Here is a 144,179-nt window from a genome sequence, read left to right as displayed (position 1 = left end):
CATAAAATTTTAAATTTTGTAAGTAACCCAAAACAAATATGATTTTGATTAAAAAAATCAGAATGCGAAAAGTTATGTGAGAGTATAAAATAGAAAGAGTGATATTGGTTTCACAAGATGTATGAGCATGCATTTTCTTATTTATTTATATTCAGTTGTATCCGCGTTATGAATTTATATTGAGATTGTCACGTCAGACACCTGGTCTCAGATCACGGAGGCTGACGAAAAGGTACTCACATTTCTGCAAGATATAAGGATCTGCCACATAAGTGAGCCCAAGGGAATCAGACTGGAATTTGTATTTGAGTGCAACCCCTACTTCAAAACCACTGTGTTGGCGAAAACTTACCATTTACAAACAGATGGGAAGAAGCCGTTTATGATAAAGGCAATAGGGTAACCAGAATTTTCAGCATAAACTCTTTTCATGTCAAACCTGCAAAGTGTTGAGGACTATAGTGTTTCTTTTTGTTGTTGCTGCAGGACAGAGATTGAATGGTATTTTGGGAAAAGCCCAATGAAATTGATAGTGAAGAACAGACCAATGCAGGGTGCAGGAAAGACAAAGCCCATCTTTAAATTTGAAAGCTGTGAAAGTTTCTTCTATTACTTCAGAACATGTGAGGGTGCCAAATATGCTCTTAGGGATGAATCTAAAAATGAAAAAAACGGTGATGATGATTGTAGAGGTAGTGATGATTTTGACGATGACGGCGAAGATAACTACGGCGATGATGATGCTTATAACGAGGACGAAGGAGATGGAAATGATAGTGAAGACGATGATGATGATGATGATGATGATGGTGATGACAATGAAGACGATGGTAATGAAAGTGAGGAATACTGCATTCTCTCTTTGTTTTTATTATTTTAGCAATTGAGCTGTCACCATCACGTATTTACAGTGACACAGGAATTACATATCGTTACATTTCAACAATGACACAAGTATCCATATGGCAAAACTATGGAGCACAGTATTGTGACTTCATATATGAATGAATGACTGCACAAGGAGCAAATTAAATTTGACTTCTATATTTCTGTTAATTCTAGTGTTTGTTGTTGTTCTAGTATCGTTAATATGTGAATCCTGTGGAATAGTTTGATATATGTTTGGTTGGATTCTCTAACATATCATCCAACTTTGGAAACAGATGTCATGGGAGGATGACTGCAAGATTGGGTAAGGCTACTATCCTATTAAAATGAAAGGATAGGTTCGACTATATATTACAGGTCTAATATTTTTACAGGAACGAGCTTCTATATGGGGTAATACCAGAGGCTGTTAAATGGTGTGAAGGCGAGCGTCGAGATTATAGAGATTATTGGGATTCAGATGAGGATGGTTCTGATCAAGATTGTTCTTTCTTTAGTGACGAGGCAGAATTGAATTCTAATGAAGACACTTTAGATCTGATGATGTCTGTGATGTTGTTGGAACTAATAAGCGTGCTTGTAATATTGATGGCCGTGCTAAAAGTTTGATTGGTGGGAATTGTCGTATCCAATCAGAATCGACACATAACAAGAAATCTACGGGGGTTGTGAAATGGTTTAATGGGAACTATGGCTTTATAATTCCAAACAGTGGTGGCAAAGATGTCTTTGTCCATCGAACTTCAATTTCGTCGAAAGGTTTCCAGACCCTTTTAGTTGGGGAGGCAGTTGAATATGGGATAGAGAGTGTTGATGGGAAGCTTAAAGCTGTAGATGTCTCGAGGCTGAACAGTTACTTTCCTGTTGGCAGTGGTGGATCCAGCAGGGCTAACAGTAGCATTGGCTACAATTGGGGTAACAACGGCGACTCTGGAGAAGGAAGAAGTGAGGGAATGGGAGATGGGATGGGTTCTGAAATGAGTAGACAAGTGATAAGAAAAGACATGGGTGGAGTGAGGAATTGCAGTGGCATGAGCGGCAATAGTTCTTGTGTTGTTATCAACAATAGAAATCAAGGAACCGATGGTAGTGGAAGGGGCAGAGCCGCAGAGGTAACACTTATGGCACCCATAATTGGGGTAGCAGGGGGAGGTTTGAAAAAGGGATTAGCAGCAGGAACTGTAATCAAATGTAAATAATGGAGAGAGATTCATCAGTGGTGGATATGTAACTGGCATCCTCGCTCTAGTACAGACCTGCCTATGTTGGTCATAGGCATTTCGGATGAAGCAGCAGATTCGGTTTTCTTCAATTAGCAGGTGCATATCATAGTTGTGGTTTTTCTTCATTTCTTAGCTGATGACAAATATGCTTTGTTGGGGTTCTCTACCAGAGCATCTGGAGTTACTATTCTCTACAGAGTCTACTTCCTTTTATGTTCACTTGTTTGATTATATTTGTGTAGCTATGAATTGGTTATTCACTTGGCTTCTGTCCTGTACAACTACTCATTGAAAGTTATGGTTTAGCATTTGCAACTGCTAATGTTTTCGCCTTGATGTCTCTTATGTAGTGTTTTTCCTTCAGTATTAAAACTCTTCGAGATGCCTTATCGATCATGAGTTTGTTTACAGAGAGATGTAATGTTTTTTTTTTTTGTAAATTTTAGAGATGCCTTACCGATCTAAAAGGGAAGGACTATATACAGACCCCATATCTCTCAAGGCAGACCCCATCTCAAGGCAGACCCCATTTTTTCTCAAGGCAGACCCCAAACTTAAAATTTTCTCAAGGCAGACCCCAAACAAAAAACATTGTTCTCTTTTTCACTTTTCACTCTCTTCCGCCGCTGTTCTCTTTCTTCCGACTCCTCTAAAATAAAAAAAAAACCAAGTGTTTAAGGTAATAAGAACTTGTTTATCCTTTAATTCTTCTTCTCTGGTTAATATCATCGTTTCAACGCTCACTTTGTCGGTAAAAAAATGACTTTTTTATGAACTTTTTGTGGTTGAGCTGATTTTTATGTAATATTTCTGGTTTTTTTAGTGCCTATATATTGCATCAGTTTAAGTTGAGATTGCATTACGCTTCTGATATTCGGCACCCTAATACTGAGGTACTTTGTTTTGTTATATGCTTCTCGTCGTTCTATACCATGACATCATCTTCTCAACACTGCAACAATATAAGCTGTTAAGTTAAATATTTTTATTTGTATAACAGGCTGCAGAAGAGCATTTGAAACAGGTAGTTACTCGTGCAAGTGATAATGATCTGACATATTTTAGCTCTGACCCACCTCAGCTTCAAAATTTACTTCAGAGTACGTTTTATACTGTTCGAATTCACTCAATTGAGTTTCCTTTTAGTTACAGCATATAAGTTGTTTAAAGTTCTTATTACCTTAAACGACTCATTATTATTTTTTATTTTTTATCACTTCATCATTTTTTACTCGAGTTCTTGTTTGTGTTTACGAATTTGTGAAGAAAACGTTTTAGACCTTTTAAAGAAAGACAGAGTAACATACTCATATTCAGACCCATCGGCCAAATATGCCCCATAGCTTCCTACAGAGGCTGCGACCAAAATAGGCCGGTGCTTGAGAATCTTTCCATTTTTTGTTCTATCAGACATGCTCTGCACATCTCTCATAGTACGTATCTCATGCCTCACATGCAATTTTAACACTTCTCTGCAGCAATGTTTCACTATCTTCTTTTGACAAGCCTTTAGATTCAAACCCCTGAATAGTAGCCTGTGTCACACACAAAAAGATGATGGAATCTTCTTCTTAAAAATATATTACTTACATAACTGAAAAAAAAAAAATAGACAAAGCTAGCCCAACTACCTGATAAGATGCCGTGAGAATAATATCCGCACCTGCTTCAAGGTAATCGAGGTGTACCTGTAACATAAGAGGTCATAATTACAAGCCAAAACTATTCTATGTGAATGGCAATGGAATAAAGAGACATTACAGTTTTGATTAAATGAGGAGAACTGATAAGACACTTGGCACTCCAAAGAGGGTCATTAAGATCAGCACCATGTGGTTCAAGTTCAGTTGCTAGTCCTCCATCGATCTTTCAACACTCGGCATGGAAATCCTGAAATATTTTTTTGTAGGTGTAACTTGTTAAGATCATCTGTCTCGGTATGGCTAACTGATCAATGATTTAAACAAGTGGAAATCCATCGTTTGTTACCAGTGGTTTTGGTTACTCAGCGGGCACTCTATTGTTTGCTGAGTATTCCATTATTTCCCTTGGTTGGTCACTTGGTCTACAGTCTGCACTGTGTGTAGATTTTGTTTCCCTCATGATTTTTTTGCATTTGTTATTAAATGTGGCTTTGGTAGGTTATGCACTTATGCCTAGTGTTTTCTGTGGATACAGCTTTCCATCTCGCACAACTCGAGTAGTTTTGTTTGTCTTATGTTGTGATAGATCACAAAATGGATTTGTTTGTTATTACAAAATAGAGGGCAACAATTTTTCTTTGCCCTCGACATTATCGCCTTTTAAGATATCTCGCACCCCCAAGTAATTTTGGGTTAAATCGCGAACCGGTACCAAAGAGTAAAAACTCAATCAATTCAAACTATTACGAAGACTTGAACAATCATGACAAGCAAAATAAGTACCTTTTCAATACCTAAGTTGTTATGGAGTACAGAGCCCAAACTTTGGAGACAGATGTGTATCACGAGATGGTGTCGCAATACCAGTGTCAGTCACTTCTGAAAATGCACAAAACAAAGAGGAAAATGAATATGCAAAAGACGGTATCACATACTAGGATAGTACATAGTTGCATACACAAAAAAGTCCAAAATAAAATTGTATGTTACCCAATTTCTCTATTTGGCAGCATGAATTGCCCAACCTGTAGTTTTTTTATGATTCTGTTTTATGCGGAATGTGTCTGTCTAGTTTTATGACTTTTATCTCATTTCCTTGCATGTTGTGCTTGGGGTTTCACTTACTAAATTCATTCACTTCAAAAGCTTGCATTTTCTCGTCTTGCATCATAAAGTTTGGGTTGTAATTGAAATTTGACTATTGTTAGCTATTGACGATTACAGGGGATAGTCATGCCACCCGAAAAAAGAAAGGGAAAGTTGTCTCTAGTCGCCAAAAATCTCATCAATCTGAAAAACCAAAAAGCAATAGTTGTAGAAGACCATATTGAAGAAGACGAGAATGTTGAGTTGGAAGAAGAACATGATGAGGAGATAGAGGTTTCTAATGGGCAAGAAGAAAATTTGCAGCAAGTAGATAATGTTGAGTTGGAAGAAGAACATGATGAGGAGATAGCGGTTTCTAATGGGCAAGAAGAAAATTTGCAGCAAGTTGATGAGAATGAGAGCGATGGAGAGTCTAAATTGGGAATATATTCCGGAGGTCCTATAGATAACCAAGTTTTGGTCGATTATGAGGACCATATTGCTCGCAAGATTTGGGCTGGAAAGGTATTTTTTTTTTACATCTATGCTTAATTCATTTTATAGTTGTGTTATTTATTTATTTATTTATTAAATTAAAATCTTGTTTAATTTTGTAGGAAAGGGGTATTCTAAAACTGCACCACCATACCGTCAAACTAGAGCAATGGGACATAAGTAAAGAACCACCTCTTTTCCAAAAGAAGCTAGAAGCTACCGGGTTATTAAACTTAGCCTTGTATTCGTGGAAGAACTTCAATGCAAAGTGATTTTTGCATTTTGTGAGAGATGGCATCAAGAAACAACTACTTTCCATCTCCCATTTGGCGAGATGACCATTACTCTCGATGATGTCACCCAAATTTTGGGGATTCCAATCAAAGGTCTTCCAAAGGAGGGAATCTATTTGTTAGATAAAGGAAAAGCGTAAGAATTGCTTATACAAGGGCTTGGTTTGACGCCAAAAATGTACCCAAAGTGAAAAAAGGGCATGTGACTCTAGAGTGGTTAAGGAAGACATTCTCTAACACCAAGATGCTACGGGCTGAAATTGTTGACCGTCATGTTCGAGCTTATTTGTTGTTTCTTTTGGGGTGTACACTCTTCAATGACAAGTCGGAGTTGGTGTACACGCTGCCTAGTTGCAAGTGTTCTTTGGAGGTTGACAATGTTTCAAAATATGCTTGGGGTGTCACTGCATTGGCTTATTTATATAGGGGAGTTGGCAAAAGCATCTCAACGAAAATGGGAGACAAGTTGCGGGGTGTATGACATTGTTGGAAGTAAGTAGTATTTTATTATTGTAGGAGTTATCTCATTTTTAAAATTTGATTTGTTCACAAAATACTTTTGTAGGCTTGGGTGTATGAACACTTTCGTCTTCAAAATTCTCCCATGATCAATATGGACTTTAAAAGGGATATGCCCCTCAGATGAGACGGTGGATGGTATATCCCTCACTTTCAATGGCCACAGTGTCTTCTTTGATCTACCTTCGGGAGGAGATAGACTTATTATCAGCTAGAGAAGTAAGGATATAAGTTTAATACTTTCTTATTATAATTTGTTAGTTTGTAAAATGATGGAAGAGAATAACAATTATGAATTTTTGTGTGTTAGGTTTATTGGGACCCTTACAAAGATGTTCGTGACATCCGACCATTAGACGATGTTACTTTTTTTAATGGCGTATTGTGTGTGCTTGATATAGCTGAAGGCTACAATATTAACCGAGTTCTACGTCAGGTTGGATATGTTCAAACGATTCCTGGTAGGCCGATTCAACCTAAATATGGTAGTAAAAAAGCAAATGTGCGATACAATGTGAGTCATTACACTTTTTCCCGATTGTGGACGTCGGGGGATAATCATGTTTTGTCTAAGTTTGAACGTGGTGAACGTGTTGTGGCTTCCTCGGATTGCGATAATAGATACATAGATTGGTTCAACAATATTAGCCATCCTCGTATGCAGAATCCGAAGTACTTTTCACAAGTTCATAGACTTCCACCTGTAAATTGGGTAAGATGTATATATATTTTTTATTCCTACTCTTATTCGATTTCATTGTGTTCAAAAATTATAATATATCTAATGTTAGTCATATTTGTGATATATATACATTTGACTGTCAAATTACTTTATATATAGGAACTTATTGTAACAGAAGCGGCAAGGTTGCTTAAAGAATCATTGGATATAGGAGGAACCCAAGATGTTAGCACGTGAGAAGATGATATACAACATTCTCCAATTCAAACAAATCATTCAAGAAAGTTCACAAAGTGGAGGTGGGGGTGAAAATAGTGGAGATGTTGGTGAAAATAGTGGGGGTGGTCAAGATAATGGTGGAGATGGTGGTGAAAATAGTGGAGATAACATGGACATTGACACAACAAAGTTGACCAAACGACAACTTGCAATGAGGCAGAAGAGAAAGAAATGATGGTGTTAATGTTGGTGTTTCTATCTAATTGGGGTTTTTTTTTTGTTATCATGGAACATCTAATAGATGCTCTCATTTTGTCTCCTGTCTAAAACTTTTGTCTTTGATGACTTTATACTAGGGGTTTTGTAGTGGGTTGGGATGATTCTTCTTTTTCGTGGGATTTTATCTCTTATTATATTATCTAGCTAACTTAACTTATTTAAGTGTTTTATCTCTTATTATCTGGATAACCGAATCGCTATCGGTCGGGATTTATCTCCTAATCCTCATTCTTGCCGACATGTTCATTGGACTCAACCACCGCTAAGTTGGGGAAGTTGTCGGCTTATGTTTTTTGTGTAGGATTGTTTGGAGAACTACTGAGACGGTTTTGTATTTGTATATGTTGCGTTAAAGCAAAATTTCCTTAAAGATTCGATAAACAGCTTTAAGCATACTTCCGATTTGTTAGGTAAATCTGAAGAGGTATTATTATAAGGTAAGATATTGTTGGAGTTATCCCTCACATGAGGAGAGAAACCGAGCCGACGTAAACGGGCTAATTCGCATCGCGATAAGTCGAGCGCCAGCGCTTTGATAGAATATTCGGCCGTCGAGTTCGATAACATAGAGGCGACCAGCATCTTCAAAAAGTGGCCCCAGCGCCAGCTCGGCTTCAGTCTTCAGCGACTTCGCGCCAGAGTGAAGCCTTAGCCAGCCAAGGCCAGTCTATTTTTCGTGGGCTTTGCTACAAGATTACCAGAATTTGGTTTTGGAGATAAAACCAAAATCAAGGTTTTGGAAAACCTAACCTATGAGAACCAAACAAGTCGGAAGGATTGGAATCCGGACTAAAACAAAGAGAGAAACCTTCTGAGAGATACAACCCACAGAAAGAGATAAGAGTGATCTAGTAAGGTGAGAGACTGTAAAGGAGAGATTGTAATCTTCCTTCCCATTTTATTAAGAACTGGCTCTTGTGGAAGTAGGCATCATTGGCCGAACCACGGTAAATCTTTGTGTTGTGGTTTGTTGTTTAACTGCTTTACATTATTATTTGTTGTTGATAGTTGTTTAGCGAGTTGGGCATGTTAGTATAGGTAGTTTGTGATATTTGAGATTTATCTAGAGTTGAAGTGTGTTCATACAAGTTATCTGTGTAGTGGGGGAACCGATTGGTATTGGTGTAATCCCCAACAAGTGGTATCAGAGCCTTGGTTAGAATAGCCTAGGGTGTTATCCGAATCTTGGTCGGGAAGGTGTTTGTGAAATTCACGAGAGAAGATTTGAGGTTAAATAACTTGTAAAGATGGACCATTCCGTGAACACTTTCGTATGATGAGTCCGAATAGGAAGAACTACACCATCCGGAAAGCCAAGATGGAAGACTTGCTATCTTGCAAGGACTTGGCACTTCCCATGAGAATGAGGGAGTAAAACCGAGAAAAAGGCCGATGAAATTTGAATGGAAAAAGCTTGTGACAGAAAAGCTATTGGGTACATTCGACAATGGATAGACGGCGGTGTCTTTCACCATGTGGCCCAAGAGACTACGACGCCCGATCATGGAAGAAACTTCGAAGACCTTTATGAGAGGAAGTCGGGTGGAAACAAAGTGCTAGTCGTTAAGAAGTTTGCGGAACCACGAAGTACCAAGAAGGTTCTTCATATGTCGAGCATCTTAATGAAGTCTGAGAATATCATCAATCGGATGCATTTGATGAAGATCAATTTGGGAGGCGAAGTTGAGGCTTTGTTTCTATTAGGCTCTCTTCCCGAAAGTTGGGAGACATTAGCGGTTTCTCTACATGGAGCGACCAAGGATGGAATTGTTACCATGGAGATGGCTACCACGCCTTTGTTGAATGAGGAGACTAGAAGGAGTGCAAGAAGCGGCTCTTCTAACTTCGAGAGGTCCTTTTCACGAGAAACGGGGGAGAGGTCGAAGCGAAAACCATCTCGTTCTAGAGGTGATGACGTAAGTAAATCTAGGGGTGAAGCTAGAACTCCTAAGGCGGAGAGGCAATGTTACTATTGTGCCACCAAAGGCCACTTCAGATATGAGTGCAGAACACTGAAGAGGGATGAGAAGAATAACTGTGTACATGAAGACATGGTGCAGAGGAACGGAAACACAGGCAAGAGATACTACCGCACTAGTCGATGACCTAGTGGGAATTGTTCAGATTGTGGTGTGTCTTTGTCTTAGTACCTCATGTCGGGGATACTGAGTGGGTGATAGATCTGAGGAGCATCCTATCCGTCACACCGCCGGGGGGATTCTTCACTACCTACAGTTGTGGTGAATATGGTGAAGTGAGGATGGGTAACAGTGGCGTCTCGAAGATTATAGGCATTGGAGATGTTCACATAGAAACCAATGTCGGCTACACCTTGACACTCAAGGATGTAAGACATGTCCCCGACATACGGTTAAGCCTAATTTAATTTGGGAAATTAGATGATGATGGCTTTGTAAACTCGTTTGGTAGCGGGGTATGGAAACCGACCGAGGTTCCATTGTAGCGACGGAGGAAAAGAAAACTTGCTCTCTTTACAAAACAGGCTAGTTTGTGTAAAGCGAATCGCGCGTGAGAAGAAACTTCATCCGAACGTGGCACAAGAGACCGCGGTCACATGGGCATAAAAGGGATGGAAGTTCTTGCTAAGCAAAAGGCCATGCGGACATTAAAGGTACACATTTAAATACATGTACTCATTGTTGTTTGGTAGGAAAGCAACACAGGTGTCTTTCCAAAGATTCCGTCTCACGAAAAAGGACAACGTCCTTGAGCTAGTGCCTGACGACTTATGTGGTCCTATGAGAGTGAAGTCCCACCAGGGGAGCCGTGCTTCTTGACATTCATTGATGATCGTCAAGAAAGATATGGGCCTATAGTCACGAAGACCAAGGATGAAGTACTTGGCGTGTTTGAGAAATTCCACAAAGATGGTGGAAAGAGAGACCGGAAGTTGTTGAAGTGTATTATTTCGGATAATGGGGGTGAGTACATTGGGCCATTTGAAGAGTATTGCCCGAGTCATGGGATTAAGTCATGAGCGGACCGTTCCCAAGACACCGCAACAGAATGGAATAGCGAGAATGAACCGCACCCATTGTAGAGAGGATAAGATGCATGCTATCTCACTCTAAGCTACCTAGAAGCTCTTGGGTAGAAGCAATGCGTCTGACCGTGCATGTGTGATCAACTTTGTCACCCGAAGAAAAGCCTCGAATAGTGATTATCCGAGAGAGTATGGTCGGCGAGAGATGTTGATTATGGATACTTGAGGGTATTTGGGTGCAGGGCATTTGTGCATATTCCGAAGGATGAGAGATTCAAGCTTGATGACAAAGCCAAGCAGTGCATTTTTCTGGGTTATGGAGATGAAAAGTTTGGTTACAAACTATATGATCCGATTAACAAGAAAGTAATCCGAAGTCGAGATGTTGTGTTCTTAGAAGACCAAACCATAGCAGACTTTGAGGAGGGTGAGAAGCTACAGGCTTTCACCAATGATCTTGTTGATTCAGAACGAAGTTCCCTCGTGGAACGTCGCGAGAAGGCATTGAGAATCTGAGAGAACCATGAGTTTGAAGCTCATGATGAGAATCTATTGCTCATGATGGGATAGAACCTATTGGTATAGAAGATCTGAGATGAGATGCATGAACCACCACCGAGCAAGCGAAGTGTATCCTCCGAGGCACCGGCCGGATGGGGCAAGGAGGTCGACCGAGGGAGAATAGCTTCAACCCGGTATCCACCACATACGTGCGTCTTACTATCGGATGGTGGAGAACCTATGTACTATCAAGAGGCACTTGAAGGTACGCACAAAGAAAAGTGGTTGAAGGCCATGCATGGCGAGATGGATTCTTTGCATAAGAATCACACTTATGAGTTAGTTGAGAAACCCACAGGGGAAAAAGTTCTCAAGAATAAGTGGATATACAAAGTCAAGCATGAGGAGAACAATCCTCACCCAAGGCACAAAGCTTCGCCTTGTTGTGAAGGGATTCGGTCAAAGGAAAGGGATTGACTTTGATGAGATTTTCTCTCTGTAGTGAAGATGACTTCTATCCGGGTGGTATTGGGTATGGCGCAAGTATGAACCTAGAGGTTGAAGCGCAGCTAGATGTTAAGGCGGCTTTTTCTTCATGGAGACCTTGAAGAAGATGTCTACATGGACCCGACCCGGAGGGTTTGAGGTCAAAGGCAAGGAGCACCTAGTATGCAAGGCGATAAAGAGCTTGTATGGGTTGAAACAAGCACCGAGGCGATGGTACATAAAGTTTGACTCCTTTATGGTGAAGCAAGGATACAAGAAGTCGCTTCCGATCATTGTGCGTTTGTTCGGAGATTTCGGATGGAGATTTCATTGTCTTTATTCTTTGTATGTGGATGATATGTTGATAGTTGGCCCAAACATCAACAAGATATCAAAGTTTGAAGAAAGACTTGAGTAAGTCCTTTGAGATGAAGGATTTGGGTCAAGCAAAGCGATACTTGGGATCGCGGATCACTTTCGTGTGAAAAGAGTGGAAAGTTGTGGCTTTCTCGAAAAAGCTATTGAAAGGTGTTGAAGAGATTCAACATGGATCAAAAGCGAAGCCCGGTCGGTTAATCCGCTTGGTGGCGGTTCCGCATGACCAAAGAGATGTGTCCTAAGGGGTGAGCATGAGCGAGAGTCGATGGAAAAGATTCCTTATGCATCCGCGATGGGGCGGTTGATGTATGCCATGGTGTGTACTAGACCGGACATTGCTTTTCGCCGTTGGGGTGGTAAGCGATTTACATCAAAATCCGGGTAAAGAGCATTGGGAAGGTGTTAAGTGGATATTGAGATATCTCAAAGGCACTTCTAAATCATGTTTGTGCTTTGGTGGAAGTAAGCCACTTACTTGAAGGCTACAACGATCTGACATGGCGGTGATGTTGACTCGATGAAGTCCACCTCCGGTTATCACGGTTACTTTTGCGGGGGGGGCGGTTTCTTGGCAATCTAAGTTGCAAAAGTGTGTTGCCCTCTCCACTTCTGAAGGTATATATTGCGGCCAGCGAGTGTTGCAAAAGAGTTGCTATGGATGAAGAGGTTCTTCCCGAACTAGGGCTAAAAGCGAAAACAGTTTGTAGTTATGTGACGATCGAGGCGCCATCCACTTGAGCAAGAATCGAGTTTTCATTCTAGATCCAAGCACATACACGTATGCGTTATCATTGGATTAGAAAGTACTTTCGAAGACAAGCATTTGTGTATCGAGAAGATCCATACCGACAAGAACGGGTCGGATATGATGACCAAAGTCTTACCGAAAGGTAAGTTTGATGTTTGTTGTGCTATTGCGGAATGGCGACACACTCCCTCTGATGATTTGGCAATTGCATGGAGGTAGCCCCCTCCGTTGTTAGGGAGGGAGATTGTTGGAGTTATCCCTCACATGAGGAGAAAACCGAGCGGGCGGTCGGCAATCGCCTGAAGTCGAAGCGCCGCGCTCGATAGAAGCGCGACTTCGCCGCTTCGAGTTCGATAACATAGAGGCGACCCGCTCAAAGTGGCGCCAGCGCTCGGCTTCAGTCTTCTTAGCGACTTCCAGAGTGAAAGCGCGCCAGCGCCGTGTCTATTTTTCGTGGGCTTTGCTTCTGATTTACCAATTTGGTTTTGGAGATAAAACCAAAATCAAGGTTTTGGAAAACCTAACCTAAACGTAACCAAACAAGTCGGAAGGATTGGAATCCGGACTAAAACAAAGAGAACCTTTACTGAGAGATACAACCACGTAAAGAGATAAAGAGTGATCTAGTAAGGTGAGAGTTGGGAGAGATTGTAATCTTCCTTCCCATTTTATTAAGAACTGGCTCTTGTGGAAGTAGGCATCATTGGCCGAACCACGGTAAATCTTTGTGTTGTGGTTTGTTGTTTAACTGCTTTACATTATTATTTGTTGTTGATAGTTGTTTAGCGAGTTGGGCATGTTAGTATAGGTAGTTTGTGATATTTGAGATTTATCTAGAGTTGAAGTGTGTTCATACAAGTTATCTGTGTAGTGGGGAACCGATTGGTATTGGTGTAATCCCCAACAGATATGATTAATTTCTAGTTTTGTTGCTTCATTTGTGTAATTTACTTAATTTCTAGTTTGATCAGTTGAGTGTTCAGTTTGTCTGTATACGCAATTTCATTAAAGTTAAACTTGTGCTTTAAAATGAGATTTTAATTTGATATTCACTTTTAGCTGGATTACATTGTTTTAGGTTGCTGAGGCGGAGCAGAAAACTGTTGATGGCTTGTTCTTAACAGAGGCTAGCAAGGATAAGCCTTCCATTGGAACTGTAAGTGGTCTTTGACATACCTTTTGTCTGTAGCTGTCCAAATTTGGTTCGTAATAATGAACGTTATTTGTTAGGTTATGGGGTTCTAAGTTCTAACTACTAGTCTACTATTAAGTGATGCACAATTTCTTCATATCTATGGCATTGCTGTATAAAAGGTTTAAAAAAATGCATTGGTCTGTTTTTCTTGTATTTTTTACCGAAAGAACTTTACGTGAAGAGTCTGGTTCTATATGGCTGGTTCTAAAGGAGATTTGAATGTTAAGCAAGAACATATGGATGCTTTTGGTAACTGCTCTTTTTTACTTTTCATTGCACTATTTTTTATTTTTAATAGTGTTCATGGTTTATTTGTGCAATTGAAAAAATAAATTTGAGAATACGTTTGATCAACTTATTTGCTATATGTATTATTATAATTTCAAGAATTAGTAGTCTGAAAACACGCACAAAGCCATAAACTCATTGGGTTTGGACTGGAATTGTAAAGATTTTTGGTACATGTATATATGTGAATGCTTGTTGATGAATGTATGTGATTCAAAAGCGTTTAGTTCATAGTTTTTTCAATATTAACAACATTTTATCATTGGATACTATTTGTGGAGTATGGACTACTTAAAAACGTTGAACGATGTCTTCTTCAACTTCTTAGGACTAACGAGTACTTTCTACCTTGATGCTTTTCTTGGTTTATCGACTAGTGATAGCTAGTACCTAGCAAACATCAAGTAGTATGTACATACTTTCTGTGTTAACCAGAAGACGCTCTGGGAGAAGGACTGTCACTTCAGTTTTAAGGACCATAAGTAATTTTTCTGGTATAATATGGACGTCTGATTTTAGATATTTCAGTATGCCCATGGCGCCATAGTGCTCACTTCACTAGCAACAGGAAATAAGTATTTCAATATAACATGGCTCCATAATGACCCTTTTCATGTGTTATTTGTTGATTAAGTAACTCTGCATATTTGAACGCTAGTAGTATGTCATTATGTTAAGCACATTGGTTAAGCATAGATTATTGATTGGATAATAAGGAAATGCTTGTCACACAGGCCCATTGCTACAGGGTTTAATTATTTATATTGGTATAGTAACTGCTTCTTTTGCACAGCACAAGTAATTCTGATAATCAAGAAGATGAATCTGATCGACGAGTTAATCAAGTGTTGCATCGGAGGTTTCTTAGACAAGGTTACATCTTCTGTTTTTTTTACCTCCCTTTTTATTCTGTTTTGCTTTTGTGAAATGTGAAAAGTTTTGTTAAAAAATTTCTCTGTTATTGCAGTGAGATTGAAGGAAAGGAGGAAAAGATCAGATGAATCTGTGAAACGAAGATATGTTTCAGGTAATGTTGATTTGATGATTATTCACTTTTCATCAATTTTACTGGGGAAGATTTGACCTAGTTACTAATTTGATGTATGCGAAAGCATTGATTGCATGAAAGGTTAAGGCAGTTTTTATTTTGTTGTGATTGCAGAGTTGAATGTGGATTATGAGATAGAGCAGCTTAGTATATCGGTTGATTATCTAGTGGAGCTTTGCAGAACTTTTAATCCTGTTCGTGTTCTGCCTTATTTTAGTGAAAGTTTCTTTTCTTGGTATTGTTTATGGTTTTGTTTTGATGTTGTATATGTGACTTGTTGTAGGTGGAAACTCATACTTCTTTCTTGAATTTGTCGCATCAAGCTGTGGACTTCATTTTAGGTATTATCCGTTTCTTTTGAAATAGGAATCTGTATTTCCATTCAGCTAAATGACTAGTAGACTTAGTTTGGAAGCTTGTTGCATTCTAAGTCCTTGGGTTTGGAAAAACAATCGATTTGGTAGGGCAAGAAGAAATGGCTAAGTGCATGACTATAGTTTAGATTGAATGGAAAGCTACCTTAGAGGTTTAGCTGTTTTAGATTATAAAGATAGAAAAAATCAGCAGGTTAGATCTCAGAAGAGATATGGTGAAGAAGAAAGTTTAGTCTTTCTAATTTCGTGTATAAATCCTGTTGCTACAAGGTTTAATTATTTATATTGGTATAGTAACTGCTTCTTTTGCACAGCACAAGTGTGGTCAATAACAATGGTTTTATTAGGTTGGTACTTTTTAATTTCAGTTCAATTATTATCGTTCATTACTTTGTATTGAAATTTTGTGTTTTGAATTTCAAGTTGGTTTTGTGTTATCACTAACTCCAATTTCAATTCAATTCATGTTTTCATATTGTATTGAACATGAAATGAAGAATACAAACCAAATTACCAAAATATTGTGTTCGAAATTTTACTAAAATTTAAAATTCAAATTCAAATTTTAAAATTTGGGCGGGAAATTTCAATTTCAATTTCATCTTCAAGACTTCAAGACTTCATATGAAAAAAAAAAAACTACAAATCAATTGACCAAAAAAATTGAATCAAAGTTTTTCCTTCACTATATATATGCTCTGAACCCAAAACCCTAAACCCTAAACTGAGTCGTGTATTTAAATTTCAAAAAATAATTTTGTGAGCCAAAATTCAATAATAAATTTTGAATTAAAGAAAAAAAATATTGTTCAAATTTAATTTCATTCACATTTCTCAGAAAGTACAAAACCTTACCCATAAACCTTAAACCCCTCGAATCGAGCTCATATAGTGTAGTGGGGAAGATCATAAAATGAATATGTAACATTTAGGTGTAAAAAACAATGGTTAGTAATATTTATTTAATTATTGTCTTAAAATAAAGATTTTGTCACCATTGTGAACCAAATTTGAGTGAATTACTAAAAATTGACCAATTTTGACCAATTAAACGGTTTATAAACCCAAAACCCAAAACTGAGTCATGTATTTAAGGGAAATTTCAAAAATAATTTTGTGAGCCAAAATTCAATAATAAATTTTGAATTAAAGAAAAAAAAATATTGTTCAAATTTAATTTCATTCACATTTCTGTAAAGTACAAAACCTTACCCATAAACCTTAAACCCTGAACTCAGCTCATATAGTGTAGTGGGGAAGATCATAAAATGAATATGTAACATTTAGGTGTAAAAACAATGGTTAGTAATATTTATTTAATTATTGTCTTAAAATAAAGATTTTATCAGCCATTGTGAACCAAATTTGAGTGAATTACTAAAAATTGACCAATTTTGACCAATTAAACGGTTTATAAACCCAAAACCCAAAACTGAGTCATGTATTTAAGGGAAATTTCAAAAATAATTTTGTGAGCCAAAATTCAATAATAAATTTTGAATTAAAGAAAAAAAAAATTGTTCAAATTTAATTTCATTCACATTTCTGTAAAGTACAAAACCTTACCCATAAACCTTAAACCCCTAACTCAAAATTTCATATAGTGTAGTGGGAAGACCATAAAATGAATATGTAACATTTAGGTGTATAAACAATGGTTAGTAATGTTTTTTTAATTATTGTCTTAAAATAAAGATTTTGTCACCATTGTGAACCAAATTTGAGTGAATTACTAAAATTGACCAATTTTGACCAATTAAACAGTTTTAGATCAACTATCCAAAACGAGATAGGTTAGTCCAAATTCAACCATCCAATGCATGGAGTTAGCCTAATCAACGCCTTTTATTTTAAAGTCGGTTCTAATGAACCGCTTCTTAAGACAGTCCAACACAATTTCCAATCTTTCTAAGACGGTCCAAATTCAACCATCCAATGCAGATGGAGTTAGCCTAATCAATGTCTTTTATTTTAAAGTCGGTTCTAATGAACCGCTTCTTAAGACAGTCCAACACAATTTCCAATCTTTCTAAGACGGTCCAAATCCAACCATCCAATGCGGATGGAGTTAGCCTAATCTAAACGTCTTTTATTTTAAAGTCGGTTCTAATGAACCGCTTCTTAAGACAGTCCAACACAATTTCCAATCTTTCTAAGACGGTCCAAATCCAACCATCCAATGCGGATGGAGTTAGCCTAATCAACGTCTTTTATTTTAAAGTCGGTTCTAATGAACCGCTCTTAAGACAGTCCAACACAATTTCCAATCTTTTCGAAGACGGTCGGTCCAACCATCTAATGCGATGGAGTTAGCCTTGATCCAACGCCTTTTATTTTAAAGTTGGTTTCAATGAACCGTTCTTAATATAGGTCCAACACAATCTCCTATTTTTATAAGACGGTCCAAATCCAACCATCCAATGCACCTGAGAGTTAGCCTAATTTGAACGTCTTTTATTTTTTAGGTTAGTTTTGATCAAAATTAAAACTCTAACTAATTTGAAATTTTGGCAAAATGTTTCGCACCAATACATGTAAACAATGAAAGTCTAAACATCAAAATTAAAATATGTAAAATGTTTGGTTCCAAAATATATAAGAAACTCAATTCCATTCTATCAAAGTCTTTACAAAAACTTTTCATCGCAAAAAATGTTTCTTCATGTATCCTCAAAAGTATAAAATATTTCAAACATCTATTTGCCCAACTACACTAATCGACAAAATTGGATCTCCTTCGAAAGCCTCGGCCATGCAATCCTCTCGAACATTCAACCCTTGGAATGCCTCCACACGGGTTTTCACTAGAATTTCCCGATTTTGCTATTTCTAGACTACTTCGCTCCAAAACAACACTACTTTTGAATTGGGCAACCATCTTCCAAATCTAATTTAATGTAATGATTACTATTAACATAACCGATCCCAAGCACATTAACATTATTTAGATCCACCGGGATCTCATAGAAGAAAGGTATAACAATATGATGTAGAGAACTGCAAGGACAACGCCAAATCTCGACGCAAACAAATACCCAAGAATAGGCATATCCATCCATTTGTTCCTCTTGGCACGAAGTTCTCTTCTTTTTCCTTATCCTTTTATTTAATCCATCAACAAATTCCCGGGAAAATATCCTCACATAATATTCCTCATTTGACATTAACTCACTCAATAACTCTTGTCTCATCCAAAACCGATTCGGTTTCTTTTCTTCCCAAAGCCCAAGCTGCAGAGCCCCAAAACCACAATTTCCATCGCCAACAATGGGTCTTCAAAACCAACAATAAATCAGAAATTCATGCGGAAAACACATTTTATATCCAGATTGAGCAATGGAGCAACCGACATCAAAACTCGGTTTCTTCTTCCCCTTTGAAACATATGGTTTGGCCTCGGGCTTCGTTATAGATTGTGGAGTCACGGTGGAGCATCCGGAAGATGCTCAATTTCATTAATGGAGCAACCAACATCAACATTTTGTTTCTTCCTCTTTGAAACATATGGTTTAGCCTTGGGCCGTTATAGATTGTGGAGTCACGGGTGGAGCATCCGGAGGATGTTCAATTTCATTAATGGAGCAACCAACATCAAAATTTGGTTTCTTCCTCTTTGGAACAAATGGTTTGGCCTTGGGCTTCGTTATGGATTGTGGAGTCACGGTGGAGCATCCGAGGGTACTCAAACCATGACGGATCTCGGGTAGTTGACCACTCTTCTTTTCTTGGCCCCTTCTTAGTATCGCCCTTTAGGACGCCTTTTGGTGTAACATCCTCCTTTGGTGGCTCCAATGATGAACTTTCGAGGCGTTGCAAGTTCCATGAGCATCTTTATCATAGATCTCTTCTGGTCTTCAGAAGTCGATCCTAGTCGTTGAATAAATAAATCCATAGCTGGTTTGTAATCAACACCAATGGGATCACTAGCTCTCGGTTCAATAGACAACTTTTTCCAAAATTCATCAATTTCAGAAAGAGGTATTCTCGCACCTTTTTGTTTGAGTATCACTAGCTCATGCGCACACGGCAACCCGTGTGAAGTACGCAAAGTGTGGTCGCAAACACTATCATCTACCCCAATGACATTTATACGTCTCATCTCTTCCAAAATCAAATCTAAAGCTCTCTTTGAAATAAATCCTCTGAGCTCACTAAAAAAACTCGTCATTGTGCTCGTGCTGAAATCTAGTTAAACTCCTCTCAAAAGAGGCTCTAATTTCGCTCATCTCAATATTGATAACTGGATGGATCAATTTCCACATTCCAAGAAAATCATGTTTGCATGTCCCCTTCAAGCTCGACTTTAGTCGAGCATGCAATCCTTCCACCCTATTCGTCGTAGTGTTTCCATAGTGCTTTTGTTGGTCTATCCAAAGAAGCAACAAATGCTTCTTTGTAAGGCAACCATGTTCTACGCAAATATTGGATGAGCACAGATAGTCTTTAAAAGCTAATTCTATAAAAACAACTTTCTCAAAAACCTCTTTGTGTCTTTGACTTTACCACATTAGTCCACATGGCACAAAGTTTATTTATGTTTTGCTCGTCACTGAGAATATTTTTCCCATTTTCAAGACACATTGGGAAATGTGCCATCGACCTGGTAGTGCTTTTTGCATTTGGAAAGACTACATCGGGCTGCGATTCTTCAAAGCTAGCTCCCTATCGATCCTGATCAACACTGGAACTTCGTGCATGAGTATCTCTAAATCTTTCCAATGCCCAAGTGTAGTCATACTCTTTTTTCCTTTTCCATCAACACATGACATGCGGTGAAAGTCATATTGGTCGATGTCACTCTTTGCAATCTCTAACAACTTGAAATGATACTTGTTTGTCCTATACGCATAATCCATGAGAAAATTTTGGTTAAAAGTCTTAGCCATTTGGATCGAACCCGGATGGGCCCAAAACAATTCGCAAACCTCATTCATACCTTCTCGACGCATCAGATCCACATATCCATTTTCCCTTAACAATCTACCCAACTCTTGCAATCAGAGTTCTATTTTCCATTTCATCAAGTCTAATTCTCATTGTCTCATGCGTTATACATTTGTCTCATGGAGGACGAGTTTAATATATCTCTTGCTTTGACAAAGATTCATGACCTCTTTTGGTTTGACTCAACTCTACTCATCTCGGATACAAGAATCATTTCCATCTTATTAAACCTTCCCATATAAGAGTGACCTTCCATAGTTTTTGCCATCCCATGATTATGACGACCACAATCAACTCTTGTGTCCATCTATCTAAACTACCACGCTCAAAACACGCTTTTAATTTAAAAGGACAATTCATCTTTTTTTGTTCCAAATTTCTCACCGCCTTCTCGTTTGCTTCTACCTTTTTATGAGATCGAAATTTACCACCACGCCACATATCAAAATAAGTCTAGGAGCCTTCCCACCAATTGCATTTTGAGATTTCCCAAAGGATCGATAATAGCTCCCACTTCGCCTTCCTTTATGTTGTGTCCAATCAATCAAATCTTGACGACTATCAAATACCTATAAATCAATTTAAGTATTCATTAATCCATGGGTAAGAAGGTATTAAATCAAAAAGTAAGTTTCAAAACATATATTCATCCATGCATACCATGTTGGTGTTAAAATGTTCGGTTTGATCTATGTAGTGCTCTCCCAAGATGCATTTGAATTTTGTGAAGTCCTAAATGCATCAATTGGTACCTCATTGTGGATCAGATAGAGGATCCTATAACATTTACAAAGTGAATTATAATGTTAGCTAAAAAATTTCACAAGAAAAATATGGGATGTCTATCAAAGTAATTAAGAGATTCGGCCAAATTAGATCGCCTAATACTTCATAAGTCGCCCCAAATTGGAGCCGTGAGTCTTAGAAAGTTAGTTGGCCTGACGCCTCGAACGTAAGACTATTCTCATTTCCCAACACTCACTATTCAAATCAACCATTAAACGGAAGAGATCGTCCTTATAGATTGAGTTTGCATAAATACTTTGTAATCACATTTTGTACAAAGTCGTCCTCATAATGATTTCATAATAAATTGATATTGGAATCATTATGAACAATAGTTGTATATGGAGTTACCTCGCCTTGGTCGCCTTTGGTCACTTGATTGAAATTTCTCTTCATTTAATAGTTCATTTTTCACATTAAAAACATCATATGCCCATTCCATTTCACTCAATGTCATCAAAAAAAAAATGAAAAACAAAAAGATGGGTTGTAAATAGAAATAGAACAAAAGAATTTGAAAAAGAAGATGAATATGTGTAGAGAAAAAAGAGATGTGTGGGTTAAGTTTATTTGGATTGGAAAATGAGAAGAGTGGAAAAAAAAAGTGTGGGTTTAAGGAAGGTTTCTTGAGAGAGAGTAAAAAGACAAAACTTGAGTAAAAAGACAAAAGTTGAAGGGACCCAAAGTTGAAATTTATGTGTTTTCACTTTTTAAGTGGAGTCTGCCCTAAGAGATTATTTTGGGACATATCTGGTATTAAATTTTTTTAAAATGGGGTCTGCCTTGAGATATATGGGGTCTGTATATAGCAATTCCCATCTAAAACTTTGAAATGCCTTACCGATCGTGAGTTTGTTTACATGTTTTTTTTAATATGGCGCCTAGGTGGGGTTTTTTTAATATGGCGCCTAGGTGGAGATAACAATTCGCTAAGTAGGTTTGATTCATGTTGATGTAAAAGGACGTATACATTGTATATACAGAAGTTTAGAGTTCATGACTCACTTCCTCTGTTCAAACTTCCTTTATCCATGTCTGAAACGATCCTTGGGTTAGTCATCAATCTCTTAGTGAGCTCAATATTACACTCCGATCCATCTGATTCTAGTACTCACCTTAAAGTTGCAGACCATACTGAATCTAAAGTCAATTAGGGAATTATTTCCCACCTCTATCAAAAATAAGAGGAATGTTATCGTCCTGACCCTTTATGGGGGTAGGACCATCCTAACTCTATAGAGACAAAAAAAAGTGACCATTTCACCTATTCTAACGGTTCCAAATCTTCTAATTGAACAAGACCAGAGAAGTAAAACTCAATGAGTCAACTCATCATCTCTGTCAATTCTAGGCTCTGAACAAAGGTGTCGTTCTCCTCCAAATCCAGCACGCCACCGTCTGACGGAATCCGGTCATCTCATTTATTTATTTTTTTGTCTGATCCGACTCAAATACAAGAATTTTCATTACCATTCCACCATACAACTAACAAATTTGAGTTTATTACAACATAACATCAAAAAATTAAAAATTAGATGCTATAACCATTTGAAATCATAATCAAGAACGCTATTTGACCCTTAAAATAAGATGAAAGAGTTGAATCTTATGGTAGTTGTGGTGACTGGTGAGTGGTGGTGGTTGTGGTGTGGAGAAGAAGAAAATTGAGTGAAAAAAATAAAAAAAAGAAAAAGAAAAGAGGAATAAAGAGAGAAATGCGAGTGGCGACGCCATTGTTTAATAGTGACAGGCGGTGTTGACAGTGACAGATGATGACGGAGAGGATGGAAGATGATGGGGGAAGGGTGAGTCATTTTGAGTTGAACAGTACGTAGGATGGTGTTTAAGTTTGCAAGTAACTAGTCATTTTCTTTTGTCTCTACAGAGATAGGATGGTCCTACCCCCTAAAAGGGCAGGACGCTAGCATTTCTCCAAAAATAAAATTTTAGCCATAGCTACAGCTCAGACGCTCAGTTGCACCTTTTTTCTACTGATAAATTACAGTGGTCCTTCAATAATTCCGGTTCTTTAACAGTAAAATCTGATTATCAACTAGACGAAACTACACATTCAAAATTGTTGTGCTCTACGTGATACCCTAATGAAGCAGCCTCACATTTGTTCTCAGACATGATATCTGTTGGAGTTATCCCTCACATGAGGATGAGGATGAAGGGGAGAAAGCAAGATCGTTTCGTGTGAAGAAGAGGTCCGGCGCCAAGGCCAGATTAAATCGCGGATCACGGCGCTGTGCCCTCGCCCGAAAAAAGAAGATAGTTTTTTTCACCTCTCACCTAAAACAATATTATTGGACTTTTTGAGGGCGCAAGACTCAGATTGGCTTTTGCTTTACCTAATTTCGCAGACTTCTATTTCTACAGTAACCACCGCGAAATTGTGGGTTACTATAAAAATCAGAAATAAGGTTTTGGAAAACCTAGGTCTTGAATAGAAACCCAATTTTGAGAGCTATCAAAATTGAGAGAAAACCCTTGCAAAGAAAAAAACTTGTAAGAAGAGAGAAGTGATCTAGTAAGGTGGAGAGACTTGAGAGGAGTGATTGTAATCTTCCTTCCCACATTTATAAAAGGATTAGCTCTTGTGGAAGTAAACATCATTGGCCGAACCACGTTACATCTTGTGTGGTGGTATGTTTTACTTTGTTTGCATTATTATTATTTGTTTGTGATAGTTGTTTAAAGAGTTGGGCATGCTAGATTGGTTGTAGTGAAAATTTAGATTTTTGTCTAGAGATTGTAGTTGGTCCAAGTGCAAGTTATCTTAGTAATGGGGATCGATTGGTATCGTTGTCCCCAACAATATCCCCTACTAACTTCAATTCCAATAGGTTCATTTCATCTCAATCATACGATACATACGCTTTCAAGTCATTATATATCTACTGTTTATGGAATATTTGGATAAGGCAGAAACAGTACGTGTGATCTTTGCCGGCAAGCCTTTTGAGTCTTTCCACCTTTTTTACTGGGCTAAGTTAAAATGTTCTAGTTATATATGGACAGTACCACTATACCAGGCATTCAGTAACGGAAGCTTCCAAGGAGTATATTACAATACCATGGCAACCACTAGTTCACCACCAAGGCACCAAGTGGTTGGTTAAACTAAATACTGATGGAGCAGAAACTTCTTCTTTTGCAGGGATAGGGCTTGTTGGCTCGCAATGAAGAGGACACTTTGTTTTGGCAGGTCCCAATGTACTGGTATGGCCACTAATATATGGCTGAAATTTGGGCAATAAGGGATGCGCTACTGATGGCTAAAAGATGGGATATGCAAAGGGTGATAATTGAATCAGATTTACATTTTGCCCATCACTGATGTGTCAGGACAAAAGGACAATGTATTCGCACCACGGTGCTTTGATGATCTATCTATGTTCTGTAAAGGTTTAGTTCCTAATTTTTTGGAGGTTAAGTTTGTATACACTGACTGAAGCCCGGCTAATTTGGCAGACGTACTGTCCAAGAGAGTTATGATGTAGAGATTTGTATACTCAAAAAATTACAATCACTCTCTTTTTCTCGACCTCTTTTCTCCTCCCTCTCTCCTCTGTTTATACTCTCTCTTTTTCCTAACTCCCTCTCTCATCAGGCTCGTTCATTTCCACTCCATCCCTCGCCTCCTAGCTCTCCACTTGTCCCACTCCCTATATGGCAGTTCTTGGCAGTTAGGTTACCGCGGACTTTGATCCGGCAGACGTTTTCTTCACAATATCGTCAGACCCTTTTGTACCTCTGACTCCACATGTCATCAATAGGTCCTATACAGATGCCCCTCTCGGTCCCGTTGACATTCCGCGATATCATTTATGGTCCGCGGACTGTACACGGTTCCGAGAATCATCCCAAACCTCCTCCAAATATTCCATCTCTGGCATGCACTCCCCTTGCATGTGCGCCCTCATCCACGTGGCCAAAGAGCACGTGTAGGAAAGATGTCTTTTCGGCGCACGCGTATCGAACCTGCCTTTTCGATTTTCGAGGACCCACGTGTCTTCTTTACTTTGGTCCTTTTTTCTGATGATATTACGCTTTTACCCCTACCGCTTAGTATCCCGCTCAAACATCTCTCTTCCTTCAAAACCCCTCTTTTGCATCTAAACTCTCTCACTTTTCTCACTCTGCTCCTCCTTCTTTCTGTTTCTTCGTTTCCGGTGGATTTTTGGCCGTTCAAGGTTCGAGTTTTCTTCACCGTTCTTCATTTTCGTTGCTTTCTCTGCGCTTGTACCTCAGTTTGTCTTCATCCTCTTTGCTCCCGCCCTTTGTTCCCGACACGCTTTATTCGTGTAATCGTTTCCTCCATTTCCCTTCGTTGAGCTCTCCAACTTATCGGATTCTATTATGTCGGATCCAATCCGGAGTACCTCGTGCACTCACTCCGGGGGATCCGCGTCCTCCACCTCCAGATCTAGCGGTCATACCGCGGAACGATCTGAATCCACGGCTTCTGATACTTCTAGCCCTGCCGCGGAACCTTCCACTTCAGGAAGGAAAGCCACTCTTCCTCCCTCGCCTTCATATCGCTGTAGACCCAACTTAGATGCCATTAAAATCGCTACGGCATCCCCGCCACGACGCGATCCTTGAGCACGCGTGCGGCGTACCCATTTCCCTATCTAGTCACACCGCGTCCGGTTGTCTCTTCGCCGCTACCGTAGGTCGATAGCCGCAGTTTCATGCGGTTTCCCTTAACTCCTCTAGATGTCGCGGTATGTAACCACTTCAACATCCCCCCATGCCAAGGCATTGGTAACTTTTGGCGCATCTTATACGCCGCGAATTTCTACAATAAAACCAATTCCCCCAAAATCCAACTCTGCGACATAATAGCTCATTACTATATAAAGAAAAGTACCAAATTTGGTAGCGTAGATACCAATCCTTTTGTACCCGGGCCCACGTAAAAAAGTCCTTTGTCCTCCACATTACTACTTCTGACAAAGTATGGCATTATTATCCGTTATATGTGTCCGATAGTTTTCTATCCGCGGATCTTTCCTCTGACGTTTCTCTAAGGCATCTCAGTTTCCTTTCTAGTGGTACTTAACATCTTTTTCGTTAGCGGTGCCTTTTTCCTAACTAGCTTTTAACTCATCTTTCTTCCACGGACACGTGTTGGAGCCCGATTCACGATCTAAAATTTACACCGGCGCCTCATCGCCAATTTTCCAAAGGCTCGGTGATTTAGGAAGTGCCCAGTGTGAAGTTCTTGGTATAGATACATACAAGGGCAACCCTCTTCTCCTTGATCCTTCATTGAAAATAATAGGTAACTATCAAGGTCCGCTTCATCGACCAAAGACCACCCAAAGAAAGACTTCCCAAATACTCCCTCCTCTAAAAAAGAAAAGCCTTCAAGTCCTTCAAGTACACCAACAAGATATCTCACTCCAAAGCCGCCGCCTAACGAAGCCGCCGCTCAATCTCATACCGCTACACCTAATACCGCCCCTCTTCCTACTCGCCCGCGGGCGGATTGGGAAGACGACTTTACTCAACCCTCGCTTCAAGGTATCCGACGCCGCCATGGCCACAAATAAGCTCAAACTTTGGGAAAGTGACTCGACGGTGAGGATGCCCTCGGCCGCAGCAGCCAAGAGTCCTCCGCCCAAAAGGCTAGAACCGCCGCCTCCCCTTCATCAACCAACAGATTCAGATCGCCATCAACCAACCGGTCCTCCACGACGCCCCGTAAAGAACCCTACCCATCCGGTCTTTGCCATCCGGGGCATTGACATATGGCGCCCTCAATTCAGGCCGTGGAACGGATGTAACAACTCATGACTCGCCCTAGAAAACACCACCGCTATTGCGGCCTCTCTTTCTTCAATTTCGATCTTCCGGAAAGACCAAGCATATGGAGATTCTGGTTCGTTTGCTTCGCACAGAGCTTCCATCTACCACGGCTGGGAAAAGGTATAAATTTTCCCTTGCAAAATAACTTTTCATTTGTACTGTTTAGTAACCAATCCTTCTTTTTGCGGTTGAGTTTGACATTGGCTACGCGGTCCGCGGCCTAACCAACACACCGGAAATCGGGCGGAGACCGTGGAAGCATGAGATCGGGGCCCCGATGGCTGGAAGGCTAAGTACGCCGCTTTGGAGAAAGATCGTGACGATCTTCGTATAATAGCCGTGAAGAACCAAAAGGCGCTCCAGCTGGCTGAAGAAAAACATCGCGACTATGTGTCCGGTGTTGCCTCCAAACTCGAGGGCCAAAAAGCGGAGGGTAAGATTGCAATTCAAGCCGCCAGAGACAAAGGCCGCGTTGCGGAGGTCAGCCGATCGATTTCGTAGTCTAGCCGGTGAAGAAGATAAGCCGCGGAACTTAAACAGCACTAGAAGCTCTCACCGCTCCCGCCGTTTCTTCCGTTCCCCCCAAACCGCGGATATGCCACCTCTCGCTCCCCTGCCGCCCCCGTCCGGACCCTTCTCTCGTTGATGCTGCTACTCAAGGGATGACTCTACCCACAGCCGGGGTGGTTGCCTCTCCCATTGATTTGGATAACGATCCTCTTTCCTCTGGTGAAGGGGATTTGGCGTCCACTCCGAAAAATGCAACCAAGCGGGAAGCAAAGAATACATTTGGCTTCATCTCTTTGTCTAATCTAAACTTGTGTTTTTGTGGTTGTTGTAATCCTTCTACTATGACTAATTGCCCATTTTGTATTATATACTTCGCCTGTATTTCTGGGTACACCCAGCAGGCTCTTAATATCAGTCGTTAGCAAATCTATTTCCCTTGAATGTACTTTTTACTTCTTTATCGTTGGCTCTTTTTGTTTTATCTAAGTTTGTCGCATAATTAATTTGATATTCAAATGCGCAAAGGCTCCTCTTCCGCCCTTTAATAAGCCGTGGAGTCCAATGGGGCATCTCATTTTGCCCCAAGTTTTATTCATACGCTTCGGCCCGCTGGACTCGCCTTTGATTAAGCGTGAAGCCCGGTAGGGCAGCCTCATTTTGCCCCCCCTTGATTCGGACATTTCGGCCTCATGGGCGGCCTCATCCCCTCATTGCCTTTGAATGGTCGTGGAGCCCGATAGGGGCAGCTCATTTTGCCCCCAGCTTTGATTCGGACATTTCGCCCGCGTGAAGGGCTCCTCCCCGTCTTTTTTTGAACGGCCAGGAAGCCCGATAGGGCAGCTCATTTTGCCCCTGCTTGATTCGGACGCTTTAGTCCCACGGCGGCTCGTCCCCGCTTTCTTTGAATGGCTGTGGGAGCCTAATGGGGCAGCCTCATTTTGCCCCCGTTGATTCGACGCTTAGTCCGCTGGCGGCTCCTCCCCCTGCCTTTGAACGGGCCAGGAAGCCCGGTAGGGGCGACTCATTTTTCCCCAGTTTGATTCGGACGCTTCGGCCCGCCGCGAAAGGCTTGTCCCCCTCTCTCTTTGAATGGCTGTGAAGCCTAATGGGGCAGCCTCATTTTGCCCCCTCGCTGATTCGACGTTTAGTCCGCGAAGGGCTCATCCCCCCTGCCGCCTTTGAACGGCCGCGGAAGCTGATGGGGCAGCTCATTTTGCCCCTGCTTGATTCGACGCTTTAGATCGCTGGGCGGCTCATCCCCACGCTGTCCTTGATTATCCTCTATTCATGCTATTGCGCCAGGAATGCATTCTTTGTTTCATTGACTTAGAATTCCGCACACAACAACATATATACATTTAAACAAAATATTCTTGTCCCACTGAAAGCTACACACTGCTTCTTTCATGGAATTTTTTCAAAGATTCTTATATTCCATTGTTTCTCAATCGTTACCCCTTGCCGGTGTCTCTATTTTGTAAGTGCCTGAAGTTCCCTTCGCTGTCACGACATACGGTCCTTCCCAGTTAGGTCCTAGTTTGCCGTCATTCTCCTTTTTAGTGGCTGGAGTAACCCTTCGCAGCACCAAGTCCCCAATCATGAATCCCCGCGGCTTTACTAGTTTATCATACTGTCTCTGTAGCCTTCTATGATACTCCTCCAAATGTATGCGAAATCAGATTCTTTTTTCCTCAATTATATCCAACTCAAATAATATATATTTTCATTAAGACCCATTTCCACGGCTCGTTCTTATCGTTTTCTATCATTTCCACCGTATGACAAAATTTCCTACCCATATGCCATTGCGAATGGTGATTCATTCGTCAAAGTCCGCGGTGTAGTAATGATAAGCCCATAAAATATGATTCAATTCATCGCCCTCCTTTTCGGTCTTCCAATTTTCTCTTTAAATTGTCCATGATGATTTTGTTTGATGCCTCGGCTTGACCATTCCTCCGGATTGTATGGCGCCGAAACCCTTTGTTTCACTTTTGTAGGCTTGAAGGAATTGATGTACCTTTCCCCCAAGAAATTGTGTTCCATTATCTGCAATGATTGTATGGGGCAAACCGACCAGATATTATGTTCTCCCCCGCAGGAACTTCTTCACATTCTCTTCTTTGACTTGTCAGAAGGCCACTCCTCCACCCACTTGGTGAAATAATCGATGGCGGCCAACATAAATCTTCTCTTGCCGCTTGCCATGGGCAAAGGCCGCACTATATCCAAAGGCCCACATGGCGAACGTACCACGACTAAACACATTATGCAAATCTCAAGTGGGGAATGGATTAGTTATGCAAACCTTTGGCATTTCTCACAAGTTGTTGCATACTGTCGCATCCCTTCTTCATATGAGGCCAAAAATATCCTGCGCGATATCAATCTATGGGTTGTGGTTCGACTCAATAATGACTTCCACAATCACCTTCATTTACCTCGCCAACACTTCTTGCACCTGCTGCCAGCCCTATGCATCTCAATAGCGATCCAATAAACTCTTCCTATACAAATCTCCGCCTAACGTAACATATCTCCTCGACCGACCGCTCCATCTTTCGCCTCTCCTTGGTATTTTCTATCTCTCGCCCCATAAGAAAAGTTTTAATAGGCGCCATCCATCCCGCCTCCTTTTCAATGGTGAGACACACACCCTCGGTTTACATGTACTAGGCCCCGCTCAAAACTTTTACTTCAATAGAACGACCCTCGTTTCTCGAAGCACGCCACAAATGCTAACGCTACAAGATGTCTGTTTTCACCGCGCCCCAAATGGGCAAACCAATCCTTTTGAACTTGCCGCTTTTTGTCGTATAACCTCTAAATATCGTGCCATCCTTGACAACGCTACCACAAACCCACCCCCATTCATCCGACAAATAACCAAGTTAGAGTCGAGAACACCGATAGCTCGGTTACTCCCGTGATCCTCGTACAAATTTAAACCCGCTATCACCGCTTCATATTCGGACTCATTATTGAAGCCGCTAATCCCGGTTTCATTGATAACTCCAACCTTGTGTGTTGTCGAGTCACCAAAACCACGCCAATCCCATTTCCGTTATCTCAGAAGCCGATCCATCCGCGCAATACTCTCCATCCATTCATGCAGATATCCCAAGGGTCCAAGGGATCACGCCTAGATTCTTCCTCCCGATCCATGACCATTTCCTCTCCCCAAAGCTGGATCCTCGGCCGAAATTCTGCTAGAACTCTGCCATGGCTTGGCGCTTTTTCCACCGTTCTAACTGATATTGATTTCGTAAATAACTAAGCATCACCGCCCGTGCCATTTCAAAGATTCTTCCCCGACTTTTCTGCCTTCAACGCTTGTTTGAGGGGCATATTTGTTATCACTACCACAGAGTGTGCCTCGAAATAGGGTTTCAATTTTAATGCAGAGAAAATCAACGCTAAGGCATACTTCTCAATTCTACTGTATCGCGTCTCAGTGGCTAGCATGGTTTTACTCTGAAAGTAAATTGGCTTCTCTATCTTTTCTACAACACGCACCAGGACTGAGCTTATCACGTACTCTGAAAACCCCAAATAAAGATATAATCTCTCTCCTTCCTCAGGCCGCGATAGCAAAGGGGCTTTCCCTAAATAAACCTTCAACTCCTAGAAGGCTTCCTCACACTCAGTGGTCCATCGAAAATCTGGCATTTTTCTCAACAAGCAATACAACGGTCTGCATTTGTCCGATGATTTAGATATAAATCTGTTCAATGCTGCGACTCAACCTGCCAACCATTGCACTTCTTTTACACTCTGAGGGGACGACATCTCCACTAGGGATCTAATCTGCTCGGGATTGGCCTTTATTCCACGATACGTGACTATGTAACCCAAGAACTTCCCCGAAGATACCCCGAATGTGCATTTCTCTGGGTTCAGTTTTAGACTATGCTTCCGGAGTATGTGAAAGGTTTCTTGGAGACCCTTCAAATGTTCCTCTTCCGACATGCTTTTTTCTACCATATCATCAATATATATTTCCATGCCCTTCCTAATCTTGTTTTCGAACATTTTTTCCCCCAACCGCTGAAATGTAGCCCCCGCATTTTTCAAACCAAAAGGCATTCTTGTATAGCAATAAGTACCTCCTTCCACCACGAATGTAGTCTTTTCTTGATCTGGGCCGAACATCGCGACCTGGTTATATCCCATGGAAGCATCCATGAAAGAGAATACTTTGAAACCAGCGGTTCTATCTACTAAGTCATCCACTCGCGGCATAGGATAACAGTCTTTAGGGTACTCTTTTATTTACGCCCGTAGAAGTCAACACACGCGTTCGACCTTTGCCGTTCTTTTTGGAACCGCGACCACGCTGGATAGCCACTCCGCATATTCTACATCCCCGATTATCCCCGCATCCCTAAGCCGTGATAACTTCCTCGCGAATCCCTTCCGCTTTGGGTCTTACACTTCATCTTCGCCTTTTACAGACTTCGCGACCTTCCTTCATATGCAAGTGATGGCAAGGAACTCGATCTATCCCCGTGATATCTTCAATCGCCCATGCAAATATGTCGGCATTCTCGGTTAATAATTGTGCGGTTTGATTTTCCATTCCTTTGGCAAGTCCGACCCGACCGGCAAACTTCTTCTTCCCCCCCCGTTCACGATCTCAATCTCATCCAAAGTTTTCGGTCTCGAGGAGACTCGATCCTTCCGATCAAGTCCGCCTCCTGTAATTGCTACGCTTCTCCCTTATCATTCGTCGGTTTTTCACCCCCTATTCCACGAACCATACTTTTCACTGTCACTTGGTGTATATTCTGAGCGGCGACCTGATCCCCCCTTATTTCGTACACCCCCCCCCTTCGCGGGGAAGCGGATCACCTGATAATAGGTCGACGGAATAGCCTTCATTTCATGAATCCATCTTCTCCCTAGAATGGCATTATATTGGGACCCAGTATCTACCACCATAAACCTGGTGAATACCGTCGTCGGACCTGCTGTTACTGGCAACGCTGCCTCCCCCATAGGCTTTGTCATGCTACCATTGAAGCCATACAAATTAGTCTGAGAAACCTTCAACTGATCCCTGTCTATGTTCATCTCTTCCATGGCCCCTATAAACAACATGTCTACTGAACTTCCGCAGTCTATCAACACTCGCTTCACTAGATAATTACCCATTGCTATGGTAATCACCAAAGCATCCTCATGCGGCGAAATCACTGATTCCAAGTCTTTCGGAGTGAACATTATATTTCCTTCGGCAATCGCGTTCCCCGAAACTAACCACCGCCATGCTTGCCACACCTCATTTACCCGTTGTAAGCTCGCCGTCCTTCTTCATCTTGTCACGGTGGGCATTCCTCCCGAAAGTGTCTCTCCATCAAAATGACATTTATTGTTCCCAAGATCCTAGCGGGAGCTCGTCCTCTCTCCGCGATGAAGAACCTCCGCGACATACTCTCTAAGCATCCCTTCTCAATCATTCTTTCCACCACCCCACTTCAAAGCATAACATTCGTTAGTGGCGTGGTTTCTAACTGATGATAGGCACAAAAGGTTTCCCCTCAATCTCTCCGGTGTATTCCGCGGTCCTTCATAATGCCGCAACCCCTTGATAAGTGGCAAGATTTCCTCTAATGGCCTATTAAGAGGTGTTTGTTCTATCTCACGCAGACGGCTTTCTTTTCGCTAATATCTCTCCCCGTTCGATCTCCCCATTCCGCTTCACGCCTTTCCCCTCCTCTGTTGGATCCCCTTCTCTCTTCTTCTTCTTTCCCCTATCTTTTCTATCATCTTTATCCATCACCGCGACCGCTTTCCCCGATCTCTTTTGTTCCCTCGCATTTTCTTTTGCATTATGTCCTCGTGATCAATATATTTTTTTCTACCTTTGGGTCGAGCGCGGCGAGTGGTGATTTCGATTTTGGACACCGATTCGCGGAACCCTAGTCCCCCGCTTCAAGCCGTCTTTGAAATGCAATGACCAATCGATGTTCCTCCGTGATTCTCCACCCTCGTGGTCTCTTCTTTGAATCTGCACGAAACTCCCTTTAATGACTCTGGCGACCTCTCGCTTGATGTTAAATAATGCGATATCCACTACCCTCCGCTTCGGTGGATGAAATGGTCCACGGCGCACGCTTCTAGCTCTTCAAATCTACGATGCTCCATGAAGATAAGCGGTAATACCAATCCGGCCCCTTTAAGGCTTGCGGGGAACATCATGCAACGCAGTCCATCATACTTATTTTCCCGCCACAATGGCATCTCGTTGTCTAAAATGATGCAAATGATCGGTTAAGGTCACCCTTCCCATCATACCTTTCAAATCTTGGTTGATCAATCTCTTAGGTACCTCTCAATTCCGTGATCGAATCCGCCAATGGATTCTTATTGAGGTTAGCAACCTCCTTTTGAGCGCACTTTGTTTCACTTTTTTCAACCGCACGGTTCATTTCTCTATCTTTCTCGATCATGGCCATCACTACTTCCAAATGATGCCCCTCATCAGTATCTACTCCCCTGACCGTATACCTCATTTTCCCTTTCCATCTCATCACCGTCTCCGGACGATCCCCATGTTCCATGTCATCTTGTGCGGTGTCTCTTTTCCTTTCTCAACTCATCGCTCTCGCTTTCTTAACCCGACTATTTCTTCTTGCGTAAGTCCGTGGCGTTTTTTCCGCCACATCGATATATCTTCTTCTCCACCCACCTCTCTTTCTTCACTCACTTCTTCCTCTACTACCTCTCGAATAATTTCTTTTCTAGGTCTTCCTACCCCCTTTTTTGTTATGGTGGCCATTTTATCTCGCTCTTCCCCATAGACGGCGTCAAAATGTATACTCAAAAAATTACAATCACTCTCTTTTTCTCGACCTCTTTTCTCCTCCCTCTCTCCTCTTTTTATACTCTCTCTTTTTCCTAACTCCCTCTCTCATCAGGCTCGTTCATTTCCACTCCATCCCTCGCCTCCTAGCTCTCCACCTGTCCCACTCCCTATATGGCAGTTCTCGGCAGTTAGGTTACCGCGGATTTGATCCGCTGCATCAGGTTTTCTCTTCACAATATTGCGTACGACCCTTTTGTACCTCTGACTCCACATGTCATCAATAGGTCCTATACAAGCTTCTTGCTACTGAGACAGAGTCGGCTAAAGTTGTACATGATGATCGTGGAGGGCTTTCCCCAGGCCCGATGGTGTTCAAGTGTTTTGCTTAACAGAAGATAGCTACTTCAGCAATAAAATTAAAAAAAAAAAATTGAAGCTCAAAGTGACAATGATGCTACCAATACAGAACTACAACTACCGAGCCGATGCCATTAAACAGTACATGCTACTCGTAGCTTAAACGTTCCATGTAATTTTTGATGTCAGGAGAATTGTCGCACCATCTCATTCTGTTTTGTCTGTTTTAACAATGGTTCAAGAACCCTCCATTCCTGGAAAACAGACTCCGACAAAATCCAAAATTTCGATTTGATCTGTCAGTTCTGATAATAATATCCTTCATGTGTATTGATCTTTCCCTTTTAAGTAAGAAATCAATAAATTCAAGTTCATATCTAAAACCTTTGGCATTTCTAATCTCAAAAGTCTTCAAGGAGCCAAATTCACATTGAGATGAAGAGGCTTTTTCAAAACCAAGATTTGCATCATAATAGGTGGCCATGCCCTGTTTGGTAACTGTCGCATCTCTTTTCAATATGAGGTACTTTCCCGAGTAACTAAGTATAGCTAGTAAGCTTTAGATTTCTGTCAGCTTCAGGTACCTGAGATTAGAAAATGGATTATGAAGCCCTTTCACTATGCTTGGTCGAGAACTCGAGATAGCATATACTTTAGATGCACATGAAAAACAAAGAGAGACGAAGTCAGCAATAATGGCACTCAAGGAATAATATCAGTGGTTTGTAACAAAAACTAAAAGGAATGAACAGGAAGCGTCATGGCATCGACTCTGTGCAGGGAGCCTTATTGTCAAAGTCTATGCCATTATTTCACAAAATTTGATTCCACAAGGCATTCTCTCCCTAGAATTTTTATCAGTAAGTTTCATAAGAATGAAACAAGTGGGATTTCCCCCCACCCCAACACACAAAAAAAAACACCTAATTTAACTTTTTTTTTAATACTCGTTAACCTGCATTGAGAAGTAGAGCTGGTCATCGAGTTGAGTTGATCGAGAGTAACTCGAGCTCAGCTCATCAAAGACTCGACTCAAACTCACTCATTCAATAATATGAGTCGAGTTTGAGCACATTTTAAAACTCAAGCTCAAACTCGAGACGCGAGCTACTCGCAGTTCGCACTTTACATAGTTATGTTAATGCTTATTTGGGATAATTATTTATGTTAGTGTGTTGGATTATAATTACTCAATGTTGGGGTTTATACCAATATCAATCAATTCCCCACTACACAGATAATTTGTATTTGAACACAATTCAACTCCAGACAACAATCTCAATAATCCCTACAACCAAACTAACATGCCTAACTCGCTAAATAACTATTAACAATAGATAATAAAGTAAAGCAGTAAAAGCAAACCACAACACAAAAATATACCGTGGTTCGGCCAATGGTGCCTACTTCTACAAGAGCTAATCCTTTTATAAAGTGGGAAGAAATATTACAATCACTCCTTGCAGTATCTCATCTTACTAGATCACTCATCTCTCTTTACAGGGTTGTATCTTTGTAAACGTTATCTTTCAATCTTGATAGCTTTCAAGATTGGGTTTTCTCTGACTTCTGTGTTGTCTCACATGTGTTAGGTTTTGCCGAAAACCCCAACATATCATGCAAAACTCGCGGTTCCGCAAAAATAGAATCCTGCCAAATTAGGCATGGGCGCGTGGCGCGCTCAAAATTGTTCTACAACGGGCGCGGGGCGCGCTCTTACCTTGGACGATGTCCAAGCGCTTGAGTGTGGGGCGCGCTTTAGATTTGCCTGTGGAGGGCGCTGCACGCCTTGCTTGAGAAGATTGATGTCAATGCCGCTTTAAGCGCTGGCTGCGTAATAGCTTGTGGAGGCGCCATTTCTTGCTTTTCTACACAAGCTGAACTGATTTCTCTCCTCTCCTCATGTGAGGGATAACTCCAACAATCTCCCCCTCCCGAACAGTGAAGGGGGATACCTCCATGCAATTTCCAAATCAATAAGAGGAGTCTGCTAACATTCCGGCGGTAGCACAACAAACATCAAACTTACCTTTCGGTAAGACTTTGGTCATCATATCCGACCCGTTCTTGTCGGTATGGATCTTCTTGATACACAAATGCTTGTCTTCGAGTACTTCTCTAATCCAATGATAACGCACGTGTATATGCTTGGATCTAGAATGAAAACTCGGATTCTTGCTCAGATGGATGGCGCTCTGACTGTCACATAGAACTACAAACTGTTTATGCTTTAGCCCTAGTTCGTCGAAGAACCTCTTCATCCATATCATCTCTTTGCAACACTCAGTGGATGCAATATACTCGGCTTCTGTAGTGGAGAGGGCAACACACTTTTGCAACTTAGGTTGCCAAGAAACTGCTCCTCCTGCAAAAGTAACCAGATAACTGGAGGTAAACTTCATCGAGTCAACATCACCTGCCATGTCTGCATTAGTATAGCCTTGAAGTAAGAGCTTACTGCCACCAAAACACAAATACATTTGGAAGTGCCCTTAAAATATCTCAATATCCACTTAACACCTTCCCAATGCTCTTTACCCGGATTAGACAGAAATCGGCTTACAACACCAACGACGAAAGCAATATCCGGTCTTGTACACACCATTCAAGCATATATCAAAGCCGCCTAATCGCAGATGCATATAGGAATCTTTTCCATCCGACTCTGCTCATGCTCACCCTTTGGACATATCTCTTTGGTCATACGAACCGCCACCAAGTGGGACAACCGACCGGGTTTCGCTTTGATCCATGTTAAATCTCTTCAACACCTTCTCAATGTAGCTTTCTTAAGAAAGCCACAACTTCCCACTCTTTCTATCATGAGTGATCCGCATCCCAAGTATCTGCTTTGTTTGACCCAAATCCTTCATCTCAAAGGACTTACTCAAGTCTTTCTTCAGCTTGGATATCCTGTTGATGTTTAGGCCAACTATCAACATATCATCCACATACAACAAGAGTACTATGAAATCCTCATCTAGAAATCTTTGAACAAACACACAATAATTGGAAGCAGACTTCTTGTATCCTTGCTTCGCCATAAAGGAATCAAACTTTATGTACCACTGTCTCGGTGCTTGCTTCAACCCATACAAGCTCTTTATCAGCTTGCATACTAGGTGCTCCTTGCCTTTGACCTCAAACCCCTCTGGCTGATCCATGTAGACATCTTTTTCAAGGTCTCCATGAAGAAAAGTTGTCTTAACATTTAGCTGCTCAACCTCTAGGTTCATACTTGCGTTCATACCCAATACCACCCGGATAGAAGTCATCTTCACTATAGGAGAGAAAATCTCATCAAAGTCAATACCTTTCCTTTGACCGAATCCCTTCACAACAAGGCGAGCTTTGTGCCTTGGGTGTGGATTATTCTCTTCATGCTTGACCTTGTAGATCCACTTATTCTTGAGAATTTTTCTTCCTTGCGGTTCCTCAACTAACCCATAAGTGTGATTCTTATGCAAAGAATTCATCTCGTCATACATGACTTTCAACCACTTCTCTTTGTCTGTATCTTCAAATGCCTCTTGATAGTACATAGCTTCTCCATCATCAGATAGTAAAACATACGTATGTGGTGGATACCTGGTTGAAGCTTGTTTCTCTCTGTCAGAGCTCCTTGCCCCATCTGCTGGTGCCTCAGGAGGATGCGCTTCTGCTTTCTCAGGTGGTGGTTCATGCACTTCGTCTGCATCTTCTATACCAATAGGTTCTATCCCAGCATGAGCAATATGATTCTCATCATGAGTTTCAAACTCATGGTTCTCTGCATTCTCAATGCCTTCTGCATGTTCCACAGTAAGAACTTCTGGTTCTAAATCAACAAGATCATTGGTGAAAGCCTGTAGCTTCTCACCCTCCTCAAAGTCTGCTATGGTTTGGTCTTCCAAGAACACAACATCTCGACTTCATATTACCTTCTTGTTAATCGAATCATAGAGTTTGTAACCAAACTTTTCATCTCCATAACCTAGAAAAATGCATTGCTTGGCTTTGTCATCAAGCTTGGATCTCTCATCCTTCGGAATATGCACAAATGCCCTACACCCAAATACCATCAAGTATCCATAATCAACATCTCTGCCTGACCATACTCTCTCTGGATAGTCACTATTCAGAGGTTTTTATGGTGATAGATTGATCACATGCACGGCTGTACGCATTGCTTCTACCCAGTAGGTTCTAGGTGTAGCTTAGAGTGAGATAGCATGCATCTCATCCTCTCTACAATGGTACGGTTCATTCTCTCTGCTATTCCATTCTGTTGCGGTGTCTTAGAAACGGTCTGCTCATGACGAATCCCATGACTCTGGCAATACTCTTCAAACGGCCCAATGTGCTCACCCCCATTATCTGAGCGAATACACTTCAATAACTTCCCTGTCTCTCTTTCCACCATACTATGGAATTTCTCAAACACGCCAAGTACTTCATCCTTGGTCTTCATACTATATGCCCATACCTTTCTTGATGCATCATCAATGAAGGTCACGAAGTATAAAGCTCCCTCGTGGGAAACACTTTTATAGGACCACATAAGTCTGTGTGCACTAGTTCAAGGACATTGTCCTTTCTGTGAGACAGGAATCTTTGGAAAAACACCCTGTGTTGCTTTCCTACCAAACAGTGAGTACATGTATTTAAATGTGTACCTTTAATGTCTGGCAAGGCCTTTTGCTTATCAAGAACTTCCATCCCTTTTATGCCCATATGACACAATCTCTTGTGCCACAGTTCGGAGGAACCTTCTTCTTCTACCGCATTCACTTCTGCTTTACACAAACTAGTTTGTGTTTTATAAAAAGAGTAAGTTTTCTTCCCTCTGGCTGCTACAATGGAACCTCTTCTCAGTTTCCATACCCCGTTACCAAACGAGTTTACAAAGCCATCATCATCTAACTTTCCAGCCAAAATTAGGCTTAGCCGTATGTCAGGGACATGTCTTACATCCTTGAGTGTCAAGGTATAGCCGACATTGGTTTCTACATGAACATCACCCATGCCTATAATCTTCGAGACACCACTGTTACCCATCTTCACTTCACCATATTCACCACAGCTGTAGGTAGTGAATAATTTCCTGTGTGGTGTGACGTGATAGGATGCTCCTGTATCTATCACCCACTCTGTATCTTGGCATGAGGTACTAAGACAACAGACACCATAATCTAACACAATTCCCACTAGGTCGTCGACTAGTGCGGTAGTATCTCTGCCTGTGTTTCCGTTCCTCTACACCATGTTTTCATGTACACAGTTATTCTTCTCATCCCTCTTCAGTGTTCTGCACTGATATCTGAAATGACCCTTGGTGGCACAATAGTAACATTGCCTCTTTGCCTTAGGAGTTCTAGCTTCACCCCTAGATTTACTTCTGTCATTACCTCTAGAACGAGATGGTTTTCTGTGTCTACCTCTCCCTCGTTTCTCTATGCCATAGGATCTCTGAGTGTGAGGAGCTGCCTTTTGAACTCCTTCTAGTCTCCTCATTCAACAAAGACGCGGTAGCCATCTCCATGGTAACGATTTTATCCTTGGTTGCTCCGTGTAGAGAGACTGCTAACGTCTCCCAACTTTCGGGTAGAGAGCCTAAAAGAAACAAAGCCTCAACTTCGTCTTCCAAACTAATCTTCATCAAATATATATGATTGATGGTATTTTGTATTTTGTTAAGATGCTCAGACATTGAAGAACCTTCTTAGTACTTCGTGTTGGCAAACTTCTTAATGATCAGCACTTTGCTTCAGCCCGACTTCCTCTCATAGAGGTCTTCGAGTTTCTTCCACAAGCCAAAAGTTGTAGTCTCTTGGGATACATGGTAAAAGACACTATCGTCAATCCACTATCGAATGTACCCAATTGTTTTTCTGTCAAGCTTGCTCCACTCAGCCGTAACAACCATTTCAGGTCTTTCTCCTCCATTCTCAATGGGTTGTGCCAAATCCTTGCAATAAAGCAAGTCTTCCATCTTGGCTTTCGAAATGGTGTAATTCTTCCTATTCAGACTCGTCATGTGAGTGTTCACGGAATTGTCCATCTCTACAAGTTATTTAAACTCAAATCTTCTCTCAAGAGTTTTGTCAAACACCTTCCGACCAAAATGTGGATAACACCCTAGGCTAATTTTATTTTTTATTTTTTTTTAAACGATTATTTGGGGTTAGGCAGACCCCAACCTGTATTGATCAAACTCTTTGGTACAACTTACCCATAGCATCTTCCTCCACTATTACATTAAGCTCATACGTGAGTGGAGGCACACTAACCAAGGTAACTCCTAGATTTATAATTCTATCCAGAGTAGTGCTAGACTTAGCCAACAAATCTGCCGCTCTATTCTTTTCCCTATACACATGGGACTCACTAACTGAACCAAAATGGCTCATGAGCCTCTAGATGGCTTCCATTGTATCGAGACAGTACCAAGGACTTACCTCCTTTCTGTTTATCACTTGGAGAGCTCTCATAGAATCGGACTCAACCAAAATCATATTACAGTTCACACTGAGGGCTGCTAGAAGACCCGCCTTTATTCCTTTTAACTCTTGGATAATCACCGAACATAAGTTAGCATTACCCATGTATAAGAGTATGGGAGAACCCTCATGGTTCCTCAATATACCGCCATATCCAGCACAGTATTCAGTCACCGACCCATCAGCATTAATTTTGACGAACCCAAGTGGTGGTTTCGTCCACTTAACTTGTGCGCTCTCTGCTTTACCATGATTTCAATACCGAGTCTCGCAATCAAACTTCTAGTCGCTGGAGAGGAGTCTTCAGTGGTCTTGATAACTTGCTGCAAATAAGTTCTCATCTTCTCTATGACGTACCTGCTAATCGACTCAGCATTGTGTGCTTTGTTCCTGAATCTCTTGCTATTCCTCTCGTTCCAAATCCCATACATAGTTGTACAAATCATAATTCTAACTATCTCACTCGATGACAAGTTCAATCTAGTTAGGCACAGAAGAAACTGCCACTCAGCAGAGGACTCACAAGACCACTCCCGGCCTAATCAACTTTTTACTACAGCCCAAATCTTTTTTGTGAATGCACAGTTGAAGAAGAGATGCTTCGAATTTTCTGGAAGATGATCGTTACATAGACAACACTCTAAATGAGAGAGAACCTTCCTGTGAATCAACCAATCTTGGGTAGCAAGGCAGCCCGCAAACAGTTGCCAGGTGATGAAAGAATGTTTTAGAACATTGTACTTACCCCACACCAATTTGTACCAAACAACTTTTTCTCTCATCTTCTTGATGGACATATAAGCTGTCTTTGTGGAGAACCTACCTGAGCTTGTAGCAGTCCACACTACCAAGTCCTGGGCCATGTTGACGTTGATGGAGGTCTGCAGGATTTTAGTTTTTAACTCACCGTCTGGCAAGTTAAGAACCTTATCATTCCATGTTCCGTTAGTGATCAGATCACTCACTTTAGCATCATCTGGAACATGAATGAGATTTCTAGCCTATGCATTATGAATAAGCAACATAGACAATATCCAAGGATCATGCCATAAACTTGTACCTTCCCCGTTCGCAATCAACCAAGGCTCTGATACCACTTGTTGGTGTTTATACCAATACCAATCGATTCCCCACTACACAGATAATTTGTATTTGAACACAATTCAACTCTAGACAACAATCTCAATATTTCCTACAACCAAACTAACATGCCTAACTCGCTAAACAACTATTAACAATAGATAATAATGTAAAGCAGTAAAAGCAAACTACAACACAAAGATATACCGTGGTTCGGCCAATGGTGCCTACTTCCACAAGAGCTAATCCTTTTATAAAGTGGGAAGGAATATTACAATCACTCCTTGCAGTATCTCACCTTACTAGATCACTCCTCTCTCTTTACAGGGTTGTATTTCTGTAAAGGTTATCTCTCAATCTTGATAGCTTTCAAGATTGGGTTTTCTCTAGACTTTTGTGTTGTCTCACGTGTGTTAGGTTTTGCCAAAAACCCCAACATATCATGCAAAACTCGCGGTTCCGCAAAAATAGATTCCTGCCAAATTAGGCATGGGCGCGTGGCTCAGAATTGTTCTACAACGGGCGCGGGGTGCGCTCTTGCCTTGGACGATGTCCAGGTACTTGAGCGCGGGGTGCGCTTCAGATTTGGATGCGGAGGGCGCAGGCGCGCTCTTGCCTCAGTCTATGTCTAGGCGTTTGAGCGCGGGGCGCGCTTCAGAATAGCTTGTGGAGGGCGTGGGGCATGCTCTTGCTTTTCCACACAAGCTGAACTGATTTCTCTCTTCTCCTCATGTGAGGGATAACTTCCAACACTCAACACATATTGATTGTATTTATAATGTGCACACTTTGAAATAGTTGTTTGATAGTGGTTATTGTGGTATTAGTGAATTATAGTTGCATTTAAGTATTTTATTTAGATGAGTTTAGCAAGTTATTTTGGTCTTGAGTACGAGTGATTGTAGGGTTTGACTGCATATCTTCACGTTACAGTAAACAGCGCCTGAACATTTGAATTCCAACCTTTCAAGTTGAGGAGTAGATATAGATGACTAACTTGACAGTCTCTTATTATCACGTTTTCCAAACTCGAGAAACTCATTACAAGTTCACCTTTCAAATTCCCCTTGGGTAATATAACTTTATTTAATTCCAAACTCCTAATATTAATTAACAGCTGAACATATTGAATCTGGTATACGAACTCTAAAAAGGAGAGTATCATCAGCGACGCTCAGTACCCTTAACTCTGAAGTGAAGAGTTCGCGAGCCAGTTTACATTTCTCACCAAAACTTGACTGAATATGGATTTCCTGAATAGGATTCCATGTTACAGCCGCAGTTAGTAATTTGTTAATATGATATGGCACCAATTCCTTGGTATTGAGAAGACTAAACTTCTTTATAGTTCGAGTCTCAAAAATCTGAAGTTTACTTATGAGAACCGCAAATTTGAGCACTGTTTCATCTTCTATCTAGGAGTCATCGATACAAAAGTTGAAATATATATTGAGTAGACGTCCATAAGTATTTCCACCTTTTTGAAAGAAGGCTTGTTTGAATTACCTCTCTTATATCCAAGTAAGAGAAGATATTATGGAATCATGGACGATATGATCCGGCAAACAACTTATTATGTCGAAATTATTCATCTCTATCTGGCCGCTTTTGTTATTGACAAAACCAGGTTTTGGGTTTAATTTTCCTGCTAAAAAAACCGGTCTATTAAAACTCCCTGTATGCGAACAAACTCACAAGACCCCCCTATTTTTAGAAAAATATCACAAAGACGGAAATACTCCCCATACTATCTTCTTCTTTCCTCTCTTTTCAACAAGAGAACTCCGGTTTTTTTCTGTTTGCATAGAAACACTTGAACATAATACAAAATGAAAGAAGATTAACATCATATCATTATAAAATTAAATGAGGAAAGTAGTAGATGTGACATAGAAGGTTGTAGATCCGGTTTTTTTATTACGATTTCAAGATTGAAAACAATTTGAAGATGATATCATTTGAAAAAAATTGTTCCAATCATGATTTCGAGATGCAAAAATAAAAAACTGACTTCCACATATCTATGAAAAACCAGTTTTGCATAGCAAAATAACTTTATAGAAAAATCATTGTGTAAAATAAATTTTCATAAAAACACGTACAGTGTGTAAAAATGAATTTGCATAATAGTTACTATGTAAATGTAAGTTTTCATAGCTCCAGTGATTATGTAAATATAGTTTTACATATATATGAATATGTAAAAATACATTTATATATATTCTGTCAGGTGTCGGAAAATTTTCAATCCCAAAAGATACTATGTAAATTTAAGTTTTCATAGCTCCAATGGCTATGTAAATATAGTTTTACATATATATGACTATGTAAAAATATATTTATATATAGTCTGTCAGGTGTCGGGAAATTTTTCATCCCAAAAAGTTATTATGTAAATTTAAGTTTTCATAGCTCCAATGACTATGTAAATATAGTTTTACATATATATGACTATGTAAAAATACATTTACATTAGTCTGTTAGGTGATGGGAAATTTTCAATCCCAAAAGAGTAAAAAAGGAAATAAAATAAAATGGGAAATAAAAACAGACCAGATTTTATCTCTTTTTTAGAAAACAGGGAGGTTATGTAATGAGACCTAATAATAGGGAGGTTATGTGGTATAGGCCGATGGGAGGAATTTTATACTCAACCGAGTTAGTAAAGGTTTATACAAAGATGGTTTCAAACAACTTGAGTTTTCAGTGGTGCTCCATGTTATATTTATAAACTATACATGATAAGTCTCTTCCCAATACTTGGGAATTACAAGATAAGAGTACATTTAAAATACAAGTAAGATTGAGAGATATTTCAGGAGAGAAGGTTATGGAGTGTCATCTCCTATCTGTTCCTTAATATGAGTGTTCCTTGATATGAGGTGATTCGGTTAGGCTATTACTCCCCCTCAAGCTGATGGGGCGAGTACGCAGTATAAGCTTGTGTGCTAACTGTTTAAAACGTGAGGATGATAAGCCTTTTATGAAAACATCTGCCACTTGGTCTACGGTGCTAATATAGTGAACATCAAGCTCCTTGCGAACCACTTTGTCTCGAACATAATGGTAATCAACTTCCAAGTGCTTCATCTTGGAGTGAAACACTAGATTGGAAGCTAAAGAAATGGAGTTGATATTGTCACACCAAATGAGAGGTGTTGACAAATGCACTCTTAAATCTCTAAACAAGGTGCGCAACCAAGAGATTTTGACTGCTGTATATTCCAACTGTCGATACTCTGCCTCAGTGCTTGAGCGAGATATAGTGCGGTGTTTCTTAGCACTCCAAAAAATGGGATTGCATCCAAGGTATATGAAATAGCCTCCAGTGGAATGACAATCATTTGGATTACCGGCATAATCCGCATCAAAATAAGTTTCTAGTTTCAAAGAACCAGGCCGGTAGAAAAAGTCGTGATCATGGGTATGCTTTAAGTATCTCAGAATCCACTTGACTGCAGTTCAATGAGTTGTAGTTGGTTGGTGCATGAACTGGTAGACTTGATTCACAGCATATGAAATATCAGGACATGTGATTGTGAGGTACTGAAGAGCATCAACCACAATTCTATATTCAGTAGCATAATGAAGACATTCCCCATCATATTTGCTTAATTTCTTACCAGTTTGGGCAGGAGAAGAGACTGGTTTGACATTAAGAAACTTTGTTCGTTGTAGTAAATTGGTTGTGTACTTCGTCTGAGTTAAATATAATCCACCATCTCCATAAGTTGCTTCAATTCCAAGAAAGAAATTCAAGTGTCCCAAGTCCTTCATTGCAAATAGTTTGCCAAGTTGTTGAATAAACCTGGCTACATATGATGCATTGTTTCTTGTGATCAAAATATCGTCGACATAGATGAGTAGGATAATGAGTAGCTTCCCTTTCTGAAAAGTAAATAATGAATAGTCAACTTTCGATTCTTAAAAACCAAGATCTTCCAAGTAGTCATAGAAGCGTTTAAACCAAGCACGAGGTGTTTGTTTTAAACCATATAAGGACTTGTGAAACTTGCACACATGGTTAGGAAATTTTGGATCAACAAAGCATGTTAGTTGTCTCATATAAACCTTTTCAGATAAAAAAAAACCATGTAAGAAGGCATTCTGAACATCTAATTGGCGAATTGGCCAATTATGGTGAACAGCCAAGGCAATAACCGTACAAATTGCAGAATGTTTGACTACAGGACTAAATGTCTCGGTGTAGTCGAAGCCTTCTTGTTGGTAAAAACCATTTGCTACAAAACGTGCCTTGTGTCTTTCAATTGAACCATTAGCCCGACTCTTTATCCGAAACACCCACAAATTTGGTAAAATATTCATATTCGGATGAGCTGGAACCAAAGACCATGTCCCATTTTGTTGCAACGCATTAAATTTTGCTCCCATTGCATTCCTCCATTCTTGTTGTTTAACTGCTTGACTAAAACACCTTGGTTCAGATTCAGTAACAGGTGCAACATGCAGTGCATACTTCTTGTTTGGCATAAAGACCCCATCTATGCCTATTGTAACCATAGAATGTGATGGTTCAAGATTCAATCGGCGACGCGGTGCAGGTGTAGTTGTTTCAGTGGTAGCAGTTTCGGTGGTGGCAGGTTCAATAGGAAAGTCTGGTATGGTAGGTGTAGGAGGCAATGTAGGTGGTGGCAAATTGAATGGTTGGGGTACTGTATGAGGTATGGTACGGTTGGCATTATTTTGTGAAGGTAATGTAACCATCTCTACTAAAGGCACAAATGAGTCAGGAGTAAGTGTTGTGAAGGAAGGTTTTGGCATCTCTTCTTTGAAAGGAAATGAATGTTCATCAAATACAACATGACGAGAGAGGTAGACACGACCAGTTGAAATATCAAGACACCGGTATCCCTGATGATTTAGTGAATAACCTAGAAAAACACATTTCTTAGAGCAAAACTGCAATTTGTTAGTGTTATAAGGATGCAAATATGGAAAACATGCACACCCAAAAACTTTAAGAGATCCATATTTGGGATTTCTTTCAAACAATTTAGCATATGGACTTTGACATTGCAAAACTTTAGTTGGAAGATGATTAATTAAGTACATAGTAGCATTGAAAACATCAACCCAATATGTAATAGGCATGTAAGAATGAGCAAGAAGAGTAAGACCAGTTTCAACAATATGCCTATGTTTTCGTTCGGCTAATCCATTTTGTTCTGGATGACCTGGACAAGATGATCGAAAACTTATGCCAGGGTTGGCTAAAAAATCTTGAAAAGAATGTTTGGTATACTCACCTCCTCCATCAGATTGGAAGGCTTTGATTTTGGTGGAGAAAAGATTTTCAACAAGCAATTTGAATTTCATAAAAATATTAGACACTTCATATTTAAAATGCATAGGAAAAATCCATGAATACCGTGAAAAATCGTCCACAAACAAAACATAGTACTTGGAACCTTTGATGGAGGCAATTAGAGAACACCAAACATCGGAATGAATTAACTCTAAAGGATTCTTAGCAACGGAATCAGATAATTGAAATGATAACTTGACACTTTTCCCTAAAGGACATGAATTACAAAAAGACATGGAGTTTGATCCTTGAATAGGCAAACTTTTATTGGAAACAAGATGCAAAAGTGTATTCAAAGCTGGATGACCAAGCCTAGAATGCCAAACTTGTGGAGATTTGATTGTGGATGTTTAATGGATACAATCCATTTTCACTCTTTCCACGGAAAAGCGTCCTCCCCGACTCGAGATCCTTCATATAAAAAAAATCAGGAAGAAAAACAAAAAAACAGTTATTGTCACGTGTAAATTGATGAACGGATAAAAGATTAGTAGAGACATTAGGGCAATGAAGAATGTTGTTTAATTTAAATGAAGAAGAATTATGGGAAATCTGGGATGAGCCAATATGTGTAATATCCAAACCTGCACCATTACCCACAACAACTTGTTCTTTCCCTTGGTACTCATCATGAATAGCAAGATTAGCCAAATCTGCTGTAATGTGGTTTGAGGCTTCGGTATCTGTAATCCATGTGGTTAGAGCACCATTACCAACAGTAGGAGGTAAAGCTTGTCTAATGGCTACCATAGCACTGAGTTTCTGAGTAGGTACTCGTCTTTCATACACCTGATTCATGCGTTCATAGCAATCAATTGTATGAATTGGATTCTGATAATTTCTGAAAGTTTGCCAAACACACATTTTGTAAGTTGGAATCAAATTTTATTCTATTAGATTCGATTCCAATGGTTTCCATCTACATTATATTCCTAATTAGTTTCCGGTCTTAGTTGCCAAATGCACTCTCAGTTTCGAGTTCAAGGTCATAGTGAACCTGCACAAGATTTAATAAGCAATAAATCTAACAGAAAATATGAAGATGTACTGTCAAAAGTTCTAAACCCGCACATTGATCTATTTACTTATTAAATTCCATAAAAAGAAACAAGTGAAATATAGCATGATTAAAGGATATTGAAATATGAAACCTCTGGCTAGCAATATCCATTAGTAAAGCCTCTTCAGGGCATGAATGAAGAAGCTTTGGGAAAGGGTGTTTGAATATTTGTATCTTGAAACCCCCCACACACACACACACACACACTAGATGAGCCAATTAGGATTTCTTCCCCCCCCCCGGATGGATAGCGATTAATTAAGGTCTCCTCCCTAAATACACAAAAAAAAAAAAAACGGTCAATCCAAGTTGATTTTTTTTTTTTTTTTTTTACTTAGGGGGGAGACCCTAATTTCCCCATCTAGTGGGGGAGGGGGTGATAAGTGCTCAAAAAGTACATTTTAATCCTCGATTATACCTCTTGTTTAGCCATCTTAGTAGACTAACAGTGCTTGTAAGTCATATTTTATGATTCTACAAGTGAAAAAGAGAATTTTATAGAATATTAGAGAAAAGGGGTAAAACATAGCAATTCGGAGCATTAAGGATCACATGGGAAGCCCGTGGACAATCATGGAGAAGGCCAAGGAATTGAAGCTATGAAAGATGCGACTTGGACCTATTTTAAAGCCTATTTGGAAGCCCAAGGCAAAAGGATTTGTTGCTTGGACCAAAGCCTGCAAAAGAGTAAAGAAGGATGGAGCAAAAGAGGAAAAATAGAGTCTCACGTCTGAGACGCGAGGATCGTGCGTCCAAACGCGAGAACCAACATTGTAGCCAATTCCTTCACAGAGTTGAAGCTGAAGTTGGACTCTGAAAGAAGTTGATTTGTATTAGGAAACAAATAGCGGTTTGGAATGCTTCTAGAACTCATTGTAACCCCTATAAATAGAGAACCTAAGTGCCTCATGTAATTTGCCAATTCCCTTATATTGTTGTCTCCAGAACTTGAGGCAGAGAGAGATTAATAATAAAAGATTCGGTTTTAACTAGTCGAGTCTTAATAAATTAGTCTTTCTAGTCTTATGTTCTTTGACTCTTCTTCTTCTCGTTCTTCGTGTTCTTCCTTCTTTATGGAAGGCTAATCTTCTCCTTCAAGGGAGGAGATGAAGCCGGTGCTTAGGGTTTGATGATTTTTCTGGGTCATGGTATTCTTCAATCAGGTTAGTTCTTTATGTTTTTAGTTATTAGTTCTATTGCCCAGACCAGGGGATGGAAGTATAGATTAAAGTTTTTATTTATTGCAATCGAATATCATGCTAGTTTAGGATTTTATTTATTGTAATTGAATATTATACTATTATTCTCTACTTTTCTTCTAGTTGTGTATTGTTTTAGAGTAAGGAAAGTATTCCTTGTGTTTGCGTTAGATGGTGATTCATTGAATAGCTGCCCAAGCTCACATAAAAGGAAAAAAGATATTAATAACATAAACATAGGAATAACCTTAAGTAGAGTTATTCGTTAATGATGTTTTGTCCAATAGGGCATCGGCACTCGCTCGATTGCCTAATTGTAGTTTACTTGTGAGAACAACCATAAAGCATAAGGTCACAGATCAAAAGTATCGGTGGATTCTAATCTATTGAATTTCCTCTCCTATAAATTCTTAATAGTTTATTTAGTTTAGTTTAGTTAAACAATTCACAATATCTATAATCATAGTTTTTAATCCCTCAAACCCCCCTTTCCAGTCCTGTCCTTCACATAACATACACTTAAAAGTGGAACGATATCCTACTCATCCTTTACTTATTGAGGGATAAATAGGTTTTGATACGCTTCTATTTTGTTCAACGACCATCATCCGGCCATATACCATCTACACACACAAAAGGAGCGCATGTCAAATGGCGCCGCTGCCGTTTTAAGTTGTTTATGTTTAACATTTTTCTTTTAAGATTAGAACTTTGGATCTTGAGGTAATTTTAGCCGCATCATCCATCTTTTTAAGAAAGAAAGAAGCTTGAAGGACATCTTAAAGGCAAGATCTACCATCCAAGTTAGTCGAATCTTCATTCTTTTTATTTCATTCTTAGTATAGTTGCATCGTAGTTTAGTTTTATTGCTTTCTAGTATAATTGCATTTAGGACCTTTTCAACAATTGAAGTTGTAAGCCAACACAGCGAAACATCAAACTCTAGTGTTTATTGTCTGAATCTTGACAAACGGACTATCATCTGTGGGCCGTGGTACTTAAGCAATCCAAGTGATTCACCATAACCCTAGAAAAGACAGCTTTAGACAACGGGCGAGATACTAGCTGCAAAGCCCAACCCAGTTGAAGGAAAGTAGTTTTGCTTTTTAGTATAATTTAGAATAGTTGCATATTAGTTTAATTGCATTCAAGTATAATAGGATAGTTTTTTGTCATTTTCGCATAAGCATTTTCTAGTGTATGCCCCGTCGTCCATATCATCGTCCGGTAAGAATACAACAGTGGACAAGGTTTAACAACCGACTTATAAGAATACTAGACGAGATTGATACAATGGCCGCACGCAATGATGGAGGTGTTATGAACCCAAATAATCCTGAAGCTATCCCACCCATGCAAGCACAACAGAGGAAGAAGTTGAGCGATTTCTATTCACCAATCATTGGAGACCCACCCAGCAGTATTGTTTTTCCAGAGACAGAATCTAACTAGTTTGAACTTATACTACTACATAATGACACATATACCACGGTCAATAAGAACGTTTATACCACGGTTTTTCCAAAAACCGTGGGAACTACTTATATACCACGGCGGAAATTTCTTTGTTCATTGGTTTGCTAGTATATGCCACAGTTACATGAAAACCGTGGGATAAGTTGGGCCATATACCATGGTTAGTTTTTTTTCCAGCATGAGAGTACTCCACATCCCCACTACCTTAAACATAAACAGTGGTATATAAATTTTCCACTTTCTACCGTGGTTTATGACTTTATGCCAAATAGTCAAATACGCGAAAAAAAAAATACACAGTACGAAACTCATTCAAATTGGATTCCTGCTATTCTCTCGGTCTCTCCCCACAACTTCTACAGTTCTACGACTCTTACACTACAAGAAAATGGACTTTTGCCCACGGATGCCCGGTATCTTTTGCCACGGTTATGAATCCTTGCTGATTCACCCACGATTATTGACCGTAGGTAATAGTTTTTCTTCGGTAGGCCTACTTAAATACCTTTACCCACGGTTTATCTATTTCTTGGGCCGTGGGTGGCAGCCACGAGACAAACCGTCGGGTACGTTTTTTCTGGCTGTAGATTCACACCAACGCTTTTTGACCGTGGGTTAAGGGATCGTAAATTGGGCGAGTAGACCACTATTGCTTGACTTGCTTCCCCATCACTTGTTTAACTTTACAAAACAAAAACAAAGAAACCATCAATTTTCTACTTCCCCACCACCGCTCCCCACATTTAGCCACTTGCTCTTTTTTTCTGTTTTTTTTTTCACTCTTTCTTCTTCTCACATCTCAACAAGGTAATGAAATCGAAAAAATTATTTATTTCAAGCACCGATTTTTTTGTGTAGGGTTTTATTTGACAAAAAATTTCAATTTCAATTTTCTTAGGATTTACAAGCTTTGTTTCTCTTCACTACTCAAAGACACGTTTTTTTTTCCTTCAACGTCTCAACTTGGAATCGTTTCGACCCGAAACCAGTCAATTTAGTTTCTTCAAAGGTTTTCATATTCATTTATTTTACTCTTCTACTTAATGATTGTAGCTTTGCCTTTCTAGTGTTTATTGTGTTAATTACTATGTTTCCATATGTTAATAATAGACAATTGATAAAGTAAGGTTGGGATTTCGGTGTTTGAATAGCTAATTAGATTTGTCACTGCTGGGGTTTCAAGCTAGTGTATAAATCTGCAGATTTGGGTAAGTTTGGGTAAGTGGGTTTCACATACTGAAAATTTATTTGTTTCTATAAGGTCTAATTGTTGATGAATAAGGCCTAAGAAAATTTATTTGTTTCTATAGGGTCTAATTGTTGATGAATAAGGCCTAAGAAAATTTATTTGTTTGTAAAGATGTAACTATAATAATTGAGCTGAGTTTGGTCTTCTTTAACCGCATAAGGTCTCGAAGTTTCGTGTGTATGAGATTGGTTCCTTCCAATGCTTTAAGTTTTCCAAGTCTTCATTGTTTGTTAGTAACATAAACCGATAATTAGTACAAGGAGAAACATATAATGCATTATTCAGTTAGCTCTGATATACATTTTATTTTTGTTAATCAACACTTATAAAAACTACTTTTGTAATATTTGAAATAATTAAACTGGGTTGAGAATCGATGCTCGATGATGTAGAACTCAGAACACCATCTAGATCATTAGTTCACTTCCATAATACCCTTATATAACGAGATATTATACTATAGTTAGAGAGATATTATAACTCGTCTAATGCAATGAGTCTGATTTTATCGGGTCAAAAGCTGGATTAATTCCCTGAGCTTGTATCAAGTAGGTAAAGTCTGATTGCTACTTAATCCATATTTTCTTTTGCTTTCATAGATGTTTTCCATGGACTGCCAAGAAATATATTGGAGTTATTAAAGGCATATATAAAGAGAGATATCATGGAGTTTTGTGTGTGTGTGTGTGTGTGTGTGTGTTTGTGTCTTCATTTAATTGTATTTCTCAGAATCTAAGAATTATGTGACCTGGGACATGGGTTTGTGTTAGAATCATTTATTGCTATTTTTACACTCACTTTCCACTTAGAGAAATTGACACTCGCCTCGTGTCCCTCTAATATGTGATTTCTTCTCTTTATTCTTGGCTAGATCGATGTGATGTCTTTGTCATTTACAAGGATTAGTATAAACAGTTTGGACGAGACTCGCTTAACTACCTTTAGTTATGACAAAGAAATCACAAAGACGCGTCTTGTGCAAACATGAAAGAGGTCACAGTCAATATGGAGGTTAGTTTTAGTTTCAATATTAATTACTTGACTAGTTTATATATATATATATATATATATATATAGAAATCACAAGTTACATCACTTTTTGGAGCTGAGACATTATGGGCGAAAGGGTATACAGGTGCCAAAGTTAAAATGGCGATATTTGATACTGCCATTCGTAAGGATCATCCTCATTTCCATAATATTAAGGTGTGCATTATTATAAATGGTTTGATGTATTGTTTTGTGATCGAATGGATTTATGTAAAGAGAGTGTTTTAACAGGAGAGGATGAATTGGACTAATGAGGATACTTCGAATGATAATCTATTTAATTCATGTGCCCTTTTCTGGTTGTTCAGTTGGAACACCATGCCATTATTTGTTGCTTCTTGGTATTTAAACTTTTGTTATTTCTTGGATCTCATTCTTTTGCAAGGTTGGGGATAATGGCTATGGTTCATATTCATCAAAGCCATATGCAGGGTATGTATTTTATGCTTATTTGTTGACTATGCTTACTGTTTTTTCAAATATTTTGTATATTATTGGAACTGCTTGTTCAGGTTGTTAACTTCCCTCAATAGCTGAGATGTTGATTCCTGCAAATGCTGTTGGTAAAGTGATGGGGAGAGGTGGAGGAAACTTGGCCAATATTAGTAAGGTGAGTTGTTTTATTAACAATTACAAAACTACACCATAATAGGATATTTGCAACACGCACCTTTTTTGCTTTGCAACGGTTATTTACCGTTAGTAAGTTAAAGCGTTGCGTTATTTCGGTGAATTTCAGGAATTAATTGCTAACGCTTACAAAGCGTTTGAGAAGTGTTACAAATTAAAATTTCGCGAAAGAGAGAAACAAAAAAAAATCGCGCTCTATTATTTCGGTCTAAGTATAAAACATAACTTTCTTTCTCTCTTCTCTCTCTCACCGCCGCAGATCCCTAAAATTGAAAAATAGATCTCGCATTCTCGCACTCCTCAAATTTTCAGTTCTCTCTCTTCAAATGCTTGACTTGTATGAAGTAAGAATACAAATGATGACTTGATTTCGCACTTCTATCTTCAATAGTCTTTTTTTTTTTGCTTGGTCTCCTTCTTCAGATCGCTTTCTTATTTCTCTTTCCTCAAAAACCACTATTATTCAACCAATCAAAAATCAATCAATCCTCCAAATCTATGCTTCTCCTCGAAGTCTAATTAATTTTACTTCAAATTCAATCAGGTATTAATTTTAACATAAAGTTTCAAACTTTACTTTAATTTGTAATTGATTTTGTTCTGTTTTGTTTAAAAGTGAATCAAGAACATGTTTAGTTATGAATGACAGTGAAAAATTGTTAATGTGGTAGGTTCTTGTTGTTGTGGTGAAGATGGCACAAAAGCAAGGACTAAAGGGGGATGGAAGGACTTCTTGACTATTCATGATACAAAGATGGGAACTAGTATGAGTGATCCTGCAAAGAGATCAGTCGGATGACTTAGTTGCTTTTCTTAGAACATTCTCAAAGGAGGAAGATTTAAAGGTAACTAATAATAATTAGCTTCTTCTCTATGGGCTGGGCACGTTTTACAACTTTTTGCTCTCTCTGCATTCAGTTTTTTGCAACAATGGTTCGGTGTATCACAAAATGTGCAGCAGTCAAACAACTGTCTGAGAGCTCTACAGAAGCCGAATCCCCCCAACAGGTGGGCTTGGTTGGACATTACAATATTTGACTTGCTTTTGTATATTGTAAATTTTTAACCCCTGTTTGGTTGTTATTGTGGTAGTGCATAAACTGGTTAGATCAACAATTCAACACCCAGACTACTTGTTGAACTACTCATTCCCATCCAAGAATGAGGTCATATCCTATTTTATTACTTGCTTATATATTTTTTGTCAATGGTAATCTAGCAGTCATCTGTCCTCAATTTATGTACAAATGCTTTAGAACTTTGCTTTTAGTAAAAATATATTACTAGTGTACTAGTTTTACAGTTCAAATGATTACCATCCTGTTAGTAACATTAGTCGGTAAACATGACTAATTCTGCTGCTTTACAATTGTGGAACGATAAACAGGAGTGGGTTGCCACAAAACTAGGTAAATCTTCAAAGGCAGTAAAATCAAATTCCATGGTTGCTGTCGATTGTGAGATGGTCCTTTGTCAAGACAATACAAAAGCATTAGTTCAAGTGTGTGTCGTTGATGAAAATATGGAGGTAATTGAACCTCAATCTTTTATATGCACTATGAGCTCATTCCGAATCTTCTAAGGTTTTAAAATTACACATGTATAATATGCCTTATATTGTTGTGATTTCCTTAGGGTGTGTTCTGTTTTGTAGTTGTGTGGTCAATATTGTGTAAGTGTTGTTCACAATTGGTTTAGGGTGAGGATTTTACTGTGAACATTCCACGTATTGGCTTCATATATGTTTGTGGAGTCCATAAATCATATTTTCTTATGTGAGACTACTTGTAACTTAAACATCACTACTCCTTGTATCCAAACCTCGTGGCATGTGGAATTAATGGCTGAGTTTGCAGCTCATATCCCATTTTTTTCTCTCTTCTTCTTCAGAGTCTTTTCATTTCTCTTCTCTTTCCAAAGAAAGACAAAAAGACCACCACTAAATTCAGGTACCACCTTCTTTTTTCTTCATCTTCTCTGCACCATTTTTCTTATAAATGACCAAGCAATGTTTTTTTTTTTTTTTCCATACTGGGGTCTTTTTTTGCATAGCATTTACACAACTTATTATTATTGGATCTCTCATTTCTTTCGAGCCCATTCTTGTTAATAAACAAGTATACACATAATTTTAACGACCATGTGTTTTGCTCCTATATAAATTTTGTTAGTTTCACTAGACTATATTTTTGAGCAAGTGGGAATGAAAGGAATGATCATGGGTATTGGAAGGAGTTTTCTTCTGTATGAATAAAGTAATAAATTATACGTCTATGATTGATTGTTTGTAGCTTTCTCCTTTTTTTTCCCCATGTTATTATGTTAGGTGAGTGGTCATGTACTCGTGTTTTTTTTCTTCCTTTATGACTTTTAGTGAATGTAGCAAGCAAATGAGTGTGAAATGGACCCAAGATCTCTGAAGATGAAATGTAAAAGTTTTAATAATTAATGATTTAAGACTCTAGTTTATGACTGTCATAATCAATGCTACTGAATTATAGATGCCCCCTGCTTTTGGTTTTTGACTAATAGATCTGGGCTGATCTCTTTTTCACTAAATTTCGTATGTTGGTTAAATTTTTACTTTTAAAATTATTAGAATTACACAATTCTTGCTTTAGATCCAAGTCTGGTCGATTCGTATCCATGCGTCCGTATATTTTTTTTGGATAAATAGATTTTATTAGAATGGACTTTGCACTATTGCACTATTTTCTTTACTTTTTAACATCCTAGCTTGGTTGACACTTGCCAGTTGTGTTATGGTTTTGATTGTGTATGTCTTTGTTCGTTTGCGGTTTAAATTGTTTATGAAAGGCTGAAATTTCCACTTTCTAAAAATTGAAAGTGTGAATGAAGCTTCATGAGCTGTTCCAACTTACAACTTAGAAGTGTCTGTTTGTGTTGGGAGTACTTGGGGACCCAAATTAAACCTAATTTAGTTGGCCTATGCTAGGTGCATAGGCACCGCCACTTGAGGCACTTGCAAATTGCAACACAAATCGCTTTTACTTCATCTCTAATATATGAAACATCAACTACATACTTCCCCCACCACACAGAAAGACGAGTGATTCTAGGGTGTCTAGGTTTATAGTTAGCCTGGCACTCCGGCCTCACTGATCCTAAATGAATAAACATATATAGCTATATAATAAAGAATACATTCTTGCTCAAATAGTATATATAACTCTACAAATTTTTGGAAACTCATTTAACACGCAGAAAGCGAGACTTCCTTAATAAATAAATAAAAAAGCACACCAAGCGAGAAGAGAAGAAGAAGAGAGAAAAACTCATTTACTTTCTTCTTGTTGTACTATTGTTTTTCAGAATCTCTGAGAGAGGGTTTCTGCTTATAAGTTTCTTTAATAAACAGAGAGACTAGTCAGTGGTTAAGGAAACTTTTTTGTTTTGTTTCGTGAGAAGCAAGGAATTTGATTTTATAATGGGTATGTCTCTTTTCTTCTCGTTTCCAATTGTTCTATGACTCTAATGGGTTCGTTTTTTTTTTCTCTAATCACTTTTTTAACTGGTTGTTTTTAAAGGGTTTTCTAGTTCCTTTCTTGTTGAATTAGTCACTTCTGGGGTGGTCTTGTTTTGTTTGATGGGTTTTCTTCAATTAATTCATTTTTTGTTCTTTCACTATTTTTTTTGGTATGTGATATCCAATCCTGGGGGGTTGTTTCTAATTAACTGTAAACATGATTATTAAATTTTTCGAGAGTATGACATCAGTTGTTCATGGGATCCGAAAAGATGAATATGAGTAATTCATAAGAAGAATGAATCCACCAGTACAAAATTTACTTTTTTTCCATGTAGTTAAAAAGTCACTTTTAAGACAACCCAAAGATAATGAGTTGCATGAAAACTTATTATGTTCTCTTTGTACTTTTTTCGGGTTGTAATTGACAATGAAGCTAGCAAGACTGCAACAGTTATTAGAGTAAGCCTTGTTTTATTTCCCTTTTTATGAATCTGGGTGTTTGTATCTGGTTGGCATTTTCCTGATTTTTGTTTACTTTGTAATGAAGGTTGATAGTGCAAACAAACATGGTATTCTTCTTGAAGTTGTACAAGTTCTTACTGATATGAACCTTATTGTTACCAAAGCTTATATTTCTTCAGATGGAGGCTGGTTTATGGACGGTAAGGTTTCTTTTTAATATTGGTAATGTACATTATTTTCTCTAGAACTTCTTTTTTATGTTAGTGTGTGTGTGTGTGTAAATGATTGAGTTTCATTTTATTTTTCTACAATTGGAAGTTTATTTATTGCTTTAACGTTTTGTAGAACAATACTGGGAATATTGTTGGCATGAGTAGTTTTGGTGAAAACCCTAAAGTGATCATTCTATGAGTTCCATAATGTTTTTATCATAACCTATGTTTGTTGGTTGGGAAGATATTCTAGTGTTTTTTAGTTTTTTAGTTTGTTAGAGTGTTCCTGTTTATTTATTGGGAAGGAAAGGATACTTTTATTTGTTATATATTAGGAATTTTGTCTTCTTTCCTTTTCATCTTTATTGTCGTAGCATCATCATACACCTATTCACAAATATTAATGAACTCAATCAATTAATCTGTTCAACACTCCACCCTCTCGTGAAGGCTGTGGTTTGACACCATTTTTTATTGATTTATTTGGAAGAGTTGCATGCAGGTTTTGATGTTGAATAGTTCATGTCTGATGTGTATTACGTTGCAGGTTTTGAGGGGTTCTCTAGCCATGACGAACGAAAAGAAAGGAGCCATGAAGAACGAAGAGAAAGGAAGTCAGATTTTGAAAATTCAGAAGATGAAAGGATGACAAGAATTGGATCTTTGAGGAAGAAAGCAATCAATGCGTCCACCAAATTTAGACATTCTCTTAAGAAAAAGAGCAGTCGAAGGAAAAATGACTCTCGAGTTAGTTGTGTTTCAATTGAGGATGTTCGGGACGTTGAGGAGCTGCAGGCTGTAGATTCATTTCGTCAAGCATTGATTTTGGATGAATTTTGCCTGCAAGACATGACAATTATCACATGATGTTGAGGTACTCTCTCTATCATACCTTTTGTTAAAAGGAATAATTTTTTTATTTCTTCATGTCTGCATACATTAGTATTTTTAGAATGTTTATGTTATGTCAAGTTTGAGGTTATAATGGAGACAATACTTTTTTTAACTTAAAGTTCTCAAGGTTGACATTTTGCCTCCCTTCTAATGAGCATATGCTTGTCTGGTAAAGAAAAGTTTGATGATAATTGCTCAATTAAATTTGTGAATATCAATTCTCTTATGAGTTCTGTATGTATGTGTGTTTTTTGTTTGTTTGTTTGCATGCTAATGGATTATTTAAATTGCAGATTCTTAAAAGCAAGAAAGATGGACGTTGAGAAAGCAAAGCACATGTGGGCTTAAATGATTCAGTGGAGAAAGGAGTTTGGTGCTGACACTATTTTGGAGGTAATATTTTTTTTATACGACGATAGAGGATCTCTCAAGTGCCTCATTTATCTTGTTGGATTGACATGTTTATTGTGTTGGTTCATTCATTAGGATTTTGAATTCCAAGAGTTGAATGAAGTCTTAAAGCATTACCCCCAGGGTCATCATGGGTTGTAATTGACAATAAAGCTAGCAAGACTGCATATTATCAATGAGCCTACTGCTGTTTATTTGGCTTATGGCTTTGAGAAGAAAAACAATGAAACCATTCTTGTAATGAGCCTACTGCTGCTTATTTGGCTTATGGCTTTGAGAAGAAAAACAATGAAACCATTCTTGTATTTATTGTTTATTGTAGGTTTAGCTGGTCTCGCTGCAAAATATGAGTTTTTTTTTTTAATAGCAACCCATTTGCAACGGTTTATAACCGTTACAAATGAATTTTAAATTATTATTTTTTAAATTAACTAACAACTTTGCAACGGTTAAAAACCATTGGTAATAAAAAAAAAATCGTTGCAAAGGTTTTAAATTAGTGTACGAAATAGTTATAATAAGCGTAGGAAATTTATGTTTGCAACGGTTAATAATCGTTGGAAATTTTTATTTGTAATGCTTATTAACCGTTGCAAAAATTTCCAATACTTTACCCACGCCATATTTGCAACGCTTAAAAAGCTTTGCGAAAATTATTAACAACGTTTTTTTGCCGTTGCAAATAGCCTGTTACTCCCTCTTTTCAAGGGAGCTCTACTGATGATAGTTCCTCACTTTCAACTATCTCACGCCTCCACTCCAGGTCTTCTCTCCACTTTCTTCTTCTCCTGTCTTTCTCCAGTACAGGTGGCCAATATTTTTTTTATACACTGAAAATTAGTTAGTAACGGATAAAGACCGTTAGCAATAGAATTTTTTTATACAAAGAAACTTCATTAGTAACGAATATCTAACCGTTAGTAATATAAAAAAATTTTTGCACTGACAATTAGTTAGTAACGGATAGAAAACCGTTAGATATATAAAAACAGAGTGACGCTTTGAACAAATTAGGTAACCGTTACTAATAACTTATAACGGTAAACCATCCGTTACTGAAATTAATTTCAGTAACACTTTATAACCGTTAGTAATATTTATAACGGTTAATAAACATTACAAATATCTGTACTAATATTTGTCATGCTTTTGTGTCGATGGAAAATAACCGTTACTAATAATTTTTGTATCGGATGTATATCCGTTACAAATAGGCTGTTATGGTGTAGTGATGTTGTGCTTTGACTCATCCAGATAACAAATTTAGAACTGAAGGAGACATACACGCAAGATGAACTTGACGGTGTTCGACTCGATATTATTCAGTTCATCCAGGAAAATGGAGTGTTTCAGTTGGAAGCGAATGAGGATGAGTTTTAGCTATGTTCGGACCCCCTCCAGTTTAATTTATGGGTCTTACCTTTTTAATTTATGAAAAGGAATTTGAAGTTTGTTTTCTTAGTGCACTCAAAAATTTAATGGAAGTTTTTTATTATTATTATTATCTTTTTTTCCAATGTTTGATAGTTTATTGTACATTTTGGAATTTGTTGGGAAGATAGAAATGTTGTATGTAGGCAGGCTGTGTAAATTTTGTTATGCAAGTTCGGTTTTTAAGTGGAAGACTGTTACTAGCATTACTAGCATTATTATTATATATATATATATATATATATATATATATATATATATATATATATATATATATATACCACGGTTTTGGCATAAACCGTAGTGTTTAGTATAACTATATACCACGGTATTATAACACATACACTAATATAAACCACGGTTTCAATAGCTTATATGCCACGGTTATGTTGACAACCGTGGTATATAATGGGTATTACAAACCACGGTTCTTTGAAAAACCGTGGTATCCGTTAAACATATATACCACAGTTTTGCTATTACTATATACCACACCACCTATTGTCACGGTTGTATAACAGTGGTAAATATATTTATACTACACTTAAAAACAGTGGTATAAGTGTCATTCTGTAGTAGTAGAGCATCATTAATCTCTATGCTTCCAAAGTTCAATGGTTCAGACAATGTTCAGCCATATGTTCACATGAATAAATTTCTATCAGTCCTCAAAACTTTCAAGAACCAGAATATCAAAGATGAGAGTATCAAGTTGATTCTTTTTCCGCTCTCACTCGAAGGTAAAGTCTCCGAATGGTTAACTGCACAGCCAATCAATTCAATAGACAACTGGGAGAAGTTGAGAACTAAGTTTATGAACAAGTTTTACCTACCCCAGAAGACTAATACCATGCAGCAAGCTATCAGCAATTTCAAAGGAAAAACGACTAAAGAATATCATTATAGTTAGGAGCGATTTAACAATCTGCTAGTCTCGTGTCCACATCATGGATACGACAAGAGCACATTGGCTCATTTTTTCTATTGAGGACTCTCGATGATGAACAAGCAGATGATACAGTCAATGCACAAAGGCAAGTTTACATCAATGGATGGAGAGGAAGCTTACAACTTTCTCGAGAATTTAGCTGAAGAAACACAACAATAGACTACTAGCAACGAGGATGTCGCTAGCATGGAGGGGAATCCAAAGCAATTTGGTTACTAAGCACATAAACAATCAGATCAAGAACTGAAGTCTACATTGGCCAGCCTGGCCACCAACATTGAAACTTTGAGTAAGAAATTCAATTAGTTCTCCATGAATCCCTCCAAGATCAACAAGTCTCAAGCTAAATCTCTCCCAATCATGCAAGCTAGCCGATACTGCGAAGTCTGTTCGGACACTTCTCATGCAACTCTAGAATGTCCTATTTACTATCAACATGCATCAGTTGGAGAGTACAATATGAACTCATTTCAGAGGCCCAACCAAGGTGGTAATAACTTTCAAGGCAATTATTGGAAATAGAATGCAGGACCCCCAGGTTCTCAAGATCAAAGTTATATTCCACAAACAAGTCAAGCTTCATAGTTGGTTCCTTAACAACAATTATACTCTCAGTAGAATTCCAATACAAGTGGAGAGTTAGTACCTGATCCTAGGAAAAATTATGCCGCACCTGCCAACCTAGAGAATGCTATTACTTTACTATATATCACAGAAAAATCAGAAGTTTGAAAGTGTTATAGAGCTTATTGCACAGTCTCTTCAGCTCAATCTCCAACAATCTTAGGCAAGTCAATGTTCTAGAATGGAGTCTCTAGAAGCTAAGGTCGACCAACTCACCACTGTTTTGTCTGTAAAGATACAAGCCACTCAACCTAGCTTATTTGAACCAATATTGAGGAGTGAAGATGTATGCCACATTGGGACAACTTCTAGTATTGATCACCTCCATGATCATGTCAGCTCAGTTACTACTCTCAGATCAGGATTGAAGATAGACAACAAGGTTTCAAATGAAGTTCGAAAGGAAGTGGGAGAAATCCTTTCAACTCCCATTTGTCAAGATAACCAAGACAAGATATGCAAGAATGCCAAATAGAAAGAAGAGCAGACACATATTGATGTGTTTGTATCGAAGGAACCTTTTCCTATGTTTTTTGCTCAAAGCAAAAAGGACAAGCAATTTTTAGAGATAAAGGAGGCATTTGAGAAAGATAACATCAATATCCCATTTCTCAAAGCGATCAAGTAGTTGCCATCATATGCCAAATTCTTGAAAGATGCATACAACATAAAGAGAAGTACTCATGTTTCAAAGCGAGCATTTCTAGCTGGACAAACAACATCTATTATCCATCAGCAAGCTCCAGTCAAGCTCAAAGATCCAGGAAGTCCTACAATATCATGCAAGATAGGAGAAAAATTCACAGGTAATGCTCTTTTAGACCTTGGTGCTAGTGTTAATCTCTTGCCATATCATGTGTACCAAGCATTGGGCCTGGAGAACCTAAAGCCTACAAAAGTCAAATTGAAGTTAGCTGACCGTTCTACCAAGATTCCCAGAGGCATAGTTGAGGATGTTCTTGTTCAAGTAGCCGATTTCTACTATCTAGTAGATTTCATTGTGATAGACACCAAGGAGGCCTTTGATAAAATTCCAATTATTCTAGGCCGACCTTTCCTTGCTACTGCAAAAGCTTTGATAAATTGTCACAATGGTGAAATGAAGATTAACTTTGGTAAGATGTCCATGGACATAAATATCTTTCATCTGTTACATAAGGATTGTGATGACACCGAAGATGGAGAGGTGTACTTTCTTGATAGCATGATACAAGAATTCTGCCTATTCGAAGATACAATTGAGAGTGCTCAATCTACAAAAAACTATGATGAACCTGAGAACCCAACCACAGAGGCGTTGCTAACCATATTCTTGAAATCTTTGCAGAAAATTCAGGATTTAAGTGAGCAGAATGGAAAATTGACAGAGAGAGTATCATATCTTGAGAAGATGAACTCTACATTTCAGGATGAATAACAGACTTCTACCCAGAAAAATTAGTTGTTAGAGAATTAAAGAAGTTTTGGGAAAACAATAGAATCTAAAAACTGAAATGAGTCTTCTGAAGCAGAAAGTGGACCATATTGATAAGAAGCATTGCACTGTTGAAGCTTCTTCTACACCATCATTGTCTAAACGAGAGAAGTATATGAACCAGTCTACCGCCCACCTTGAGCGCAGTCAGCCAGATATCTACTATCATTACTGTGGTGATAAAGGGCATATCAGATACTATTGTCCTGTTAGAAAGAAAGATTTTTGTCAATCTTCTACACAGAGGAACCACAAGGCCTATCACACAATCATCAGACCTAAAATAGTTCAAGGTAGAAAAGCAACTTCACCAGCAATCTTTCTAGCATATTAAGGAGTATTTTTGATGACCCACAAGGTGAGACCTCCTCGTTCTCCAAACATTCGTCAGATTTGGGTAAGAAAATCTGATCTCCTTACTCCAAATTGATAATACATGATATAATATATAGTCTTAGGGATCTGACTTAAAAAGACCTAACAAAAAAAAAAAAAAAAAAAAAAAAACTTGGTAAATGGAAATGTCCTTATTTTTTGGATTAATTTTGATTTGGACTAATTATACATGATTTTCTCTATTTTTGTGAGCTTAACCTTTATTTGACAGTGAAAGAATCATGTAATTCGACATCAATGGTAGCATCTTCCCTTTTTCTCATTCATTTAATTTACTTAATTTCTATACATTGAGGATAATGCATATGTTAAGTTGGGGGAGGGTGTACTTGAAAAATGAATTTCAAAAATTAGTTTTCAAAAACAAAAATATTTTTATTTCTATATCAGTAGCATGAGAAAAATGAATTTTAATAATGAGTCTGGGATATATATTCTATACTGCTTAATGTTAAGTTTGATAGATAGTTGATATTATTGATTTCATTACTGTTTAGACTATTTATTATGCTCGGACATAGTTCTTGTTGATAGAATTCTTTATCAAGACACCACTATAGTACTTGGTCAGTTTTGTGTACTCTTGCTAGAAGAGAGATTTAAACCCCTAGTAAACTGGAAGTAGAATTTTTAGACTTAACCCGTGAGACTTGAGCTTTATACCCATTCTTTGGAGAGTTCTTACAAAAAATCCGAGTCTCAGTGACTCAACATATTTCAGTTCTTTATGTCGTTGTAATATAGTCTCATTATTCGTTGATTTGGTTAATCACGAAGTGACATCAATTGGGGAGATAGCCATTAGGTCTTGTAGTTTATTCGAAACAGAGTATCATACTGATAAGTCAAGTAGTGAACATATCCAGCCTTTATCCTACCTAGTAGGACCATCATGTTAAACCCTTTTGAGCCTTACAATAAGCCATTTTCTTTCATAAAACCATTTACCCTTTACCCAACTCCAAACAAGGAGTATAGCCAAAATCTTTATCAACCATACTCGATCATATGTTTCTTAGAATACAAGGGGCACAAAGAGGAAGAAATAGCACAAAAGGAATATTACAAGTAAATACCAGAGAGATACAATGAAGACCATCATTCTGTTCTAAGTGAAAGAAGCTAGTGGAAAACAAGCATATCTAGTACTAATCAAGGATATACTACTGAGCTAAAGAAGAAAAAAAAAGTTGAACAGAATGGATAGAAAAGTTAAGACAAAGGAAGAATTTTCTCTACAATACATAATTTGAAGAAATCTTCCAAAGAAAGAAGCAAAACCCTTAATGTTTTTAGAAACAACCTTTGAATCCTTTTACCTTTCCTTCATAAACCAATACCTAAGCCAAGTTACAACCCATGACTTATCACTACAGTATGGTACGACATCTAGAATAGGTGAGAGGATGCTAAAGTGAAGGACCCGACACTTCATATGTGATTGACATTCTTTCTATGAGACTACTTTCATCAAGAAGTCCATTTTTCAAGGTAGCATGTGGGATGTTCGTATTCATTATTCTTTTCCCCACATACATGAGGTAAAATAGTAGACCATCTTCTGAGAGATTCTTTTCTGAGAGTATGATCGGTGAGGATTGAAAGTCGAGATTATCTGTCTAAAGGTAAACTATGGATTTCCATTTCTTAGATAGGAGAGTATAGGAGATTGATTGAGTACACACATAAGCCTTGATTGAGAATTTTGTCAATTTTTACTATCTCCTATCATAATCTATGAGTCTTTGCAGCAATGTAGTTAGCAATGGAGACCGTTTGTTGGAGTAAGCACTAAGTGTGTAAGAAATTTCTCTCTCTAAAAAATATTATCATTCTTGAATATTCTATTTATTGATTTTGTGGGTATTTCATGAGACTATAACTCGTTTTTTTGGGGAACTTAAAGGTTTAAAGCCTTGTTGTATATGGTAAATACAATCGCGATGCTTGCAAAAGTGAGTTAGGATTTTATTTTTGTTATTAGGATGTGATTTTGATAACTTATCTCTTTTTATCTTATTTGCTAAGAGACTAGCAAAATACTAGTTGGGAGTTGTGATAAGTGCTCAAAAAATGCATTTTAACCCTCGATTATATCTCTTGTTTAGCCATCTTAGTGCACTACACCATTTGGGTGATTTTGCAACATTTGGGTTTTTTTATTAGTAACACTTATTCATCTGTTAGCAAATTATTCACATTTATAATCCGTTAGAAATACTATCAACCATTACTGAAATACTAGAATTATTTTCTAACATTTCTTGAGATATTTAGTGACGTTTCTCTATATGTTAGAAATTGTGAAATGGAAAAAAGAAAAGAAAAATCAGGTTGGAAAAAAAAGGAAAACTTAAGCGGGAGTTTTTCCCCTCTCACGCTCATTGAAAAGTGGAAAAGAGAAAAACCATAAACCGTAAGGTTGTTCCTCACTCGGTGAGTCTTCCTCTCCTTCTTGCTCTTTCTTCCTTCCTCCTCCTACAAATTGTCTAGAATTTTGATTTTGGTTTTGGGTGGCTAGGGTTTTGATTTTCGTTTTGGTTTTGTATGGCTAGGGTTTCGAGATTCATTTTAGGCATAATTGTTCGATCTATTGAACAAAAAGGTTCTCTTTAACAGAGGTAAGTAACTATTGGTCATGGTTGTGGTTTTCCTTATCTACTGAACATGTTTAATTTTGGTCGTTAAATATTAATTTCTAAGTAACAAGTTTATCTCTATTTCCGAAGATTCTAATTCAAATATCAAACAAGATGAGAGCTTTTCCATTTCTTTGTTCATCAGGTACTAATTTCTCATCTTTTTGAGTTTTTAATACTTTGGTTTTGAACCAATTTACTTAATTTTGATTATTCTTTGTCGATTTCATTATTTGGGGTTCAGTATTTTAAGTTTTTGAACGCGCATGTTGCCATTAATTGCTGTTGTTGCTTCTTAATATGTGCTTGATCTGCTCAAGGTAACAACTAATGTAGTGTTTTTAGTGTAACAGTTTTTTGACATTAGGCTTTTAGCTTATGGGTTTGGTTGAATTACTTTAAATTATTATGTAAAAGATTGTATCTTTATAGCTTCATATATGGTCCTTTCATGTTTAGTTTCTAGTGGAAAAGGTAATTTTGGTTCGTTTTATGGTTGGCAGTCATATGGTTATTAACTTTATTATATAGTTCATATAAGTTACATTACATTTACACAACATGCATTTGAAATGCACTGTCTGATCAATGTATGTTATGTGTCCATATATATATTACTCGACAAGTGTGCTACTTGTTTAATATATTTTGTTGAAAATAATTATGTTGTCATGTTTTATGGATATGGAATTATTTTTAATGGTTCGTTAAAGCAATGGAGTTCTATTTCCTTTGTTTCAATGGTTCTTTGGGTCAGATTTCGTAATGTATAGTCTATTTTTCAGTAATAGAAATTCCGGCAGATTCCGATAGATACATCTATGGCAAAGGAAGTTTATTTTTTTTTATATCTGAAGCCAACATCATGTCTGCTCCTGTTAGGAATCCAAATGCGGGAATACTGCGGATTGGAGGGAAAGATATATAGGCATGATAGATTACTCGGCTATCATTCTCTGGGTTCTGGCGAATGCAAAACTAGATGCAGTTGCTTTGTCTGCGGGATCTGCAACAGCAGATGGACCAGGTGCAGGTGCGGTCGGTGCTCTTGGAGAACTAACAATGGGTGTTACTGGTCCCATTGCAGTTGCCGGATTGACTGCTACTGTTGTGGGTGCAGCAGTGGCTAGTGGTATAGCTGCAGAAAAAGGAACTGGAAAAGATGGCCCAACTGCCGCCAGTAGTTTAGGAAGGGATTTTTATAATGTTATCCTTCAAGAAGAACCTTTAAAGTCCACCACGGTAATCTTACTCGAGTCTTACGTAGAGATCTTGCTACTTTATAAAGTTACGCACCTGCATAGATTATTATGAGTACCTAGGACCTAGATTCAAAATTGTTTCTAAAAATGAAACCTGTAATGTTAGTTTTAGGGATGCTCTGTAAATCCTTTGAAAAGAAAAGGAAAGAAAAGAAAACATTCTTTCGTACGTCTAGCCTTTCCTCGCTATATATTCCTTTAGCATTTTGGTGTACCATTTTTTTTATGTGTTGCAGTGTTGTTTAGTTGCATTTTATATTCCATATTGCGATTTGTATGGCCTCTTCCTATATTTTTGTAATGAATATGTCCTTGTATTTTAGGTCAAGCAAATCATAAAGTCCTTCGGATGGGCTCCTTTTCTTCCTGTTGCAACTGACAGCTCCATGCTGAGTGTCTTGTTGTTACTATCAAAGTACAGATTGAGGAGTGTGCCCATTATCGAGACAGGAAATCCTTTTGTTAAGAATTTTATTACCCAGTCAGCAGTGGTGCAAGGTCTCCAACAATGCAAAGGAAGGGACTATTTGATTACATTGCAAGTCACCCAATATTTGATTATGGACTTCCTTTTACGTCATATGAGGAGGTGAGTTACTACTATATAGGTTTAGTGGTCTACTAGTCTATGTTTCTTGGCACTTACGGCTCACTTTGTTATTGCTTTTCCATATAACTTTTCCATATATTATTGCTTTCTTAATTTTATTTTCTCTAATTAATTTTTCTTAGTCTAAAGTTATTGAAGGTGGTTGGTTTAGTTGTGCTATTAAGTTTTTGGATCCTTACTGGCCACTCTTACATAGTTAATTGAACTAGAGCATGGATTGGATAGCTTATGTTAACATATTAGAAGTATTTTCTGGTTTGCAAGGTACGAATACTAATACAAGGAAAGGGATTCTTGAAGAGGCAGGTAAGCGGAATAACACAAGGAATGGATATACAAGGATGTATTTGCCAGAATGACATGAATTTCAAATTGGTCAACATGCACGAGCACCCTATTACAGGGTTTTTTTTTATTCATTTCTAAATTTTTAATTAGAACTTTGTTCCCTAATTATATAAATATCTCTATTTTTTCCTGGTGAGGGAGGGAATTAACCCAAGAGCTTGGGCCCAACCTCCGTACCTCTCTAGTCTTGACCAGTAGTCACTAGACACCTTAAAAAAATGGTTGTTTGGATACACTTTTCAAAGGGACATAAGTTTGGTTCACTGATTAATGCGTTAAACACTTTATCTGCTGCCTGAAGCTCACATTTACACTTAGGAATCCGGAAAAGCAAATAGGTACAATGGTTTGCATTATGGTATGATGCATGTGTTTGGGATTCTTCATTTATTCTTAGGTTATAATGATGTTATTATAGTTAACTTACTACTAAAACTAACGTTTCTAGGAAATTGCGAGTGAACGTATGAGAGCAGGTCTATCAGATATTTTAACCTACCCAGTTCAAATGAGAACTCACCAAAGACAATACTAGACCTTGGTTGATGTTGTAACTGCCTAGGTTTATAATCTTTCTATTCAGGAAGGAGAGGCATCTCTTGCTATGTTAGTGGATATAAATCTTTGGGATTGGTTTGGAGGGTTCTTCTATTCTTCAAGGCAACATGCCAATTAATTGAAGTGGTTCAAGAGCAGTAGTTCTCTCATCTATACTAGGTCCAATTCTTCATTTATAATATGTTTTCATATCTCATCCTTAATGCCTTACACTAGCCAACATTTCTGCAATAATGCCGTATGGGGGTGGGACTACTACATTATGAAAACTCCAATGGTCTTGTTGTTGGATCCTTGCCAAGTGGACCTGACCCCTGTGATCAAGATTTTTCAGTCAATCAAGCAAAATCCATCACGTAAGTGCAGATTACATGCGTACATGCGTTGTTGTCATAACATTTTTACCATTATCATGATCTTGAAGATAACTTATGCCCAGAGGCTAAAAACTATAGTGTACACTGTATATAGTAAGAAAATCTCTACAATGTGATATGCAACACGTACTTCCAAACTGGTCCAACCGACAACTGTATAAAAGTCACTCTGCTTGTATAAACATTAGTTTGCTTTGTTAAAACTTGAACTCTGAGGGTGGAAATGTGGACTATGAGGTTATCAGACTTCTTTTTTGCAGCATGCTTCTTATGTCGATTACAAGGCATAATTTAGAAGAGCCAAATATTCCTTTGGCTTGAGGTGTTTATTGTTCTTTTTAAATTGTTTTATATTTTACTCTTAGAATATATTTTGTGGTACAAAACAAATTTTGATTCACTTGAGAACATAATTTGGAAGAACAATGTGCAAGCTTAATGGATCTATTGTGTTACAAGTATTAATTTATAAACTTAGGCAATTATTTTTTTCTAACCAAGTCCTTGACACATTTTCTTCATTGTGTAGGGCAAGAAATTTGAAGTTGATGAACTTTTCCCACTTGGTTGGCTTTAAGATGGTGGGATTTCTTTTTCTGCGGAAGAAGACTTAGTTTGTATTTGCAAGACACATGTATTATTTAATTTTCATGTTGTAATTTTACTCTAGTAGGAGTTTAAATACTTGGAAGTTTGGGAGTTGTACTTTTTAAGAATTTGATAGTAGTGGAATAAATATTTTGTTTCTTAAATGTGTATTTTGTGTAATGAATATTAAGGTTTATGGATGAATAGAAGAATTTGGTTGATACATTGTGGAGTAAAGGTGCAAGTGTATGTTTAGGTGTTGTAACACTGTAGAGTCCAGGAAATGTAATTTTTTTTTAAAACAATAAATCACTAGTAACGGATACGTAACCGTTAGAAATATTTTACTGATGGAGTATAAATTTTTTTGTAACCGTTAATAATACATTCTAACGGTTACGTATCTGTTACTGAAATTAATTTCAGTGACACTTTATAACCGTTAGTAAATAACGGATAATAAGTGTTACAAATATTCGTTACTAATATTACTCATGCTTTTGTGTCAACGCAAGATAACCGTTACTAATATTTTTTATAACGGATGTATATTCATTACAAATAAGTTGTTATGGTGTAGTGGTGGACTAACAGTGCTTGTAAATCATGTTTTATGATTCTACAGGTCAAAAAGAGAGTTTAATAGAATATTAGAGAAAAAGGGGTAAAACGAAGCAATCTGGAGCATTAAGGATCATATGGGAAGCCCGTGGACAATCATGGAGAAGGCCAAGGAATTGAAGCTATGAAAAATGCGACTTGGACCTATTTTAAAGCCTATTTGGAAGGCTATGGCAAAATGATTCGTTGCTTGGACCAAAGCCCGCAAAAGAGGAAAGAAGAATGGAGCAAAAGATAAAAAATAGAGTCTCGCGTCTGAGATGTGAGACTCGTGCGTCCAGACGCGACGTGAGAACCGACACTGTAGCCAATTTCTTCATAGAGTTGGAGCTGAAGTTGGACTCTGAAAGAAGTTGATTTGTATTAGAAAACAAATGGCGGTTTGGAATGCTTCTAGAACTCATTATAACCCCTATAAATAGAGGACCTAAGTGTCTCATGTAATTTGCCAATTCACTTATACTGTTGTCTCCAAAACTTGAGGCAGAGAGAGATTAATAATAAAATATTCGGTTTTAACTAGTCGAGTCTTAATAAATTAGTCTTTCTAGTTTTATGTTCTTCGACTCTTCTTCTTCTCATTCTTCGTGTTCTTCCTTCTTTATGGAAGGCTAATCTTCTCCTTCAAGGGAGGAGATGAAGTCGGTGCTTAGGGTTTGATGATTTTTTTGGTTCATGGTATTCTTCAATCAGGTTAGTTCTTTATGTTTTTAGTTATTAGTTCCATTGCCCAGACCAGGGGATGGAAGTATAGATTAAGGTTTTTATTTATTGCAATCGAATATCATGCTAGTTTAGGGTTTATTTATTATAATTAAATATTATACTATTATTCTCTACTTTTCTTCTAGTTGTATCATTCCTTGTGTTTGCCTTAGATGGTGATTCATTGAATAGCTGCCCAAGCTCACATAAAAGGAAAGAATATATTAATAGCATAAACATAAGAACAACCTTAAGTAGAGTTATTCGTTAACAATGTTTTGTCCAAGAGGGCATCGGCACTCACTCGATTGCCTAATTGTAGTTTACTTGTGAGAACAACTATGAAGCATAAGGTCACAGATCAAAGTATAGGTGGATTCTAATCTCTTGAATTCCCTCTCCTATAAACTCTCAATAATTTATTTAGTTTAGTTTAGTTAAGCAATTCACAATATCTATAATCATAGTTTTTAATCCCTCAAACCCCCTTTCCAGTCCTGTCCTTCAAATAACATACACTTAAAAGTGGAACGATATCCTACTCATCCTTTACTTATTGAGGGATAATTAGGTTTTGATACGCTTCTATTTTGTTCAACGACTATCATCCATATACCATCTACACACACAAAAGGAGTGAGTGTCAGGGATGGGGTGAGGTGTAATACTAGTTAACCCTTGATTTTGTATTGGCTAAGTAATTGGTGCAGTTTGCTAATGATATTGCAGGCCTTTTCCTGATCGAACATTTTGTTCCTAAGTTACCTTTAAAGGTTTAAAGTGAAATGGTGAAACCTACTTTGATTTTTTACTACAGTATGTTTGTTATTGGATAACGTGATATGTAATGGAAATTTCACGCAAAGACACTATATTCCAAGATTATTCCAAGGCTATTACTTTATGCAAAATAATAATAATAATAAATAAATTAGTTAGAGAAGAAAATATCGAATACGTGAAGTAGAAAAGCCTATTGTATAGTACTGGTTTTGGTGATCTCCTGTGACGTTTGTCGACCATTCCACTTCGTCTTGGTGGTCTTGGTATCTGCTATGCAGAGGATGTCATCATATTTTCTTTTGTAGCCTCACGAATTCAGACCGAAGAGCTCTAAACCACATTTTTAGATATCGTAACACTACGCCTATGGGTGATGTTTTTTATAGCAGCACTGCTGAACTGCATATGCATCTTTCTGATTTTGACCTCGATATTTGACCTTGCCTCTTTTTTGTGTATGTAGATGGTGTATGGTCGTTGAACAAAACAGAAGCGTATCAAAACCTAATTATCCCTTAATAAGTAAATGATGAGTAGGGTATCGTTCCACTTTTAAGTGTATGTTATGTGAAGGACAAGACTGGAGAGGGGGTTTAAGGGATTAAAAACTATGATTGTAGAGATTTTAGATTCTAATACTAAACTAAACTAAATTAACTAAACTATTAAAAATTTATAAAATAGGGAATTCAAGATATTAGAATCCACCAATACTTTTAATCTATGACCTTCTGCTTCATGGTTGTTCTTACAAGTAGACTACAATTAGGCAATCGAGCGAGTGTCGATGCCCTCTTGGACGAAACATCGTTAACAATTAACTCTACTTAAGGTTGTTCCTATGTTTATGCTATTAATATCTTTTTTCCTTTTATGGAAGCTCGGGCAGCCATTCAATGTATTACCAAGAGCAACATCAAGGAGTACTTCCTAATAGGGCAGCCATTCAATGAATCACCACTTAAGGCAAACACAAAGAATACTTCCCCTAGGCAGCCACTCCCTGAGCTACCCCTTCTAAGGCAACACAAAGAATACTTCCCTAACTCTAAAGAATTATACTACTAGAAGAAAAGTAAAGAACACTAGCATGATATTAATATTGCAAAACATAAACCCTATTCTATATTTCCATCCCCTGGTGTGGGCAATGGAACTAATAACTAAAAACATAAAGAACTAACCTGATTGAAAAACACCATGAACCAGAAGAATCATTAAACCTTAAGCACTGGTTTCATCTCCTCCCTTGAAGAATAAGATTAGCCTTCCATAGAGAAGGAAGAACAAGAAGAAGAAGAGTCGAAGAATATAAGACTATAAAGACTAATTTATTAAGACTCAGCTAGTTAAAACCGATCTTTTATTATTAATCTCTCTCTGCCTCAAGTTCTGGAGACAAGAATATAAGTGAATTGGCAAAATACATGAGGCACTTAGGCCCTCTATTTATAGAGGTTACAATGAGCTCTAGAAGCATTCCAAACCTTCATTTGTTTTCTAATACAAATAGACTTCTTTCAGAGTCCAACTTCGTCTCCAAAACAGAGAAGAAATTGGCTACAGTGTCGATCCATGCGTCTGGATGTACTATTCATGCGTTTCAGACACAAGCAATGCGTCTGGACGCTCGATCCATGCGTCCCAGACGCATAAGCCTATTTTATCTCTTCTGCTCTATCCTTCTATCCTCTTTTGCGGGCTTTGGTCCAAGCAACAAATTCTTTGGCCTTGGGCTTCCAAATAGACTTTAAAATAGGTCCAAGTCGCATCTTTAATAGCTCCAATTCCTTGGCCTTCTCCATGATTGTCCACGGGCTTCCCATATAAGCCTTAATGCTCCGAATTGCTCCGTTTTACCCCTTTTTCTCTAATATTCCACAAAACTCTCTCTTTGACCTGTAGAATCATAAAACATAACTTACAAACAATATTAGTCCACTAAGATGGCTAAACAAGAGGCATAATCGAGGGTTAAATTGCACTTTTTGAGCACTTATCAATATTCTTGATTTTATATTGGCTAAGTAATCGGTGCAGTTCGCTACTGATATTGCAGGGTCCTTTCCTAATCGAACATTTTGTTCCTAAGTTACCTTTAAAGGCTTAAAGTGAAAGGGTGAAACCTACTTTGATTTTTTACTATAGTATGTTTGTTATTGGATAACGTGATATGTAATGGAAATTTCACGCAAGGACACTATATTCCAAGATTATTCCAAGGCTATTACTTTATGCAAAATAATAATAATAATAAATAAATTAGTTAGAGAAGAAAATATCGAATACGTGAAGTAGAAAAGCCTATTGTATAGTACTGGTTTTGGTGATCTCCTGTGACGTTTGTCGACCATTCCACTTCATCTTGGTGGTCTTGGTATTTGCTATGCAGAGGATGTCATCATATTTTCTTTTGTAGCCTCACGAATTCAAATCGAAGAGCTCTAAACCACATTTTTAGATATCGTAACACTACGCCTATGGGTGATGTTTTTTATAGCGGCACTGCTGAACTGCATATGCATCTTTCTAATTTTGACCTCAACATTCTTGATTTTTTATTGGCTAAGTAATCGGTGCAGTTCGCTAATGATATTGCAGGGCCTTTCCTGATCGAACATTTTGTTCCTAAGTTACCTTTAAAGGCTTAAAGTGAAATGGTGAAACCTACTCTGATTTTTTACTATAGTATGTTTGTTATTGGATAACGTGATATGTAATGGAAAGTTCACGCAAGGACACTATATTCCAAGATTATTCCAAGGCTATTACTTTATGCAAAATAATAATAATAATAAATAAATCAGAAAAAAAATATCGGATACGTGAAGTAGAAAAGCCTATTGTATAGTACTGGTTTGGGTGATCTCCTGTGACGTTTTTCGACAATTCCACTTCGTCTTAGTGGTCTTGGTATCTGCTATGCAGAGGATGTCATCATATTTTCTTTTGTAGCCTTACGAATTCAGACCAAAGAGCTCTAAATCACATTTTTAGATATCGTAACCCTACGCCTATGGGTGATGTTTTTTATAGTGGCACTGCTGAAGTGCATATGCATCTTTCTGATTTTGACCTCGGTATTCTTACCTCAGAGGCTGCTACCCCCAGCAAGCCACAAAATGTCTTGGCAGAAGCCTACTACGGTAAGATTATTACAGGACTTGAGAGAAAATTTGACTTGTCAGATTGTCAGAAAGTTGTCATTAGGTGCCTACAATTTGGACATGCTAAGGACTTCCTTCTTGCTATTCCTATGGATGGTCTTGGGTAACGTATGTCACTGGTTGAGTATCAGGCTATCCTTCGTTACTACCTCATGATCCCTTTGTACACCGATGGTGATCGATGTCTTATGTGTATGAAGAGTTGCATTGACGCCTTTGGCGATCATGCAGCACAATATAATGCAAGCATGCACTTTCTAGGGTTTAAGTACATGCATGACGATGTACATGATATTTTATATGATGCGGTATGGCATGTTGGTATATAAGTGAAGAAGGAGGCTTCTGTCACCTTCTATACTGATCCTAGAGAATGTAAATTGATGTTTCGCCCTGCAAATATCTTGATATATGACTGGTCTGATGTAAAACATGCATGTGTGGATGTTACGGGGGTATATGTTGGTTTTGGTAGTAGTGTTTCCGGAGTAGGGCAAACAATTATTAGTGCAGCTACAATGAAGTTGGAGAAATATGAAGGAGCGTGCATAGCTAATCAACATTGCTTCATATTATCTCCTTTACGTTTGATACATTTGGTTTTTTGGCGCCAGATGTTGTTGAGTTGCTTAGAAGGGTGCATAAAGTGTTAGACATCAATGCGACAACGGGTTTTCACGAATATGTATTTAGGATGATTGGTTTTGCTATTCAGAAGGGGTCGAGCTTGCAGCACAATTTGTAACACGCTTGACCTCCAAATCATTTGTTTGATTTATTTTTCATATTAATAAATATATATTTTATTCAAACAAATAAAATAAAATACTAGGGCGTACCCCATAACTACTTGGATTATAAGCATACCCCATTAACTATCTCAATTTAGTAACATCTCCCAAATTAATTTGGGATGTACCTAATATTTTTTTTAAAAAAAAAGTCTTGTTTTATTAATTTGGTTTGCACTACCCATTTTTTAAATCCTTTTCATATACATACAAAATTAAAAATGCCATAGTAGATCCATGTCCACTAGAAGTTCTCACTTAGATTAATTCTAACTTCTTTCGTTCATATGATGAAAAAAGTGGAAAACTTTGTTAGTGGATTGTGGTTCAATTCATTTAGCTCCATCATTGTTAGTTCAGCAGATTTGATGGTTTATTATGACGATTTTCTTGGCTTACAAAGTAGACATTCAAACATGATAATTGATGAGAGAGAGATATTAACAATGGGGAATTAAATTAGTTTGTGTTTCCTCAAAAGAAAAGGTCAACAATGTGATTGACAACTCTGGAATCTAGTATAGTGTATACCTAACAAAAAGTAAAGAATAATTTGCGAACAAAATATATACTTTTACTCCTGTTAATAAGTTGTGGTACTACTGCTCTGATAGGTACTAGGGTTTGCCCGTGCCGTACATCACTGAACAACTCGTCGCGCCTTCGGCGCCAGAAAACCCAATCAAGGCCAGCCCAATTTCCCATTATCCATAAGCCCACCATGTCAAATTTGGAAGCCCAACAGTATATAAGCTAGCCCAGTGTTTAAGCCCAGCCGTAATTGTTGACTTTCTGGATAGATCCGATGGATACTGAGTGTTTTAACAAAATTGCACAAGCCCCTAAATCACTTGGATTCGCCATATCATATTTTGTTGAAAAAGATTTTGAGCCGTCGGATAGGGCCCTTCTGGCCCCACACCGTTCTGTTTTGTTAGATAGATGACCAAGATAACCTTTTGTTCTCTTGACAAAATGCAAAAAGAAAATATTCAAGAATGTTTTGAGTTTTATTTTAATTGAATCACGCTATGCTACGGATATGATCATGTAATTAAGGTTGGTCATGTGATCAAGTCATGGTGGTTTAAAAAAAACTAATTTGATGATAGTTGGTTCTCACGAATGTATTTAGGAGGATTTGTTTTGCTATTTATAAGGGGCTAGCGGCGCAATATTAGGTTGGCTCCGTCAACATACAAAATTGGCATACATAAATGACATATACATTCTAAAAGCAGACTTGCATTGCACATTAAACTACCATGGACTTGCATATATTTTTGGTAGAGATGACTTACCTACCATCAGTGGCGGAGCCAGGAAATTTCTCCAGGGGCTGAAATTTTTGAAGTAGTGACTGAATGGCCTCCACTACATATTCTACCAGCGATGTTTCTTATTTTACCTCTCTTCAATTCAATTTTGGGTTATGTTCACTCCAAAAATTCTATTAATTTCTTTTAGAGCGCGAAGGCCTTTGTTTTACTTTGTAAAAGTACTGGGGAAAGCAAGCCTTAGTCCAATATTTCCTGGTGTCGACGAGAAATGACAGCTGTCACTTGGGCAAACCAAACCTCTTCCTAATGCCTAGGTGGGCCTGAATAGTTTTTTTTTTTTTTAAGTACTAGGTGGGCCTAAACAAGAACTACTATTTTTTTTTTAAGTACTAGATGGGCCTAAACAAGTATTACCAATTTAGTTTTTGTCCCAAGTTCGGGGAGTAGCTCATCACTGCCTACCATGTATAGTATCTCCCCAAAAAATCAGTTCAATTAGATGTCTCTAGTCTTGTCAAAAAGGTATTTAAATTATGGATCATCAGATAAATTTCTAACTTAAACTTAACTTTTGGTAGGGTTATACATGTTCAAAAGAGCTGAATTTTTGTGGAGATTACATCCCTATAAAATCAGCTCTTATTTCATTGTGTAGCTAGATAGGATTGCGTATGTCAAATTCGTATGTCATTTTTGTATATGCATAATTGACATATTGGGTTGGCTACGTCGACATACATAATTGACATACAAAAAGGACATACACATTCCAAAAGCAGGCTTGCACATTAAACTAAGGGATGGTTTTTGGTAGAGATGACTTACCTACAATGGATAATATCTCTACAAAAAATAAGTTCAATTGGATGTCTATAGTTTTGTCAAAAAGGTATTTAAATTCTGGACCAACAAATAAATTTCTAATTTGAACTCAACTTTTGGTAGTTTTAGACATGTTCAAATGAGTTTATTTTTTTTTGGAGATGCTCTCCATGTTATGGGGATCACTGCATCCCCAAAAAATAAGGACTTGGTTAATTATCTAGGTAGGTAGGTAGGTAGGATTGTAGATGTCATTTCTTATATCAAAGACCATTAATACTGAGTAGTTGAGAATGCTCCCAGTGACCCACGTCAGCCCCATTTTTTTCTCTCAGACTGACACATCAGATTTTAACTAAAAAAATGAATTCTACGCCCTATTTCAATTGTTCGTAGCCCAAAATAGTTAAAAACGTATCTCTTTACTCTTTTTCAATTATACAAAACACTCCCAACTCTAAAAAAAAAAAAAAAAAAAATCTCTTTCAAACTCTCTCTCTTTATTCTTCTTCCAAAATAATTGAAATCTCAAAAAATAAAAAAAATCATCTCTTCAAACTCTTTCAAGATGACGCCTTTCTCAGAATATCCTCCTCTGAAGTGTTGTTAATGACTTTGAAGCATGCTTTTTAGAAACTGCAAGTCCAACAGCGAGCACTTTTGAAGAAGCTTCCTTCTACTACTCTTGGGGAAAGTATGAAAGTATTATTGAAGGTGAAAAAAGTTGAAGATATGCTCGCACATGATAAGCTTTCTGAGGGAGTAAATAAGAGGAATATGTGACTGGAACTTCAATATTGAAGGTATTAAGTTACAGGCGACACTAATTGAAGAAGTTAGAGAGGAAACTGTTTCGGCTGAGATTCTTCCAGAAATGGACGACGATTTTGGAGGAAGAGTTGACGGCAATCACAATACAATGCTTACAAATGGTAAAATATGACACTAATAGCCCAATAGCCTCTTTCTGAGTAAAATTCATCTCTTCAAACCCTCTTTCTTTTTTAATTCAATCTTTACATATAGATGCTCAGCATGAACCAGTATGTTACATACTCACATCTTCCTTTTTCGGTTCCAAAAAAACTACCTTCTTTATACTGTTATTTTCTAGATGGGTATTGCTTTGTTGAGTTTTATTAATTTTTGGGTTTTGTTTGATTATTATAATGAAGGATGTTTTTGAGAGACATAAGGTGGTGTTTACTATTGCAACTTCTATTGGCTCTGTTTTAACTGCTTGGGCAGGTCAGTTTTTCTTCTTTTCTGGAATTGGGGGAATCAGCTATTTTCCCTCACGATGAACATAAGTTTTTTTTAACAAGTATGGGATGTGTACTGTTCGAGAGCATTGTTCTTTAGTGGTCCAAGGATACCAAGTAAATAACTTTGTTCTGAGAGAGAGAGAAAGCCGTTGTAGCTGCCTTCATAAATAACAAACTTGGAACGTCATTCGTTGCTTTTACTTCCATCTTTTCCATTCCAACTCCCATGTCAAAACCATGATATAACCATATGAAACCTGAGTAATTTTGAACTACAAGAAAAAGGAAAAAAATATATGGGGGATACCATATATTAGTGTACCTGTATCATTGACATAACCATGGTGCCTTTTTCACCTTTAGAACTTGAAATTGTGTTGCAGGCTACTCACTACGGTATCTTCATCAAACAAAAGTTGAGGAACGGCTGGAGTCTATTGAAAAGGCTGTAAGTGTTTATTGTCTTTGTATCAGTATTCTTATTTCCAGACAAACTGCTTTATGTTTTTTTTTACCGGACCATGATTTATACATCAAATTTTCATCCAAAAATGGTATTGGTAGTGTTAAGAACAAATGGGGTTTACTTTATATACTTAAAGTTGTTTCCGAAGATCGAAGAAATGATAAGAAATCGGATCTCGCAAAAGGAGTACATAAGAGGAATATGTGACTGGAACTTCAATATATATATATATATATATATATATATATATATATATATATATATATATATATTCATGGAGAGTCATTCTATGATGTAAAGAATATTGGTAATGAGTGATTAGTGGTTGCACTTTATTTTCTACGGTTTTCTGTTCACACTGTTATTGTGACAATTCAATAATGTGGGATATATTTTAACATCTTGAAGATGACCTTTTTTGTCTTTTATTCCAATGTCAGGCGGCAGGTGTAAAGAGGCTTCTCTTCTGTGGTGTAGGGTGCCAAGTGCAAGGCTATGGGTTATGTTCTCAACATTCCTTTGTATGTTCAAATTTTTCGTGTTACAAACTTCACAATTTTAATGCAGAGTGGTTTCTTTATGACTGCAGTATTAAGAGCAGTAGAGCAACATTTAAACTTGGAAAAACTGTACGTTCTTGGAACCAACTATGGTAATGAAAATTATTTTTTTAGTTTTTTCCATTCTCTTTATCTGTGTCTCTTTCAACTGAAAAATCTGAGTATGTAAATATGCAATTTAGTAGTATTTGTACGTACATCTCTTTAAGAGATGATCAAAGCGTTTTCAGTTGTGTTGAACCTCCGGATCATCAGGAATCCTTAAAAAAATACATAACCTTTAGTTCAATACTAAGACCTTTTTTTTTGTTAGTGGACAATGGTACCCGTGAGGGACTAGAGTAGTTCCTGAAGGCTGCCAGCAGTGAGTCAGAAACGGTTCTGCATTATGAGTTTATGCAAGATTACAAGGTCAGAATATATTTGAGTTTTTTCCTTTAATTGCAGTATTTGTTGCTTATGACATCTAGCAGTCTTTGATCCCTTCATCATGATGTATAGAAAAAAGACGATATCATGCAACTGCCCTTTTATGCTTTTAATTGACATCCATTTTTATAGGTCCACTTGAAGCATTTGGATGAACACACCGAAGGGGTGCTTTTAAAGACAAAACTGCTCAAATGTAACCTTGCAGGAATAGCTTTTACCGTTGTTGGAGTAGCTTTAGTGGCGACCTGTGCAGCAATTATTATTGCAATCCGTATAAAACGATCAAGAGAATATAAAATGCACAACGTGGAAGGTGATGGGAATTCGTTACCAGTCAGTACAACGTATGGTAGGTGTTCCAGCCATTTTGCTATTATAAATACTTTACATCGCATACATTTTCCTTCAAAGACCATTAATACTGATAAATTTAGAGGCAATGAATGACACTGATAATTTCAATCCTCGCAGGTTTGATCGCAAATAAGTCAAAATGGCCGCCTTTCGAAGTAGAATGGAACATCACTCTACTTCAAGAGTTTTGGCTTCTGCTGGCGTAGGTTATGCTTTTTCTAATACAAAGCACCACACCAATATTCAAGTCACTAATATTAATGGCTCGGCAGAGGTCGAATTTTGTAGTATCAATCTTCCAGTTTCCGGTGAGTGTGCTGAAAGGATCTGCTTCCGTCAATCAATTGGTCCATGTATTTTCAGTTAGTTTAATTCTCTCTGACAACAATGCTTGAAAAATTCGTATTACCTGATAGACAAAAAGTTTTGAAATGATTTACCGCTCTAAAACCGAGCAATATGCTTTGTGCTTTGTTTTTGTGACTGTCCAGAACATCCATGTTTCTCTAAAATAAATTATAAGACAAATGCAAGTATCTACAGCACACACCTTATTATTTCTCCTTTTCATTTTATGGGTTTGACCTTCGTGATTGCAGAGCAACAAGAATCCTCTGCTAGCAACTGGATGGGACCTGTTGTCAAAATGTCACTTCCGAGCTATAGGTAATATCTCTAAGATTAGCTTTGTGTTTTGATGAGATGATCTGAATCTGAGGTTTAACTGATACTTTTATGTTGTTGGAGTGCAGTGGAATGTTGTTTAAGTGAAGCTCTTGGGGCAATTGGTTTGGAAGGTAATATTCCCCTTCTAGAAAAGACATTGGTGTCAGATCCCTGCTCAGGAGGTGAGAGAAACATGTGAGTTGGCTCTTGAAAGAATATAGCAACAGAAGAATATTTGTCAAAATGAGGATTCAACAAAAGAGGTTGCATCACCGTTTCTTTCTGTTGATCCAGCCGCACCTGCTTCTTGCTGTTCTTCTGTAGATCAACTAAGGGAAGTTCTTCTGGATGAAGAGAGAGACATGTATCTCGATATGCGGCTCTCTTTGCTCTTCAAAATCGTTGTGAAGATGTAGCTGTCAGTGCCATAGTTGATTCGTTAGGTGCTAGAAGTGCTCTTCTGCGACATGAGGTAGCATATGTCTTAGGCCAGCTTCAAAATAAAGCTGCCACTGCTGCCCTTTCTAGAGTACTTAAGAATGTTAGTGAGCATCCGATGGTTAGACATGAAGCAGCTGAAGCACTTGGATCAATTGCAGATGGCCAAAGTGTCGAGCATCTTGAGGAGTTTGCAAAGGATGCTGAACCCATTGTCTCCCAAAGCTGTGAAGTTGCTCTCAACATGTTGGAGTTTGAAAGATATGGAAAGTCCTTTGAGTATCTCTTCATGTAGACACCTCAGGTGCAATATAATAGCCTGCTCTATCAGACTTCGATGCCTTGCATGTTTTTTTTATCAGTCATGCCCATTACAAATGCAATTGGCTATCAAGCAATTTGCATATTGCTGGCGTGGTGCCTGGTTTTAGTATCTGGTCTTACAGATGTATGCTACTCGCATTGAACCAACGATAATGAAAAAAATATATATGTACTAATTTGTTATCCAACTCCAGTCTCTAGAGATTTTAAATTTGTATAGATATTTATTTTTTATTTTTTATTTTTTTTTTCTAATTGCTGTTGTTGAAGGAGTTCAAAAACAGATGGTCCACACGGTTATAAAGGATCAAATGCTATGAATATAATATAAATTTCAAGCAATAGCAAGAAGGAATAGATAATATAAATATATATGGAAAAATAAAAACAAGTATAAGAACATTGAACGAAAACAAAAGTAAATATTAACAAGATTTATTTAATAAAGATGTACGATAAAATATTCGTCATAGTACAAATGTAGCAATTACAAGAGCTTCCTTCACTCAAGGGGAGAAACCTCATCAACTTCTTCTGAAGAAAATTATTGTCATCAACTGAAGCTTGAGAAAACAGTTGGAAGGGTGCACAGCGGTCGATCATCACCAATGCCTTGGATTGCCAACCCTAAGGCATATCCTAAGGGCACGTGCAACTGGGATTGCAGCTGCATTCCCTACTTGTGTGTACCTTCAAAGAAATATAAATCAAATATCAATATAAAACAATGGAAGCAATTAAGCTATGGTAAGATTGTACTCGGAAGCAAAAACAATATAACGATAAATATATTGTATTTGGTTGTATATTGTTCAAGTGTCACTATATATTAATTAAAAACAACGAGAAAATAACACAGATAAAGAATGCCACTCACATTGCTTTTATAGAAAAGCATAAACATCTACGGGTCTAAAGAAAACATAAACTAAAGAAAAGTAGAAAACAGATCCAAAAAGGTGTCTAGAAGCCAAGGCAGATAAATCCAGTAAACAGTATACCACTGCAGTTGCTGCTATCACGCAGGAATAAAGCACATCGACTGTGACTAAATTAAGCATCTAATGTATGCATCAAGAAGAGATACCAAATTCAAAAGCCAATGAATACCATGACCATGATTCCTGGAAATCAATGCAAGACAAACTTATGATAATTATACTTTCATTATTTCCACCCTCAACAATTTTCCTTCTAAAAAACAGGAAAAGAAAAAGTTCCGCTCCGTCTAGACTCCAATATTTGAAGAGGATTTCATCAAAAATTCACCAGTACAAACCAAATAAGTTTGACGACCAAAAACCTAACACATTGACTATACTATTTCATCTTTTCAACAATACATACAATCATTTGTTGTTCTATTGATATCTCATGAGGTGAAGCCTATCATGTAACCCATCAAAGAAGCCCACGATAACTTGCTGATGAGTGACGAAAAGGAAGCCTCACCAATGCCTATGCATATGATGGGTTTGTTACTGAAAATGATTCATGCACAGTCTCCCCATTCTCAGTAAAGAGCCAATAATTGGAAGGAATAGAGTTCAATGATTTATCCCCCAAGCTAGGGATTCGAACAGTGACAAGGTAGGTGGCTAGGCAGGTATTAAAGCCTACACACTAGAATTAAACACTGTTAATTATTTTTCTGGCCGACACGAAAAGGATTCAGGAATAACTTTAGGCAATTCTATGGTGTCTAAGTTATATTTTAAGGACGTGTAGGTTCAGAGTGTTGATCAGATCTAGGAATTTCTGAGCAACTAATCTAAGGTGAATTCTTTTCCTCTTGATAAAGTACTAGACAAACGAGTAGAGAATATTTCATCAGCGTACAACTAAGTACCAATAGAATAAATTTAGACACGCCTATGAGGGAGAAGAGTTAAACTGATCATATGAGAAGTTGTAACAAACCATAGAAATATATCTTTATTTTCAAAAGAAAAAAAATGAGTGTTGTTCCGTATCTTACAGTAGTCACAGTTCTTTTACTTTTTGTCGACCTGATAAACACTAATTAGGAAAGAATCAAGCAGAAAGGAAACTGAAAGGTGTCTACGAAGCCAGGGAAGATATCATTATACATATACAACTGCAGTTGCTACTATCATGCATGAATGAAGCACATCGAATGTGACTCAATGAAGCATCTATTGCATTAAGAACAGATACCAAATCCAAAAGCCAATGAATTCCATGATCATGATTCCTGGCTTTTGAACTATGCCAGTATACTACCTGTATAGAATAACATAAACTTCTACAGATCTAAAGAAAGCATACACTAAAAGAAAACAGTACAATCACAAACATTCAGTCAAACGTCCAGTTTACAATTAATTATCTACCTTTCTTTAGTTGGGCCACAAAGTTGATAAAAATCTGGAAAACCCTGAAGACGTGCATTTTCTCTGACTGTAAGCACTCTGTCCTGATCTGGATGAAGAATGATCTATTGACAATGACTATTATTACAGATGCATATAAGAAATCACAATAAATACAACAAATATAACCTTAATAGCACAAATTATACCTGGTTATGTGGCTCGGCACGGGTGACTACAATGGGAACAATTACATCCCACCACAAGCGCTCGAAAGGCCTGCACATATTTGAACATTCTTAGGAAAAAATTAGAGAACAGATTTTAAGTAGTTAAAAGCACGTGAGATCTCAGAAAACAGCACTCTTTGGAAAAACCATCCTTAAAGGTAACTGCATAATCAGGGACCTAAAACAAAGATATCGATTGGAAAAGTAAGAAATCAAAGCACAGTTGAGACATAAGAATGTAAATACTCAAAAAAGTATTTACCAAAGGTTTTCCTGAAGAGACTGTAGGTCTTTCAACAGAAGCATCAAAGTCAATCTGGTTATTACCATGGATAATTAAACCGGTAAGATTAAGATCACGAAAGTTTGCACCCTAACAAAACCAAATATATCATAGATGTCAAAAACATATAAATAAGGTTATCACCTGTAACGGTACTTATTCTTCAAACTGTTGATCGAGGAGGTGGTTCCAACGGAATTCTGTGAAATTCGTTTTCACGAGTAATGCCCACGTTTTTTGCTTGCATTTAGTAGCTTATTTTTCTCACATACTTTTATGAGGGTAGAAACTAGGAAGGCTCAAAAGAAACTATTAATTAACGGACTGTTTTCAACATACTGATGCTAAATCTGACAAGCTTTATTCATCTTAAGTTCTTAACCTCTAAATATCCAATAAAAGCATTCAAGTCTGTCATAGGTCTGTTGCAACAATCAAAGTGTACATCATGAATTACAGTGACTACAATACCCTAATTGATATAGATCTTTCACTGGTCAGATTTACTGATAGTAATTTTGCCAATTCATTAACCAAGAAAGATATCTATATAAGTATTACAATAAATACCTTTCCTCTCCTTCCTTCATACACATTTGTGTCTGATCTTGAATGATGGGACCTTGATGATATTTCGAAGCTTGAATTTGGGTTGACGATGATTATAACAGCATTATAAAAATCATATTAGTGCTGTGAAGTCACTAAAGTTGATACATGTTTCTGTTTTTATATTTCATATGAGCAACCTTGATTTGTTTACTGATGCACTACCGTAGCCCTTGAGTGCGTTGATTAGCAGCGATTAGGGTATTCTATAAGATAGTAGATAGTACTTTCTTTTCCATCTAGGAATTTTGACTGCATGTACTCATGCGTGTTTCTAGACGGAACAACTCATGATAAAGGTTGTTTGGTACTTAAGTTCAACTATGGATTAAGACTTAATTATATGCCACAACAAGGTGATGCAAGCACCAGAGACTGTCGGATATGTTATTCTCAATAGCTTAATGTGTTTCACTTCAGAGTTCAGATAAAAGCATATACGTAAGGACATAAGTATTACGTAACATGCATTTAAGTGAGGATTAGAGTTCATTACTCGGAAACTAATGGTCTTCGTTCTGAGAAATTATGTGGCAGAAGAAGTGGATTCGTTATTATATCGATGACAAAGGGTTGCAGACTTGCAGGCAGTAGGCCTCCTCATATTGATTGAGAATTATTGAACCTCCCTGTATTGTTAAGTCAATATGTTTTAGTTTAATGAGACATGACGATGTACATGTTTTGAGGATGCAAAGATGTTATACATTTTCCTAAATGACCCGCGCTCAAAACCCATAAAGATGATTGATATACAATAGGCTGTTGATATAAAGATTTCAGAAACATTGGAAATATGCCAAACGCATCACAAGTTCACAACTTGTGAAAATTTACACTTCAAATAATCACCATCTGCCCGACCATTTTTTTTCATAAACAAAACAAACATGTTTACAACATTCAGAGCTTTGCATTCAAAGGCTTTTAGAGGTAGGAGAGGGCACATTCAGATTTCAGCATTCAAAAGCTAAAAAAAACCAAATTGGCCCTTAACTCTAAATTTCAGACACGCCCACAGATAAACGAGAAGCACATTGCATTCAGAGGCTAAAAAACCAAACGGCTTCTGACTCTAATTTTCTGACACGCCTATAGATAAATGAGACGGTATTCATAACAACATACCCTTCCAAGTGAGTAGAGAATAATATCACAACTACAATTACATTCAAATAGCAAATATTTGTGTGGTGCAAATGTGACTTATCTTAGCCCAACCCGGTCTCGAAAATAACTGCCTCAAAGACAAGCTCTTAAAGTTGCATCTACTTCGAAAGACTATAGAATTCAGCTATCATGTATAACAGTTTCCTGAAGTAGTCCTAAGTACAAGGAATTGATGAAGCAAATGTCAATCTCCAAAGCAGGTAACCTGAATGATCAGATTGACTTGGAATTTAAAGAAATTACATTTTTGTTGTGATAACTATTATTTGTCTCAATACTTCAATATTGCAAATGGTGCAATATAGTGTACAAACAAACATTCATTGTCACCTATATCATGATATTTATCTAGATTTAAAATTGACATCGATCACCTATATCATGATATTTATCTAGATTTAAAATTGACATCGATTTGTCTTTCGCTACTACTGATGCATTAGCCAGAAAAAATGTACGCATTACACGTACTAGATCATGATTTGAGAGCTTGCAATCTCTTAAAAAAAATAGAAAAACATAAACTCTTCAAACAAAGTATGCAATGCAGATATTATTTATTTAAGTAGACTTTAGGCTTTTGAGTCATTAGCTATCTATGTAGCAAGTCCGGCCATAGGCCGGGCCAAATGGCTAGTAGATATATGTGTGTGAGTGATTCTTAAATATCTTTTAAATCGTTTTAGGGGCAGTCTTGTCTTTGGCGACAAACAACTCATAAAACCAACCCATATGTTACATCACGTAGTTTTATATTAGATATTTTGAGTTTTTCAATCAAAGCTGCTTTAGGAGCATCTTCTTTTATGTAACCAACGAATCCCAATTTGGATTATAACAGACACCAACATGCGCAGGATTTACGCTCAACAATTTCGATCTGAATGCAGTAAAGTCTTCGATGTGTCCCTCGTTAAGTTTGAATGGGATATATACATTGTCTTTATCAAGTACGTACGTTTCCAATTTTAGTACCACATGAGAAGTCATCGCAAGAGAAAACAATGAAGTAGCATTCACAACACATCTAAGTTCGGTCTTGTCTTTGGTGCCAAACAACTCAGAAAACCAATCCATATGTTAGATCATGAAGTTTTATGTTAGAATTTTTGAGTTTCTCGATCAAGGCTGCAGGAGGATCTTCTTCTATATATCCAACCAAACCCAATTTGGACCAAAATGGAATAGCAAGGAGAATCTCTTCAAATAATTTTTCATCTTCAAATTCATCGTCTGGAAAACAAGGAGTGTATTGGTCTCATTGGTACATACCGTAAGTGTGGAAAAATAACACAACTTTATTTTTACGCTAATTGCATGTGATGGGGTTACAAATTTCGGATTTGAATAATTTTTTTGTGATAATGTTTAAAGTAGTTGGAATATCATATGTACAAAAAATTAGCTAAATTTAAAACTTAAAAATGCCCTAACAATCATGAGTTTGTTTACGTGTTTTTGTAATATATGAACCTAAACCCCTCCCTTAAAGGAGGCTATGCGGTAACCGGGTACTGGAATTCAATCTCAGCAACCGTTACAATATACAATCCACGTGTCCTTAATTAAAACAAGATAACGAGCCGTTAACTCCTTTCTTTCTTCCCAATTCTTTTATTTTTATTATTTCCAAAAAAAAAAAAAAAAAAACCCTAATAAAATAGCCCAAAAGCACTTCATCTTCTTTGATCGAAATTCCTCGTCTCTAGCAAAAACAACATACACCTTGCTTGAAAAATGTTGTGAAAAACCAACATTTCTTAAGTCCTATTGAAGTTATTTGAATAGATTGTAGATTGTCTACTTTATATTTTGTGTTATCCCCTAGGCAATCTCTAACTTTTGGATCTAACTTATGACATGTCGGGTCTAAAGGCTTATATGGTGTGGGAAAGATAATAATTAAGGGGCAACAAGAGTAGTGGATCATTGTTGAAATCAACAAAGGCTACCGGACTTTTGATGAGCGGTTGGGTTTTTTTAGTTGGGCGGGCTTCAATTGGGCTTTTTAGTGTTGTACAACACGGGCTATGTACTAGTGAATTATAATGATAGATTTTTAAGGAGAAAATTACAAAACCCCACAACTGAAATTGGAAAGATTTGGTATGCATTTGGTTAGCTTTTTGAATTGGTGAATGACTTTTTGTTTTAGGAGTCAAAGCAAAGGGGTAAGATAATGTTTACTTGTTGATCCAACTTCAAATGATGGTGTATAGGACGTATACATGACATAGGAGGTTAGTGGTAACAATGGGACCGGATGCGGTATAGCTGGGGGAGACAGGTTGCACAGATCGATCAGCGGTATCCCGCAGCTCGCAACCGCTCGAACCGCCGCGACGTGGTGGAGATGGAGAGCGGAACCATAACTACAAGGTAACTGCCGCGATATGTGGAGGGAAGAGAGAGCATGGGCGCCAGAGAGGATAAAAGGAGGAAAAGGATAGAGGAAGAAAAAAGAAAAAAAGAAAAGCCAGAGATAGTAGAGAGAGAGAGAAGAGAAAGGAGAAGTGAAGGACTAGAGAGACTTGTGAGATTGTAGGTTGTAATATTAGTTTATACATTTTGGCGCCGTCTGTGGGGAACTGAGAGAAAATGGCTACGGTAACGAAAAGAGGAGTAGGAAGACCTAAGAAAGAACCAGTCAGAGAAACCATTGAGGAAGTAGAGAGTGCTGAGATGGAAGGGGTAGGAGAGGAAGAAGTATCAGATGTGGCAGGGCGCCGGACTTCCCGGGGAGGAGATAGTTAGGTTAAGAGAGGAGAATGATGAGTTGAGAAAGGAGAGGGAGATTACACGGGTGGAAACGGAGCATGGGGATCCCGTGGGGCAAAGAAGCGGAAGGGGAGAATATAGAGTGCCCGCTACGGACGTCCGAACCAACAAAGGGCATTACTTTTAGGGGTGGTTCAAGCTATGATCGAGAAAGATCGGAAAGTTAATCGCCAGCCAAAAGAGTGAACCAGGCCAAAGACGTAGGAGGTTCGCGAGCCTCAACAAAAATCCGCCGGCAGATTCAATATGGAATTCCGAAGTACCTAAGAGGTTCTCCCAACCCAGGTTTGAACGGTATGATGGGAAAGGAGACCCCACTGATCATTTGCATCATTTTCGGCAACAGATGCCGTTATGGCAAGAGAATAAGTATGATGGGCTTCGTTGTATGATGTTCCCGGCCAGCCTTAAGGGGGGAGCCTCGGACTGGTATTATTGGTTGGCTTCGCGGAGCATAAAAGGGTTTGAAGAGCTGGAACGCGCATTTGTTGATCACTTCATTCACCAGAAGAGAAGAGTGGTTGACATCGCAGCTCTGTTCAACATTAAGCAAAGGGCCGCGGAATCATTGAGGGAGTTTTTATGCCGATTCAAGGAGGAGACGCTGAAAGTGGAAAGTCTGGATGAACATACGGCGGTCATAGCCTTCCAGCATGGTTTAAGATCGGGAACTCGAGTTCATGAGTCTGTGTCTAAGATTGAAATTACTACGTTGCATGCTCTATACCCGAAGGTAGAGAAATACATACGATATGAGGATATAATGCAGAAACGGCAAAGGAAACGTAAGAGGTCGGAAAGGCGGTCACGAGGAGGTTGAGCAAGATGGTCGAAAAGGGTAAAGGTAGAGTAGAGGACAGAGAAAGAGGATCTTACAGAGGGGAGAAATGAGGGTCAGAGAGAACACTAGATCGGGGCAGAAGGGAGGTGCGAGAGAGAAGGCCATACCGCGAAATGGAACAGACTCCTCTTAACCGACCATTAGAGGAAATCTTGTCTCTAATTAAGGAGCACCAATGTTATGAAGGGCCACGAAGTATCCCAAGGGAGATAGAAAGGAAACCATTTTGCGAGTATCATCAAATCCGAAACCATGCCACGAACGAATGTTATGCCTTGAAATGGTTAGTAGAAAGGATGATTGAAAAAGGAATGCTCAGAGAGTTTGTCGCTGAGGTGCGTCAAGCCGATAGAGTGCTAGCTCCGGCTAGAATTTTGGGTACAATCAATGTCATCTTTAGTGGAGAGACTCTGGGGAGGAATGCACACAGGGACAAAGTAAGGAAGACAGCAAGCCTCCGACAGGTGAATGAGGTGGTGAGTGTACCGCTGTTAGTTAGCGAGCCGCGGACGTGGCCGATGGGATCATTATGTTCACCCCAAAAGATTTGAAGCCGATAATTTCGCCGCATGAGGACGCCTTGGTGATTACCATAGCAATGGGGAATTATCTAGTTCGGAGGGTATTGATAGACTGCGGCAGTTCAGTTGATTTGTTGTTTAAAGGGGCCATGGAGGAGATGAACATCGACAGAAGCCAGTTGAAGGTTCCTCAAACCAATTTGTATGGGTTCAACGGCAGTATGACCTATCCCATAGGGGAAGTTACGCTGCCGGTGACTGCAGGCCCGTCGACGGTATTCACTAGATTCATGGTGGTGGACACTGCGTCGCAGTATAATGCAATTTTAGGAAGAAAATGGATTCACGAAATGAAAGCCGTTCCATCGACATATTACCAAGTGATCCGCTTCCCCACTAATGGAGGAACATATGAAATCAGGGGGGATCAAGTGGCAGCGCAGAACATCTAGCAGATCACGGTGAAAAGTTTTGTCCGAGGAACAAAAGGGAAAGGGCCATCACAGGAACAAGGATTTGCGTAGCAACTACAGGAAGCGGTAGTGACAAAAGGGTGCGAGCCGCCGTTGGGACCGAAGACATTGGATGCGATTGAGGTAGTAAACTTGGGAGTGGAAGTTGAAGAGAAATTTACATCCATAGGGACTAATTTGCCCGAAGAATGGAAAAAGAAGCTAGTGCGATTCTTGACAGAAAATTCAAGTGTGTTCGCGTGGGCGATTGAGGATATCGCGGGTTTAGACCCAGAGTTTGCATGTCACCATTTGCACATGAATGAAAGTGCCAAGCCGGTTAGACAAAAAATGAGAAGTTTACGTCCCAAATATGCTGAGGCTATTCACGAGGAGGAGGCACGATTAAAAGGGGCGGGGATAATAAGGGAGGTCGAATACAAAGAATGGTTGTCTAACGTAGTCGCGGTCACGAAAAAGAATGGTAAGGTCAGGATGTGTGTTGACTTCACGGACGTAAACAAGGAGTGCCCAAAGGATTGTTACCCGATGCCGCGGGTGGACGAGTTAGTGGATAGAACAGTAGGGTTCAAAGTGTTCTCTTTCATGGACGCATCCATGGGGTATAATCAGGTCGCTATGCACGGCCCGGATCAGGAAAAGACCACGTTCGTGGTGGAGGGTGGCACATACTGTTACACCAGGATGCCTTTTGGTTTGAAAAATACAGGGGCGACATTCCAAAGATTAGGAGAAAAAATGTTTCAAGGGAAGATTCGGAAGGGAATGGAGATATATATTGATGATATGGTGGAAAAGAGCATGTCGGAGGAGGAACACTTGGAAGGTCTTCAGGAAACTTTTCATATACTGCAGGCACATAAACTGAAACTCAACCCCGAGAAGTGTACTTTTGGGGTAACTTCTGGAAAGTTCTTAGGTTACATAGTTACACACTGCGGTATAGAGGCAAATCCTGAACAAATCAGATTGCTGGTAGAAATGTCGTCTCCTCAAAATGTTAAAGAGGTGCAAAGCTTAGCAGGGAGAGTAGCGGCACTTAACCGATTCATTTCAAAGTCATCGGATAAATGTCGACTACTATATCGATTATTAAGGAAAACACAAGACTTCAAGTGGACCGCGAAATGTGAAGAAGCCTTCCAAGAGTTGAAGAATTATCTAGGGAAGGCGCCTTTATTGTCGCGACCGGAACAGGGGGAAACACTATATTTGTATTTGGGAGTTTCAGAGTATGCGGTGAGTTCGGTCTTGGTGCGCATCGTTGACAAAGTAGAAAAGCCAGTGTACTTTCAAAGCAAGACCATGTTAGAAGCAGAGACCCGATACAGCCGAATTGAGAAATACGCTTTGGCTTTGGTATTTTCAGCCCTAAAGTTGAAACCTTATTTCGAGGCACACTCAGTGGTAGTAATAACAAATCTGCCTCTCAAGCAGGCATTGAAAAAGTCAGGAAGAATGCTAAAATGGGCGGTAATGCTGAGTTGCTATGAAATTCAGTACCAAATCAGAACCGCAGAAAAAGCACAAGCAATGGCGGAGGTATTGGCAGAGTTCCCAGCCGAGGACCCGACGTGGGGTGAGGAGATGGTAATGGACCACGAAGGGGAGACTAACCACGACCCATTGGACCCATGGGATGCCCGGAATGGGTGGAGAGTTTTTGCGGATGGCTCTGCCACGGATACAGGGAATGGAATAGGCGTAGTCCTGGTAACTCCGGAGAATACTAGGCTGGAGTTATCAATGAAACTGTGGTTCGCGGCTTCAAATAATGAATCAGAGTATGAAGCTGTAATAGCGGGTTTAGATTTGGCACAAGATCTGGGCGTGAGCGAATTATCTGTTTACTCTGATTCTAACCTGGTGGTGTGCCAAGTGAACGGGGGATTTGTGGCTCGCTGCCCGAGGATGGCAAGATACTTGGAGGTCCTACAAAGGAAAGCGAGCAAATTCGATAAGATCAAGTTTGCCCATTTAAATCGCGGAGAAAATAGACATGCCGATGCATTAGCTTATGTTGCGGCGGTATTACCAGGTTCGGAGGGGCGCTTTATTGAAATAAGAGTGTTGGAAAAGCCCAGTACCGCGGAAGGAGAGTATGTTTGTCTTACCACCGAGATTGATCCTGATTGGATAGCTCCCATCAAGACTTTCCTGATGGGGGTAGAGATTGAAAACACCCAGGAGAGGCGTAGAATGGAACAGCTGAGCCAAAGATACACTCTACTAGAGGGGAACCTATATAGAAGAAGTTTCGGAGGACCAATGTTAAAATGCATAGGGCCGCCGCATGTTCAGGAAATGCTGGCCGAAGTGCACGACGGGGATTGTGGAAGCCATTCAGCGGGGCGAACAACCACACACCGTTTGCTCTCTCAGGGATACTTTTGGCCACACATGAAGAGAGATGCCACAGAGTATGCCAAAAGATGTGCAAAATGCCAAAGGTTTGCACCGCTGATTCATACGCCGGCTGAGCCGTTACACAGTGTGCTCAGCCCGTGGCCGTTCGCCATGTGGGCAATGGATATAGTTGGACCGTTGCCCATGGCAAGCGGCAAAAGGAGGTTTATGTTAGCGGCAACATATTAGTTTACCAAGTGGGTTGAGGGCGTGGCGTTGCAACAAGTCAAGGAAGAGAATGTGATAAAATTCCTATGGGAGAATATCATTTGCAGGTTTGGATTGCCACATACAATCATCGCGGATAATGGGACACAGTTTACTGGAAAGAAAGTCCGAAATTTCCTTCAAGCATTCAAAGTGAAGCAAGGGTTCTCAGCCCCCTACAATCCGGAGGGGAATGGACAGGCCGAGGCTTCAAACAAAGTCATTATGGATAACCTTAAGAAAAAACTGGAGGAGCGGAAGGGAGCATGGGCTGAACACTTATCTCATGTGCTGTGGGCATACCGAACTACACCAAGAACATCCACTAATGAATCACCGTTCGCAATGGCGTACGGAGTAGAGGCCGTCATTCCAGTAGAGATGATAGAGTCCACGACGAGAACACAAGCGGTGGAAAGCGGGCTGAATGAGAAAATATTAGCCGCAGATTTGAATCTTGTGGAAGAAAAAAGAGAGATAACCCGTATTCGGTTGGAGGAATACCATCGGACTCTGCAGAGATAGTATGATAAACGAGTGAAGCCACAAAGTTTCAATATGGGTGACTATGTGCTGCGACGTGTTACTCCAGCCACCAAGAAAGAAAACGACGGAAAGTTGGGGCTAAACTGGGAAGGTCCATATGTCATCAGTAAGAAGGGTACATCTGGAACTTATGGATTACTGATTCTGCCAGAGAAACGATAGACAGACCGTGGAATATCAGAATACTGAAAGAGTTCCATGTCTAGGACCTTTCTTTAATCTTTTCGTATTTGATAGCGCATTATCTGTATTGGTTATTTTTATGACTATGAAATAAACAAGCACTTCTTCCAAATGAGTTAGAAGTAGATAATATAAATAAAATAAAGGATGAATATATTTGTCCCGTCAAGCTTCACAGCTATACAGCGAGAGAGAGCGGGGGGGAAGAGCCCTTTGCAGACTTCATGTCCGAATCAAACTGGGGGCAACCCTAACTAGCTTCAAAGCTATACAAATAGAGAGTCTTGGTGGGGGAAGAGCCCTTCGCAGACTTCATGTCCGAATCAACTGGGTGCAACCCTAACTAGCTTCACAGCTATACAGCAACAGAGAGCGGGAGGGAAGAGCCCTTCGCGGATGTCATGTCCGAATCAAACTGGGGGTAACCCTAACTAGCTTCACAGCTATACAAATAGAGAGTGCGGGGGGAAGAGCCCTTCGCGGACTTGATGTCCGAATCAAACTGGGGGCAACCCAAACTAGCTTCACAGCTACACAAATGGAGAGAGCGGGGGGGAAGAGCCCTTCGCGGACTTCATGCCCGAATCAAACTGGGGGCAACCCTAACTAGCTTCACAACTATACAAATGGAGAGCCCGGGGGGGAAAAGACCTTCGCGGACTTCATGTCCGAATCAAACTGGGGGCAAAAAGAGCAGGGGGGAAAAGCCCATCGCCAACTGTACGTCCGAATAACATGGGGGCGACCCTATCTAATGTGATGCTAACTGAGTTTGCAAATGAAACGAACAAGAGATTAAGTCAAAGTATCATTTAGATCAGTGGCTCCAATGCATAACGAAGTAGAAATACGCCGAAATAGAAGTACGAAAGATAGTAAATTCCAATGCAAAAAGAGTACAATACAAGTCGATTGACACTACTACGCAAAAGTAGTATCTCAATGAAGCATTTGTACAAAAACATTTCTCACAAACACAAAGATAATTGTTCAAAGTACATTACAAATCCAAAGACATCTGCAAAGAAAGAAATCCGACATGGGTCACTATTGAGGATTAGTAGTCGGTTCTTCAAGAGAAGTATTTTCATTTTCACCAACAGCCATGCTTGCGTCTTCATTCGTTTCCACTGGAGAAGGGTCAGCGCTAGTAATGGGAGTCGTCACATCAGGGGTAGGCGTCTCGGCAACTTCGAGATGCACGGTTGGTGATACCAAGGGCGGTGTATCCGCAACAGGAGGAGGGGATGGAAGAAGTCGGCCTGCAGCGCTGAGCTGGTCAAGTTGTTGTTGTAATTCGCGTGCAATCTTCTTCGCAGCGAGACTCCGGAATCGATCCGCGGCTTCTTTGACGGCCTTATCTATAGCAGCTTGAGTGGCAAGTCTCTCCGTCTCTTTGAGGCTTTCCATTTTAGAATTGACCCCCGCTACGTAGTCGCGGTGCTTGTCTTCAGCCACCTGGAGCTCCTTGTGGATCTTGACTGCCTTGATCCGCAACTCGTCCCTTTCCTTCTCCAGCTTGGCATACTTTGCTTTCCAGCCATCAGGGCCATGTATCTCCTGCTTCGCCGCCTCCAAATTCTCCACGGTGCTGGTAAGGCCGCGCAGCATATAGCCGATATCTAAACTCAGCTGTAGAGACATATTGGGTTAAAGGGTAGCACAATGGATAAGGAGCAATAGAGTCAATAACACATACCTTTTCCCATCCAGTGTAAATGGAGGCCCTATGGGAAGTAACGGTACCAACATCTCCATAAGCTTGATCCCGAGGGAGATGAGAGCTGAAAAATAAGGAGGCGGCAACAGCTGGATTTTCCAAAGCTGAGTCTCGCGTAGTGACGTCGCGGTCCCTAGCTTTGAACTTGGGATGCCACACTTTGACAGGGCCATATGTTAACGGACCAGCTGAAGAGGACTCCTGTCTGGGGCGGCGAGAAGAAATAGCCGACCGCGGAGGTTCATTGCGGCCAGTGGTAGGTGGAGGAGCAGTGGAAGAAATTTTAGCCCTTTTGGTGGGAGGGCTCTTGTTTGCCACGTCGACAGGCGCATCTCCATCGAAGTCACTGTCCCAAAGCTTGTACTTGTTCACATCCATTTTGGTAGCAGAAGGGGGGGCGGCAGTATGGACAAAATTGTCCTCCCACTCAGCCACACGAGAGTACGAAGGATGAAGGGTCTCCGCGGGAGTAGTCTTAGTTTTAGCAGCAGCGGCACGTTGGGCAACTGCTCGAGAATGAGAGATTTTGGTGGTATAGTTGAAAGACTTGTAGGCCGGGCTCTTTCTTTTTTGAGGTGGGGATGGTTTGGGCTTTCTTTCTTTGGGGGGCGGCAGACGATAGAGGGGGCCTTGGTATTTGCCAATGTCTTTTAGAGAAGGGTCAAGTAAGAGAGGAGTGGCTTTTTCCGGATCAATGCCGAGGACTTCGCACTATGCACTCCCTAGTTCGCGGAGGGATTGGAAAATTTCTGAGTAAACACCGTTGTATATCTGGGATCGCGAATCGGGTCTCCAACCTACATCACCAAGAATCAAGACAAGTTAACGACAAGTGAGATATAAATACCGCGACTCAAAACGGCTTACTTACCACTTGTTAAGAAATGGAGATGCCTCAGAGAAACTTCAAGAGGGAGGTACGCGGATAAAAAACTACTGGACATATACAACGGGTACTGGTGCCACACCTTGTCAGAAGTGGTGATGTGAAGAAGGAAAGACTTCTTTTGTGGACGAGTGCAGAAGGATTGATATCCCACACTCCCTAGTTTAGTGCTTTTTTTTATATAGAAGTGGGCAAGGATATCGCGGAGTTGGATTTTGGGGGAGTGAGTCTTGTTGTAGTGATTGGCGGCATACATAACACGCCAGAAGTTCCCTATGCCTTGGCACGGAGGAATGTTGAAATGGTTACAGACCTCGACGTCAAGAAGAGTCAAGGGGAAACGCAAACCAGCCGCTATCTGTCCTACTAGATGGCAGCCAGAACCGGGCGCTGCGGTGGTACCAAGTGAGGAAAGTGGGTGACGCCGCGACCGTGTTCAAGAATAATGTCACTAAGTATGCCATAAAAGCGGCTTTAACGGCATCTAGATTGGGTCCGCGGTAGTAAGACGGCGGTGGAGGCAGAGAAGGTTTCCTACCAGAAGTAGATGGAACAGCGGTGGGATCGGTAGAGTCAGAAGCCGGGGATTCAGATCGGTCCGCGGAGTGCTGGCTAGATCTAGGGGTAGAGGATCCAGATTTACCGGATTTGGTGGCGGAGGATTGGGTGGAGGAGATAGCCTCACATTTCGATGAAGACATAATGGAAACAGTGCTAAGAGGAAAGTTTACAAAAAGATAGATGCGCAATCTTAGAAAAGAAGAAACTGAGGAAGCAACCCACACAAAAATAGTGAATACACAAATAATGAGAGGAAAGGAAAACAGTTTAAGGGGGAAGACAAACCTGTAACGAGAGAGGGCCAAAGCAATGGAGGGAGTAGAACCAAACCTGTGGCCGAGAGCTATCGAAGAAAATGACGAGGGGAAGATGAGGGAACAGTTTGAAGAAGGGGAAGTTGAAGAGATGGTGAGGGTTTACTGTTTTGAGGGTTTTGAGGGTTTTGAGAGAAAAGAGAGATTTGAGCGGGATTTGAAGGGGCAGGGACATAAGGGTACTAACCAACAAAGAACCAAGGAAATGGGGACACGTATAATCTCGATTTTGAGGAGGGGCAAAAATCACGAGGCGTGTCGCGCCCGTATTTCCAGTAGCGATCTGAGAGGAAGCCGCGTGGAGCACGTCTTTGGGAGAAAGAAGATAAGGGGACAGAGTGGGAGGATCAGGAAAGAGAAATATTCCAAGAAATGTGTATGAAATGAGACAGGGTAGTTCTCAGCCCCATTGTCGTTCGCGGACCATCAATAAGACCAAGAGAGGGCATCTGTATATGACGTATACATGACATAGGAGGTTAGTGGTAACAATGGGACCGGATGCGGTATAGCTGGGGGAGACAGGTTGCACAGGATCAGATCTGCGGTATCCCAACCGTTCTGGAACTCCTGCGAGACGTGTGGAGATGGAGAGCGGAACCATAACTGTAAGGTAACTGCCGCGATACATGGAGGGAAGAGAGAGCATGGGCGCCAGAGAGGATAAAAGGAGGAAAAGGATAGAGGAAGAAAAAAGAAAAAAATAAAAGCCAGAGAGAGTAGAGAGAGAGAGAAGAGAAAGGAGAAGTGAAGGACTAGAGAGACTTGTGAGATTGTAGGTTGTAATATTAGTTTATACAGATGGGTATTCAATTGTTAATCAAATGTTTTAAGAGAAGACGAAGTGCTTTGGGAAAGTTGGGGTTTTGTTTGTGGGTTTACTTTTCTAAAACATAAAGAAATTAAAAAAATAAATTAATGCGTAAAAAGAAGGAGGAGTTAACAGGAGTCGTTAACTAGAAAATATCCGGGACACGTGGGTTGTATATTGTAACAGTTTTGTAACGGTTACTGCCTCTTTGACAAATAGAGTAGTAGTATTTAGGGGTGTTAATGGGTCGGTTCAGTTCGGTTCTTATTGGTTTTGGATTCGGTTATATTTTTAACAGTTCCTATCGGATTCGGTTCTTTCATTTTTTTTTTTATATTTAGAAAACCCAAAACCATACCTATTAATTAAGTCGGTTCCAGTTCCGGTTTCGCTTTCTTCTCTTGTTATGCATTATTATTACTAAAATTATATTTTTTATTATATAACCGATATAAAAGTTGGTTTTTAGTGCGACAATAACACTTGTAATGGTTCTAAATTCAATAATATTTGAAAGTTTTCTAAGCATTTTAAATACATCTCATAAATTGTACGTACACATGTATTAACTTATATTTCAAATTGAACATGCGTACATTATACTATATATATACACTAAATTTTAACATGTTGAATAAGTACATGTACTACAATTATTAGCATTGCACACATTCATTTATTTTATTTTTTGTCTCCAAATTATTTTATTTTTTCTCCACAAATCTTTTAATTTTTGTGTGTTTCCATAAAAAAGAAAAATAAATTATTAATTTCAATTAAAAATTTGCAAATTAATTTTTAATTTTGTGTTGCAGATTTTTAATGGGGTTCTCCTTAATTCAATTACAATGCGAATTTCTCAAAGTTATTTTGTATTGGCTATTATCATAAGTATTTTGGATTGTAATAATATAGCAATTTGTAATTGCACTTACGTTTCTTTAAGAATTATGATAAAATTTAAGAATATTTTTCATAAATGTTAGTGTAGTTTTTATTTTATTTTATTGTAATGTTATTCTTTCTTTATAGAAAAAAAAAATGAAAGATTTGTGGAATAAAAAAATAGAATAATTTGTAGAGAGAATAAATAAATATTTGGGTTGGTTTTAATTAACTAGAGTTAACCAATAGATAACAAAAATGGTAGCTATGTGGTGACAGGTGCTTAGGAACTAATATTTTCTGTACGCACCCTAGTATTGCTCTCTGCTGAATTTTTCTCTGGAAATTGGGCTCTAGACACTTTCTGTAGTGTTTTTTTTTTTTTTTTTGAGAAACCACAAAATTTTCTTTTGATATTACTCCATTTTTTGTGACACGTCAGATTTTAGTATATTATGGAAATCTTATTTCTCATTTTTACCCTTTTCTTGTAACTGCTTATTTGTTTCGCACACCAAATAAGAGAGAAAGAGAAAATTCTTAATCAGAACTAACGATGCTCTTTTATCCCTCCCAAAATAAATTCAAACCAAATTTTCAAATTTGGCTGTGTTTTTCCCATTATCTTTCTTTGGAGTATCACAAAATTTCATATTTCTTTTTATTTCAACCGATACATGAATTCTTCTTGAGATATCGTGATATCACGATCTAATTCTTGCATAACAAAATAGGTAAATTGTTAGAATTCAATCTACTATTGTTTGATTTATTTTTGCTTATGTATATATCATCATCCATATTCAGTATTTACAATTTCTTTTTTCCTCGGACTTTTTCTTGTTGTTTAGTTAATGGACTTTTCGGTGGTTCTTGGTGACATTGTATAAGAATGAAAAATTTTTACGTTCGAATTGGGTTGGATTCTAGGATTAGTGAAGTTAAAAGCATTATATGTACCGATGGCTTGATTTTACTCCAACCACATGTAACTTATATGTGTTTAAGTGAAGAAAAAAAAAAGTAATTGACAATCGATTACGATCGCAATCTCTAGCATGTTTTGTTTATGCTAAAGGATATGGTTCTGTGGAGATGTATGTTGGCATGGTTGAACAACCACTTAGAATGTTGTCTCATGGTAGTGGTAGTAGTAGTGTTACACAGATGTGTGATGTGTCTACTACAATTCAGCGGCCTTCGAAGTCTTCTGTATGGGCAACATTGATAACTGGAGTTGGTCAGAGGTTTCGTGGTGGTTCTGTTGAATTCAAGACTACGTTACTAAAATATTGTCTTGAAAATGGGTATTCTTATTTTCTGGAGAGGAATGATTCTATGAGAGTTACTGCTGTATGTACCATGAAGAAGGAGATGGGATGTCCTTGGAAAGTGCATGCATATGCAAGGTTCAAAATGCTTCAGTTATTTGAAATTACATAAATGGTTCCTAACCATACTTGTGGTGCTGGGTTTAAGGATGCAATGAATCCCAAGATGACAAGTCAGCTTGTGAAGAGTGTTATTATTGACCAAGTGAGAGACAACCCTTTGTTGAAACCTATAGATATTGTAAAAGAATTCAAACGTGATTTTAAGTTGAATTTGGGTTACTATTATGCTTACACTGGGAAAGAACTTGCTATGAAGGAGATATATGGTGATGATGCTTTGTCTTATGCACTTTTGAACTGGTATGAGGATAACTTGAGGAGAACCAATCCGGGTACTTATACAGACTTGGAGGTGAACAAAGTGACTCGTAAGTTTGAGAGGCTTTTTATTTCATTTGAGGCGTGCTATAATGGGTTTAATTATTGCCGACCCATGGTTTGCTTGGATGGTACTTTTTTGAAAGCAAAATACAAAGGGTGTATGTTATCTGCAACAGCTAAAAATGCCAATCAAGGTAAGTTTTTTATACATTTGTGTGATTACCTAAGTTTCATGTTTTTAGAGAAAATGATATGTCAAATAAATTATAATATGTATTTTATTCTGTTTTCATAGATTTTGATGTATCTTTAGTATAATGTTTTTTTTTCAATGAAAATGTTAATCTTCATAGACACTTTTGTTGTATTTGTAGGTTTATTTCCTGTGGCATTTGCTGTTGTTGTGTCTGAGGATGATGGCAATTGGGCTTGGTTCTGAAAAATTTGAAGAAAGTTGTTTAATGATAGAAGGCTTACATTTATTACTTGATAGGCATCATGGGCTGGTGACCTATATCCCAATCGTGTTTCTGATTCCTACCATAGCTTTTGTCTTTGGCATTTAAAGAATAATATAAAGACGGCCGTGTCGATAAAAGTTCCAAACGTTCTTATGTTCGAAGTTGCTCTCTGATTGTGCTTATCTTTGCAACTAACACCTGAATTTGACGAAGCTATGGGTGAGTTTGAGACTTGTTGGTGGAGATGAAGTCGATAAATTTTTAGAGAGAGTGCCTTATAAGCATTGGGCAAATGTATATTTTCAGGGGAATAGGTACTCTCTATCCTTTCTAAATGTTTTTTTTTATATATATTGATGTATATATATTTGGTGGTATAATGTTCGTTGGTGTAGGCTTGTAACGTACTAGTTCTTATTCACATATAAGTTAGACATGGTGTTAGACATAGTATCCTTATTGGGAAAACTTGTTAGTTGTACCTATGACATTCTTCATTTGTTTTTGTCAGCCAACTGAAGTTGTTTCGCTTTGTTTTGGTTCTTTTGACTTAGGTTTGGGGAGATGTGTTCTAATATTGCCGAGAGCTTTAATTCTTGGATAGGCAAAGAACGATACATGCCGATTACATCAATGTTGGATACAATCCGTGTTAAGATAATGGACATGATGACGAGGCGCCGGGAAAAATGTAACAAATGGAAATCAATGATGTGTCTGAAAATGGAGAAAAGGCTTGTTGAGAGAATTCAACTTGGTCGGACTTGGAAAGTAACAAAGTCAGCTGATGATGTGTTTGAGGTTCATTCTGACAATATCCACCCGTTGATTTAAAGCGTTTCTTCTGCAGTTGCAATGTGTGGACCATTGAATCTTTTCCTTGTAAGCATGCTTTACAATGTATACTCAGTATTGGTGAAGACGTGCACAAGTTCCGTGACCCGTATCTTCTTTTTGTGTTTTTTAAGTGATTCTTACTCCGCGGTCGATTAATCCCGCTCCTGATATTGACAAACCAAAGGAAAAGCCCGAAGGTTCATTTATCTTTTGCCCGATACTAAACGTACTCCAGGACGCAGGAGGAATAAAAGGAAAGAGAGTATGGGTGCGAGAGAGAGAAAATTGCGTAAGTGTAGCAGGTGCAATTTGTATGGGTACCATAATCTTTCAACTTGCACTGCGGGCTGCTAGAGACAACCATAGTTTGCTGATTTTTTCATTTCTTTTTCTTTTTTTTTTTTTCATTTTCTATTTCTTTTTAGTATGGATTTGTGTTGAACCAATGATTCTTATTTATTTATATAAATTCCATTTCCTTTTCATATTTTAGACTTGCAGTTTTGACATTGTTTGTTATGTTTTTTATGGGCCCTGTCGGCTGTGTCATGAAAGTCGCGTTCTACTATCCGAACAAAGCAAAACTTGTGACCACTTGTTCCCTAGTATGCGTTATGTCCGAAGATCCTGTGCTCGAGTTTACGACAAGATGAAAAGAAATGTAAATACAAGTTGTTAAATTAAAGGTACCTCTTGAATTGAATGCTTTTGCACATGAAATAAATAATAAATAAAGTTGGATAATTAAAACTTAAAAACCCTGTAGCAGTAGGGAAGGGATGGTATGTTAATCAAATAAACGGAAGTAAGTGCTTCTTCAGCCCAGTAGCAGCAAGGTACATGAGATGACCTAGCTCGGATTTTCTTGTTTGCTTCGTTCTTCTCTTTCACATAAGTTCCCGTGAGAGGTCATTAGCGATCTTTCTTTTGTTTTTGCTGCTTTCGTAGGGTAGTTCGATTGCTTATGGGATATCTTAAAATACTTTTCGGAAAAAAGCGGGTAACGCGGACTCTTTTCGTGCCAATAGGAATGTAGGGCAGCCCTTCGCACTAAACCAATAGAAGAGTGGAGCAGCACCTCGTATCAATAGAGGTACGACTATAAAACCTTTGAATTCTTATGGAATAATAAAACAATGCGGATGGATGTGTAGTATTATGATTATTATCCAATTCGATGAACTGATACTCAACTGTATGGAATATTGACAACAATTATCATAAGAATACCAACTACTCTGTTTCCAAAAAAACATTGGAACTTGAATCAATCTGCCAAGTGCAAATATTGAACTTAAGACTTAACTTCCCAGTGCATATATTGAACTTAAGACTTAACATCCATCCACATATATATATCATCCAATCCCCCCTATTCCTCCGGACACAAATAATAATAAAAAAAAAAAATTCAGCTACATACTTCTTTTCAAATCTCATTGCTTTTATTTGACTTTGAAGTCCAACTTCTGTACTTGTCAGACAAGATCTTGTAGGCAAATTTTGCACGAGTCTTTTGGATTTTTTCTTCAAAGTTGCCTTCTTCGAACAAGAACTTGTTTTTTCCCTCGTATGACCATTGCATGAACTTGCATACATAAACTGCATTGTCTTCCCTCTGCGAAGAAATTGATATTAAGTCCAGTTTAGAATAAATATATTTTAATTATAAAGTCGTTTCAAGTTTATCCCCTTACGGTGAACATTGTTGTGGGCAGTCCATAACTTGAATTGGGGAATCTGTTGGCAACAATTTTTTGCCTTCTCTATATCGTTGTTTGTTCACCAACTCAGTCACTTTATCTCTCTGCAAATTCAATTATTTAGTTAGAAGATGAAATAATACAAGAAACAAATAAGTGAATCTCTATTTACTGGGTTCAAGTAGGAAGGACTTGGTCACATGATTCGCAAGGAGAGGCCAAAAACAAACTATTTAGACTTTGTTAAGATAAGTTTTGAATGCAATGCTTTAAGGTTAACACAATGAAACATAATAATGTATTTAGTTACAATGTTAAACCACGCAAGAAGAAGCAAGTAGAGGTGCATTTAATAAGGTCACTAACCATTACTTTAGCATCTTTTTTGTATTTGTCTTTTGAGGTCTTTCCTGGCAGCAACGCATTGAAATAAATCCACTCCCAAGTGTCATAGTCCAATCCCAGAAGTGTCCAATGGTAGTTGTCCCTTGACCTTTTTGTTTTGGGTGTGTTAATCGGAAAGAAATAGAACATGACATCTTCTTCAACTATTTCCAAAACATCTTCTAGAAAGGATCTCACATTTTTTTGGTTCTCATCTGTAATAAATGTCTAGAAACAATATGTAACTATTTTAGTTTACCAAAAAAAGGAAAAGAAGAAGATAACATAGATTAAAAAAAATATGGGATTGGTAGCTAACATTTACCTTACACATTGAATGGAAGAATTTGCTCTTTGCATTATTTGTGTTGTTTTCTCTCAAATATGACATGAACCAGTCAATGATCTACATGATTCATGTAAACAATAACAGGCCAACAATAGTTAGTGCTTTTGCGATTAATTGCTAATCATTTTATGGGAAGTTTTACTATAATGCATTAACAAACATTACCTCGTTACTTAAAAATTTATTAAACATTAGATCTTCAAGTACAATTCCTTTAATGTTGAAATCACCTCCATTCCATGCTATTGTGCTGCCATAATGATTGTTCAATATAATGTTAGAAAGTACTTATAAACAAAGGAAAATAAATCCAATAACCCAAAAATGTCAACACAAAAACTGAACATGGTACTCCTTATTTTCTTTGTTTATATTATCCGTCTTTATATTGCTTAAGATTACTGACCATATATGCAACAACAGTGGCTATGTATCACATGGACTAGGAAATCCTTGGAAAAAACTGAAGTTGGATCATCTAGGGACCAAACCAAGCTAGGCCAATTGCTCTACCTCTAAGGCTCTCGGTTCTCTATTGTTTACAGCTCTTAATTTGTTTTTTGACTCATTTACGACACACAAGCTAAAATAAATGAAAGAATTATGACTTAAGCAAAAGCAGTTAAAGCATCATAACCAATCAAAAACATGCAACGGCAAGGTAGATCTTTAAAATATATAAAGCCAACCTAGAAAAAAAAAAAAAAAAACTACATAATATTGTATTACTATTTACTAGCTTTGAAATAATAAAAGGGTATGCCATTTTTATTTCATAAACTATTATCAAATACCTTTTAGAAGCTTGATTGAAGAAATTTTGCACCACAACCTTTTGGTCATCATCCGAGAAATTTCCATAGTGGGCTTGTAGCAACGTCTCTCAACTTGTTTTTGTTAGATTCTCCAATGGCATCGATTCGACTCAACTTTTATTGTAGTTTTCTTTTCTTTTCCCTTTGCATCTGCGGGGTTGTCATTTGTAAATTCTTTTCTACATGTTTGACACTCAAAGCCTAGATAAATATAGTCTATTTCTTGTCGCTTCTTCCCCATTCCAATCATACTTTCAAGAACAATTTTGTTAGCGCTCATTGCACCTTGTTTGTCTTTCAGCTCCATTATTTCCTCATGACACAATTTAAGTTGTTCTATCAACACGTGCTTTTGGAATTGCAGTTTTCCAATAGTAAGTTTCAGTTCTTCAATATCTCGATTGTCAATGTCTTCTTTTGTTGTATCTCCTTCCTTTTTAACATCTCCTTTCTTTTTATCCTCTTCAACCTTAATCTTTTGTTTCTTTTTTTTTCCAACACATTCTTCAAAATCAGAGTCAGAATTGCATTCCTCTTCTCTGTCAAATAATAAAATTGTCTTATAAAAAAAAGTCATTTGTCCTTTCACAATTTCACAATTTGAATTACATCAAACAAAGCTTAAATATGTTATTCAAAATTATTAGAGATGTATTTTAAATTGCTAAAGCTGTATTGAAATTAGTTGTAATCAACATACCTTTTTTCCGTTTTTGAAGTTGATGTTTTCCACATTATTTTGGTCTCCCCAGAAATTCATTTCACTTTTAATTGGAATTTTGTAGATTTCGGATGAATTTTAGTTATTTTTATTAACCCACTACTCTTTTGGTAACTGATTTAGTTCGTAGTTTTTATTTTGTTGGTAGTTGGCTTATTTAGTAGAGACTAATAAAAGAGGTTAAAATTGTAAAAGTAAATTTGAGACAGATGTCAAATTTCAGTTTTTATGGAGGAAAAACAAAAAAAATGTTTGCTATTTCCTCTTAACTAAAGAAATTTGCGGCTGTGTACCTATACCTAATTTTCTGGAATTTTTCTTTAAAAAAACTGAAAAAAAAAAAAATGATGTGGTGGAAACGTGCAGAGAGACACACCACCACCATCAAAGGAGAATAGCTATCATATAGTCTAACAAAACAAAAAAGAGTAGACCCCACCACCATCTTTCCGACCCACTATAAAATAATAATAATAATTATTATTATTCCTTTCATTCATTCTCTCCTTCCAAATTCCAAATTCCCAGAAAAACAAGTAGACCCATCTTTCTTTCTTGTTCAATTTCATGTCGGTAAGATCAATACTATTCTTCTTCTTCTTCTCTTTTGATTCATCTATCACTGGAGTTTATTCTTTCTACTTAATTTAAGCAGAGTTAAAAGATGTAAATTTTATTGACCTTGGATTGTGAAAGTTGACTTTAAATTATTCACTTGTCAATAGAAGTAGATAAAATTATCAGCTAATTGGATTATGCAACTGTTTTTTCTCATTTTAATTTATATACTGATAAACATATGACTACGAATAGAGAAAGAGAACGATAGGCTGATGTCTTACTTTTGTTTCGGGTGGGGCGTATCACTCTTGTAGACTAGTAGCCAATGCCATGCTCCTTTATTTGTAAAACCATATCTTTGTTTAGGAGTTTTGAATATTTTGATTCTCCAAATGTTTCAACTTGGCTAACTGTGTTATTACTCACTTGCTACAAACTGTTATTACATTTAATACTAAAATAGACAAATCATTTGTTCCACATCTTAGTGATAAACATTGTCGGGAAAATCTTTGTTGTTTGGAGGTTGATGATCATAGGTTACGTAATCATTTTTGTAAGATTTTTGATGAATAAGATTGAAAGTTTAGTAAGATAAGTAAGCAAGGTATGGTTGCTCAAAATGTCATTAGATATAACACTTCAAATTCTTGGATGATGGGTAGAACTTAGCAATTTTTCAGTTACATCAGTATTTACCAATTTGGAATGCCAGAAAGCAGCAATATTGCTTTCAAGTCCTTTTTCTTTTTTCTTGATATCTCAATTTCTGATTCAATAATATAACTAGGCGTCGAGGCTAAACAAAGGCTCGTGTCCTTCAATGTTATGCTCTGAGGAGTGCCACGAAGATGCAATCTTTTGTTTCAATTTATGTTACTTTTTCGTGTGAGAAATCACTAGCTGTGGAGATAGGTAAATTAGATCCTTAGAACATGTGAATTCTACTAAGAGATATGAACCTTAATCATAAGCCAAACGAAGATCAACCAGTCTTAAAATAAAACTAAATTCATGCAAGACAAATTACACATTGCAGATATGGGATATTTCGACTAAAATCAGTTTTAGTAAATATGATGATAAGGAGTTTTAGGGCAGATAGGGTTTCGATAGAGGTGTGGAAATGTATGGATGCACTATTAAGTTTTTTATACTAAAAGACTAATTGTTGAATAGTATCTTGAAGACTTTAGGCTCATGTCGGATTTTGCAGCCCACACAAAATGAGAAATATCATTATTAGTTCTTTTTCTTCGTTGTATAACTGATTGGAAATCCGCTGCTCCCCCCCTCCTCTTCTCTCTCTCTCTCTCTTTCATGGAATGTTTTGTGTTCTTCTTGATGCTCCCCAGGGTTTTGAATCACCCCTAATTGTTAAAAATCTTACAGCTTCATGCCTTTCAATACTGTTTTCTCCAAAGGGTAATCTTCCATGAATCATGGATCCAGTTTCCATGATGTTGGGGGAAGTTGGAGGGACATGGAAGGTACTTTGAGTGGAAGGGGTTGAGGTTGTGTGATCTTATTTTTTCCTAATTCGTGTTTGTGTCCGACACGGATAAGAAGTGTCTGACGCGGGGAAATATAAAAATTGAGGTATATTACATACATTTTGTGTCCGCATGTGTCCAACACGGACACGTGGATACGTATCCGACACAAATTATTTTTGCAATATGGTGTGTCCATGTAAAATAGATTTTTTCAAACAAAGGGTTTAGTATGTTCTAAGATTTAGGAGAGTTGGATGATAAAGACAGTCACAACTTTGATGATCAAGACGATGGGAAGTTGGTCGGTTACGACTTCACGGATGAGGATAGAGTTGGCGAGGAAGGGAGCCAGGTTTGAGGTTTCAGCGACAACTTGACAAGATGAATTAGCAGAGGATCAAGCGGTGTATGGAGGCTCTCTTGTTGTATCTCATCCATTGCTAATGATTTAAGGTCATGCCATATGGAGAGAGCAGAGATGGTGGAATGTTCGTAGGGATGTAGGGATGATGTGATCGTAAATAATAATTTGACTAGAAAAAGGCTATGATGCACGGATACGGGTACGGGTACCGATACGGCGACACCAGGGTACGATACAACTTTTTTGAAATATTAGGATACAGGTGGGTACAACTAATTAATATGAATATTTTAAAATATATGTATTCTGAAAATTATGTTAGTAGTTATTTGAGTAAAGTTAGTCAGGAACACTTGAAAAACTATTATAACACATGTCAAAGTCAATACAACTTAAAGCCTCAAGAACAATTTACATTTCAATGGAGTATAACTATCAGATTAGGTCTATTTTAGGGATTCCAGTACCCTAGAAGTATCCTGTACCCATATAGGTATCGTACCCGACCGATACGGTGCAATGACATTTTTGGAGTATCCATGCATCGTAGGAAAAAGGTGATCAACATTCTACATCTTGGGTGCAGTATTCTAAAGGTTGAGGAGATCGAGGTTTTGTTGCCTTAAAATTAGAGCAAAATGTCCAAGTTGAGGTGGGCTTAAGAAGAGCTATGGGACTGACACATACCTATCAAATTGGAAAGTTGTACAAGACGAAGTGAGAGGAACTATGCTTTATAGGTTGAAATGCAGGGCAACCAAGAAACATGTCCATAAATTTAGTGTAGCTGACACGAGGATGTCATATGGACGAGTGATAAGGCTAGAAATTGAAATTATGGACAGTGAATTCTAGAAAGAATAGAAAAAGTTCAAAATTTTAAAGAAAGAAGATTGAGATGGTTTGAGCGTGAGCGATGTAGACTGCTAAGACTCTTGTAGCTAGTGAGATTTCAAATGAAAAGTGAAACTGTTGCAGCTGTGGTTTTCAGGAATGATTTGAAGTGACCTGAGTCATTATGAAACTATAATAATAGACAGGATTCAATTGGTGAAATTTAGTAACTGGAATGCCTCAGACATTTTGGATAAGATACTGTTCTTGTTGTTCTAAATAAGTATATCTTAAGGATTTAACGATGATCTGACACTTCTGTCAAATGACTTTTTAGATTATTTTGAAAGATATATTTGGCAAGATTTAGCAGGATGGTTGACTTGCTGTAGAAGTGATTGAAGCTATTTTTGTTGATCTTCAACATATTGGTGACAATATAGTCCCAATAAATGATAAACTGAGAATTTAGTTTAATAGTTAATTGAGATGGTTGGTACAGATGTAGTGCAGATTAGTTCCCTAATTAGAAGGTCATCTGCTGGTTATATATGTTTTTCTTGTGGAGCAAGAGGTAGACCAAATATGAGATGGAATTTGGTTATATGGTATGTCTGAGGGAACTTGCACTATCGAAAACTAGGGTATTGGATTATATTTGAATGGTGGAACATGAATTTTTCAGCTCATTCTGGATATTTGGGATAAAAAATATAGTTGAGGTTGGTTGCTTTGAGAAAAAAAGTAATCCTGTTTGTGTTTTACCTGTATCGCCCTCTTTGAACTCAAATATTAGATCCAACTTTTCATTTGTGCAAATGACCACTCTTTAGAAGATAATAGTGAAATTGTATTTATGTTAATGGAGAAGAAGTTTGGAGAAAAAGAGGATACGGCCTAAATTAGGTTTGGCCTTCTATCACTTCAATATATATATGAAAATCAGGGTTTACAATAATAGAAACTGCCTAAAATATTCGGGTTGGCTCTGGAGATGTCCTCTTTAGAACTCAATTAGGTGTGCAAAGAGAAAGTTCCTAGAGTTAATTAATCTCAAGTGCTGTTCCAGTCTGTCAGTTTCAAGCATGACAACCAACAAGCTTGGACCCAGTTACAATTTTGTGAAGGGTCAATCCGAAATTTAGAAACAATTGGGAGAAGTTTGTGAAAGTAAGACACATTTGAAAATATGAAACATATTGTGAAAGTTTATGAAACATATTGTGAAAGTAGGACTCATTTGAAAATATAAAGCATATTGTACGTTGGTTTGTGAAATTGAAGACTGGTTTGTGAAATTGAAGACGATGATTTGAATTTGAAACAATTAATAAGTTTAACTCAATAAGAATTGCAATTTTCAAATGGTAAGGCTGTAGAAGGTTTCACTTTTAACCCATGACTTGGGATCATGTCCTACACTCCTACCTTCACCAAAAATAGGTAACCAGTTACACTGATGGATTAATGAGTAGTGTGCTCCTTTTTTATATTGAGCAATACAAAAATTGCTTTCGTGCCAACAATTGGCGCTTTGAAGAGTTATTAAGAAATTGAACATACTTAAGCTTAGCAGAAGTCATTGTTTTCTGTAATATGTATTTATTTTAATCTTGGTGTGTTAACATATTGGAGATTGGATAGGGTTTACCTGGTCTTCATCTCCATATTGATTACTTGCGTTGCGTTCTAGTAAAATTTGTAGGGTCCTCAAATGGCATTCTGGCTTCAAATATGCAATTGGCTGTATCATACAAAGTATGTGGTGGATTGCTACATTATAGTTTCATTGAATGTCTTAATTGGGTGAGATTTATAACACTGTTACTTACTCCTGATTGGAAAAATGGTTCATGGAGGTTACACATGTAAACGAAATGTGTAGTCTGCATTGTTTTTGAATACCATCTATTCCATGATCGTTGGATGAGGTTCATATTAATTTGTCTAGGGGCGTAAAGTTATCTGTGTTCTTGGTGGCTTATTAGCCTGGGTTGTATATCTAATAGATATAAACATGATAGTAAAAAAGAATGTTCTGTTTCTAGATGAAATTCTGAATGACGAGTACTCTCTGGTATAGTTAAATGTAATTTTGAATTGCATTCACCTTGTCATTTTATCCATGCGGGCCGGTCAATATTGTAAAAGGGATGGTGTACAATCAGTCATGTTTTCTTTTAGTAATCATAGAAAGGACTAGTTTTTCTTCCTGGTTTTGTTCACTTGGTTTGAAAAGCACTTGGTGCTATTTAATATAAATCTTTCCATGTCAAGGTCAAAAAGTTGACGAGTTAATCTGTAGTGCAACTGCTATTCTGGTATGGGACTGAAATAACATCTTCCTAATATCTGTTTTTCTAACAGGAAAAGGGTCGGCCATTGCCAAAGTTTGGAGAATGGGATGTCAATGACCCTGCCTCTGCTGAGGGATTTACTGTGATTTTCAATAAAGCAAGGAATGAGAAGAAAACAGGTGGAAAGCCTGACTCACCAGAAAAGGATGAAATCCGCACCTTCAGGCAGCCTACAGATTCTGCCAAACCCCAGAGTGTAAGCTGCTATTTGTTTTTCCAAATTTTCCACTTTTCCTTGCTTAATTGAAGTTATTATGACTATGGTGAATCAAGTCTCTTGGAGGAATAATAATCTCGCCATCGCAGATTATATCTTTAATTTCCAGTCCTTTACTAATGGTCTCTAAGCAGGATTTATTTTCATCTTTCAAATGTTGTGGCTATGGTAAGAGGTTTTCAAATATTTTGAAAAGGATAAAGTTGGCTATATTGTCTTGAGATATAACAGGTAGGGGTCTGCCTAACCCCATCATCCTTTTTAAAAAAACGAAAAACAAAAAGAGGTTTCCAAATGTCGGGGGTAATTTCCAAGAAAGGTTGTCAACCAAAGTAAGTGTGTGCTAAGACTGCTAACTCAAGTTCATGTGAATAGATTTTGATAATCGAAAATACCGGATGATGCCGGATTATGTGGCTAAACTATAGAATGCTACAGAGTCCCCAATGACCTGCCTTCTACAGTTTTCAATTCTTCCCGTAGTTTTCTAACGCGAGAGAGAGAGAGAGAGAGAGAGAGAGAGAGAGAGAGAGAGTTATATTATTTGAGCTGTTTATAGTTCAAACTATGCAAACATTTTATTAACATGGAACTAGATTTTCAACTGTATGATCAAGATCCTTGTGATTCTAAAGAATTTTAATTCTGGTGATGACATCTTGGGATCTAAATCATTGAGATATTCCACCGCTTTACCTGTAATATAAATGGATTAAGTTTAGGGAAAATTGATAGGGAAGATATTACATTAGCCGATTATAAGTTTCTTTTCACAGCCACCAGATTGCAATATTCTGTGCGAGTCTAGGTGATTTGCATGAATTGGTGGAATTACTGCAATATTGATGTTGATTATCAATTGATTTGCAGAAAAGTTGGTTTTGCTGTATACAACCATCTCACGCAGAGTCTTGAAATGGAGGTTTTCATATATTACCTGTCTCCCCGGAGTTTTCGGAAGGACTGGAGCGTGTAGCTGTGATGGCTTGCCGGAATCAGTTTGGTGTGCATAACTAGGTTGATGGGCAAGTTTGGTTGAAGTGATGGGAACAATACTTTTTAATGTACTTTTGAATCACTATATGTTGAGCTCTGCTCAACTTCTCTGTTTCTTCTAGTCATTAATTTCTCAATTGTCTGACATTTTTATGGAAAACTGTTTGTGGATTTGGTGGTTTCCCTATATACACGGATAAGAATGTCCTTTAGGTGGTTTGTCAGGGATAAAATTTCCTCTGGATACAACTTTCCACCGTTTTCATATTTTCAGTTGTTGCATATGGTTTTAGTTACACGACCCTTTTGCTTGCTCCTAATTCCCCATTTTGTTCATATCATCTTTAGTTTAATTCCTTACCGGGTTAGGATCGAGTTTGGGCTCCTAAAACGAATGAAAAGAAATCAATAAATCATTTTGTAAGTATAATGTCTTGATCAACTCTCCTGAGGATGAGATGCAACGTGAAGAACAGAGTTATTGTTCATATCACTGGGATCTCGTATGGAACCAGCGATGCATGGTTTCCGGGTTGAAATCCCAAAGTTAATTTCAAATACAGTGACGCAAGATAAAACTGTATGTAGGGCTTTTAAACATTAAATGTTTGGCCCGTTTGTAATGCAGCTTGCACAAGGCAATAAGCAAGAAAACTGTACCACAGCTATCGCTGGTCTAAACGAGAGACATCAGCGACACTGTTTGGAGTATCACTCGCTCATACGTCAAAAATTAGAACTTTGAGAAAATGAGGACTCCCAATGAGATTGGTTGGGGAAAAGAGTCAATTGATATGGTAAAAGACTCCCATTCCGCAGTCGATCAGAGTTTTCTGGACTCCAAATTTGTGCGTTTCTAGGCATTACAGGGCTACTTCACCATCCACAATGGAAGCCCTCATTTATCATGTCTTTAAACCCTGCAGTTCAACAGACACAACAACTGAAAGAGCAGGCCATTGTAGAATAGTTAGTGCCTATGCTTTTTTAAAAGAGTTAATCCGGGGCTCAAACTGTTTACACTGATTCTTTACTTTCACAATATGCCTTTGATGTAGAAAACCTTGCCCCAGTAAATTACCAATGTGAAAGGAAAATCATACATGTTTTTATCCGCTGCGGAGTTACTAAGAACTTGAAAAGAGCTGAAAAACTAATTCTTTTCAACTTGGAAATAAAGGAAAACCAGGTTAATACGAACATCAAATATCCCTTTGATCTAAACTCTGGATGTGCCCAACTTTCTTTCAAACAGCCGTTTAAGAAGGTACACTTGCAAAAAGCTAGCTCCAATGAGTGTTGCTGATTCAAACATAGCCTTGTGGATTGCTCTCTTGCTCATTCCTTCATTCACTGCAATGCAACGAAACAATCAAATGGTGAAATAACCGGAATATTTGGTAGTATCTAGAATTTCCTTCCCCCATATCATAATCAGAAACACCACCCTCAATTAAAATGACAATAAATAAGCTACAAACGCTGTTTAAGTTCTCGCCATTCAACCACACTACACTAAAAAGGACAAACATCAGCTTAAATAAAAACTGGATGTTCAAGGCACCAGCTAATCGTCTACTTATCAAGAAAAAAGGAAAAAAATCCTGTGGTTTTACGGAGCCTGCCAGAGAACACTTTGCAGGCTAGGTTACATAAGTTTTTTTTGGTATTGTTTACTTCATTCATGTAAAGAAAATAGGGTTAACTAGTATTACCCCCCTACTAGATGAGCCAATTAGGATTTCCCCCAACTAGATGGGGAAATTAGGGTCTCCCCCCTGAATACACACAAAAAAAAAGTCAACCAGAGTGGTTGACTTTTTTTTTGTGTGTATTCAGGGGGGAGACCCTAATTTCCCCATCTAGTTGGGGTAAATCCTAATTGGCTCATCTAGTAGGGGGGTAATACTAAAAGATCCAAGAAAATATAGATGGATTTAAACAAACTCGGGCAAGTAGACAAAGTTGGTTCTAGTCCATAGTCCATACCTACTGTTTGGCGGTCAGTTTGGGCCTCTAACCAGTGTTGTTCGAACTGAATGTTATAAAGAGCTTCCTCTAACTTGGCAATTTGCTCCAACAATGGATTGAAGTGCTCTGCAGAGTAAAAAAAAATCAACATGAATTCGACATAAATACTTGAGGAGTTAAAAGGAGGAAAAAAGGAATATAACGAATAGAGATATATACCATCTTTTGCATGCTGATCAAAATAAGTAAAGTGACCAACATGTACATCAAAGTCTATGGTTTCGTGGTAAGGAGACTTGTTGGTGAAGCAGAATTGATGAAGACCTTTCCTGTGAACCACAAACTCAAACTTCTCACTTGTCTTGTCCCGAGAATCATGAATCTGATCACCAGAAGGTCCCTTCACCTAACAAAATGAATATACGTATAGGATCAATGCTGTTTCCAGAAAGTACAATATAAGAATACGAGAGAAAGCATGTTTCTAAGCAAATGCTGCCAAATTCACACATGAAATCAAGTATTTATTATAAATGAAGACTGCATATCAGATTCCTTACCAAACCTCCACATGCCATGTAAACGCGTTTGCTCAAACACACAATGGTACGCATACGAACCGTGAATTTTTTTGACAATGGCATGCATTCAGCTTGTGTTGAGCTGTCGGCTTAACACATGTCGTAAATCTCTTAGTATCCTTTTTTTTCCGGAGTTTAGTCTTCATCGTTAATATCAATTGAAAGGACTTGTCAAAACCTCAAAGAAAATATAGGTTTTGTCTTGCAAATAAAAGTTTATGGCATTTTGAATTAGGAAATTAAAAAAAATACAACAAATTCCATCACCATCACATATGCAACATATTACCCCCTCCTAAATATGTATGTACGTACTCTCTACCTTTACATTTAAAGCATATATTTCTCTATCCTCCAATAAGTTTTTCCCTCTAAACCCAAGCTTTCTTTCAACATATTGTTTCTGTCATGTCTTTAACAAATGGTTTAACCATTTAGCATAATAGGGAGGCACACATTTGTGAGATTAGTAACATCAGTTTATGTGTTGAGGGCATACGAGTGGTTCCTCGAGTGATTTGACCATGAGAATTGAATACTTGTGGTTGCAGCAAACAAGTGTTTGTGAAGTTCTAGTGTGTTACTATGATGCCTAGTATAGTTGTTTGTAACCAATGGAGTAACGGACTATGATAACAAAAGGAACCCGATTCTTAATGAGAGAGACTGAGAGTTTGTGTACAAGAATAACTAGCCACAATTGTTGCGTACAAGTATAACTAAACACAATTGTTATGGTAAAAGGAATTACTTACAATAAGGTCTACGCCATCTTCACTGTAATGCCAAGGTGCATCAGCTTTGATCACGACAAAAGAAACATGAACAGTGTCCCCTTCAGATTCAACTGAATGAGAGAAACATTCTTCTCTGTCTATTACAAATCTAATCCCAGAAACAGATTGCAGGCTAAACAAATATGCCAGTACCACGAGTATAACATACTTGTAAGATCGAATTTCCATCTGTAAATTCAACAAGACAAAATTATATAAATATATGATTACCCAGAGAAAAGGTATTGGAGGCTCAACTCCAATCAAAGAGGGGCTTCCTCAAAATGCCATGCTCTATTGAAAACACGAAAACTGACAAGACACACAATTTTTTTTTTATATTTGCTACACTGCCAATACAATAATTTGTAAGCGGTATATCCCTTAAGACTTGGTCATTACGGTGTTACTTGCATTATTGCGGAGACAGCACAGATTGTTATACTCAGATTAAATCAATATAATTCTTCTTAAAAAGGCATTTATTACATGTTGACATAATGAAAACTAAAAGGTATAAAAAGAAGCGAACATTACTGTTAATGGTATTGTGAATCCAATTAAGAATTGGATCTGTGACCGGTTAAGAAAAACACAACTGAAACATTTCCTATCAGAATAACAAGATGCACTATGCATCGAAAGACATAGCAATGACAACTTCCAAACCATGTCAATATATACATGCGCCTCCAAAAAACAGATAACAAATTGTCTGTTACAACAATCGAAATATACACGCTTAATTCCCTGCTGCTTAACCATCCATTGAAGCCATATAGCTCCCTTTGAAGCCATATAGCTCCCTTTGAAGCTTCAAAAGCCTCCCATGTATTCTGCCTCAGATACAGTAGGACGGAGTATATTTATCCAACTTAGGCCCAGCAATAATCCCTTACATTCAGTCAGCCCAAAAAAAAAGGTGTGAACTAACTTGAAGTATTTCAAGTTAGTCTCATATGGATACACATACACCTATCTTCAAGACAGGAGTATATGATATATGTCACCTTCAACAAGTGACACAGTATAAGCTTCTGCTCCGGTATGAAAGCAATACTTATTAAGGCTAATGAACAGAAAAGTTTGGGGAGAAAAGAGAGTATGGCTTAATTAGTTTCGATCTTCTCTCACACTGTTGATATAGGAAAATAGTCGGTTTACAATATGGAAAACAACAAAAAATTATGGGTCGAGGGGATTAAGCCCCCCTCCCCAATTTTCCCCGGTGAAGTGTCTGACCTATCTAATGTCTCAGTTAGAACTAAAACAAAAGTTTTTGTTCATGATTTTGCAATAGCAATTCATTTTGTTGCTGTGGCACAAGCAATACATCGATATTGTGAGTATTTATGACATCACGACATTGTTTGCAACTTAGCATTAAAGTAGAATAAAGTGATTTCCAACATATCATTCTCGGATAGTGGTTCACCACAAAGACTCCAGCTAGATGTGATCTTCCAAAAGGCTGAATTTTACTCAGAGGACATTTTGTGGCCTAGGATTGTATGCATAACCAATCATATCTTGCTTTTAGAAGAATCACTGTTTATTAGTGATCATTTTCCGCACACGGCTATTAGGAAGGACCAATGATCCATAGAGGTAATTTATTCTACCTTAAAGGTGGGGTGGTGCCTACACAGTTACACATAATCAAAGCCTCCACCTTGCAATATCATTGACTTCATTCTCATTAATTTCTTGTTACTTCAATTATTATCTCTGAGCTAATGGAATATAACACCTATTAACTTTTCAACACGACTCCTGTTTCTCTGTCAGTCTTTTTAAGAAAAATAAGGTAATCCAAGCTTCAATTTGGTTCCATGATATGATGTTAACCTGGAGCAAGTATGGCTTTTGCGATAATTACTTCCACAGCTACATATATTGATGTTCCAGGAGTTGCAAGGACTTATGGTGTTGCACTCTTTTCATTAAATCAGATTTTTTCCCATTAGGTAATCCTAACAAAATTTAACTGAGGTAACACTGTTTGTCCAAACACAAAATTTAAGTTTTCATAAATTTTGCACTTTTGTTTCTCTTCATTACAGGTTTTTTTGTAACAAGGTTTTCATTAAGGCAATAAGCAATAAACTTAGAAGTACAGAACATCCACAACAAAGTTTATAAATGGCATTGACCATCCGTGGATGCCCACCATGGGGCTTTTAGTAGAGAAGGATTTTTCTTAGGGTTCTCATGTCCATTTAGAATTTGTGTACCATAGTGTCTTTGTATCTTAATAAGGAGGTTACATACAACTATATCTATATAATGGCATGCCATCTCCCATTCTCAATACACAAGAAATAAGAATAGTTTTCTCCCGTCCCCCATATTATTGTCTTCCTGCATACATTTTTATCTCTAAGCAATTAGATTACAACACGTTATCAGCACTGCTCTTACTTCTCATTCTTATAAATAAGAAGCAAAACCTATATACATTTACCATGCTAAGGTTACTTGCACTTATCTCATCACAAAGAATAAGAATAAGAAGCAAGAAACTTATATACAGTTATCATGCTAAGGTTACTTCCTCTTATCTCACAACGAAAAATAAGAGTAAGAAGCAAGAAACCTATATACAATTACCCTGCTAACGTTACTTGCTTGTATCTCATCACAAATGATTAGAATAAGAAGTAAGAACAGTTCTGACAACGTGTTATAATCTAGTAACTCAAAGAAAAAAACTGGTGCAAAAATAATAAATACAACAATTTGAAGGGAAAACAAAAAAAAAAAGTTTATTGAGAATGAGAGGAAGCGTGCCTTTATATAGGCATGAATAATTTCCTTACCAAGACACAGAGATAGAATTAGAAATGAAAACCAAGTAAAAAACCTCTCTACTTAGAGGCTCATAAATCTATTGCCTCTATAAGAAAAACTTTATCATTGCAACTACATCGAGATTTCTAAAATCAATCAATCCTCAACACAATCTAACTAACAACAAGATGTGTAAATATTGAGAAGAGGTAACGAAATCATACGTTGCAGTAGCGAAGTCTTCCTCGTTTGTTAGAAACAAAAAACAGATTAAAGAAACCGACTTTAGTTGTTTCGCACGTTGCATATACTCACACTCATATTGCAAACTATCACGATATATATCGAACGTAAATATCACTATATCTCCGATAAATTCATGGTTGATAATATAATAATATATTAATTCTACTGACGATTTATTGATATATATCACCACGATATATCTCATCGATATGTAATGTATCTTGCTAGTCATATTGCCACGTGTTTTCTTTAAAAATCAAAGGGGTGCCGTTAGCTCGTTATTTACATCCACAACGTTTTTGCTCTATGCCTCTGGCATCATCTCTACACTATATGATAAGCGGGTCTTTTAGAAGCCTCTTCAACTCTCGAGTAGGCAAATTGCAATATCTCTTTTGTTATTATTTAGTCATTCCTCCCTTTCTTTTGTTATTATTTAGACATTCCTCCTTTATGTCTTGCAATCGTAATCAAACACTGATGTTCTCTTGCAATCGAAATCAAACACCAATTCCTCAATGTCCAACTCCACACTTTTTATGTCTTGCAATCGAAATCAAACACTGGTGTTCTCTTGCAATTGAAATCAAACACAAATTCCTCAATGTCTCTATATATATTCTTGAGAGGTGTAAGGTTTTTTTGAAGCAATATCAAGAGTGGGTTGCTGCGAATAAGGATAGATTAGAGGAAGAGTCATATAAAGTTAGAATTTTGCTTTTTTTGTTTTTGTTTTTATTATTATTATAAAAGTTTGATGTGTATTATTTACTATAAAACATAAGGTATGATTAGAATTTGTCAACAGAATGACTCATGTTCTTGAAATAACACAATATTAACTAGGAAGTAGGACTTGGATTCTAAATATGTTACTCTAAATTCCAAATATTCTGAGATGTGATGTTCGAAGTATGTGTGATTAGTATGTTAATGTTGTGATACTGTATTTGAATATAGAAACAGAATCAGGAACAATGACAAACCCTACATTTGTTTCAGGAGAGTTGTTCTCTGCCTCGCCAGATATACCAACTGACTCCATGTCTCTGTCGAATTTTTTGGTGCATCGAGAAGCAACTTGCTTTTTTCTATCACCATTCAAATTGAAATGATCGCAAGAAAAGAAAAGAGAACAATAATGTATACATAAAACAATAAGTTTCAAGCATGCTAATTCCTAAGAAGATATCCACAGATAAACCACTCACTAAATTCTGCTTACTTTGTTTTCTTCATACAAAGCCCCACAGTGATGTACAAACAAGTGTGTTTATGTCCCCGAGTAAAGGAGTATCAAATGTCAACCATAGTCGTAATGCCAAAGCTTAGTTTGCAATGAACTAAGCTTTGGCATTACATTATGCTTTAAAAGTAAAACCATTCTTTACTAAGTCGGACCTGCAATTGGTTGAATGAACTATACTCTTCAGAAGGCAATTTATTGATTTGGGTGCAACTGCCTATGGTATGACTCATCCTCAGATGCAGGCCCAACCACCTCTAAAAACGTATGCAACACCATTGCCTTATGGAGCTGAAAGAAATGGAGATAATAGCATTGCTCCTGCAAGCAGTGTCACTGGCTCCACTGTGCAGGAAGGGGCTCACGCTCAAAGCTGAAAGTATAGTGTCTTTAACCAACATTTTCTGGGGTAGAACTATTCCATAAACTGTTTTAGGAAATTATTTTGTGGTCATAGAGTGATGGGCATGGTGCTAACCATAGACTAAGCAAGATTAGCACCAATTTTTTTATGGGATGCATGTATTTTAAAAGGATCAGAATAGGGCATTGTTAGTAGTTGAAAAAACAGTCATGTTTCTTCTTTTATTGGGTTCATGTAATAGCAGAACAATCTATGTTGGCAGTGGAAATATGGTAGACCTAAACCTTGCATCTAGGACGAAACTACAATACTGAGTGGTATGCTTCTCAGATGATTCAATTCAGTGAAATGAATACCGTACCTTTGTTTTTATCGTGCTTAGATATTTTTTATTTCTAGAAATTTTGTGTTTTGTTTATTTTCAAAGTAGCAATTTGTAGCCATTCTGGAGATGTTGTTTGATTTGTCTATCACATATTTGTTCTCTATCTGATAAACGATAAAATTGAATAGTTTACCTACGAAATGAACGATGAACTCAAAACGTAAGTAAACTAAAACTATTTATGTGTCTCTATTTATCAAAGTTTCTACTCTCAATTCTATCGAAATAGAGTGGAGTAACAAATTCGTCCACTCCTAGTTCTCTAGCATGGAATGTTTTTTAATCTAATTAATCGGTCTTAAGTCTAAAGAGAGATTTACGAAGGGTGTTATACTACGATACAATATGAACTTGATTATTTGAATTTAAACTACGAATGCTATGGAAATATGATTGTTTTTGAATCTAGAATAAGGATTAGAGGGGAATTGAATCCACCTCGAATCCAACTTAATAACCTAGCATAGATTCTTGTATCTCGATTCTCACATTCTTACGGCAAGAATTTCAAGTTCTAATCCCTAGTGTTCATGGCATTTCTACCAAATACTAACTAGCATGTGAGGTCGTCCACCCATTCTCATGGCGAATCACGACCTTCTAGAGTGGAATAGATTCTACAATGCTTCTACACTATACCACTAAGTTTTCATCAAAGCTTCATCAACCCCTCTAATGGAGGTTTTAGCCTTGAGTCATCAACCCATCATTTCCCATTAAATTATAACTACACATCATATTAAAATTCTAACTTAACTAATTTAACTAACAATGTTTCAATCTACTTAAACTATGAAATGATAATCAACAAGAATTAAAATTAGATCTATAAATTGAAATGACAAAAATCGAAATTGATAGAAATAACTATTTTATTTATCTAATAAATCAAGAACAATGATTCAAGACTTAATCTAAAACAAGAATTGAAATTGGAACTTAAACTTAATTACTCTACTGAAAACTAGATCTAGAATTATATATAATTTTTAGGTGTAACTAGCTACCATTAACAAAGAGTGAAGCTTTGGTTTTTATACTTTCAGATCCAAAAATCGTGCATGGGCTTGGAGCCATGTTTTGGGCCAGAGAATCAGGCCCAAAACCCAATACTTTCAGTCCAAAAAGGCCTCTTCAGCTGCAGTTGACTTCAACAGACTTTTCGTCCACTTCTGCTCCTCTGATTGGATCAAGTCTTAGACCATTGGAAAGCTCTTTCCGAGCCGGTCGTTTTGACATAAGATAGGCCCCATTCCGAGGTCTGAGTCCAAAGATACGGCCTTCGGAAGTTCTGCTGACTTGTGTGCTGTTTCTGCTCGCGTCGACTTTTCAGTTTTTGACCGGGCTTTAGAAAGGCTTTGTCTTCTTGAATCTTGGCCTTTAATCATGGAACTCCTTAGTAACCGACCTTTGCTCCTTTATCTCGCTAAAGTGGCACATTTCTACACAGAATGGACTTTGAAACCTGAAATGCATAAAAACACGTAATCAGTGTTAACTCTTAATTATTACTCACATAATTGGTCTAAAAGTATGATCATTATGAGGGTTAAAACTACAGTTTTGGGCTCTTATCAAACCACCCCAAACAGCATTTTGCTTGTCCTCAAGCAAAGATGAGAAATTAGAATAAGTGACCAAAATGGAGTTCTAACTACTCGTTTATTTGAGTCGCGATTGCATTGACCATATCTGACAAGACCTTAAACCACTAGGAGTTCCCTAGTGGACCAGTTATAGCCTTGTGAGAGTTTTCCAGTGAAGGTACTCACAAACTTCAACTATACTACAACGACTAAGAAATAAAACTATTGTTTCCTCATTCATGTCCCAACTATCTATACATCTCACTAGCAAATGAATAAGAATAACCAAGTCAAAAACCTAAGCTAATATATGCATAATAATCAATCATCTATGATATGAATATAAATACTATGAGTAATACTATGAAATGCCTAGCAGGTTCGTTTCTGAAAACTCGGAATAGCGTCCTTAAGTAGGTCCTCACATAAATGTCAAGACGAAAACCACTCTGATTTTTCCGCTCAAGTTTAAGCTACTACTCTAGTGTGCAGTGGGCACACTTTACCTTACAATCTCAATGACAACAAGGAAGCCGGAGTCGATCAAACACATCTGCCACTTACTATCACACTAACATATTTCTAATTGAGCTAGAGATCTTTATTAGGTGTTGCGGGGATTAGGAGATGGTTTAAGAAGGAAAGAAATGGATATTCAAAAGGACAAGTCTGAGATAGTAGAGTCTTCATATTATGTAACTTAGAGAAAACCTTGTTATTTACTTTTGCTTCTACACTTTGTTTCCATCCTTAGCCATATATATTTTTTTCTTTGGCTTTTAACTCCTTTTATTCTATTTTTTCGGAGTTTTTATTTTATTTCTATTTCTATTTTTCTTTTCTTTGGATGGAAACTTCTTTTCTTTATTTTCTGAAGCAATTAACTACCTTTTGTTTACACCTGTTTTTCTCTTCTTCTTTCTTCCTCATTCTATTCTTAGACTTATTCTAGATTGGGTAGGTTGATTTGATTTTTATTTTTATTTATTTTGTTTTGTTTTTGTAACAGGGTAAAGGATTTGTGGGTTATGAAAGGCTAAAGAAAGGCTCAGAGGGGCGACTAGCGGAAAATAATTCATAGGTTTGAATTTCTGGCTATATCGATCCAAAGAGGGCCTAAATTCTCGCTTAGGATATGGCATAGTGATCAAGCAAGTGGACGTGTGATTTCTTTATCCGGTTTACTTCTCCCTTGTGTCATTTCTCAAATGTTTTATTTCATATAAGGCTTTAGGCTATATTCTCACAGATTTGTAGAATAAGTACTCTAGCCTAGCTTTCAAAAAACTACTTCTAACAATCATAGATACTCATGTAATATATTTATAGATAGATGCAAAGATTATTACCTACATATTAACCTAAGTTTCTAACAATTATTCTGATGCAAAAGCTACGTGAGACTTCTAGATTGTTAAGAGCATATAGAGAAAGAAAACAATACCAATATTCCATGTGTATAGCATAAACTTATTTATTTATGTTTTTAAAAAAATTTAACTTGAAAACAAATGCATATTATACATTTCTATATCATAACAGATGCCTTAATTACACGTGTTTCTATGCCCCCCCAAACAAGAAACATGTTTTGTCCTCAAAGCATTTAAATAAAGAGGGTAGAAAAATACCATGGAAACGCGTGAAATTCTGGGACATCTGCAAAACAAGGTTAGAACATACTAATATAGGAAATAAAAATCTTGCGAACTCTATAAGAGTTCCACCCATTATGGGGTTAACAGAATTAAATTTGCTTGAGACATAAGCAGACAATAACAAAACTAAAAACTTACCTTATCTCCCGCTTAAGCATCCTCCTCCTCCTTAAATAAATGAGGTTCCTTCGCATCCTGCCAGTCCATTATAACTTGCCAAGCTTGCCGTCATTTATCATCTACTAATGCTAACCCGCTTTGTTAAGTGTTATTATGTCCGATGGGATGTACAGGCGACCAAATGAGGTTGCACCTGCCATCCCGGCCAAGTCATTATTCGCAATGAGCGAACCACCCAATTGGTGGGTCTCATGACTTCAACCCTTTTCCAATATGTGAATTTTTCACAGAATACAGGTAAACAACTACGAATGATCGCGACTTACTAAAAAAGCATAAGAAGATACTTACGCCTCATGCTTTGGGCTCTCTTAAGACTAGCGACTAAAACTTCGGGGAATGTCATATCGGCGACGCCCCTCAGCCTAAAAGCGAGGAAAATGTCACCTAAAGATCTTGTTTGCAGAAATGAACGCCATTCCCCAAAATATTCATCGGGATGAATAACATGGTGGTGCCTACGTTTAGGGAAAGGCTACCAAGGGCAATGCTATATCGCCCCTGGTCCATTACTCGAAATACCCCTCCCCCATAATACTCATGGAAATATGTATAATCATAAATGTATGCATTATCGGTCATATATGCCCATGTGTGAACAGGATCAGGTATTGGTAATCCTGAAACTAAAGCGACAATATTTTTATTGAATTGATGTGTCGTGTCATCGACTACGACGGAGAATTCTTGTTCTCCATCCTGATTACAATAGAATTTAAAGTGGTCGTAGAAATAAGCAGTAAGCTTTGGTGAATATGAATCGTCATCACTTACCAGTAGATGACGCCATCCTAACTGCAGGATCCTGTGTCGGAACCAATGTCCATAGGTCTCGGTTCCTAATACTTCTTCGAAAGACTGTTCAGGTATGACTATAGGAGATGTCATCTCAACGACTCCTTGAACAGTTCCAAAAATCCTGGAAAGACCCTAAAAAAATTGGAACTTCCGTGTTCACCGATGGCAGGGCGCGGGTGCACTCGCTATGGGCGCGGGTCGTGCTCGGGGGTTTTTAAAATTACAGTGTTTGGGCACGAGTCGCGCTCTAAGTTTTTAGAATTACAGAGTTTGGGCGCGGGTCGCGCTCTAACTAAACTGTGTGAAATTGTACAGGGCGCAGGCGCGCTCGTAAGTGCTGAAACAGGAGTTTAGAGGAAAAAGAAGGAAAAGCTTGGAGTGAAAGGTGCGGGATGATGGTGGGGTGTAGTGTGGTTTGTTAGTGTAGAATGAAGGGAGTTTAAATAGGTTTTGAGCTTCCAAAACGAATCATCAAGTTCCCAAATTGTTTTAAGGCAATTTTCGGAAATAGAAAAATTCCAACCCCGAAAATGGAAACAAACCATTTTCGTGTTTTTCTAAAAATCATGGTATCTTTCATAATGGATTTAGAATAGTAACTTCTAAACTCTCCTACATTTCATGCTACCACCACACAAATCATAGATATGCCGATATCGGCCAAATTCTCAACCTTTCCTCCAAAACAACTTTACAGCAGATGATCATATAACAAATTATATTAAAACTAAAATTTAAAAGCAAACAACATAAAACAAACACCTTAATATTTAAATTTAACAACTGAATTAAAATCCAACTAATAAAACAAAATCATGAAATAACAGCGAACACAAACTGATGGTGAACACCTAGTTATGTGATGAAGATGGACCCTGAGATGGAGAATGGCTTGAACCATCTGTCCTTCGGCGACGACGCTCATGCCTGTCGGACTCGGCTGAAACAAAGTCCTCCACGGGTGGCATGCGTCGTAGCATCTCTATTCGGAACAAGCACTGTGCTTCCATCTTAGTCCTGAGTACTGCATACTGGGCTTGTTGATGCTGGAGTCTCCATGTTAGACAAGATATCGTCCTGAACCCCTGCGAGCATTTCAAGTCTTGTCTGAAGGTTTGTTTGCTTCTTTCGAACTACAATCTGTCTATCTCGGATATCTTCACAAATACCATAAACGCAACGCAAGGCAGTTTGCAATACTTGTATGCGTTCTAAATTAGAACTACATTTATCTAATGCATCGTCATCCAGACATGTCATATCCTCCCTTTCATCCTCCGACTCAACCACCTTTTCTTCAGACAACGGCCAAGTCTCTTGGATGCAATCCGTATAGATACTTGCATTAGAATGCAATTTGATCTTAATAGGAGCAGATCTTGCGACAGCTCTAAAGGAGAGCATGATCTTAGTGATCAATACGGGAAAAGGCGCCAAGCTCTTCCCCACTCCTCGAATCACATTAAACATTAAATCGAGGATGCAGAAATTATACTTATTTGTTTGCAAAATCCAGAGAACGTCTCGGACATTGCGGGCGATATCAATCGACTTTGTCTTTCCCCGAGGGCGTTCCTACCAATCCGGCCGAGCTGACCCGGTTGATTGGTTCTCGTGGTCGATCGGCGGACCTTGAATGAGATGTCGGATTGTATTCACCCTCCACAACAAGTATCCTTCATCAAAGCGGGAACTCCAAAGATATCGGGATTCCCGAATTGTCGCTACCAGTTGCTTTCAAAGTAATTCCTAACAGATTCGACCAACAACCAACCTCGTTACTTCCCTCCTCGTTCCTCGCTACCTTTATGAAAATCCTATCCCCTCAAATTCTCGCTTCTTATAAAACTGTTCTACCAAATCATAGTGATAGAACTCCTCAATCGAGTACCACAGTCCGTTCCAATGCCTCCTAATCATCTCCGCGTCGTAAATATGGCACAAAAGTCGCCGAAAAGCAAACGTGCTTTCTCGGCAAAATTCTTCGTCAGTGGCGCCATTGAAGTTTCGAGACAACTAATGGTTTTGTAGACTGTGGGGAGGCGAAGTTTGAAGAAAACTACTAAAACAACGGTGGTGGCGGTGGTTACTTGAATTGGTGGCTGTTTTTCGGAGTTGGGGTGGTGGTGGTAATGGTTTAGAGAAGATTTTAGTTGGATTTGATTATCTTGGTGTGGGTGTAGTTAGGTTTTCTTCTCTCTCTCTATTTTTTTTATTTTTATTTTGGTGTTCAAGGTTTGATTTAAACTTGGTAACCGGGGGATTGAAAGGGAAAGAACTGCGTTTTTGGGAAGGAAGAAGACGACGATCGTGGCGTCTTGGTTTGGGCCCAAGCCCAATTTGAATTCCGAAATTTTCCGATATTTCGCGCAATTTCATATTCAATTTGCCGCTTCGTTACTGGCTCGATTTTGGCGAATGAGTTATGGAAATGATCAGTAGAGAATTTCCAATCCAATGATCCATAAAACACTCAATTCCAACCATGGGTGACGTATAAGAGGGTGGAAAAATGCCTCGAAGTGCGTGTGTGACGTAATTTATACGAACGAAGGAAATCTAAGTTTAGATTACGTCAACCCAATTGAACTACAAGTAATGGGCCTAAGCAACACAAATGGAAAGATCGAGCAATCCAGATGGAAAGACCAATTTCCCACCGCAAACAAATTTTTAAACACAAAATTTGTTTTAACGCGGGTCGTTTAAAGTCAGATTCCCAAGACTTGTTGGATTGCTATTTCTATGATTAAGAATATTTTTATTTTTATTATTATTATTTTTTATTAGTTTATTATAAAAAAACGAAAAACAATAAATACATAATTCACCCCATAGAGGAACATGACTAAAAAACCGAGAAAACATGCAAAAGTGGAAAACGTGAATTATATTAACCGTGGACTTAGGATCCGATACTTACAGCCACACACTCCATAGGGAGGGCCCGGTTACCTGAATGGTGCACTTACCACTATATGGAAGTGAAAGGAAGTACACCAATGACAAAGGTCAATCCTCATAGACAAGGTCCTCCGTAAAAGGACTTCCTCTACATCGGGGGCGGTTAGTGAAAATGTTTTAACCGTTGACCATTAACTTGAAAGGTACTGTTGTCATTTGGATTTACCAAGGTGATTGCCCGTGAAGGTGACTTGATAACGAAAAGGGCCGGACCAACGGGTTTTAGTTTCCCTAGGAAAATATGTAGGCGGGAGTTGTAAAGCAAGACCTTTTGACCGACCACAAACTCTTTTTCGCCAAGATTTTGCTTATCATGAACACGTTTCATGTTAGCTTTATAATCCTTCATGAGATCGTAAGAATCGCCACGGATTTCTTCAAGCTCATTCAATTGCAACTTCATTTTGACACCTGCCTCATCAATATTGAAGTTAAGGCTTTTATAGCCCACGAGCCGCGGTGTTCTAATTCAACGGGCAAATGACATGGTTTCCCAAATACAAGTCTAAAGGGAGACATACCTAAAGGAGTTTTGAAAGCAGTTCTATATGCCCATAAGGCATCCGATGATGACGCTTTCGACCCGATCTTTCCTATCGGGGTTTACAGTTGTTTCTAAAATCTTTTGATTTCCCTATTAAAAACTTCTACTTGTCCGCTAGTTTGTGGATGATAAGGAGTTGCTACTTTGTGTGTAACTCCATACTTTTTCACTAGGGATGCAACAACTCATGTTGCAAAATGTGTTCCACCATCACTAATGATGGCTTTAGGAATGCCAAATCGACAGAAAATATATATTCTTTAATAAAAATACAACGGTCTTATGGTCATTGCTACGGCAAGCTAGGGCCTCTATCCATTTAGACACGTAGTCCACGGCAACTAGAATATAAATGAAACCGTGGGAAACAGGGAAAGGACCCATGAAATCAATGCCCCAAACGCGTCAAAAAATCTCTACTATCAAGATTGGATTTAATGGCATCATATTACGTTTAAGGATTCGCCCCAAGTTGTTGGCAACGAATACACGCCTTGCAATGCACTTGGGCATCCTTAAAAGGGTAGGCCAATAAAATCCACATTGAAGAACTTTAGCGGCTGTTTTCATCCCACTAAAATGGCCACCACACTCTTTGTCATGGCAGAACGATAGAACTTCATTATATTCCCACTGGGGAATACAACGACGAATAATCTGATCCGCATAATACTTAAAAAGGTATGGCTCATCCCAGTAGTATAACTTAACTCTGGCCAAGAACTTCTTACGTTCATTTCTTGACCAATTATAAGGCATAACATCAGCCGCTAAATAATTTACAATGTCAGCATACCATGGTCTTTGAAAAAAATCGATACTGATGCTCATCGGGGAAAAGAGTCCCAGATGAACTCGGAATCACTCGATGATGCGTCGTTTGTGAGTCTAGATAAGTGGTCGGCAACTACGTTTTCGACCCCTCTTTTTGTCCTTTTTATTTCTAATGTGAACTCTTGCAGGAGAAGGATCCATCGGATTAATCTCTGCTTAGCATCCTTCTTTGCAAGAATGTACTTAAGGGCTGCATGGTCCGTGTTAACTAAAGTTTTAGAACCAACCAAATAAAGACGAAACTTATCTAAAGCATAAATGACAGCTAAGAATTCTTTTTCGGTAGTTGAATAATTCCGTTGAGCATCGTTTAAGGTTTTACTAGCATAGTAAATAACAGTGGACTTATTATCTAGTTTTTGTCCCAAGACCGCACTAACCGCATAGTCACTAGCATCACACATGAGTTCGAAGGTTTAGACCAATCGGAGGTCAGTATAATTGGTGCAGAGGTTAGGGCGGCTTTTAAAGTTTCAAAAGCCTGCGTCTGACAGTTAAAATTAAAATCAAAGATTGCATCTTTCAAAAGCGGATTAGTTAAAGGCCTAGCTATTTTTTCGAGAAGTCTTTAATAAACCGCCTATAAAACCTCGCATGGCCTAGAAAGGCCCTAATATTACCGGACAGTCCTTGGTTTAGGTAGGTTAAGCTATCTTATCTAGTTTGGCCTTATCTACTTCTATGCCATCACTAGATACGATGTGACCTAGTACTTATGCCCTTTTTCACCATGAAATGACACTTTTCCCCGTTTAAAATGAGGCCCTTTTTCTTCGCGACCGTGTCAAAACCTTAGACGGGTTATACAAAGCGATCTGTGAAGGAGTCTCCATAGATAGAAAAATCATCCATGAAAACTTCCATAAAGCGGCTCTACCATGTCACTAAATATATGAAGCATACACCATTTGGAAGGTACGGGGAGCATTACAAAGGCCAAAAGGCATTCTTTTATAGGCATACGTTCCAAAGGACATGTGAAGGTAGTCTTTTCTTGGTCATCAATATCAATAATAATCTGAAAATAGCCTGAGTAGCCATCCAGAAAACAATAAAAAGCATGACCAGCTAGGCGTTCGAGCATTTGATCTATAAAAGGTAAAGGAAAGTGATCCTTTCGTGTCATAGCATTTAAACGCGTCAGAATCAATACAGATCCTCCATTTCATAGGACCTTGTGGTGACAACATAGTCACCCTTCCCGTTACGTACCATGGTAACTCCCGATTTCTTAGGAACTACATGAATGGGGCTTACCCATTCGCTATCAGAGATTGGGTATATGATACCCGCATCGAGTAATCGTAAAACTTCTTCCCTAACCACCTCTTTCATGGCAGGGTTCAAGCGACGCTGAGGTTCGCGAGAAGTCTCCGCCTTATCCTCCAAATGGATACGATGAGTGCAAACATTAGGGTCAATTCCCTTAATGTCGGCTAGGGACCAACCAATCGCCGACCGATGTTCCCTAATCACCCGGATTAAATGTGTCTCTTCATTCTTAGATAACAGAGAAGATATAATTACCGGATGACTACCATCCGGATCAAGTTGAATATATTTTAACTCCGGGGGAAGAGGTTTAAGCACTGGGGTGGAAGAAAAATCAATATATGTTTCGTCGGGGTCCTCATTTTGCATAATGAATACTTGCTTAGGTAGCAAGTCTTCATACTGAGTATATGAAGCAACCGAAGGGTCTACAATTGGTCTGGACTCAAGGATGGTGTTGACTTTCTCTAAGTAGGAGTCATTTACAAAATTTGAAGTTCCAAAAGAAAGGAATTTGTACATATTATTTTCGAAAACGTGTTGTTAAAATAATCTTGAGCTAAACTATCGATCATGCTAACCTCCCCATCTATAGGCGAATCACGGTAATCGTTTCATCATTTTAAAAACATTTACCTCAACCGTAAGATGGCCAAAAAAAATAAGGACATCTTACCATCGCGGCAATTTATAAGTCGCGTTGGCGGTTGCCAAGAAGGGGCCCTAAGATGATCGATGCAGTCGTTAGCGACTTCTGCGTAGAAGGATAACAAAATCAGCAGGATAGTAAAAATCGAATCTTAACAAGCACGCTTTCCACTACACCCCTTAGGATACTTAATTGACACGGCCCGCTAATTGCAACGCGTTATTTTTGTAGGTTGCATTTCTGTATGCCTATTTGTTTATACAAGTAATACGGAGTAAGTTAACACTTCGCCCCAGTCTAATAAAGCGGTTGTTGTGTGGGAATCTCCTAAGGTGCATTTTACTGATGGGGCGACCGGGGTCCTTGTACTTAACAATTCCATTATTTTCGGATAAAGTTGGGAACCGCTTCCGCTAAAAAAGGCGTCTTTAGGTATGTTGGTCTTACGCCTAGTAGTGCACAACTCTTTAAGAAACTTAGCGTGGTTAGGGAACTTTTTAATAGCTTCGAGAAAAGGAAGGTTTATCGTTAGATTCTTGAAAACGTTCCTAATCTCCTCAAAGTTTGTATCCCTGGTTAGCATGGCTAACTTCTGAGGGAATGGTGGTTTCGCTCTATATTTAGCATATAGCTCGACTTGATGTGTTACCTTGGCTTTCTGTTTCTTAGTTTGTTGTTTAACTGGTACCTCTGTAGTGGTAGGCTCTTCAGTTTCTACTTCAGTATCTAGTTCGATATCCGGTGTAGAGAGTACTAATGGGGTAACTATAGGCATAGTTACTTTGTTATCAACCACTCTTCGAGAGTGGAGAGTGGTGATGGCATTTAGGTCACCTACTATTGTCGTTTCCGTACTAGTATTACCGTTTACCTCAAAGGCTGTGTTTGTTGTTTTAGGGTTTGGTATCGCTTGTCCTGGAAACACGCCTTTTGGTTGGGCTTTCTCTTGGGCTAACTGTTGTATGCCCTGATTTATGGATTGTAAGATTTGTTGGTTTGATTGAGTCATTGATTGGAAAAGTTGTTGGGTAACCTGTAGAAAGGCGTCTATACGATCCGGATGTGATGGTGTAGTAGTCACAGTGTGGTCGCGACTGAACTATCTCACGCTTGATTATTTATGGGTGGGTTGTGATAGTTACTATTGTTAACCGAACGATACCTCTATTGGTATTATAACTATTATAATTACCACCGACCTTGTGCTAACCCTTGTCGTGGTTGTGCTTGGTTGTTATAATTATTATAATTTCCGACTTTGTCCCCGCCCTTGCCTAGGTGGAGCTTGATTATAGTTGTTAAACTTGCCTAACATTTTGGTTATTAAACCCCGGAGGTGAAACTTGTTGATTGTTTCGCCAACTAAAGTTGGGATGTTGTCTCCATGGGGCATTAGGAATAGGATAGCTATTAATGGAGCAAACATTGTCTTGCTCTAATTGTTGTTGTTCATAGGCGAGAGGATAATAGGATTCAGGGTGCTCAGGACTCAAACAGACATTACATGGGTTGTAGTTAACATTCATGACGGGGATAGACTTTTGTTGCACAGAAATAGCCTCAACCTTTTTAGTTAGAGATTCGATTAAATTTTTAAGTTCTAGATCGGGTTTCATCTCAAACATACCGGCGGCCTTAACTGTTGAAGAAGAACTAACAGCGCGGGGGATATCATCACTACCCCCCTAATTGTTATTACGTTTAGTTTGATCTTCTAAAATTTGTAAGCCTCCGGTGCTCCTTTACTTAGGAAACTACCCCCATTCATTATGTCAAGGACTTCTTTATGGTGATGTTGAAGTCCTTTGAAAAGGCACGAACTAACGTGTCTTTTGCTAGGTTATGGTGTGGACACTCAATAAGCGGTCGGTGAAACGATTCCAAGCCTCGAGAAAATGATTCATGAGGATTTTGTCGAGAAAAAATGAATCTTGGAAAGCATCTCATCCGTCTTTTAGGGGTGGTTAAAATGTTCCATAAACAAATTGAACAAGTTTAGCCCACGAAGTCCACCGAGTTAGCGCGGGCGCTTAACCAAGATCTTTGCCTTATCGGCTAAGGTGAAGGAAATACCCTCGGTTTAATCTGTTCGCACCAACCGTAGGATGATGGAATGTTGTAAGGACTTGTTCAATCCTACGTGATGTGTTGATAAGGTTTTTCATGGTCTAAACCATGGAAAACGGGTAACAAATTAAATATGTTTGGGGAATTCGAAAATCCCCACCGGTCCGCTAGAACGATGCAAGATTTAGGGCTATCGCCAAGGCTTTGTAAAAGTCGGAGAGAGGAGTCTCTCTTTCTTCAGCCATTATGTCGGTGTGGTTGGTGGAATAGTAGCTAGAGGTGTAGGGATTGGTATACTCGATAGATTTGTTTGTTGACGCCGGTTAAATTACGCTCGGTGTTTTTCTCCCACCGCACCTTAATCTCATGCAAGTCTAAGTCTAAACACGACAACACTCCAAACAATCTTGATATTTTAGTATAAACCTCTAACGGAGATCACGAGGTATGGAAGAAAGGAATACCTGATAAGCGTCCTTGCTTCGCTTATGAATAAGCGTCTTGTTTACGGCGTGTTCATGTAAATAACAAGTTAGAACACCGAAAAACTTAAAAAATCGGTTCAAAACAAACCCGAGAAATCCGAAAAATTTAGCTTAGCGCTGGTCGCGCCACTTAGAAGCGCGGTCGCCCTCGAAAGTAACTTGAAATTCCAGTGTTTTAGGGGTCGCTCAAGATGGGGCGGGTCGCTCAAGGTTCCAGATGTTTTAGGGTGCGAGTGCGCGGTTGGAAGCCGTGATCGCTCGTGTATATTTTTATGAACTTTTCAACGCTGAAACGGACAACCACAGTATGAATCAAACAAGGGTGGGTGGGTTTAATGGGACTTAAAAATGACTAATTATACTATGAAAACAATGCTAAAGTGAAACTAAGATGGTAGCGGCGCCATTTGATAAACGATAAAATTGAATAGTTTACGTACGAAATGAACGATGAACTCAAAACGTAAGTAAACTAAAACTATTTATGTGTCTCTATTTATCAAAGTTTCTACTCTCAATTCTATCGAAATAGAGTGGAGTAACAAATTCGTCCACTCCTAGTTCTCTAGCATGGAATGTTTTCTAATCTAATTAATCGGTCTTAAGTCTAAAGAGAGATTTACGAAGGGTGTTATACTATGATACAATATTAACTTGATTATTTGAATTTAAACTACGAATGCTATGGAAATATGATTGTTTTTGAATCTAGAATAAGGATTAGAGGGGAATTGAATCCACCTTGAATCCAACTTAATAACCTAGCATAGATTCTTGTATCTCGATTCTCACGTTCTTACGGCAAGAATTTCGAGTTCTAATCCCTAGTGTTCATGGCATTTCTACCAAATACTAACTAGCATGTGAGGTCGTCCACCCATTCTCATGGCGAATCACGACCTTCTAGAGTGGAATAGATTCTACAATGCTTCTACACTATACCACTAAGTTTTCATCAAAGCTTCATCAACCCCTCTAATGGAGGTTTTAGCCTTGAGTCATCAACCCATCATTTCCCATTGAATTATAACTACATATCATATTAAAATTCTAACTTAACTAATTTAACTAACAATGTTTCAATCTACTTAAACTACGAAATGATAATCAACAAGAATTAAAATTAGATCTATAAATTGAAATGACAAAAATCGAAATTGATAGAAATAACTATTTTATTTATCTAATCAATCAAGAACAATGATTCAAGACTTAATCTAAAACAAGAATTGAAATTGGAACTTAAACTTAATTACTCTACTGAAAACTAGATCTAGAATTATATATATATTTTTAGGTCTAACTAGCTACCATTAACAAAGAGTGAAGCTTTGGGTTTTATACTTTCAGATCCAAAAATCGTGCATGGGCTTGGAGCCATGTTTTGGGCCAGAGAATCAGGCCCAAAACCCAATACTTTCAGTCCAAAAAGGCCTCTTCAACTGCAGTTGGCTTCAACAGACTTTTCGTCCACTTTTGCTCCTCTGATTAAATCAAGGCTTAGACCATTGGAAAGCTCTTTCCGAGCCGGTCGTTTTGACATAAGGTAGGCCCCATTCTGAGGTCTGAGTCCAAAGATACGGCCTTCTGAAGTTCTGCTGACTTGTGTATTGTTTTTTGCCCGTCGACTTTTCAGCTTTTGACCGGGCTTTAGAAAGGCTTTGTCTTCTTGAATCTTGGCCTTTAATCATGGAACTCCTTAGTAACCGACCTTTGCTCCTTTATCTCGCTAAAGTGGCACATTTCTGTATAGAATGGACTTTGAAACCTGAAATGCATAAAAACACGTAATCAGTGTTAACTCTTAATTATTACTCACATAATTGGTCTAAAAGTATGACTGTTACAGGGTTAAAACTACAGTTTTGGGCTCTTATCACTATCCATTGCCGCGGAAGGATACTTATCTTATATTTCTTCTCTGTGCATCATGCTCTGAGTGTTGGTGCTTGACCTCCCGAGCATCGTATCATTACTTAAGTCATTCCTTTTCTTCTATTTTTTGTTGAGGGCGGTTAAGAGGGCTGCGACTCTTCTGTTCTGGGCACTTCCATTTGAGGGGTTCACTTTTGCCTCAGACAGCATTCAGAAGAACAACAGATTGAACAGGATAGGACAACCAGGAAGGGATGTCTGACATAGATATTGATTTGAACAAAGGAACTGAAACTAGTACCAGAAACCAAACAAGAGATGGAATTCCAGATAGATGACCGACCTAGCTAGGAAGTAGAGCTAACCTAAGCAGGAAAAGATTTTTACTTACAAAGGGGATCGGTGAGGGAGTGGGAAGAAAAAAGAGGGAATGGTATAGCGAATATGGAAACATATAGGAATTAGGAAGCATATGGGAATGGCACAATAGAGATCAACTAGAGCTTATGCCTTGCGAATGAGTGTCATAGTAGTGTAAAAGTATGCAAACCGTGCTACGCACTGAGGTTTTTTTTTCCTGAAGTCTTGAAACCTGTCATTCGATATCAATAATTAGCATGGTTTCTTTGGATTCTAATTGTAATTACATAGGGGAGGCTCATCTAATTTAAATATATATATATATAACTAGAACATCATTCCTTTTGGTATTAAAGAGCGTTGTCTTATCTAAAAATGATTGTGAACCAGAGTTATTTCAGACAATTATCTATAAATCCATTTAAAAATTTGACAATAAAATGGATTGTTGTGTTGCATTGAGGCAAAATGGGCTTTTCCTAAAGTTTGCAGTTGGATCCTGAATTTACTTTAACCTTCTAGCTTCTAAGCTATTTGAATCAATCTTTTAAATTGCATGACCATGGGGATATTCTGTGATCTGTAGTGACACTTCAGGTCAATAGTCCCATGGAAAAAAAGCTTTATTCCGAATCAAATCTCAATCCTCCAACCCAAACATATACCATGGGACAGGGTAGCGTATATAATAATTGCTCACTTGAAGATAAGTGACTTGTGTAAAACCAGAGGATTCAATTCAATTCAGTTCTATATTTACTTAATTGAATTCTAAAGAGATTACAATTGTTTATATAGAGGTTACAAAAAATAGAAACAAAACAGTCAGTGTGACTTGAGAAACACGAGGCGCGGGGTGCACTCTGTTTGTACTGGAGAAGAGCGCGGGTCGCGCTCCAGCTACTGGACATCGGTCATGCCCAAGGCGCAGGTCGCGCTCCATCATGCTTTATCTGAGCGTAGGTCGCGCTCTATACATGAAAAAGTATATACAGCTTTCTATACTCCCCCTCAAGTTGGTGCATAGATGTCAATCATGCCCAACTTGTCAACTGAGCTGTCAAACACCTTGTGAGATACACCTTTGGTAAGAACATCAGCTAATTGCTCCTCTGAGGTTACGAATAGAAAATGAATAACCTTCCTGTCAAGATTTTCTTTAATAAAATGACGATCAACCTCCACATGCTTTGTTCGATCATGCTGAACTGGGTTATGTGCAATTTGAATGGCGACTTGATTATCATAATGTAAATCCATAGGCTTCTGAAGCTTGAAGCCCAATTCCATCAAGACAGTACGGATCCATAACAATTCACATACTCCCTGTGCCATACCTCGAAATTCAGCTTTTGCACTCGATTTGGCAACAACTTTCTGCTTCTTACTACTCCAAGTTACAAGATTTCCACCGACAAAAGCCAAATATCCTGATGTAGAACGTCTATCAGTTTTATCACCAGCCCAATCTGCATCTGTGTATCTGACAATGTCCAATACATCATACTTTCCAAACAGTAAACCTTTCCCAGGTGCCTTGTCACACCCCGAATTTCGACAAAATTCGGAAAAAACATTATTTGTTCCCGACTCTTCGATTTCCGAGGTGTTACGCACTCTCCACTTCCAAAAACCCATAAACAGTTTAAAATATGCGGATAATTAAAAACCAATCAAAATTTCAATTATACATAAGTCCTCTTCATTACAAAAATTCCCAATTAAGATTAGGTTACAAATCTCTTTTCAATAACTCTTTAATTAAAATATACAAATGAGAATACAAAAACATTGTCTAGACTAAAAAGCTATATCACCTCAAGGGAAAAACAAAACGTGATCCGGAGATGTAACGCTAATGCAAACCACAAGCAGCAGCCAACCTTCTTCAACACTAAACCTGTCAAAACTTATCAACTATGTTCATTGAATGAACACACCCGATAAGCAAACATGCAAATCGGGTCAGCATTATAAAATGCTGGTGTGAGTAGCCCTAAAATACAACATATAATTATACATATACATACACAATCCATACGGCAGTTAGTTCCTCCATCGAGGCGTCTTAACTTTTAACGACTAATACAACATTCTTAAGTACAATAATCTAGGCAGGTAGTTCCTCCAATCGAGGCCCTTAACTTCCCACCAACCACACAAACTACTATACTCATAATAAATAAGGCATGTAGTTCCTCCATCGAGGCTTTAGGTTCTAACTAAACTATAACCAAACAAACATATTATATAATGCATTCCTCATTTCATGCTCAATCACAGAGTGGGTCGCCTCTCTGCCCAAGTAATTAGTTTGACCCACCCTTCGCGCAAAACCATATATAATCATCTATCTACATATACATCATTAACAAACCTATTACCATAATTATATTAATTAAGGTTTTCTTTGCGTGTCCCTAAAATCACGTCAGATCTATGTCTTACCTAGTTTCCCGCTACTACCACAATCGCTACCCAAACGCCATGTACATCCACATGCCTCCCTTTACATAATGAGCCACTCCGTGCGTAACCACCACTGGCGGGATGATGCCGCGACACCGTAAATCCTCACCCGGAAGCCAAATCTATGTAAGCACCGCCACTATTCGTCATAAAATATTAAGCATCATCATCGTTCTATTTTGCGAACGGAATAATCAAGCCACTATTCGGGTACGCCAGAGGGGCCATTCAGCTTTTATCAAACGCCGGAAGGTCACCAAGGCCATTCAGATTAACTGAACGCGCCGGAGGTCCGCCCTCGGGGCCATTCAGATTTAATCAAAGCGCCGGAAGGGCCAATCACATGAGTTGTGGTAGTCGGGTTCTAGGATTTTCGTTCGTTAATTTATTCAGTGTCATACATTAATGACTCATAAACATTTCTACTATATCACGTGCAGGTCAATTACCTTATTGCACTAAGCCATAATATCTAGAAACATCTCATTTATATCTCATAGTCACTTTCATTCTTTCACGTGCCAATATATTATTGCACTACACCACACTCCCGTGGGCAAATATTCACCAATACTATATTAGCATCTCACATATAAAATAATGGAGTGTATATACATTTCTCCAAGATATTGCATTAATATAAATATCCCAGCATATTATCTCATGTCACAATGCTTCAACGTATCACATACATTTTTATTATAACGTATTAGGAATATAATATCTCCTAATATCTCAATATCGTCACGTGTCAAAAAAACACAACATCAAGGTCAAATCTTTCTTAGATAATGACCACCAAATTATACAAGCTTCCACATCATTTTATTACTATATGTGTCCATATAATATACACATAAAAACGTAGCACAAATAAACAAATCCACGATCCACAATCAAAGCCCAATATATATATGATTTACACACTACTCACGTCAAATCTAAATTAGATAATGACCAACCAAGTTATATAATATCGACAATATTTTATATAATCAAATATGTGAAAAACTAGAAAAGTCAACATTCCATAGTCAAAGTCAACGGTCAAAGTCAACAGGTCATGGTCAAAGTCAAAGTCAACATGGCCTGGTCAAAGGTCAACACATCATGGTCAAGGTCAAACTCAACATGTCATGGCCAAAGTCAAAGTCAACAGGTCCTGGTCAAAGTCAAAGTCACCCGCCATGGTCAAAGGTCAAAGTCAACCGTCAAAGTCAACGGTCGATGGTCAAAGTCAAACTGTCGTTTCCGTGTTCGACAGGTTCATGGCTAAGGTCAAAGGTGCATGGCTCATGGGCTCATGACCAAGGTCATAGTCCGGACCCAACTGGCCAAGCCCAAACCTTAGAACCCGAAAGTCTAAACATTGGAAGACCCAATTGGATATATTTTAAGTCCTATGGACTGGTCCCAAGCAATACTAGAAACGGGCCCAAAACTTATAATTGAATTGCCCAAAAACGTTAAGTGGTTCGGGTCCAAAAATTTCAAAACAAAAAGAAAAGGGCCCAACCACTTAAATTAGATTTCAGCCCACATAAAACTAAACTGGAAATTTCGCCAACCACCATCGAAATTTCGCCCAAGCCACTAATAAATTTTTGCCCAAACCAAACCTTTGAAATTTCGCCCAACTAACAAAATAGAACTAAAGCCCAAACAAAAATTAAAACATTTCGCCCAAGGCCCAAAACGAAATCACTGTTCATCATCTCTTCCACCAACAAGCCACCCAAAAATCCCCACCACCACAAAATCCGCCACCACAATTCCAATCGCCCACCTAATTAACCTAATCGGTTTTAATCCTTGCAAAACCCCTACAACTTTACTAAAAGCTAAAACCCCAACTCCTAACCCACCATCTTCTCCAAACTAGATCTCGAGAAATCTATGGCGCCATTAATGGCTTCCCCAAGCTTCCAAATGTTCCCACATCCACCTTCCAACATACCCACATACATCACCCACCCACCAAAACAAACAAAAAATGGGTTCCAAACGATTTTAAACAAACGAAAACCCTAAGTCCCAAAGAATGGCGAATAATTCATTAACGCCTCCACCAAGCTTTGGCAGCCCTACTCGACCGCCTCTACACCCACTCAAACACACCCCTCTTCAACCAACCTTTGGGGTGTAATCAACACCCAACCCAACCTCCAAGCCCTCAACTGCCGGCGCCATTGGCGTCTCCTCCAAGTTCCACAGCCCACCCCAATCGTCAAAACAACCATCCACATCCAATACAAGATACCCAACACTTCAACAATAAGAGTTTACAACCCAAACAAGGAGTTAAATTATGCCAAACGATTTACGTGGTCGACGTCATTATCGTCATTCGAAGCTCGACAGAGCCTCGAAAAGCCCGACATCAACCAACGAATTTCAACCAACAAAACGCAAAAACGCATCTCTTCAAACCATACAACAAACAACAATGACAGTCCACTCGTAGAGGTTTTCTTGGCGAGTTATCGATCGCCATTAAAACCTCCGGAGTTCGGACAGTTTACCCAATTAACAAACAAAGTCTCGACAGTTTAATAACAAAAATCTGAATATAACAAAGTTTAATAATAAAAACGAAACAATATACGCCGATGTGTGTAAACTACAAATCCGGTGAAATAGCAAAATAGCTACTCACCTGAATTAAAACCCGACGAATCCTCCGTAGTCCGAACCGTCGTGCTCCACCTCTCCAGCAAACCAGCTTCTCTCTCTGCCTCCATTTTCATTATTTTATTATTTCTCTGAACACTATTTTCCAGAACAATGTGTTTATATACTTGGGTCCGAAACCCAAGCCCAACACCGACTCGGGCCCAAAAACCAGGCCCACGTATCCCGAGTCCAATCCGACGAATTTTGAAAATAAATAATTTAATTAATTAATAAAATAGAAAAATACGTATTTAAAAATACGGGCATTACATGCCTTCTTCAAATACATCAAGATACGAGAGACTGCATCCATATGT

At 38.2% G+C, this 144,179-nt stretch overlaps 6 protein-coding genes, 3 long non-coding RNA genes and 4 pseudogenes across 16 annotated transcripts; 9 read left to right on the top strand and 4 right to left on the bottom strand.

The window, feature by feature from the left end:
• The first annotated feature begins 158 nt into the window (after positions 1 to 158).
• LOC147473092 (uncharacterized) lies at positions 159 to 1,546 on the top strand. 2 transcript variants are annotated; one of them, XM_086587838.1, is made up of 3 exons: positions 159 to 399; positions 487 to 839; positions 1,164 to 1,546. In XM_086587838.1, the coding sequence occupies exons 1-3, from the start codon at positions 383 to 385 to the stop codon at positions 1,178 to 1,180; spliced, it is 387 nt and encodes a 128-aa protein (XP_086443964.1). In that variant the 5' UTR covers positions 159 to 382; the 3' UTR covers positions 1,181 to 1,546. The 2 variants fall into 2 exon arrangements, with proteins under 2 accessions (XP_086443964.1, XP_086443963.1); XM_086587837.1 differs by having other exon boundaries at positions 487 to 1,546.
• Positions 1,547 to 3,369: 1,823 nt separating this feature from the next.
• LOC147473091 (uncharacterized) lies at positions 3,370 to 3,972 on the bottom strand. The gene is made up of 3 exons (XR_015210591.1): positions 3,873 to 3,972; positions 3,743 to 3,799; positions 3,370 to 3,646 (listed from the first exon to the last, which is right to left on the bottom strand). It is a non-coding gene; the product is annotated as an uncharacterized LOC147473091 (long non-coding RNA).
• A 1,012-nt stretch (positions 3,973 to 4,984) lies between these two features.
• LOC147473090 (uncharacterized) lies at positions 4,985 to 15,695 on the top strand. 2 transcript variants are annotated; one of them, XM_086587836.1, is made up of 10 exons: positions 4,985 to 5,365; positions 5,458 to 6,120; positions 6,194 to 6,366; positions 6,458 to 6,859; positions 6,989 to 7,764; positions 13,523 to 13,600; positions 14,721 to 14,800; positions 14,895 to 14,954; positions 15,090 to 15,169; positions 15,259 to 15,695. In XM_086587836.1, exons 1-2 carry the CDS (start codon positions 4,988 to 4,990, stop codon positions 5,605 to 5,607), a joined length of 528 nt encoding a protein of 175 aa, XP_086443962.1. In that variant the 5' UTR covers positions 4,985 to 4,987; the 3' UTR covers positions 5,608 to 6,120; positions 6,194 to 6,366; positions 6,458 to 6,859; positions 6,989 to 7,764; positions 13,523 to 13,600; positions 14,721 to 14,800; positions 14,895 to 14,954; positions 15,090 to 15,169; positions 15,259 to 15,695. The 2 variants fall into 2 exon arrangements, with proteins under 2 accessions (XP_086443962.1, XP_086443961.1); XM_086587835.1 differs by lacking the exon at positions 4,985 to 5,365 and having other exon boundaries at positions 5,704 to 6,120.
• Positions 15,696 to 54,378: 38,683 nt separating this feature from the next.
• Positions 54,379 to 55,855, top strand: LOC147473089 (uncharacterized). Of its 2 annotated transcripts, XR_015210588.1 has the most exons (5): positions 54,379 to 54,667; positions 54,795 to 54,968; positions 55,042 to 55,131; positions 55,216 to 55,289; positions 55,511 to 55,855. It is a non-coding gene; the product is annotated as an uncharacterized LOC147473089 (long non-coding RNA). The 2 variants fall into 2 exon arrangements; XR_015210587.1 differs by having other exon boundaries at positions 54,795 to 55,131.
• Positions 55,856 to 58,003: 2,148 nt separating this feature from the next.
• On the top strand, positions 58,004 to 59,919 carry LOC147473088 (phosphatidylinositol/phosphatidylcholine transfer protein SFH8 pseudogene; annotated as a pseudogene). Its single transcript, XR_015210581.1, has 5 exons — positions 58,004 to 58,072; positions 58,161 to 58,275; positions 58,835 to 59,161; positions 59,475 to 59,574; positions 59,668 to 59,919. The product of XR_015210581.1 is annotated as a phosphatidylinositol/phosphatidylcholine transfer protein SFH8 pseudogene (transcript).
• Positions 59,920 to 67,820: 7,901 nt separating this feature from the next.
• On the top strand, positions 67,821 to 69,177 carry LOC147473087 (SNF1-related protein kinase regulatory subunit gamma-1-like; annotated as a pseudogene). The gene is made up of 4 exons (XR_015210580.1): positions 67,821 to 67,857; positions 67,909 to 68,347; positions 68,691 to 68,956; positions 69,100 to 69,177. The product of XR_015210580.1 is annotated as an SNF1-related protein kinase regulatory subunit gamma-1-like (transcript).
• Positions 69,178 to 79,455: 10,278 nt separating this feature from the next.
• LOC147473085 (deoxyhypusine hydroxylase-like) lies at positions 79,456 to 83,710 on the top strand (annotated as a pseudogene). Its single transcript, XR_015210589.1, has 9 exons — positions 79,456 to 79,949; positions 80,193 to 80,265; positions 80,666 to 80,730; positions 81,189 to 81,400; positions 81,622 to 81,719; positions 81,870 to 82,089; positions 82,212 to 82,402; positions 82,694 to 82,760; positions 82,847 to 83,710. The product of XR_015210589.1 is annotated as a deoxyhypusine hydroxylase-like (transcript).
• On the bottom strand, positions 82,405 to 82,780 carry LOC147473086 (uncharacterized). The gene is made up of 2 exons (XR_015210590.1): positions 82,645 to 82,780; positions 82,405 to 82,503 (listed from the first exon to the last, which is right to left on the bottom strand). It is a non-coding gene; the product is annotated as an uncharacterized LOC147473086 (long non-coding RNA).
• Positions 83,711 to 83,941: 231 nt separating the features above from the next.
• LOC147473084 (DNA (cytosine-5)-methyltransferase CMT1-like) lies at positions 83,942 to 87,055 on the bottom strand (annotated as a pseudogene). Its single transcript, XR_015210579.1, has 6 exons — positions 86,939 to 87,055; positions 86,348 to 86,458; positions 86,220 to 86,263; positions 86,065 to 86,134; positions 85,877 to 85,980; positions 83,942 to 84,212 (listed from the first exon to the last, which is right to left on the bottom strand). The product of XR_015210579.1 is annotated as a DNA (cytosine-5)-methyltransferase CMT1-like (transcript).
• Positions 87,056 to 92,364: 5,309 nt separating this feature from the next.
• LOC147473083 (uncharacterized) lies at positions 92,365 to 92,739 on the top strand. The gene has a single exon (XM_086587821.1). The coding sequence runs from the start codon at positions 92,365 to 92,367 to the stop codon at positions 92,737 to 92,739; it is 375 nt and encodes a 124-aa protein (XP_086443947.1).
• Positions 92,740 to 102,350: 9,611 nt separating this feature from the next.
• LOC147473082 (uncharacterized) lies at positions 102,351 to 103,440 on the top strand. The gene is made up of 2 exons (XM_086587840.1): positions 102,351 to 103,188; positions 103,369 to 103,440. Exons 1-2 carry the CDS (start codon positions 102,723 to 102,725, stop codon positions 103,431 to 103,433), a joined length of 531 nt encoding a protein of 176 aa, XP_086443966.1. The 5' UTR covers positions 102,351 to 102,722; the 3' UTR covers positions 103,434 to 103,440.
• Positions 103,441 to 108,558: 5,118 nt separating this feature from the next.
• Positions 108,559 to 115,356, top strand: LOC147473081 (protein NOI4-like). The gene is made up of 3 exons (XM_086587826.1): positions 108,559 to 108,837; positions 113,887 to 114,072; positions 114,964 to 115,356. The coding sequence occupies exons 1-3, from the start codon at positions 108,832 to 108,834 to the stop codon at positions 115,006 to 115,008; spliced, it is 237 nt and encodes a 78-aa protein (XP_086443952.1). The 5' UTR covers positions 108,559 to 108,831; the 3' UTR covers positions 115,009 to 115,356.
• A 762-nt stretch (positions 115,357 to 116,118) lies between these two features.
• Positions 116,119 to 121,608, bottom strand: LOC147473080 (transmembrane emp24 domain-containing protein p24beta2-like). The gene is made up of 5 exons (XM_086587834.1): positions 121,432 to 121,608; positions 118,397 to 118,606; positions 117,280 to 117,466; positions 117,079 to 117,186; positions 116,119 to 116,442 (listed from the first exon to the last, which is right to left on the bottom strand). The coding sequence occupies exons 2-5, from the start codon at positions 118,604 to 118,606 to the stop codon at positions 116,309 to 116,311; spliced, it is 639 nt and encodes a 212-aa protein (XP_086443960.1). The 5' UTR covers positions 121,432 to 121,608; the 3' UTR covers positions 116,119 to 116,308.
• Positions 121,609 to 144,179: the final 22,571 nt, after the last annotated feature.

This window comes from Coptis chinensis, unplaced genomic scaffold (assembly GCF_015680905.1).
Source record: "Coptis chinensis isolate HL-2020 unplaced genomic scaffold, ASM1568090v1 utg4887_pilon_pilon, whole genome shotgun sequence".
NCBI lineage: Eukaryota > Viridiplantae > Streptophyta > Magnoliopsida > Ranunculales > Ranunculaceae > Coptis > Coptis chinensis.
Note: the sequence above shows the minus strand (reverse complement) of the source record. Positions and strands in the feature narration are given on the sequence as shown.

Coding starts and splice junctions, on each gene's coding strand:
- LOC147473081 (XM_086587826.1), top strand. Junction 114,073..114,963: donor ATTCTGCCAAACCCCAGAGT/GTAAGCTGCTAT, acceptor ATTGATTTGCAG/AAAAGTTGGTTTTGCTGTAT.
- LOC147473090 (XM_086587835.1), top strand. CDS start 6,271: ATGAGACGGTGGATGGTATATCCCTCACTTTCAATGGCCACAGTGTCT. Junction 6,367..6,457: donor ACTTATTATCAGCTAGAGAA/GTAAGGATATAA, acceptor TTTGTGTGTTAG/GTTTATTGGGACCCTTACAA. Junction 6,860..6,988: donor GACTTCCACCTGTAAATTGG/GTAAGATGTATA, acceptor CTTTATATATAG/GAACTTATTGTAACAGAAGC.
- LOC147473083 (XM_086587821.1), top strand. CDS start 92,365: ATGGGGAATTATCTAGTTCGGAGGGTATTGATAGACTGCGGCAGTTCA.
- LOC147473082 (XM_086587840.1), top strand. CDS start 102,723: ATGGTTCCTAACCATACTTGTGGTGCTGGGTTTAAGGATGCAATGAAT. Junction 103,189..103,368: donor AGCTAAAAATGCCAATCAAG/GTAAGTTTTTTA, acceptor TTGTATTTGTAG/GTTTATTTCCTGTGGCATTT.
- LOC147473080 (XM_086587834.1), bottom strand. CDS start 118,606: ATGGAAATTCGATCTTACAAGTATGTTATACTCGTGGTACTGGCATAT. Junction 117,187..117,279: donor TGATCAGCATGCAAAAGATG/GTATATATCTCT, acceptor TTTACTCTGCAG/AGCACTTCAATCCATTGTTG. Junction 116,443..117,078: donor AACTGACCGCCAAACAGTAG/GTATGGACTATG, acceptor GTTGCATTGCAG/TGAATGAAGGAATGAGCAAG.